A 105,666-nucleotide genomic window follows, 5' to 3' on the forward strand; every position below is an offset into this window, starting at 1 on the left:
AATGATTCACAAACCTGGAAAAGAAATGGGCCATGCTGATGGCTTAAGTAGGCTTCTCTTACCATCTATCGATCCAGATCCAGCCCCTGCTACACAAATACTGTCCATTCAAGAGTTACCTGAATTCCCCCTCCATGCAGGGACACTGCTTCAGAAAAGATTCTGAGCAGAGTACTATCTTGGGTATTCACAGGATGGCAAGACAAAAGTCCAGGTCCTGAGCTTATTTTTTAAGAAGGCATGAGTTATCAGCTAACAAAGGGTGTTTATTATGGGTAATAGGGTCATCATACCCTTCATCTTGAGAGATAGGGTACTACAGTCTCTACATGAGGGACACCCTGGCATAGTGCGCATGAAAGCGCTAGCCAGGAGCTACCTGTGGTGGCCTGGGTTAGACAAGGCTGTGGAAGAGCAGGTATATGGTTGTTATATTTGTCAAAGGTCTTAGACCCAAAATGCCTCAGGCACCTGTTCACAGATGGGAGCCAACTGACACGCCCTGGTCCAGGGTCCATGTCGATCATGCTGGTCCATTCCAAGGACAGCTCTTTCTAATTGTAGTAGATAGTAATTCAAAATGGCTGGAAGTTGTTCCAGTCTCTAGTATGACTTCAGCCAAGACAATCCAGGTGCTGAGGAAACTTTTTGCCAATCATGGGCTTCCTGATGTCAGTTTCTGATAATGGGGCTCAATTTACCGCTGCTGAGTTTCAGGCCTTCCTGAGAGCAAACATGATCAGACACGCCACATCTGCGCCCTTCCACCCATTGTCAAATGGACAAGCAGAACGGATGGTAAGAACAATCAAAGACGCACTCAAGCGCATCATCACAGGTGACTGGCATCACAGACTTGCAGACTTCTTACTTTGTCAGCACTCCACACCTTGTACTTCCACAGGGAAAAGCCCTGCGGAGCTGCGCTGGGGCAAATGCCTCATCACCAAACTGGACAGACTTCACCCTGACAGAGTGGCATCTGATGCTGCTCAACCCAACCCCCCTAGGGGGCTACAACCTGGTGACATGGTCTGGGCCAGGAACTATGGACCAGGACACTTGTGGGTGCCTGGGAAGGTGGTTGACAAATCAGGGCCCCTATCTTACACAGTAGGGGTGGAGGGAGGGCGTCTAGTGAGACGGCACATAGATCAATTAAGGAAAAGGTTTCCAGAATGGTCACTAAGTGCAAGTGAGGGTGATAATTCCTCCCATAGCTCTCAAGCTGACACACAGGTTAGCTCTTATTCACCCTACCAGCATTTTCAGCATTCAGTTGAGTTCCAGTCTGAGGAGGATCCAGAGGGCACAGAGTTGCAACAGGAAACCCTTGAACATTTGAATCTGGCAATCATCAGTGACCACAGTGCGAATCCTGTTTCAAGATCTGACTCTGGGGTGGGCCTACCGGACAGGGCCAGCCAGAGCAATTCTTCGGAGTCTCCAACTGAGATGGACACAGGTTCACAGGGCATGCCTAATAAGTTGGTAGGCTACAAAGTGAGGGAACCGCAGAGACGTTCCTCACGGCCTCATAGGCCACCTGCACATCTCGCTGATTATGTGGTAAATTAAGAGAAAGAAGTATGTAGTGAATCACAAAGTGGGGAGGCATGCCTCTTGTTTTTTGGATTTTGTTAATTTATCTGTGTATATCATTTCTGTAAGGGAACTTACAGGAGAAGTCTATTCATAGACTCATACTGGGTCATTGCGTACTACTTGTTAGTACAGGGATACTGGCAGAACAGCAGAAGGGTCTGTCTGTGATCTTAATGGCAGCAACCCATGTGCACGTCCGAGAAGGTCGCGTTGGACAACTACTACCTTGAGTTAGGTCAATCACTTAACTAAATATTGGAGGAAGCACATAATCCCTGAAAATGGGTGATAAAGATATTACCTTGAGTGGGGTCAATCACTCAGAATTAATGTTGGTGGTTGGGAGTGAGTTTATGGTCCTTGAATAAGGATTATAAGAATATATATAGCCTTGAATGGGGTCAATCATTCAATTATTGTATTAGACGTTGAAGTGGAAGATGTAAAGCTGGAATGTTATAAAGGTACACTGTGTGTTCCTTGAAAGGGGGAAGGGGTGTTGTGTATTAGGTTTTGGGAAAGCAACTATTCACATGTTTGAACTCTAACAGTTCTGACAGGAGTCTTAGTGGCGGGATTGTTAGGTTCAATCTGATTGGATATATTTAATTTAATTTAATTTAATAATATTTATATACCGCCCTTCTCCCTGAGGACTCAGGGCGGTTCACAGGGCAAAAATCAAATACAAAGTACAAACATTAAAAAAAGATTAAATAATTGCCCAAGTTAAAACAATTAATACAATAATAAAACCCCAAAAATAAAATTAAAAATACAAAAAATAAAAACCCCACCAATCCCCATCAGGCTAGGCCGGCTTGTACAAACAAAAACGTCTTGAGATCGCGACGAAAGGAGCGAAGATCGGGCGCCATCCGGAGCTCTACCGGCAACTGATTCCACAGCTCCGGAGCGCCCACAGAGAAGGATCTCCCCCTGGGCGCCACCAATCGACATTCTCTGATCGGTGGCACCCTGAGGAGGCCCTCTCTGTGGGAACGCACAGGGCGCAGGGAGCTTGATGCCGGCAGCAGATGTTCCCTAAGGTACTCCGGCCCCATGCCATGAAGGGCTTTGAACACCATTACCAGTACCTTGAATCTCACCCGGAAGGCAACATGCAACCAATGCAGCTCACGGAGCAAAGGTGTAACGTGGGAGTATCGGGAGACTCCCAGCACAACTCTCGCGGCTGCATTCTGTACCAGTTGGAGCTTCCGGGTGGTCCTCAAGGGCAGCCCCATGTAGAGAGCGTTGCAGTAGTCCAGACAAGAGGCCACGAGCGCATGAGTGACCGTGCATAAATCATCCCAGCTAAGATAGGGCCGCAACTGGCGCACCAGGCGAACCTGGGCGAAAGCCCCCCTAGTCACAGCTCCTATATGGTCTTCCAAGGTGAGCCGTGAATCTAGGAGGACTCCCAAGTTGCGAGCCCTATCTACGGGGGGTAATAGTTCACCCCCCATAGCAAGAGGTGGAATGTCCGAATAGACCCGGGATGAAGGTATGCAAAGCCACTCAGTCTTGTCGGGGTTGAGTTGAAGTCTGTTCCTCCCCATCCAGACCCGAACCGCCTCCAGGCAACGGGACATCACGTCGAGGGCATCACTGGGGTGGCTTGGGGTCGAAAAGAAAAGTTGGGTATCATCCGCGTACTGATGATACCCAACTCCAAAACCACGAATGATCTCACCCAGCGGTTTCATGTAGATGTTGAACAGGAGAGGCGAGAGGACCGACCCCTGAGGAACTCCACAAACGAGAGACCTCACGGTCGACCTCTGCCCTCCTGCCAACACCGACTGCGAACGTCCCTGGAGATAGGAGGAGAACCACTGTAAAACTGTGCCTCCCACTCCCAGTCCCCTGAGACGCCGCAGCAAGATACCATGGTCGATGGTATCGAAAGCCGCCGAGAGGTCTAATAGGACTAGAACAGAGGAATATCCCCTGTCCCGAGCCCTCCAGAGATCATTCACCAGCGCGACCAATGCCGTCTCCGTGCTGTGCCCGGGCCTGAAACCCGATTGGTACGGGTCTAGATAATCCGCTTCATCCAGGACCAGAGGGAGCTGATGCGCCACCACACTCTCAACAACCTTCGCAAGAAAGCGAAGGTTGGAGACAGGACGAAAGTTGTTCAATACAGCTGGGTCCAAGGCAGGCTTCTTGAGGAGAGGCCTCACCACCGCCTCTTTCAAGACGGCGGGGAAGCTACCCTCACCCAAAGAAGCCGATATAACTGCCTGGAACCAGCTGCGTGTCCTCTCCCGGGCTGCATAGACCAGCCAGGAAGGGCACGGGTCCAGTAAACATGTGGTGGTGCTCAGCCTCCCCATGATCCTGTCCACTTCCTCCGGAGTCACAGAATCAAACTCATCCCAGGTAGTATCGACAAGACCGCCCGTGTCCTGATCGCCAGACTCTGCCCAGTCAGAGTCCAGACCGGTCCGAATCCGAGCGATTTTGTCCGACAGATGCTGGTTAAACTCATCGGCACGACCCTGCAAGGGATCCTCCCTCACCTCCTGATTTAGGAGGGAGCGAGTCACCCTGAACAGGGCGGCCGGGCGATTATCTGCGGACGCGATAAGGGTGGCGAAGTGGTTAGACCTCGCCTCCCTTATCGCAGCGAGATAAGACCTAATGTGGGCTCTTAGTCGCAATCGGTCGGATTCGGATCGGCTGGATCTCCAACCGCTCTCTAGGCCCCGTCTCCGAAAGTATATAAGCTTGCATGTACGCCCTAACTCCCCAGTACAGACATGATTGCCAATAAAGCAATAGTTCACTTGTACTCATCTGCCTGGCGTCTTCTCTACACTTCAGAACCCTATACACAATAGGTAGAATGCCCAATTTTTCATAGGCAGTCCTGATTCATAGAATAAAAAGGGAAATCTTCAGCCAGAAAGTGCTAATAGTGACCTTTAAGTTCTATTATGTTTTTTTTCCTTTCTATCCTTTAAAAACTTAAAACACAATGTACATGATGTCAATATTTTTCTTCAGGCACTAGTTATTACAATTTGTGGTCAGAGAAAAAAGAACCATAAAAATGAATATGATTCTTCTGTTCTTCTAACCCAGGGGTGTCAAACTGCCGGCCTGTAGGCCAGATCTGTCATGCTGAAACCGTGCCCATCCCACTGCCGGCAATGGAAAAAAAGTTGCAATACATCGCAACACGTCATGTGACGTTGTGAGTTTGACACCCGTCCACCTACTTGTGTGTGCTCTAAGTTGAAACTGAAAACATCTAGAAGGCCCCAGGTTGAAGAAACTGAACTGACCCAGTTGTTGAATATACCATAGAAAAAAAATACCTCTATCATATCATGTATCATGGATTTGGCTGTCTAAACCAATGGCTTGGGATTTCAAATACAACAAAGAAAAGCAAAATCTGAAAACAAAAATAAATGAAGCAAAAACTGTTAATAGAGCACTTTGAAATCCTAGTTATTGTGGTATGTGATCAGGTTCAAATTATCTGACTTTGGACACATTATGCATTCTCTGGCAGCAAGCTGGTACTTACTGTAACGAGTGCACCTTTGGGATTGCTGAAAGACTAGGTTAGGGACAGATCATCTTGAAAATTGATTTACAGTATGTGGTCACAGAGTCAGCAACCGTTTGAAGACACATAATCAAATTTTGGAAAAATGATAGCCCAGGTTGGTTGTCTATAACTTTAGTTGGGGTTCTTTACATTTAAGGAAATAAATACTAAAGTACAGACCATATTTCCTGCAGACATTTTGCTTCGCAGTTCAGCAACCCTTCATGCAACAGTTCAAGAAGTGGGGATCGCCTTGCAGTATTATATCCTGTGTCATATTTGAATTCTCTGGAGTTCATTGGTGATTGTAGGCTTCTTGGTGGTTGGAATGGTGCCAGCTGTTTTCACTGGCCCATCTTGTTAGTCAGTTGTGCATGATTTGAATCAAGTGTTTTACTGAGTGAAAAATAATATCTTTCTTTCAAATTAACAAACTCTAGTTCTGACTCTTGTTAGTTTGGGGCAAGTTCACTGAGTAGAAAACTCAAAAGAAATAAGGCAAATGTAAAATAGTCCTCAATTAATATTGTTATTCTGCAAATCAAGCAATTAAGCAGGAAGCACCCTAATGCTGAGAAATTTCAGCATGCTGCTAAGCCCCAACAGACTTGTAAATAAGAAACTATGATTTTATTTTATTATTTTAAAAATGATTTAAAGAATCATTAGTTGATAACGATAAGAATTATATTAATTCAATATGAGATAGTAGATATTAAGGGGTAAAGAGAGGAAATATCTGATGTTGTAAATTGAGATTTGTGTTAAAATTTATATAATAATAATAATAATAATAATAATAATAATAATAATAATAATAATAATAGAAGAAGAAGAAGAAGAAGAAGAAGAAGAAGAAGAAGAAGAAGAAGAAGAAGAAGTAGTAGTAGTAGTAGTAGTAGTAGTAGTAGTTGGAATATGTTATGGAATCATTGATTACCCAGTCACCACATTGCTTTTTAAGTGTTTAATTGTAAAATTAGAAAATCAATAATTATAAAAAAGAAATACAAATGATTGTTCTTTTAAAGATGAGTATAAATTTCTGGTTAAAGTTAGTCACTACAATACTATTCTACGATGAACGCGGATCCTGATTTTCTAGGCACCAATGATGTTCAGTTATTTAAATCCTGATCCTACATTCCTATCAATTTCTTTCAACATAACTGCTTATTGGGATTGATTTTTTTCTTCCTATTATTTTCCCACAAGAGCAAGGTCTTTTTTTTTTAGTTTAACTGATGTTGATCCGTTTGATTGAGGCAGGAATTGACAAACTTGTCACCAAAACCTGATGCCTTAGGCTGAGATTGACTGGTTCAAAGTCACCCACTTGGCTTTCAGTGCCTAGAACCAGAATTCACTCTCCTGGTTTCTAACCTGATCTAACCACTAGAGTAGACCAAACTAGTTCTCCTAACTGGAATTGAAAATGGAAGTAATAATTTTGTATGACTCCATGTTGCATGAATCATTTCAACCTCAGTAGAAATATACCTCCTACAATGATTAAGTTTCATTCATTACAGTGGAATTGTTCACGATAAGCATATTGCATTTCAAACCCATGCACCTTACTCAGATTTTTAAAATAAATAATACACTGACAACCCAATTTCATGCATGTTTATTTGCACCTAGGCCTATTGAAAAATATTTCTGAATGGAGAAACAATTAGACTACTCATAACAAATTAGTTAAGTGACCTTTGCTTTTACTACCAATCTCCATTAATGCACAATTCATTTCAAATTTATAAAGTATTACAAAAACTTTCTGAAACAAACTTTGCCATCTTCCAAAAGCCTGATTTCTATACAAGTAGTCCTCAACTTACAAACATTTGTTTAGTGTCCGTTCACAATTACAACAGCCCTGAAAAAAGTGACTTACGATTGTTTTTCACACTTATGACTTGCAGCATCCTCCGGTCACATGAACAAAATTCAAATACTTGGCAACTAGAATTTATTTGACAGTTGCAGCGCCCGGGGTCACATGATCACCTTTGGTGATCTTCTGACAAGTAGTCAATAGGGAAGTCAGATTCACTTAACAACTGTGTTACTAATTTAATAACTGTAGTGATTCACTGTGGAAAGAAAGGTATAAAATGGGCCAAAACTCACAACTGTCTTGCTTAGCAGCAGAAATTTTGGGCTCAATTGTGTCCTAAGTAGTGGACTATCTATAACTGAAATATTCCTCAGGAAGATTTTTTTTCAACTCTGCCTCAAAAATATTAGGGTAACATCTCACTTTGGTGAAACTTAAAACATTGATTGACTCTAAAGCATTTATGCAATGACAACAGCTATCAGCAAAATCTAATTAGCTTTGTTAAATAGGTGTCAGTCTATACATCCCCCCTTAAAATTCTTTATGTACAGATTTTGAAACACGAGGCATTTTTTGTATCACACTTTGTGAAAGCAGACTCCAAACCAAAAGGTCCTCTCGTTACGCTCTCATTGCGATCCAGAATTGTGACAGAAAACCGATCAGGATTGTTGGGAAAGAGAACGGGTAGCGAATGCACACCAGCCAGAAAGGTGTTTTTTTTCCTTTATTTAGTAGCAAATTTCTAATTGATTTTTAGAACTTAAAACGATGCGGTTAGAATCAGTTATTTTTCAGGTCCTGAAAGAAAAGGTTGGAAAGAGGTTGGAGAGAAACACGCAGCGCTGTACTTAATAGGATACGACCCTAAGCACACTTTTTGCTAAATAGGTCTAGTAATGCGTTTAATGCCCTCCCCCCCCATCCTATTTCACTTGGTAACTGCATCAGATAAAGCTTCTCTGCGATAGAATTAGCCTGCGGGCGTAACATGTAAAACAGAATCCTTAATTTCCCTATTCCGGATCAGTTCCATGGAGATCAATAACTCTTATCCGGAATAAACAGCAGATCGAACGTTCCCTCGCAGCACTTCTTCCCTCCGTGAAGCGGAGACAATCGACGTGCCTGCCTCGGAAATTGTAATATTCCAGTAGGTGGCGCAACAGAAAGCCACAATTTTACGTAAAGCTCAGGCCAAATCAGCGGACGAGAGAAGAGAGCGAGGAAGGGAGATGGGATAAAGTAGAGATAGATAGATGAATAAATAAATAAATACTACGCATGCGTATCCGCTGGTCAAGTCTAGGCCAAAAGTAGAGTCCGCTTATACGCATGCGCAGTGATAAAGGGTTCAACTCCAGGTGGAGAAAAGCGCGCGTGCGCGTGGGGAGGCCTTGCTTGTTGGGAGGGGTCAGAGAGGGAAGGGTACGCCGCGCAGGCGCAGTATGGCGGCCGAATATGTGTGTATGTGAGAGCCTGACGGGTTCAAAATGGCGGCGGCTGCTGCTTCTATGTGAGGGGAAAGAATCTGGGGGCGGCGGGAAGGGAAGGAGGGCGAATGATGGTGGGGTTGAGTGATTGAGCTATGCGCTACTAGGAGGCCCGAGAACCGACGCGACGGTGCTTAGTGTCCCTCTGCGGCGGGAGGCTGTAACTCTGGCCCCGGAGGGGGGTGGGTGATAGAAGTGGAAGCGACAAGGTTGAGAGGTTTGGGTGCGAGTTCGGGGCCACCCTAAAAAGCCCAGGATGGGGCCGGTAGTCTCGTGGGAAGGGGGCTGGACTAATCTCCCGGGAGGCATTTGAGATGAGCCAAGGCTACTGAGGTGAGAATCGGAGGGATGGGCAAGAGGCTCGAGAGGCAAGTTGAGAGACTGGGTAGGCTGAAGGTGTGTGTGGGCGACACTGGTCTTGAATGGGGGATTTCCAGGGATTGTGGGGCCAAATCGATAGGGGAAAGCTCAGTTATCTTCTTATCAGTCGGACCTGGGAGAGAGTTTATGTCGCGGCAGGGACTTTGTGGGAGTTTTTCTTTTTTCCTGTGTCGAATTACTGCTTCCGAGAGTTGATCGTCTGGGAGGGAAGCTAAGGTGAAGAGAGGTTATAGTTCTCAGGACACCCTCCCCCTCCAAGTCCGGCCTTGTGGAGAGGAGCCGGGGTATAGTACCGGTATTCCCCTGGCAACCCCCGCTCCTCAGAAGGAAATTGGTTACTCTTTGTATTTGAAGGCTTCCTGCTCCTTTCTGGATGCGAAAGTTGTCCAGCGTTTGAAGACGATTGGGAATTTATCGATTTTTTTTTTCCCTTTTTTTCTTGCCCTAGAAAGGGGCAAAGGAAAATCAGAGCCCTGGTAAGAGCTAACTTTCTTTATATTCTGGAGTTTTCCAAACAATGCTATATGTAATACTTCCTCTTCTCCGTGGTGAAAACTAAGGTCTCTCACTGCATTTGTGTCAGTGCAAATTATGTAATATGCTAGTGCTCAAAATCCAGATGATTATTCTCCCCGATTTCTGACTCCTTTTAACAGTATTGTTCTGAAGTATTTTATTGGCTCTGGGACCTTAGGACAACAAGTGAGATTGGTGTTGGGGGCAAGTAGATTTCTCTGAATTTCCCTTACTCCACCCAATTCCTTCTTGCTATTTATATTTCAAAACACCAAGGCAAGAACTTAACTCTCTTAGTTTTCAAACTGAGACTAAAACGAGTTAGGCAGTTTGTCTTAACATGTATTTTTATTTAAGAAATTTTTATAAAAGTTGATATAGAGTTCCAAAGATGGATTGCTGTGTTACTTATACAATAATGAATCCTCTCTTCATTCATCAGTTTGTACATTATCTTAAATAGGCTTTTAGTGTCAGGCAGTTGTAATATCAGATTTATCTTTCTGTATAAACTTTTAATTACAGGAATCCTGTAATTAAAATTATGACTACAGTACATACACTTTACAATAGTTGCTGTAAAGAAACATCAAATTGGCAACACACATAATGGTTAGAATCATAAATTGTGACCAGTATAATATCTTAAAATACTAAAAAGAATGTTGTTGCTCCTGTTGTTTTGGCTGTAATTGTCTTCTAAATATATTACATCAATATGGATTTAAATCATGGTTAGATAACAAGTGGCTCTCCGAAATATAACTCCTAAGATTTCTCACCTTAGCTATGATCTAAAGGGTAGAAGGGCAACAGAGGACTCACTTTCAGTTTATAGTACAATATAAGTTAATGGATCGCAAGCTTTGCATGATAGCAACCCCTATCAGAATATTGGTAGGTGAATTTGTACAACTTTGTCGTCATAGGTAAAAATAATTACAGTGATGTTAGGATTGGGCATGAAATAAATGTATCCCTTTTACTCATTACTTTAATCTGTTATTGTAGGGGTTCTCATACTTTGCAGTTACTGCAGCTTTCCACTATGAACTTGTATATACAGAATTAGGAGCAAAGCCCAGAACAAGTTTTTACAGTGTCCTCCTTTGCCTGAGCAAGCCTGATGAAGTCTTTTAAAGACCAAGACACCCCTCTAAGTTGCTTGGGATTGTCTCGATGATCCTGACTTCAGTTTGAGGATACTTGATATAATATTAGAAACTGCTTCATTAAATATTCCTCAAGCTGAAAAGGGTTACTCTTCTATGTATTAAATCATTATAATACATAATAAGTCAAATTGGAATTGTTTTACAGGTAGCATGATAATTATGAATACTATCTTTATAATCTTAGTATTACTGTTTTGAAATGTTTTCTATAAATGAAAACTTTTTTGAATTGGGCATATTTTTTAAAATTGATTTTTCAACCCATTTAAAAAACAGAATGTATTGTGTGCCATAGATCAATATACACCTGTGCATTAGGACTGGACAAATTTTGGAAGACACCCCCCCCCCACACACACACACACAGAAGCAACTGGTTTAGAATGCAGTAGGACAGGCAGAATGTAACATGTCTGATTCATAAGTTGCACTGGTTTTCGGTAAGCTTCTGGATGCAACTCAAAGTATTGATGACACTTATAAAGTCTTCATGGTATAGGACTTGGTAATCTGAGAACCATCTGTCTTCTGTCATTTCTCCCCTTCCTGTACAATTGGACATAGTTGACATGCTCTGAGTTCCCATTGATCAGTGTCACCTGATGAAAAGGAGGCCTCCTCTATCACAGCACTTGCTATATGAATTCATATGACCCTTAGCCTACCTTTTTTCAAATGATTGTTATTTATTAAATTTATATGCCACCAGTCCCTCCCCTAGACCTCTGGTGGTTTAAACATGACTATTCTCTCAAGCCTTAGACCGTGGTTGGTGGTAGATCTGTATGGTAGATTGTTATGTTGTTATGTTTATATCATTTTAGTGTCTTATGCTATCCAGAGTTATGATGGAGTTGCATAGCCTTATAAATTTAATAAATACATTGGTATGCTTCTCTTATGCAACTGCCAGATTATATTTAGATTGCAAACACTCTAGTTACCTGAATGATAACTATTTTCTGATCAGTATGGGTGGCAGAAACTGAAATTCAAAACATCTGAAGGTGTGACATGTTTTGGAAGGCCTAAAGAAAGTATTAAAGGAGAATTTCTTATATAGTGTTTCCTTTCTCTGATGTCAAGGAGGAACAGGAAGAAGATAGTAGTTCTGATATATCCTTCTCACTCTCATCAGAAGAGTCTGAGATGGAACCTGAAGAAGAACGGATCCGTTACAGCAAACGACTGGTTAGTGTGTGCTCTTTTTATGTTTCACTTCAACCATGTATACTTTACACATGTATACTCTAATGTTCAATACGTTCACTTTCAAATGTGGCTTTATAGTTGTTAGAGATTGGTCAGATCACTTTAACATAACTTGCACTCTAACCAAAATAAATGGTTTAGGTATACCTTTTGAAGAAATACTAGGAAAGTTGATGTCACTGTGTTTGGTAGAGTATGAGGAAAAAATAAAAATATAGATACAATGCTTTTCTCAATTTTAAAATATTCTCTTACTTTTTTCAGAACTCTGAAAAAGTTGTAATAAAAGGAATGTTTAGCTAATACTGAAAAAAAGCATGATTGTGTTGGTTCATATTTCAAAGAGAAACCACCAGGAAAGCTCAAGTTTTTAAACTGGGAAGTCAAAAAAGCCTTCCTGAGAAGTTGATTGTATTTGTGTTCAGAATGATTTGACTTCATCTGATGAGTCCTGATGCTATCTTTGAGTGTGCAGTGATCTGGAATCAAAGGAGAAAAGGTGATTGAAATCATGCATTGTATTCACATAACACTTGTTTGTAACTTCTTTAAGAAATTGTGTCTTTCCTTTACAGTCCCAAATAAAGACACAGTTGATTTAAGGACCTGTCAAAAGGTGCTATATCTCTGTCCCTACTCTTCGCTTTTGAATTTGACCACTGTCCAGCTATGCTAGACTACTTTCCAACTGATTTGATATGCAGCATTTTATTGAGTGGAATGTGTTGCAAAAAGCATGCTATGCTTAAATCTGTTGGCTCCATTATCTTCTAGGAATAATGTAATGTGATGCTTTAAATTCTAAAATCTGAAAAATCATGCATTTTTCCTCTCATTCTATTTTTATAGTAATTCAAAAGACTTCTTTGGATTATACTTTTATAGACCTCAGGCATGCTTGGTGGATACTCCAGTATCAGTGAAATGTCTTTTTATTGAAGATTAATCAAAGATCATGTCCAGCTTACATTCTTTAAAAACAGACTGTGAGTGCTAGAGTTAAAAAGGATAGAATAACCCACATTCCAATAAAGCATTTCCAATATATAATTAACTAAGGATAATTAGATGTTAATTCATCTGAATTTTTGGGATAAGGGTGCTAGTGTAACACCTTAATAAGAGAACTTATGTATTGAACTATCAAAAGAGCATGAGTTCAGGAAACGAAATACCATATGGAATTGTGATTATTGCTTGTCATATTAAGATTGTGATATGTTAGGAGCAAAGTGAAGGTATGCACTTGTGTACTCAAAACTGAATATGACTGTATTTTCAGATACTTTAATGGATAAAATGGTCGTAATAGCAATTATTTATCAAGCATAATTACAATGGAGTGCATACTATTTCTTATCTGTGAGGCAATCTTTATATGCCTTGAACCTTTGTGTTGATTCCAGAAGAGTGGAAATTCAGATCTAAAAGTTTAGTCATAAATAATTTATTTTAGAATGGTCATGTATAGAACCGTAGACTGTAAGCTGTAAGGTTCCATGCAGATTATCTAGACCAGGCATGTCAAAATGCTGGCCCATGGGCCGGATGCGTCATACTGAAACTGCGTGCACCCCATTGCCGGCAATGGGGGAAAAGTTGCAATACATCATGCAACATCACATGACGTCGCAAGTTTGACATGTCAGGTCTAGACCAATCCTCTCCCTGGAAATGTTACAACAGCATTGTAAGGCAAAGTTGGAGTGCATATTTTAAGATATGGTATGTTCAACTTGAGGTTTCAACAAAGTAGATATATGTACTTAAAATTAAGCTGAGGGCTGCCAAACTTCAGAAAAGTGTAGTTTTGTTACATGCTAGTAATTTTGAATAACTTACATACTGAACAATAAATATTTGCCATTCTCTTCCTTAAGAAATGTGAATCAGTTAGTGTTAAGTATGCTGACCCTGCTTGGCTGCTATTAGTTGTCAGCATCATCACATTCTAAAATTGGTAGGAACCTTTTCTTCTAGCTACTAAAGATAGAAGTTTAATATTTAAAACAGCACTGTTGTGACTGTATTTTCAAATAACCTTTTACTATGAGTGTCCTCACTAATTTTAATATATGCGCATTCATTGCATGTATACAGATACAAGTTAAGATTTTTAGAATTGTTTTTAAACTAATAACATTGGACTGGTTCACACATATATTATTATAATGAGTAGGCTGAGCCCAAAACAAATATATCTTTAAAGAGAGCCTTTGGACTTTGTGTGCTGGGAGCTATCTAACAGTAATTAGTTTGAATTGAAAACTTGATTTAAACATAATTAGAATTCACATCTGCATATTACACATCTTTAATAAGTTCCTTGTCATTTTTAAAAACACGGTTTGATGACAACTTTTGGACTGGCATTTAAAGGATCTACTCAAGACTTTGAAATATCACCACCTGTGTATCACGACCTGGTTCTATGTTATGTCATTTATACATAGTGGAATATTAAATATATCTGGAATATTAAATAATAATGTATAATTGAACACATCTGGATTATTGAAGTGCCGAGATCATAACAGTTTAGGAAATCAGCCCGCCAGTTCTGTGTGAATTTTGTAATACTCGAGAACTAATTCTATTCCCACAGAAAAAGAATTGTTTATATTTTAATTATTTTATCAAACTTCACGCATTCTATTATATGCTATCAAAATTCATCCTCAAGCTTTGTAGAATGAATATAAAAAAATATAAAGGGGAAGGAAGAATATTTGCTACTAAAATAATTTGTAGAGGAAGCAATATTAGTTACTACTGAAGTATAAAGAACTAGAATTCCAAGAAAAAGGTTGAAAAGCACTCCTTGGCTGCAGTTCCCTGAGACCATATCTCAGAAATGTCCTATTTTAGATCCCCCCATGTGAGGGCAGCAAGAGAGTGATGTCTGTTCTTGGAGATTATCCAACTTAGTTTCCCTTTCCAATTCCCATGCGTGCCCATAGCCCTGTAGCTAGTATACCTAATTGTCTTCTCACTGATTACAGTTGGAGAAGAATATTGGAGAAGGAATCCTAAAATCTCAGTTCTGCCTTTCTCTGTCATATATAAGAGTTGTTTGAGCAGGGTCCACAGGATTGTCTGGGACACTTCATATCCTCTTCACAACCTGTTTTCCTTGCTACCTTCTGGGTGGAGGCTCCGTGATATCCGAAGCAGAACAACCAGATTCAGTGACAGTTTTGTTCCATACAGTATTAACCTTGTGAACTCTCAAGCTTCCTCTTTCCGCTATGTATTCAAGATGGTCAGTGATTTATACGTATTTATACGTAAGGGTGTAGGTCTATGCATATTTATTTATTTATTTATTTATTTATTTATTTATTTATTTATTTATTTATTTATTTTAATTCCATTTATATCCCGCCCTTCTCCGAAGACTCAGGGCGGCTTACAAGCTTAGCAGTAGCCTTCATTCTATGTATATGCCTGCTTATTAGGGCTTTCACACACACCCCAAGCGGCATTATTACAAAGTCAGTTTAATTGCCCCCAACAATCTGGGTCCTCATTTTACCTACCTCGGAAGGATGGAAGGCTGATGTTGTATATAGCATGTTTGTATGTGTGTGATGTATGTGTACACTTTTGAGAGTAGGCAACAGAATTTCATTTTTAATGTGCGCCAGTCTGCCCACAGTAAAAAATGACAATAAAGGTTATCTTAGAAGTCTGCCAAAGCTTAGGATAAAGCACCAATTTCATCTTTGGCAGTTTTTCCTCCTGTTGATAAACTTGTTCTACCCTAAGGCCTTATGACATACTTTTTGTTTTAGATTTTTTTATCCTGCTTGTATTATTATTTTTTTCATAGATAACTTAAAGCGGTAAACATACCGTGCTGTCAGAGGTAATGGGTGCTCCATCGATGGAGGTTTTTAAGAAGAGATTGGGCAGCCACTTGTTTGAAATGGTATTGAGCCTGGGCTTGGATTAGAAGACCTGTAAGGTCTTCCAACATTGTATTAAGTCGCCTGTATCTAATGGGAACAACAATAGTGCTCAACCTTAATTTAATATTCACTAGGTTTCAGAAGGTTGGAGTAAGTTAGTTTAAGATAGGAGGCGTATATTGTATGGAGTGAGTTTGGGGAGCAGATTTTATTTTATTGTGGAAGGAGAGTTGAGAACAATAAATGTCTGTAGATAGAGCTCTTTGTTGAAAAGGGTAAATGTGGACCATTGGTACTGAAACTAATTACAGAAAACCCTTTCTTCATAATGATTTGTTTGCTGTACAGTTGGCTGTAGTTTTTCTATTTGGTGTGTTTAAAAATGAATTTCACTGCATTATTAGTGTTAACTCTAAAACAAAATATTACTACAGACGTAATATCTAATATGGCAGTGGACTGGGATGGGGAGAATCTTATAGAAAATACATAATCACAAGGCAAGCAACTCAACAAATAAAATGTATATATTTATGTATATATCTAATATAGAGCCCATTCAAACAGGATTAGAGAATGCAGTAAAATTTCTATTTAATGTTAGATCTGAGTGTACTTAAAATGAATTAAATCACATATAAATTTATGTAAATTACTTAGCCAAATAATGGAATTCTCCCTGGGGAGAAAGCTGAAGTGAAATTTTGTCTGTTGCATCTGATTTCTACTGAATGAAATTCTGTAAAATTATGGTTTTATTATGCATATACATTTTTACTACTGCAAATGAGCAGACTCATTTTTCAATATAATAATTTCATTACCTGCACACTTACACTCAAAACACATAATTGTGAATGGGTACAAACTCTGCTCTAAGCCATAAAGTAGTTTTTCTGTTTCTGGCTTATTGCTTATTCAGCAAACGTATGAACAAATCATAGGTTAGTTCCTTATATGAACACAACCATTATTTAAGTGGTAAATATGAAGAACATGGAGAGGAAGAGATCACACACACACACACACACACACACACATATATGTGTGTGTGTGTGTGTGTGTGTGTGTGTGTGTGTGTGTGTGTGTGTGTGATATGTTAACTCTTAGATTACCTTGCTAGGCCCCAAACATGGGGCAAATCTTTATTTCCTGTTTTCAGCCTTATCTCAAAGGCCATCGAACAGGCTGTAGTCACACCGGACAGTTCATATATTTGTGTAAATTACTAACAAAGAATTTAGGGAGGCTGATATGCATTTCGGACTCATTAGTCCTCATCAGTCAGTCATACCCTTCTGAGATTCGAACCTGGGCTGCTTGCACGTTAGGCAGTGTTTTTACTTCTTGAGCCACAGGTTCTCTCTCGCTTTGTTAGCCTTTTTGCAAGGGGAGAAATATGTGTCATATGTTAACTCTTAGATTACCTTGCTAGGCCCCAAACATGGGGCAAATCTTTATTTCCTGTTTTCAGCCTTATCTCAAAGGCCATCGAACAGGCTGTAGTCACACTGGACAGTTCATATATTTGTGTAAATTCTTAATTCTTTGTTAGTAATTTACACACACACACACACACACACACACACACACACACACACACACACACACACACACATATATATATATATATATATATATATATATATATATATATATATATATATATATATATATATATATATATATATATATATATATATATATATATATATATATATATATATAAGGGGCTCCAATGTTTGAAATACTTGTATAATTCACATGGCATGGTTTCATCAGCTGTAGCCACTCACAGAAACTGTACACTATTATGAATTTGACATCACTTTTTTGGCTTACAGTATAGTAACATAATGTTTGCAAGTAATGAGAGTTGTATCCCAAAGATCTGCATTTATTGACAACTATAGACAGAAGATTGGAAGCATGCAAACCTTTTTATGGGCAGGGAAGGCTTGCTTTTAGTAATTTTATTGAATAATCCTTTACAACAATATTTTGGGAAAATATTTTGTACTAAAAGACTGCATTATATCTCTTTGGGAGGAATAAATTGATAATTATGTCATAGACAGTGGAACTGTAAATCTTAGATCTGTTTTCCAGGGGGCAGGGGCGGATTTGAGTGCTACATTCATTTGTTAAGACTTTTCTTAATTTGCATGTTTTAATAGAAAACAAAAATGAAAAAGCACATTGTTGAACATTGATGGTACAATTGGGGATTAAAGAATGGTTACCAAGATGTTATGAAGCCTGCAGGTCTCACAATACCCACTCGTTGGAATCACTATAAAATTTTAGAGAATGCTGTCTGAAAGACAACCTATTTGGCTGATTCAACAGAAATACACAAGTTTACAAAAACAGTGGTGGCATAAAACTTCTTTTAAGGCAAAAAGTTTGAGTAGCTAGATTATAAGAAGTATTCAATAGAAAATACTTACCTCTTGTCTCTTATTCAGTTACAATTAAAGTATTGATTTAGTATATGGGCGCCTGTGTGTAAAAATATGTTTTTTTAAAAATATGTTTTCATATGCTTCACCTGGAAAAAGGAAAAGGAAGTAGTTAACTTTAAACCTGCCCAGTTTAACTGGGATTTTTTCGTTAACTGTTTTGCTAAATCTTTGCTAAACTTGTCATGCTAAGCTATTAATCAGTGTATATGGCTAGAGCAGATTGGTGCCCTAGAGCTGAAGACGCTCACCTCCTACTTGAAGGTTGAGAGTTCAATCCTAGGCAGCCCAACAGAGAAAATATCTGCTGTGAACTCCACTTACCGGTAAGTGTAAGGAAGAGCATCTGGCCAGTAAAGGCTCAGCTCCATTCAGTCGCTCTGACTCTACCCTCATAAAAAAGGATTACAGGGTTGTAAAATAAAAAAAAATCAGTGTATATTGCTGTCCATCTCCCAACAGCAATTCTGAGGGGTAACAGTAAATAATTATAATGCTTAAACTATGAATTGAAAAACACATATATTGAGTTTGATTGAGTTTGTACAAGTCATAGTTTAAGGACCATAACATATCTAAGCCATAACAAATATATCATTTTGAGTTAGCAAGTTTTTGAACCCAGTCTATGAAACAGGACATTGTCTTTTGTGAAAATCTTGTTACTCAGTGTCACAGATAGGGGGATGATTACATGCATGCATTGGATGGATGGATGGATGCCGCCTTTCAATTATTTGGCCTCATTAAGATGGAGATTAAGGGTCAACTATTAAGTATCAGAGTCCACATATTTGGAAACTAGTATCCCCAGCTAATGTGTCTCAAGCTTCAGTTTTATGCAAATATGGATTTGAGACAATTTTCAATAAGGCAGTATCATGGTAAAAGAGCCTTGGTGGAGCAGTGGGCTAATGCCTCCTTAAGTAACACCAGCTGCCTGCAATTAGTGCAGGTTCGAGTCCCACCAGGCTCAAGGTTGACTCAGCCTTCCATCCTTCCGAGGTAGGTAAAATGAGGACCCAGATTGTTGGGGGCAATAAGCTGACTTTGTAATAATGCCGCTTGGGGGGGACCCTAATAAGCAGGCATATACATAGAATGAAGGCTATTGCTAAGCACATTGATTTGTGCTTTAGATTGTAAACCGCCCTGACTCTTCGGAGAAGGGCGGGATATAAATGGGATTTTTTTTAAAAAAGGCGTAAAATAGGCTTTTGTGCAGAATAGAGGAAACAGATGGAATATATTCCTTTGTAAATTTCCTTGACAGCTACATTGAAAATTGTTTATACAACTAATACACTTACTTACCATACATGTAATTCACAAAATTTTCTTTGTTATGATTATCAGTTCAGCATGCTTTTAACTTAGGTCATAGGTAATTGCTTAGGGGGGAAAATGCATACCTCTTTCATAACTGCTTTTGTTGGTGTAAATACAGCTAATTTAGTTTTTTATTCATTTATTGGTGTCCTTGATTTTTTTCAGGCATTTTAAGTGTTATTACTGACTGACCTGCATTGTTCTATTTTGAAAATATCAATGTAAGCTATTATGGTCTGTTAGTTTGGTTGTTTCATAATAGCTTGATAGTGTTGTCTCTCAAGATGCAGTATGAGGAAAACAGTATTCTTGTAGCTCTGAAGAATTTCTTCACGGAAACATATTATATATGTTATTATTTTAATTTCACATTTTTGCTGCTGTTTTGAAGGTTAACCTCTTCAATATTAAAAATAACCATGTATTTATCTTGCAGAAAGCCAAAAATCAGACATTATACTTCATTTTGGTGCATGTTAAAGGGCTTGGTGGAAAAGTCAGGGAGATATAGAGTGAGGGGGAAAATTATTTGATCCCCTGCTGATTTTGTACGTTTGCCTACTGACAAAGAAATGATCAGTCTATAATTTTAATGGTAGGTTTATTTTAACAGTGAGAGACAGAATAACAACAAAAAAATCCAGAAAAACACATTTCAAAAAGTTATGAATTGATTTGCATTTTAATGAGTGAAATAAGTATTTGACCCCTTCGCAAAACATGACTACTGCCAAGCACCTTGGTGAGAAAGTGACAAAAGTTGGTGTGATTATTCGCAAATGGAAGAAACACAAAATAACTGTCAATCTCCCTCGGTCTGGGGCTCCATGATAGATCTCACCTTGTGGAGTTTCAATGATCATGAGAATGGTGAGAAATCAGCCCAGAACTACACAGGAGGATCTTGTCAAATGATCTCAAGGCAGCTGGGACCATAGTCACCAAGAAAACAATTGGTAACAGACTACGCCGTGAAGGATGGAAATCCTGCAACTCCCGCAATTGTGGTCAGATGAGACCAAAATTGAGTTCATTGGCATCAACTCAGTCGCCATATTAGGAGGAGGAGGAGGCTGCCTGTGATCCTTACCATCAAACATGGAGGTAGAAACATTATGCTTTTGGGGGGGGGTTTCTGCTAAGGGGACAGGACAACTTCAACACATCAAAGGGACAATGGACGGGGCCATGTATCATCAAATCTTGGGTGAGAACCTTCTTCCCTCAGCCAAGGCACTGAAAATGGGTCGTGGATGGCTATTCCAGCCTTAAAATGACCCAAAACACATGGCCAAGGAAACAAAGGAGTGGCTCAAGAAGAAGCACATAAAGGTCCTGGAGTGGCCTAGCTAGTCTCCAGACCTTAATCCCACAGAAAATCTGTGGAGGGAGCTGAAGGTTCGAGCTGCCAAACAGCCAAAATCCCTCCTGAGATGTGTGCAAACCTGGTGGCCAACTACAAGAAACGTCTGACCTCTGTGATTGCCAACAAGGGCTTTGCCATCAAGTACTAGGTCATGTCTTGGGAAAGGGTCAAATACTTATTTCACTCATTAAAATCCAAATCTATAACTTTTGAAATGCATTTTTGTATTATTGTTATTCTGTCTCTCACTGTTAAAATCTACTATTAAAATTATAGACTGATCATTTCTTTGTCACTGGGCAAACGTACAAAATCAGCAGGGGAACAAATACTTTTCCCCCTCACTGTATATATTATACCATGCAACAGAAATACTTCTATATTATTATCTATTATCCTAAATTTTTAACACCAAGCTACAGTCCAGGAGACTTGAATTCTAATCCCACCTTAGGCATGAAAGCTGACTGGGTGACTGGGCCAGTCACTCTCTCTCAGACCAACTCACTTCATAGGGTTATTATGGTGGAAAAAATAGGAGGATGGATCAATATGTTTGCTGCCTTGGGTTATTTATAAAATAATAAAGGTGGGATATAAAATAAATAATACCTTTTGCCTAGGAAATAATGACAAATAATATTAATGGTGCTGCTAAGTAAGAGATCTGTAACAAAACAATCAAAATGATAGTCCCAAAGGTGCTTTTTCAGGAGACAACTGGACTTTTTTGTTTTTGTTTTTCTTTGAAGACATTTCGCTTCTCATCCAAGAAGCTTCTTCAGTTCTGACTGGATGGTGGAGAATGGAAGGATTTATATTCCTTTCAGACAGCTGGTTGTTTGCATTCTTTTAGAGCAGGGGTGTCAAACTCAATTTCATTGAGGGCCGCATCAGCATTGCGGTTGCCCTCAGGGGGCCGGGTGGATATGGCCAGGGTGGGTGTGGCCTACTGGGTGGGCGTGGCCAGCTCTACATCGTTCGCATCAAGGGTGCCTATGGGGGCCTGGGCAGGAGTGGGACATATCTGAGGGTCTCTGGCAGAAGGAGAGTCTCTGGGCCAGGGCCAAGGTAGTGGGGGCTGTTCCCTCACTGTTTCCAGGATGGCTTTGCGGGCCACATGAAACCACTTCACGGGCCACATCCGGCCCCCGGGCCTTGTGTTTGACATGTCTGTTTTAGAGTGTCGTTGAGGCCATTTGGAGGTTTACCTATGTCCTCAGGGTCACCTGAGCAGTGCAGATATGTGTGGAGCCTTCTTGGCTGCAGGATGTTTTCTGCCCTGTGTCCCTTCATTGTTGAAGGTCTCAACAACTCTCCAAAAGAGAAACGTCTTCAAAGAAAAAAACAAGAAAGTCCAGTTGCCTCCTGAAAAAGCACCTTTGGGACAACCATGACCTGGATGACTGAGAATCTCCATAGACAATCAGAATGAGATTGGCTGTTAGAATGTTTTAAGGTTTCCTACTAAAGTGATTCTCTTAAGACTAAAAGTTCTTAAGGAGAAGAAGAATGAGGAATTCAATACTGTATAAAATTTTAGGAATAAAAGAAAAATCAGTTTATTTCTTTGTCTACTGTAAATTAAAAATGGGGACTGTAAGTGAGAAGTATCTTGGAAGTGTGAAAATGTATGTTTTGAAGTTCAGGAAAGATTCTTAAGCAGGACTGTTAACAATTTGTGTTACAAATCACAGTGGACTACATGCATAGTTTCTAGTTGTCAATAATGTATATATGTACAATTTTCCATCTGTCACACAAACATTTGCATTTTGGAGAACACAACAATTGACTATAAAACAAGCCTTTTATTTTTATATATAAGTAAAATGTGGATTCTTAAACTCATTAAAATACATTACATTTTTGTTTTTATAGTACTATGAGAATTGTTACACTTTGCAGCTGTCTAAAGATTTATATTTTCTTAACAGAAATTTTGCCTGATTTTTTTGGGTTTTACAAAATGCAAAATTGGTACAGAATAGTGTTTGTTTGCTCGAAGAATTAAACTTACACTGAAAATAAGCTTGGCTCTAATCTTTTTTGCAATGCTATTTTAGTTAAGTCCAACTTTGCCTGTTTTGAGGACTATTTAATATTACTATACTGTATATAAGGTTTTCTTAGATAGTTTTCTCCAAGAGGCAAACACCTCTCTGGCTATATCCTTGTATCAGAGAGGGCTATATAGTTCATATTTTTTTCTGTCTTTGAATTTTCTGTTCTAAAAATTGTTGAAATTAGCTGTATCTCTATTAATATTTCAGGGCATAATGAGGGTGTTAGAATAGAATATCTATTTTAAGTTTTAATGTGTATTCATATCTATGTCCTGTTTTCTGAAGCCATGTTCTACTAGTATAGAAAATATCGTAGAAAAAAATGCATGTATTAAAAACTACAGTACTTTGTGAGATTTCCATATACGGCTATCATTTAAAAATCTGGTAACTTCTTCACATGTTCTCAATTTTCCAAATGTATCCATTGGACTCCAGAGGTGGAAAACCTACACGGAGTATCTTAAAGCAGGAAATCATTATTTTAAAAGCTTGATGAAACAAAATATTTTTAGATCATCTGTAAAAGAGAGGAATCACTTCCCTGTCTCAAGATGGGCCATTCTGTAGTTTGAAATAACTGCTGAGAAAGCTTTGGATTTTGGATTTTTCATGGTCATTAGTTGATTTCTAAGATTCCAAATTTTCCCAGTTATTGAAGGAACTCTTTTGAAGTATTTAGAGCTTTAAAAACATACAAAAGTTGAGAGTGATTTTTAAAAATATTTAGAATGTTTATTTCACATTTATTGGAGTCAGTTAAAATATTTAATATAGGATTCTTCTATTGTCTTAAGAGTATTCCAGAGATTGTTAACTCACTAGTAGTTTTTTATTTACTGCACAAATAAGCTGTTTCAATTATAGATTGTGCTCAACTTAGGACCACAATTGAGCCCAAAATTTATGTTGCTAAGTGAAAAACTTTTTGAGTTTTGCCCCATTTTTTACTTTTCTTGCCACATTTGTTAAGTGAATCACTTCAGTTCTTAAATTAGTAACACAGTTGTTAAGTTTGTTTCCCCCTTGACTTTGCTTGTCAGAAGGTTGCAAAAGGTGATCACATGACCCTGGGACACTGCAATCGTCATAAATGTGAATCAGTTGTCTAGCATTCGAATGTAAATCATGTGACCATGGGGATGTTTCAATGACCACAAGTGTCAAAAATGATCATAAGTCACTTTTTTCAGTGCTGTTGTAACTTTGAACGCTTATTAAACAAACTGTTGTAAGTTGAGGACTGTACAGAGGCAAAAAGAGCCATTCAATTTGTTTTTTAGAAATTTGTATTAGCCAATCACATATTTAATGGTAGGATTGAAATTGAAGTTGTGAGTTGCAAAGGCTGGAAAGAGACAAAATCAAAACTCTTGGGACTACCTGTAATTTGTAAACTAGCATAAGAAATGGGCAGCAGGTAATACATAGATGTAGATTCTAGCCTGTACAAGTTGATCTTTGTGATATATAAGCTTGCTTATTCATTGTAAGCAATCTTATATTTTGTATAAAGAAGCACTTCATCTACTGATGTGAAATTTTTGATTTCTCATAAGAGCACCAAATTCCTTAAGAAAGTTTTTTTAAAAAATCCCATTTATATCCCACCGTTCTCTGAAGACTCAGGGCGGCTTACAATCTAAAGCACAAATCAATGTGCTTAGCAATAGCCTTCATTCTATGTATATGCCTGCTTGTTAGGGCTTTCACACACACCCCAAGCAGCATTATTACAAAGTCAGCTTAATTGCCCCCAACAATCTGGGTCCTCATTTTACCTACCTCAGAAGGATGGAAGGCTGAGTCAACCTTGAGCCTGGTGGGACTCGAACCTGCACTAATTGCAGGCAGCTGGTGTTACTTAAGGAGGCATTAGCCCACTGCTCCATTGAAGCAAGTTTCTCTTGCTTCAAGGGAGAAAAAAAATGACTTCAGACTTCCTACACTATGTGATCCTTTGGTAGATTGGCTGACAGTGGATCAAGTTGCTATTATTCTGCTCAAGTATCAGAATCAAGTAGTATAGCTATCAGAAATACGTACTAAGCCATGGTGGCGCAGTGATTAGAATGCAATACTAATTCTGCTGACTGCTGGCTGCCCGCAATTCAGCAGTTTGATTCTCACCAGCTCAAGGTTGATTCAGCCTTCCATCCTTCCGAGGTCGGTAAAATGAGGATCCGGATTGTTGGGGGCAATATGCTGACTCTGTAAACCGCTTAGAGAGGGCTGTAAAACACTGTTAGGCGGTATATAAGTCTAAGTTGAGGTGGACCACTAGGTACTTAATTTATTAATCAGAGCAGATGGGTCAGAACATGTCCCAGCTAGCCAATCCTGCACCTCCCCCAGCTTAGGATCAGTGGCCAAAGAAACTGCAGCAGCAACAGTTCTTAAGCACCAGAATCCTATTTCTTTTCCTGACAGAGTGATAACAAATTTATGGTCCTTCTCACTCCATGTATCTGATCCAAGTGTCCGAAGCCTGGAGAAATTAGCAAAGACTAATCCCCCATGAGATTTATAATTGGTCTTTTGACTGAGGAGGGAACAAAATTAACTCTCCCCTCCCTTCTGCTACAGAACAGCCTGTAAGGTCATGATACTGGGAAAGCTACTTTTCAACTCTACCTTCAGCATGATTGTGAGGACTAATGGAGTGCTGTCTTCATTCTTACTTCAACTGCTTTTAAGACTTAGCCTAACCTCTCTTTCAAAATGAAATTCAGTGGTGAAAAAAGTAAGGTTCTACATTTAGGCAAGAAAAACCAAATGTACAGGTATAGTATAGGTGGTACCTTGCTCAATAGTAGTAACTGTGAGAGGGATCTCAGAGTCCTAGTGGACAATCACTTCAATATGAGCCAGCAGTGTGCTGCAGCTGCCAAAAAAGCCAACACAGTGCTAGGCTGCATTAACAGAGGGATAGAATCAAGATCACGTGAAGTACTAATACCACTTTACAAGGCCTTGGTAAGGCCACACTTGGAATACTGCATCCAGTTTTGGTCACCATGATGTAAAAAACATGTTGAGACTCTAGAAAGAGTACAGAGAAGGGCAACAAAGATGATCAGGGGACTGGAGGCTAAAACATATAAGGAACTGTTGCTGGAATTGGGTATGTCTAGTTCAGGGCTCAGCAACCTGAAACAGTGAAAGAGCCACTCGGAACCGGTTCCCTCACAAAAGGGAAAACTGGGAGCCGCAAAAAATGTGTGCACATGCGCGTACATGCGCGCATGCGCAGAACACAGTTTGACTGAAGAGTGGAGCCAAGGCGAGCTATGCACCTACCCTGTATGTTTGAATTGATTGGTTGAACTTTTTTAGTCCCACTTTTTTTTTTGGACTGCACATGGCAGAGGACTGGGAGCCGCAGGAGATGGCCGAAAGAGCCGCATGCGGCTCCGGAGCCGCAGGTTGCAGACCTGTGGTCTAGTTTAATGAAGAGAAGGACAAGGGGGGACATGATAGCAGTGTTCCAATATCTCAAAGAAGAGGGAATCAAGCTATTCTCCAAAGTGTCTGAAGGCAGGACAAGAAGCAACGGATGGAAACTAATCAAGGAAAGAAGCAAGCTAGAACTGAGGAGAAACTTCCTGACAGCTAGAATAATTAACCAGTGGAACAACCTGCCTCCAGAAGCGGTGAATGCTCCAACATTGGAAGTTTTTAAGAAGAGACTGGACAGCCATTTGTCTGAAATGATATAGGGTTTCCTGCCTGAGCAGGGGGTTGGACTAGATGACCTCCAAGGTCCCTCCCAGCATTGTTGTTGTTATTCCCCTCTTTTGTGTAATAACTGATAGTTGCCAAAATATTTAAAGTAACAGAACAGCTATTGTTTCCAAATGCAAACTTGGTACTATTGATCAAAAATGCTACTATTGCTAGACTCGTTTCATCTTTTTCCCCCTGACATCTATACTGCCTGTATGACCAAGAGAAAAGGTTTTTTTGAGAATTCCCAGTCCCAGCTCTTTTGCTATTTATTCCCCTTAATCAGTCGGCAAAACTGTAATCTGAAATTAAATATTGGCTGAATAGATGCATTTATTTTACAAAGCTTGTTAGCAGTAGAAAAAATAAAACATGCTATTGCTATCAAAATATTTAAGATCAAAAATATTTGTTGATTTCCTCAACATAAAACCATAAAACAGACTCAAACATAGGCTAAACTATATATTAGGACCATCTTGGACTATGTATGGAGTCCAGGAGATGTTTGATATAGGGAACTATCTAAGCATAAGCTGAACAAATCCAAATAGTCTTCTGTCTTTTGAGCTGGATGCTGAGGCTTTTTCAGATGTGATTTTGAAAGTAGAGCTTAAGATAAGAGATAATGTACCTTGTTTACAACCAGTTATGTTTCTACAGCAACATAATGCAAATAAAACAGTCTGTCTAGGGATGCTCTAAATCTCTAAGGAATCTGGAAGATCCCAACAAACAAGGCTACCTCAATATTGTGTATTAAATGACTTAGGGTCCTATTTATGTAGGCTATTTAATAATGTGTTCTTTGCATTAAAGGATACATGAGCCATAATTGCATGGCTCAGTGTAGCTCTCTGCAGACATTCAGGCTGTGCATTCTAAAGTTGGAAGTGATGGACAAGAGGACACCAGTTCTGCCTATTGCATCCTTGAGTCTGTTGGTTTCAATAAAACCTTGGGTGCATTAAGCGCTGAGATTTGGAAAGAGGGCTATAACATGTTCTTTTACACTTTAATAATGCATAAAAATGTACATTATCAGGTATATACAATATATATTTTATTGCTGCACTAGTTTTGCTGTTTATTTTTATAAACTGCTTAGTGTATACATTTTGCAGAAGAACTGGGCATTAGTGGGTAGAATGAACCTTGTCATATAGGCAAAGCTGCCTATAGGAAATAAATCATCATCTTATGCAATTAACCCATGTTAGTTTTTATAAATAAAATTATTAAAATTTTATTACATTTACTAAAAATATTAAGCAGATAAGGAAAAATAGAAAATGCTGTGGAAATAGGAAAATATTCACTGCAAAATTGGCTATCTCTTGAGCTGTGTTCTGAACTGTTCTGTGTTATTTGCTTTATTCATATGTAAAAGCAGAATTAGAATGTATGGAATAACTGTTGATTAGTCTTTGGGTATGTACTGTACTGCTTCTCTTACTGCTTAAACTAAGCCATAGTAACATGATCAGAGGTTCAGGGATGTTAGCCGCAGTCCCGTGCCGTAGACAGGTTATGACTTTTTGATCCTGGAGTTCTAGGACACCTAAAGGTCTTCATTGGCCTATCCCAGGTTACTGATGAACCTAGTAGGGTTTCAGAGAAAATCTGGAGTTATTCCTGAAGCTCTGTTTCATGGTTCAGCTGAGGCCTTAATCATGACTTGAAATGAGCATATTCCAGTAATTCTGCCTCTGTGGACTTAGCAGTTGTGTGTTCTGCACAGTATCCTGGTCTACACAGGAGTTCTGGGAGATGAACAGAACTAAGAGAGACTTATAGCCCACTAGAGAAAGATGAACGGTGATGCCAACCAGATATAAGTAAGAGCCTTCATTAGGACTTAACATGTGATAATAAAAGCAGCAAAGTGAGTTAATAACAGAGTAACAAAATTGGAAGGGACCTTGGAGGTCTTCTAGTGTAACACCCTGCTCAGGCAGGAAACCCTACCATTTCAGAGAAATGGTTGTTCAATCTCTTGTTAAAAACCTCCAGTGACGGAGCACCCACAACTTCCGTAAGCAAGCCTTTCCACTGGCTCATTGTTCTCACTGTTAGGAAATTTCTCCTTAGTTCTAGTTTCTCTCCTTCTAGGTTGTTTCTCTCCTTGATTAGTTTCTATCCATTTTTTCTTGTCTTGCTTTCTGGTGCTTTGGAAAGTAGGTTAACCCCCTCTTCTTTGTGGTAGCCCCTCAAATATTGGGACACTGCTATTATGTCACCCCTAGTCCTTTTTTTTCACTAGACTAAATTAGTTCACTCCGCTGCTCTTATTGTATCTGCAGACAGCTACCCAATGGACCCTGTTTTGGGTTACCAGGGCACTCTTGGATAAGAAGGGGCAAAGAGAGCCCTTGCAGAGTTGCTGTGAAGCCTATTCAAGCGGAGTTGAACTCCACCTGGGCAGGTCTTATGAAACTGACCAAGGCACATCCTAGTTTGATTATCTGGGAAGAGTTTAAGCAATGTTATCTCATTGCTCTGGACTTAAGAAAATATTTCAACCCCTTTTGCCTAAGTCATTGTTTCTTATGTGGTCTGAGGAACTTTAGGTATCTGCAGAATCAAAATTATTAGCCAGATATTGAAGACACTTGTTGTTAGTTGCGAAGTTGTGTCCAACCCATCACCACCCCATGGACAACATTCCTCCAGGCCTTCCTGACCTCTACCATCTTCTGGAATCCATTTAAGCTCACACCTAGTGCTTCAGTGACTTCATCCAGCCACCTCATTCTCTGTCGTCCCATTCTTCTATTGACCTCAATCTTTCCCAGCATTAGGCTCTCCTCCAGTGAGTCCTTCCTTCTCATTAGGTGGCCAGAGTATTTGAGTTTTAGCTTCAGGATCTGGCCTTCTAAAGAGCAGTCAGGGTTGATCTCCTCTAGGACTGACCAGTTTAAATGCCTTGCAGTCCAAGGGACTCGCAGGAGTCTTCTCCAGCACCATAGTTCAAAGGCCTCAATTCTTTGGCGCTCAGCCTTTCTTATGGTCCAACTTTCACAGCCATACAATGCAACACTTTTGTTGGCAGGGTGATGTCTCTGCTTTTTAGTATGTTGTCTAGATTTGCCATAGCTTTCCTCCCCAGGAGCAAGCTTCTTTTAATTTCTTGGCTGTAGTTCCCATCTGCAGTGATCTTATCTATTTGCCAGGAAGTGAGAGGGCCAGATGCCATGATCTTGGTTTTCTTAATGTTAAGTTTCAACTCAACCTTTGCACTCTCCTTCACCCGCAACAAGAGGCTCTTTAGTTCCTCTTCACTTTCTGCCATTAGAGTGGTATCTGTATATTTTAGGTTGTTGATATTTCTCCCGGCAATCTTAATTCCAACTTTTGATTCATCTAGCCCTGCCTTTCTCATGATGTGCTCTGCATATAAGTTAAATAGGCAGGGCGACAGTATACAGCCTTGCCGGACTCCTTTCCCAATTTTGAACCAATCAGTGGTTCTGTGTCCAGTTTTCACTGTTGCTTCTTGACTCGCGTATAGGTTTCTCAAGAGACAAATAAGATGGTCTGGTACTCCCATCTCTTTAAGAACTTGCCACAGTTTGTTGTCATCCACACAATCAAAGGCTTTAGCATAGTCAATGAAGCAGAAGTAGATGTTTTTCTGGAACTCCCTAGCTTTCTCCATGATCCAGCATATGTTGGCAATTTGCTCTTTCATTCCTCTGCCTCTTCAAAATCCTGCCTGTACTTCTGGTAGTTCTCAATACACATACTGCTGGAGTCTAGCTTTTAGGACTTTAAACATAACTTTACTAGCATATGAAATGAGTGCAATGGTGCGATAGTTTGAACATTCTTTGGCACTGCCTTTCTTTGGAATTGGAATGTAAACTGATCTTTTCCAATCCTGTGGCCACTGTTGAGTTTTCCAAATTTGCTGGCAAATTGAGTGTAGCACTTTTACTGCATCATCTTTTAAGATTTTGAATAGCTCAGCTGGAATACTGTCATCTCTGCTAGCTTTGTTGTTGTTCAGATTTCCTAAGGTCCATTTCACTTCACATTCTAGGATGTCTGGCTCGAGGTCAGTGACCACCTCATTGTGATTATCAGGGACGTTAAGCTCATTCTTGTATAGTTCTTCTGTGTAATTTTGCCACCTCTTCTTAATCTCTTCTGCCTCTGTTAGGTCCCTGCCATTTTGGTCCTTTATCATGCCCATTTTTGCATTAAACGTTCCCTTCATCTCTCCAATTTTCTTGAAAAGATCTCTGGTCCTCCCTATTCTATTGTTTTCTTCTATTTCTTTGCACTGTTCATTTAAGAAGGCATTCTTATCTCTTCTAGCTATTCTCTGAATTCTGCATTCAATTGGGTGTATCTTTCTTTTTCTCCCTTGCCTTTCGCTTCCCTCCTTTCCTCAGCTATTTGCAAAGCTTCCCCAGACAGCCATTTTGCTTTCTTGCATTTCTTTTTCTTTGGGATGGTTTTGGTTGCTACCTGTTCTACAATGTTGCGAACCTCGGTCCATAGTTCTTCAGGCACTCTGTCTATCAGATCTAATTCCTTAAATCTATTTGTCACCTCTACTGTATATCAACAGGGATATGATTTAATTCATACCTGAGTGGCTTAGTGCTTTCCCCTACTTTCTTCAGTTTAAGCCTAAACTTTGCAACAAGAAGCTCATGGTCTGAGCCACAGTCAGCTCCTGGTCTTGTTTTTACTGACTGTATAGAGCTTCTCCATCTTTGGCTGCAAAGCATATAGTCAATCTGATTTCTGTGTTGACCGTCTGGTGATGTCCATGTGTAGAGCCGTCTCTTGGGTTGTTGGAAAAGAGTGTTTGCTATGACCATCGTATTCTCTTGACAAAATTCTGTCAGCCTGTGCCCTGCTTCATTTTGTACTCCAAGGCCAAACTTGCCTGTTATTCTGGTTATCTTTTGCCTTCCTACTTTAGCATTCCAATCCCCCATGATGATAAGGACATCATTTTTTGGGTGTTAATTCTATAAGGTGGTTTAGAGCTTCATAGAACCGGTCAGTTTCATCCTCTTCAGCACCAGTGGTTGGGGCATAGACCTGGACTAATGTGATATTGAATGGTTTGCCTTGGATTCACACTGAGATCATTTTGTCATTTTTGCGATTGTATCCCAGTATTGCTTTTCCTACCCTATTATTGACTATGAAGGCTACTCCATTTCTTCTGAAGGATTCTTGCCTGCAGTAGTATACCTGATGGTCATCTGAATTAAATTCACCCATCCCTGTCCATTTTAGTTCGCTGATTCTTAAGATGTTGATGTTCGGTCTTGTCATCTCTTGTTTGACCACGTCCAGCTTGCCTTGATTCATGAATCTTACATTTCAGGTTTCTATGGAGAATAAATCTTTACAGCATTGGATTTTCCTTTCACCACCAGATGCATCCACAGCTGAGCGTCTCTTCGGCTTTGGCCCAGTCGCTTCATTCTTTCTTGTGCTACTAGTACTAACCCTCTGCTCTTCCCCAGTAGCATATTGGATGCCTTCCGACCTGAGGGGCTCATCTTCCAGCATCATATCTTTTTGCCTTTTGTACTGTCCATGGGTTTTCATGGCAAAGATACTGGAGTGGGTTACCATTTCCTTCTCCAGTGGATCACATTGTGTTAGATCTCTCTGCTATGACCTGTCTTGGGTGGCCCTGCATGGCATAGCTCATAGCTTCATTGAGTTACACAAGCCCCTTCCCCACGACAAGGCAGTAATCCATAGAGGGGTGAAGACACTTGCAAAAATTTAAAACAGTGTAACTCTTCTCATTATTTTTTTATTCACTAAAATATCATTTTTTCATAAATACTTTATGTTAATATCCAATGGGTTTAATTTTATTATTTTTACAATAAAATATTCCTTGAATAGATTAATTTTAATTTTTAATGCAGTAAATATAATCCATACAAACAAAAGCTGCTTCTTCAGATCCTGAGAGCAAAAGGTTTAGGAAACATTGGCCTAAAAGTAATGAATCCTACATACAGGTACTCTTCAGGGTATGACCCCCCCTAATGGACCTTGCCCATTAGGGTCATAAGTCAAAGCTGTCATAAAATAAATTGGATTCATTTGTGACACTTTTTACCATGCTTGTTAAGTGAAACAACCAGGTCATTAAGTGAAAGAAGGTGTTCAGTTAGGATATGAATGGAGTCCAAAGAATATATGGTGCAAGTGTGTGGTGGAAGTGCTGCTTAATGAGGCACCATGAAGTCTATAGTAGTGTTGTTTTATTTTCTATGTCAATTTTGCTGTGAGCTAAACAAGGTTATTGTATATCTGGACATCCATCTTATGTAGTGTATATCGCAGGTGGTGCTAAGCAATGCAGTTGTTAAGAGAGCTTTGCCTCATTTTACTTCCTTTTTGCCACAGGTATTAAGAGAATCATTGCAGTTGTTAAGTGAATCATGCTCATATTAAGCGAATCAGGCTACCCTCATTGGCTTTGCTTCTCAGAAGCTGGCTGGGAAGGTTACACATGACCCTGGGACAGTGTAACTGTCATAAATTCATGCAGGTTGCCAAGTACCTGAATGTTGATTACATGACCATGTAATCAACAGTTTTAAGTAAGAAAAACAGTCCTAAGTCACTTTTTTCAGTGTCATTGTAAAAGTTTAAATAGTCACTAAACAAATGGTTATATGTCAAGGACTTTCCTGCACTGTAAGATTGGAAAAGTATTGTCTTAAATATTAAGGACTGGAATAAAAAAATATGTGATTTTTTTATATGACTGGGAGGGGGTTATTAATCAAGAACAGATACAATATGTTTGAACTATTTTTCATATTATTTTACAAGAAAATACTATTTTAATGCTTAATTGATAAATTATAGCTAAACGAACATATACTATAGTTGTTTATGTAAATTTAGTTTATTAATTGTATTTTATGTTTGTGTTTTGATATTGCAATTGCATAAATAATTTGTTCAACATTAGTTTTTTCCCCCCTTTGTTTTCTATATTGTTTTATCTTTGTCTCTTTTAAAACTAATAATTAAAATGTGTATAGCTTATCCTGGGAACTCTTTGGCTACTAGATTCTTCACTATGGTTCATCCTATTCTTATAGTTTCTCATTGCTTCTACAGCGTGGTGCTATGAGGCGACGCTATGAAGATGATGGCATCTCAGATGATGAAATTGAAGGCAAGCGAACATTTGACCTTGAAGAAAAACTTACTACCAACAAATTTAATGCTAACTTTGTAGTGTTCATGGAAGGCAAAGGTGAGTATCCTTTCTACCATACTGTCTTTCCAAGGTGAGATTACATATGAGTATTTCACCTAACTGCTGTGACAAAGCAATTTTTTTTGTTTATTGTGCCCAATAGCATTGATAGTTGATGCTATTGGGCATAATAAATATTGAGATTCTTAAAAAATTCAGCCCTTTTGTTAGAAACTTGGTTGGTGTTTTTTTATAATAATAGAGCATTTGAAAATACAAATGAAAATTATGGCAAAAATGATTTATCACAAATGAAAGACAAACAGATTTTCATCTATAAGAGTGTATATAATTTTGGTAGTTTAGAATTTAATAAAGATAAAATACTGACATAACATGATGGGATAAGCAATTTTTGCCCAGTCTCTTCTTAAAAACTTCCAGTGTTGGACCATTCACAACTTCTGGAGGCAGGTTGTTCCACCGATTAATTGTTCTGACTGTCAGGAAATTTCTCCTTGGTTCTAGTTTGCTTCTCTCCTTGATTAGTTTCCATCCGTTGCTTCTTGTCCTGCCTTCAGGTGCTTTGGAGAATAGCTTGACTCCCTCTTCCTTGTGGCAACTGCTGAGATATTGGAACACTGCTATCATGTCACCCCTAGTTCTTCTCATCATTAAACTACACATACCCAATTCCATCAGCCGTTCCTTATATGTTTTAGCCTCCAATCCCCTAATCGTCTTTGTTGCTCTTCTCTGCACTCTTTCTATAGTCTCAACATCTTTCTATCCCTCTGTTAATGCTGCCTAGCATGGTGTTGGCTTTTTTGGCAGCTGCAGCACACTGCTGGCTCATATTTAAGTGATCATCCACTATGACTGTGAGATCCCTCTCACAGTTACTACTATTGAGCAAGGTACCACCTGTACCTGTACATTTGGCTTTTCTTGCCTAAGTGTACAACCTTACTTTTTTCATTATTGAATTTCATTTTGTTAGATAGTGCCCAACGTTCAAGTCTGTCAAAACCCTTCTGTATCTTAAGCCTATCTTCTGGAGTGTTGGCTATTCCTACCAGCTTGGTGTCATCTGCATATTTGATGAGTTCTCCATCTATCCCCTCATCCAAATCATTGATGAAGATGTTGAAGACCACTGGGCCCAGAACAGAGCCCTGGGGCACCCTACTACACACTTCCGTCCATGCAGATGCAATTCCATTGAGAATCACATGCCGAGTACAGTCAGTCAGCCAGCTACGAATCCATATGGTGTGATGCTGTCTAACCCACATTTTTATATCTTTATCAAGTAGTAGGTTGTGGTCTACTTTATCAGATGCCTTACTGAAATCCAAGTAAATTATATCCACAGCATTCCTCTGGCCCACTAATTTTGTCACCTGATCAAAGAATGCAATAAGATTTGTCTGGCATGATCTATTTATGACAAACCCATGTTGGCTTTTGGTGATGGCTTTGTTTGCCTCTAGGTGTTCTCTGATTTGTTGTTTGATTATCTTTTCCAGAATCTTCCCAGGTATTGAGGTCAGGCTGATAGGTCTGTAGTTTCCTGGATCTATTTTTTTCCCTTTTTTGAAGATGGGAACTACCGTATATACTTGAGTATAAGCCGACTCGAGTATAAGCCGAGACCCCCAATTTCACCCCCCAAAACTGGAAAAAGTTATTGACTCGAGTATAAGCCGATCCGCCGTTCTGCAAGCCTGAATACACAGGAATACCCTGTGTGGCCGCGGCTCGTCGGCAGGTCTCCGTTCCTCCTGCCGACCTTTGGGGAGGTTTGGGCGCCTCCCCAAACCTCCCCAAACCTCGGCAGGTCTCCGTTCCTCCTGCCGACCTTTGGGGAGGTTTGGGCGCCTCCCCAAACCTCCCCAAACCTCGGCAGGTCTCCGTTCCTCCTGCCGACCTTTGGGGAGGTTTGGGCGCCTCCCCAAACCTCGGCAAGTCTCCGTTCCTCCTGCCGACCTTTGGGGAGGTTTGGGCGCCTCCCCAAACCTCGGCAGGTCTCCGTTCCTCCGCGCAGACCTGCCGACCTTTGGGGAGGTTTGGGCGCCTCCCCAAACGTCCCCAAACCTCGGCAGGTCTCCGTTCCTGTTTGGGGAGGTTTGGGCGCCTCCCCAAACCTCCCCAAACCTCGGCAGGTCTCCGTTCCTCCGCGCAGACCTGCCGACGTTTGGGGAGGTTTGGGCGCCTCCCCAAACCTCCCCAAACCTCGGCAGGTCTCCGTTCCTGTTTGGGGAGGTTTGGGCGCCTCCCCAAACCTCCCCAAACCTCGGCAGGTCTCCGTTCCTCCGCGCAGACCTGCCGACGTTTGGGGAGGTTTGGGGAGGCGCCCAAACCTCCCCAAAGGTCGGCAGGAAGAACGGAGACCTGCCGAGGTTTGGGGAGGTTTGGGGAGGCGCCCAAACCTCCCCAAAGGTCGGCAGGTCTGCGCGGAGGAACGGAGACCTGCCGAGGTTTGGGGACGTTTGGGGAGGCGCCCAAACCTCCCCAAACAGGAACGGAGACCTGCCGAGGTTTGGGGACGTTTGGGGAGGCGCCCAAACCTCCCCAAAGGTCGGCAGGTCTGCGCGGAGGAACGGAGACCTGCCGAGGTTTGGGGAGGTTTGGGGAGGCGCCCAAACCTCCCCAAACAGGAACGGAGACCTGCCGAGGTTTGGGGACGTTTGGGGAGGCGCCCAAACCTCCCCAAAGGTCGGCAGGTCTGCGCGGAGGAACGGAGACCTGCCGAGGTTTGGGGAGGTTTGGGGAGGCGCCCAAACCTCCCCAAACAGGAACGGAGACCTGCCGAGGTTTGGGGAGGTTTGGGGAGGCGCCCAAACCTCCCCAAAGGTCGGCAGGTCTGTGCGGAGGAACGGAGACCTGCCGAGGTTTGGGGACGTTTGGGGAGGCGCCCAAACCTCCCCAAACAGGAACGGAGACCTGCCGAGGTTTGGGGACGTTTGGGGAGGCGCCCAAACCTCCCCAAAGGTCGGCAGGTCTGCGCGGAGGAACGGAGACCTGCCGAGGTTTGGGGAGGTTTGGGGAGGCGCCCAAACCTCCCCAAACAGGAACGGAGACCTGCCGAGGTTTGGGGACGTTTGGGGAGGCGCCCAAACCTCCCCAAAGGTCGGCAGGTCTGCGCGGAGGAACGGAGACCTGCCGAGGTTTGGGGAGGTTTGGGGAGGCGCCCAAACCTCCCCAAACAGGAACGGAGACCTGCCGAGGTTTGGGGACGTTTGGGGAGGCGCCCAAACCTCCCCAAAGGTCGGCAGGTCTGCGCGGAGGAACGGAGACCTGCCGAGGTTTGGGGAGGCGCCCAAACCTCCCCAAACAGGAACGGAGACCTGCCGAGGTTTGGGGAGGCGCCCAAACCTCCCCAAAGGTCGGCAGGTCTGCGCGGAGGAACGGAGACCTGCCGAGGTTTGGGGAGGTTTGGGGAGGCGCCCAAACCTCCCCAAACAGGAACGGAGACCTGCCGAGGTTTGGGGACGTTTGGGGAGGCGCCCAAACCTCCCCAAAGGTCGGCAGGTCTGCGCGGAGGAACGGAGACCTGCCGAGGTTTGGGGAGGTTTGGGGAGGCGCCCAAACCTCCCCAAACAGGAACGGAGACCTGCCGAGGTTTGGGGAGGCGCCCAAACCTCCCCAAAGGTCGGCAGGAGGAACGGAGACCTGCCGAGGTTTGGGGAGGCGCCCAAACCTCCCCAAAGGTCGGCAGGAGGAACGGAGACCTGGGGAGGTTTGGGGAGGCGCCCAAACCTCCCCAAAGGTCGGCAGGAGGAACGGAGACCTGCCGAGGTTTGGGGAGGCGCCCAAACCTCCCCAAAGGTCGGCAGGAGGAACGGAGACCTGCCGAGGTTTGGGGAGGCGCCCAAACCTCCCCAAAGGTCGGCAGGAGGAACGGAGACCTGCCGACGTTTGGGGAGGTTTGGGGAGGCGCCCAAACCTCCCCAAACAGGAACGGAGACCTGCCGAGGTTTGGGGACGTTTGGGGAGGCGCCCAAACCTCCCCAAAGGTCGGCAGGTCTGCGCGGAGGAACGGAGACCTGCCGAGGTTTGGGGAGGTTTGGGGAGGCGCCCAAACCTCCCCAAACAGGAACGGAGACCTGCCGAGGTTTGGGGAGGCGCCCAAACCTCCCCAAAGGTCGGCAGGAGGAACGGAGACCTGCCGAGGTTTGGGGAGGCGCCCAAACCTCCCCAAAGGTCGGCAGGAGGAACGGAGACCTGGGGAGGTTTGGGGAGGCGCCCAAACCTCCCCAAAGGTCGGCAGGAGGAACGGAGACCTGCCGAGGTTTGGGGAGGCGCCCAAACCTCCCCAAAGGTCGGCAGGAGGAACGGAGACCTGCCGAGGTTTGGGGAGGCGCCCAAACCTCCCCAAAGGTCGGCAGGAGGAACGGAGACCTGCCGACGTTTGGGGAGGTTTGGGGAGGCGCCCAAACCTCCCCAAAGGTCGGCAGGTCTGCGCGGAGGAACGGAGACCTGCCGAGGTTTGGGGAGGCGCCCAAACCTCCCCAAACGTCGGCAAGTCTCCGTTCCTCCGCGCCCTGCCTGCCTGCTTCTTTCCGCTGCGGAAAGAAGCAGGCAGGCAAGGCGCGGAGTTTGGGGAGGTGCGCGCGCACCTCCCCAAACCTCCCCAAACTTCGGCAGGTCTCGGACGGCGGTGGCTTGGGAGAGGTGCGGGCGATCCCGGAAGCACCAAAGCCTCGGCCGCGCACAAGTCCTCGGTAAGTTTTTTTTGTTGACTGGAGTATAAGCCGAAGTGGAATTTTTCAGCCCAAAAAGTGGGCTGAAAAATTCGGCTTATACTCAAGTATATACGGTACATCAGCTCTTTTCCAGTCTTCTGGTAATTCCCCAGTGTTCCAGGATCTTTGAAAGATATAATTCAGTGGTTCTGAGATCACATCTGCCATTTCCTTCAGAATAAAACACTATCTCCCCCCGCCCCTAGTGGTTTACGTTTCTGCGATGTCAGCCATATTCCAAATATTATACACGAACCTTTAGCATGAAATCTGAAAAGCAATAATAATTTAGCATAAAGGAGTACTATTCCTGCGATCCTTACAACTTAGCATGTAGTTCCTCCTTTCCTCATCACAGCATTGGGATGGAAGATAAAACTGCAGTTTGCTTTTCTTAGTCCGTTTGAGGGACCAGTTTTCTTGTGTGCTCTTACTTCCAGTCCCATTGATTAAACAAACCATGTAGGAGGAACCCCAAGGCAAGCCTTCTCTGTTACTACATTTTCTCATTGGAATATTATCTTCCAGGGATTTATAGGACCACCATCCTACCCACCTTCAACCATTCTTTAAAAATTTGGCTTTTTCTCCAGGCCTTGAGTTACAATAGGGATCACTTTAAGCTGGATGGTATATGGAAGGATGGCTCTATTCTTTCAAACAGTTGTTGTTTGATATATAATTGTAGTTGTATGTAATGTTGTTCTTCTAACTTGGTAGAGTCTCCCAGAATAATTTTGGAGTTGGATGATGTGAAAATGTAACATAGTTGGGTTTCCATATTCACCATACTTTCTGTTTTTGCTGTGGCAATGATGACATTTATCATATTAAAATTCTGGCTGCCACTCGCAGGATTCATCCTGAGTGATGGTGAGGCACATGCATCTTCAATACATAGTAAATAGGTTGGCTTGTGATCTTTGTGTTATATGTGTCTGTGTTAGATACTCTTAACCTGACCTTAGGTGTATGTGTAAGTGTTTAAGCATGTGTAGAAAATATGTAGGGCTGTATGATGCAGAGGACAGATTTTCACAGAATTTCAGAATTTTTGCAGGAAATGTTGATATATAACCCCTGCAAATACAGAGATCAAACTATTAATGAATAAATTTTGACTTCAATATATTCTAAAAAAGTAAGTTCCTTTCAGCGTATGTGTGCATCATTTCCATATAGATTGCAAGTACTTTTGAAATCTCCTTTAATAAATCTATTAAATTAGGATGTAATAAGGGGAAAGTAGTATTTTCTTGGTATATATTGTATACATCTTTGCAATTAGGAAGTTTATACTGACAAACATTATATATCAGGTTGTACTACCATGTTTTCCCCAAAATAAGATCTATCCCAAAAATAAGACCTAGCTTTATTTTTACATGTACGCCTAATATAAGCTCTACCCCAAAATAAGCCCTAGTTAAGACTTCGCCCATTCCATCCCACCGTCTAGTTCAGGGGTGTCAAACTCAATTTCATTGAGGGCCACATCAGCATTATGGTTGCCCTCAGGGGGCCAGGTGGGCGTGGCCGGGTGGGTGTGGCCAGCTCAATGTTGCTCACTCAGCGCAGCTTACTCAAAATGAAAGAAAGTTGGCAGCAGTGCCCCTGAGGGGCAGGCAGGGTGGCAAAAACAGTTTTTAGCGCTCAGCTCTACTATACCAGCAAATCAAGCAATCACACCAGGGTTACCCTTGTAGGTAGGTGCACTTGAAGCAGGCAGAGTGCCACTCAACCTGGTTCCCAGAGGGCCAACTTCCCCCTTCGGCCTCGAGGCCCCTGAAAAAGCCTAGTGGGGTGGGGCCGGATATTGGCTCATTGCAGGCACCCCGATGAGCATTGCATAGCCGTAAGATAGGTAGTCCTCGTTTAGCAACAGTACAGTTACAACAGTGATGACAGAGTAACTTTGCAGCCAATCCTTGCATTTAGAACTTTTTCAGGTTTGTGTGGCAAATGGCAGCTGAAGTAAGATCCTAAGTCAGTTGCAGTTTCACTGAGTGACTGCATTGCTTAACAACCGAGTGGCTGGTCCCAATTGTGGTCGGTAAATGAGAACTACCTGTATTTCTATGTCCTTTTTAGTGGGGTAGAGGGCTTCAAATTCAGGAAACCTTCCTAAAAAAGGACCAGAGACTTACTTTCCCCAGGCTAGGAGTGCCCCTGAAGTACACACACTTGAACAGCAATTCAACACATAATCTCACTTCTGTACCCATGCCAGCTTTTCAAAACCACACCGGCAGCAGGGGATCCCACTTCAGTTTCCATTTTACAGCTTTACCCTGTGCAGCAGAAACCCAGCAGCTGCAAAATTACCCATAACACAGCCTGGAATTAAAGGATTCTGCCCTCGGTAGTGATAGGTAGGCAGTTGAAGCAATCAGTGAAGGTCTTCCACAATTTTATGTTATACCGCTGTTTACCACAAAACTTGAGTGGGGCTTCTAGTTCCAACAAAATGGGCTGGCTCAGGAAGATCTCTCGTGACTTCAGGCATATGCCCAGAATCTCATTTTCTGTGAGCTGAACATTCTTGCCTGGATGTGATCCTTGCACTTCAAGCACCCGGCACAGGAGCCTATGCGTGAAAGAAGCCCGGCAGAGGAGCTGGAGCGGCTCCAAAGCTGGGGGCGCGTCTTGGCCGGGCCTTGCAGGATCCGGGCCGGGCGCCTCTGCTCACCCTCAGCAGCGCCCAGCAAAGTAGCTCACATGCGAAACAAGCCCGGCAGAGGAGCCAGAGCAGCTCCGCTGCTGGGGGCACGTCTCGAATGGGCCTTGCAGGATCCGGGCCGGGCGCCTCTGCTCGCCCTCAGCAGCGCCCGGCAAAGTAGCTCGCACGTGAAACAAACCCAGCAGAGGAGCCGGTGTGTGAAAGAAGCCCGGCAGAGGAGCTGGAGCGGCTCCGCTGCTGGGGGCGTGTCTCGGCCAGGGCCTTCCAGGATCCAGGCCGGGCGCCTCTGCTCACTGCTCTGGCTCCTCTGCCGGGCTTGTTTCGCGTGCAAGCTACTTTGCCGGGAGCTGCTGAGGGCGAGCAGAGGTGCCTGGCCTGGATCCTGCAAGGCCCAGCCAAGACGCGCCCCCAGCAGTGGAGCCGCTCCGGCTCCTCTGCCGGGCTTCTTTCACACACGGGCTCCTCTGCTGGGCTTGTTTCTCGTGCGAGCTACTTTGCTTGGTGCTGCTGGGGGGCGTGTTTCGGCCGGGCCTTGCAGGATCCGGGCCGGGCGCCTCTGCTCGCCCTCAGCAGCGCCTGGCAAAGTAGCTCACACGCGAAAGAAGCCCGGCAGAGGAGCCCGTGTGTGAAAGAAGCCCGGCAGAGAAACCGGAGCGGCTCCGCTGCTGGGGGCACATCTCAGCCGGGCCTTGCAGGATCCAGGTCGGGCGCCTCTGCTCACTCTCAGCAGCGCCCGGCAAAGGAGCCCGTGTGCGAAAGAAGCCCGGCAGAGGAGCCATCTGTGGCTCTTTCTCTGGCTACCTCAAGTCTGCCTTCCTGCCTGGGCATCTCTCCCCCTCACCGGCTGGGTGTTGCTCGTCCTCCCCCCCCCCCCCGGCGTCACACCTCACTCCCTCCTACCTCCTCCTCCTCCACTTTTTTTTTGGAGCCGCAGGAGACTAATGAGATGCAAATGGTGCTGGGTTCCACCAGCCCACGTGCACTTGCCGGCGCCAAGGTGGTGAGGGCCGGACCTTTGTAATTTCTGGGAGAGTTGTGCGGGCCGGATTCAATCATGTGGCGGGCCGTTTGTGGCCTGCAGGCCTTGTGTTTGACATGTCTGGTCTAGTTGTACGAGGTGGGGCAAGGCACACATGTAAAAATCAAGCTAGGGTGGGGGCTAGAGCTGCCCCATGTGCCCTGCACCCGTTTGCCTCAGGGCCTCCACAGCCAGGCCTCCCAGGCCCCAATACCTGCTTTGCCTTGCAGCAGCAGCAGCAGCCCCATCCAGTAGAGCCTATGTGGCCGCTGGCCTACTTCTGGTTGCTGGTAGCAGCTCATGGAAGGTGGCCACATGGCACGTCGTGCCGGTGCTGTCGCTCGTGCCAGGAGGCCATGTGGCATGTTGCACTGGTGGTGCCGCTTGTGGCAGGACATCACATGGCACGTGCCAGTGCAGCAACAGCACCGGTGCAGCGTGCCATGCGAGCAGCGGTACCAGCACAGCATGCCATGAGGAAGAAGGCAGGTGATGGCGCAACAAGTGTCAAGGTGTGGCACGCCTGGCTATGGCGGTCCTGGGCTAAGACATCCCCCGAAAATATGACCTAGTACCTTTTTTGGAGGCAAAAAAATTATAAGACCCGGTCTTATTTTCAGGGAAACATGGTAGTTCCTTCAAGCAACATCAATCTATGATGGATCAAATCAGTGCTTTTTTTCTAAAAAAAAAATGCCAGAATTCACACACCTCATACAATCCGCCTTGCCTACCCTACAAGGTTCCATCCAAAAAAGGTGCCGGAACTCCGTTCTGAGCTTTCTATGACAAAAAAGGCCCTGGATCTAATAATGTCACTCTTTCAGAGGCTAAAACTGGATGGTAATCTCATACTTATAAACCATCCAGTAAATGCTGACCTTTGGAAAGGCTATTAAGAGATGGTCCTTTCCTTTGCTTTTGGTATGCTGGACTCTGCTGTTTTATTGTTTAGCGCAGTGGTTAGAATGCAGTATTGCAGGCTAACTGCCCATAACCAGGAGTTTGATGCTCACCAGCTTAAGGTTGACTTAGGCAGGCTTCTGAGGTCAGTAAAATGAGGACCCAAATTCTTGGGTGCAATTTGCTGACTCTGTAAACTACTATGAGTGCTGTAAAGCACAGTGGGGCAGTGTATAAGTCTTAAGTACTACTGCTATTTTGGATTCCTTTTGTTAGATTTTGTTGGATTTTTTATGCACTGCCCAGAGTAACTTGGGCAGCCATATAAATGGTTTAAATAAGTAAATAATATGTCACTTACTGACAAATGAGGCAGTTGTATTAGTGCTCCAGACAGCTGATTAAAAGTTAAGTGATAGTGAAACTCTTTGCAAAGTCCGGATTTTGACAGCCATATACTATTTAGTCATCGTTAAACTCCCTGACTGATTCTTCCCTAGCTCCCTACTTGTACCTTATTTAACAATTTTAGTATTTTTGTTGTTGTTCTGTTTATTTTGTAAGGCTTTGCATGCCTTTAAAATTATTCAGAGGCACAGGAAACTGAAAAAGAACTGCTTTAATGGATAGCCAAGAGGTACTATGCATGCATGAATTCCAAAGCAGTAGTTTTGAATAATTCTTGAAGTATGCACAGTCCTGCTATTTTTAGCTTAAGTGTAACAATTTATTTTTTAAAACAATTGTGGTATAGAAAGCAGAAGAATATATGCTTCCTAACCAGGCAGTGGTGGTGTTCCCCTCCCCCTATTATGGTGATGCTTTTTATTATCAGTATTCAAACATTCCTGTTCTCCTTATTAGCTTCATTTGTGCAAGCATGGCATAAGTAACTACAGCAGCCTTTCCAACAGAATAAATAGTTTTAGCACTCCTGGGGCAAAAAATATTAGGACATAATTAATTAAGTAGTGGAGAATGGAATACTAATGGTATTTCATGTGTTAGCTTGACATTAGTAATGTTAATATGTGATCTGTGGAATGCTATTATTTGGGCTAGTAGAAGATGATGAGTTGTTAAACTAAATATCCAAAAGTGGAAATGATACTTTAAAATTATAAAAATTTCGGACCAATTGCAGACCTCATTTATGATAATCTAAAATAAACTAGTAATAAAATATCGTACCTCTCTTCTTAATCTTGCTTGAATTAAGATTTCCAGATCTATTTTTATTGATTTTACTCAATTTACATGGCCATCCATCTGCTTTTCTCTGTATATGAAGATTTAAGTATATCTTTTCACTACTTCCAGCAAGTATGTGCAATTGCTGGGGGAACAAGGAAAGAGGCATTTTATAAGAAACAGTTTTTGTTTGGGTTGTTTTTGTTTTGTTCTTGTTTAACCATTGAAAAGAATCCTTTTTCAGTTTATGTTGAAGAAATGGGAGGTAAGAAGTTAAACATGGGAGTTTTGTTTTACTCTTTGAATCTCCTATTTATTCATTCATTCATTCATTCATCCATTCATCCATTCAATTTCTATAGCCACCCATCTAAGTCAATGATTCTGGGTAGCTTACAATTCAAAAAAATGTATTCCAGTTTAAAATACTAAAAACATTTTGAAACAATAAAAATACTAAAAACATCCAGATTAAGTATACAGTGAGGGGGGAAATTATTTGATCCCTTGCTGATTTTTTATGTTTGCCCACTAACAAAGAAATGATCAGTCTATAATTTTAATGGTAGGTTTATTTTAACAGCGGGAGACAGAATAACAACAAAAAAATCCAGAAAAACACATTTCAAAAAAGTTATAAATTGATTTGCATTTTATGAGTAAAATAAGTATTTCATCTATCAATCAGCAAGATTTCTGGCTCCCAGGTGTCTTTTGTACAGGTAACGAGCTGAGATTAGGAGCACTCTCTTAAACTAATCTCAGCTTGTTACCTGTGTAAGATACCTGTCCACAGAAGCAATCAATTAGATTCCAAACTCTCCACCATGGCCAAGACCAAAGAGCCCGTCCAAGGATGTCAGGGACAAGATTGTAGACCTACACAAGGCTGGAATGGGCTTTAAGACTGTCAGCAAGCAGCTCGGTGAGAAGGTGACAAAGGTTGGTGTGATTATTCGTAAATGGAAGAAACACAAAATAACTGTCAATCTTCCTCAGTCTGAAGCTCCATGCAAGATCTCACTTCGTGAACTTTTAATGATCATGAGAACAGTGAGGAATCAGCCCAGAACTACACAGGAGGATCTTGTCAATGATCTCAAGGCAGCTGGGACCATAATCACCAAGAAAACAAAACAATTGGTAACACACTATGCTGTGAAGGACTGAAATTCTGCAGCGCCTGCAAGGTCCCCCTGCTCAAGAAAGCACACGTACAGGCCCGTCTGAAGTTTGCCAGTGAACATCTGAATGATTCAGAGGAGAACTGGGTGAAAGTGTTGTGGTCAGATGAGACCAAAATCAAGCTCTTTGGCATCAACTCAACTTGTCGTGTTTGGAGGAGGAGGAATGCTGCCTGTGACCCCACGAACACCATCCCCACCATCAAACATGGAGGTGGAAACATTATGCTTTGGGGGTGTTATGCTAAGGGGATAGGACAACTTCACCACATCAAAGGGACAATGGCCAGGGCCATGTACCGTCAAATCTTGGGTGAGAAACTCCTTCCCTCAGCCAGGACGTTGAAAATGGGTCATGGGTATTCCAGCATGGCAATGACCCAAAACACATGGCAAGGCAATAGAGGAGTGGCTTAAGAAGAAGCACATTAAGGTCCTGGAGTGACCTGGCCAGTCTCCAGACTTTAATGCCATAGAAAATCTGGAGGGAGCTGAAGGTTCGAGCTGCCAAATGTCAGCCTCGGAACCTTAATGACTTGGAGAGGATATGCAAAGAGGAGTGAGACAGAATCCCTCCTGAGATGTGTGCAAACCTGGTTGCCAACTACAAGAAACGTCTGATCTCTGTGTTTGCCACCAATTACTAAGTCATGTTTTGTGAAGGGGTCAAATATTTATTTCACTCACTAAAATGCAAATCAATTTATAACTTTTTTGAAATGTGTTTTTCTGGATTATTTTTTTTGTTGTTATTTGTCTCTCGCTGTTAAAATAAACCTACCATTAAAATTATAGACTGATCCATTTCTTTGTCAGTGGGCAAACATACAAAATCAGCAGGAGATCGAATAATTTTTTCCTTCACTGTACATAGGAGCAAGATACTTGGCCAGTTAGCAATACAGTCAGAAAACAGGACCCATAACACATTCAGCACCCCAAGCATGGTAACATAGGTTTTTAGGGGCTTAGGAAAGCCTAGTAAAGTTGGAGTCATTCAAATCTCCGAAATGAGGCTGTTCCATAGAGCAGGGGCCACTGTGGAAAAAGCTCATCTTCTGATCTCTGCTACTTGACACGCTATGACTAATGGGATCTGCAGCATGCCCATTCTGTTAATTCTAATTGGACAAGTAGAGACTCTTGGAAAAAAGAGATTTTTCCGGTACACCAATCTCAAGCCATCTAGATCTTTAAAGGTAACCACCAGCACCTTGAATTGCACCCGGAAGCACACTGGCAACCAATGCACAGAAGTGGTGTTACATGTGCCTTTTATCTGGCACATTTACCGCACACATAGGCGTATTCTGCACTAGTTGGAAGTTTTCATGGTCTTCAGGGCAGTCCCATGTAGAGCATGTGACAGTTGTCTAACCTAGAGGTTACAAGGGGGTGAGTTGCTGTGCGCAGGACCTCCTAGCACACCAAAGATATGCAAAGGTCCTCCTAGCCATATCTGCCAACTGCTCTTTGAGCAGGAGCCATGAGTCCAGGCCATATTGTAATTAAAAGCCCTATTTGAAACTAATGAATAGTTCATTTGTATTATGTTTGGATATTTTTTCCTTCTGTTGTAATAAAAAATTATAATTTTGACAGAATTTTAGGTCACACAAGTCTTTGGGACCCTTATATAGCCCTGGTGCCCCAGGTTATATATATCTGTTATAGTGGATAATGTGGCTAAGAATTTTCATATGTCTCTTTGTCCAGCTCAATTATACACTTAAAATATTTATATCTTACCTATTTTTCCACAACAGTTCTGGATAGTACATAGCAGATATGTTTAATGAATAAGCCAGCTCTTCATTAGTATATCTGTAAAGTTATATTTCATTATCTGTGCCAATAGAATCCTAAGTTTGCTAATAACAATTTTTTTTCCAAAAATAGGGAAGTAATTAAGTAGGCAAAATCATTTTATTTTTCCCTCTTATCTTTTCATTCCAGCTCTCTTTTGGGGTTTCTCTAACCAGCCTTTTTTTTTTTTTGAACAGACTTCACTGTGGAGTACATTCAACGTGGTGGCTTAAGAGATCCTTTGATCTTCAAGAATTGCGATGGTCTTGGAATAAAGTGAGTGGAGGAACAATAACAGTTTGATATTAAACAAAGTCGCTATTTTCCCTGATGAGATAATGTGTTACTGGGCCAGAATGCTTTGTTTGTGCTTTCCCAAGCTTCTGAGAATGGCAGATGGGACTAGCATAGGGAAAGACTCAACAGACTATTCTAAAGCTTATTTTAATGCACATAATATTGAAGTTAAAGATAATTACATGTATTCAAATTAGATGCCATATTTAGTGTAAGATCTATTGAGATTTTAAGGTTACTGATCATAATTTGTGAGTCCACTTTTAGTTACTGTAGAAATAAAATGTTTTGGAGGATCAGGCCAGATTTTTGCTGCCTGCTTCATTATGACTGGCCAGTTCTATCAGAAATAGTAAATCTACATAGAAACTATTGCCTCATTTCAGTGAGGAATAATATATACCAGTTTGAAAGGGTACAATCCTGTCCTTAAAATGCCTCCCCTGGATCTGTACAGTAGAGGTTGGACAAATGTCCAGTCATGAATTTTGGAACAAAGTGATAGATAACACAAATAATGCAACTATATTTGTTAACTTGGAGGAAGCCAATTATCTCTAGACTAGTGTTATGCAAACTGGGATCTGGACTTAGCACTGGATCCCAGCATTCTTAAGTTGATAGTCTTAAAGCCTCATTGTTTTCTTGACTGTATTTGCCATTCAGCCAGCTGATGAGAAACAAATTGTAAAAAATATATATATATTTTAATCCCATTTATATCCCGCCCTTCTCCGAAGACTCAGGGCGGCTTACCATCTAAAGCACAAATCAATGTGCTTAGCAATAGCCTTCATTCTATGTATATGCCTGCTTATTAGGGCTTTCGCCCCCCCCCCCCCAAGCGGCATTATTACAAAGTCAGCTTAATTGCCCCCAACAATCTGGGTCCTCATTTTACCTACCTCAGAAGGATGGAAGGCTGAGTCAACCTTGAGCCTGGTGGGACGCGAACCTGCAGTAATTGCAGGCAGCTGGTGTTATTTAAGGAGGCATTAGCCCACTGCTCCACCAAGCCTAAAGAAATTTCAGAAGTTTGGCATTTCTATAAGAGATTTGCAGGAAAAAACTTTACCAGGAACGATGAGAACTTTGTGTATTTAGCAAAAAGAAGAGAAGGCTGTAAGAGGACACAATTGCTGTCTTTAAGTGTCTAAAGAGTTGTCAGGACAGGATTGGTCCAGAGGATAGGATATCCTAATGATAAGAATTGTTCAACAGCGAAGAAGATTGCCAGTGAAAAAGTTGATTCCAGTAAAGGGTTTGAACTAGATTGACAAGGACCCTTCTAGGTCTTACATCCTGTGATTTCATTTTTTAAATAAAAGACTATCTTTCTTGCTAAAATTAACAATCCTCCCATAAAAGCATGTACTTTCAATAATAATTCAATTTTTTGACCCCATCAAAGCCCATTTTATTAATCACTGAGGCAGTTATTTTTTTTCCTTTCTTAATTGGGCAGGCATGTTTGAGAATCCATGCTGTTGATCCAGTTGCATTGGTTCAAGTAGAACCCTCTACTTCAGGGGTGTCAAACTGCCAGCCTGTGGGCCGGACACGTCATCCAGAAGCCGCGCCCACCCCATTGCCGCCAATGGCAAAACTGTCCCAATATGTCTAGCGACATCATGTGACGTCACGAGTTTGACATGTCTGCTCTAATTGGTATTAGTTAATTTAGTGCTATATTGTGTATCTGTTGCTTTTTCTACACATTTTTCAAGGATAATTTCCCCATTGAGTTCATTGCAGTAGTTAAGAGAGAATGTAAGCAATACATGAATAACTACTGCCATATGTGATTCTGGCTAAGAAAGAGTTGTTGCTAATGCATTAACTGTACTTGTCAAATGGCTCTTAGCTGTAGTTCACATCTGTTATTATTGAGGATCAAACAGCAGACTATGGATCTGTTTTTAAAGGGAGTGCAGCTTCTTCCAAACCAAAATGGAACTTCAGTTCCTCAAATGCAGTTTTGTATCCGTCAACAGGACTCCCATTTTGCCTGGATTGAATATCTCCTTTATTCAGCCCATTCAGCTTAGATAACATTTGAGGATACATATTGCTTTCTTGAAATTGAACTATTAGAAGCAATTGTTCTGAGCATCTTCACATAAATAATAAAGGCAGGATAGAAATAAAGTAAATTACAGTAGACATTAACTTGATCTTGCTAGAAGAAACTATTAGGAACCAGCAGATGGCAGAGTTGGACCATTTCATCCAGTTGTTCGCTCTGCTAAGGTTTTATTCAGGGCACTGATGTAAAACTGACGAGAGTGATGTCCCTGGCAACCAAGATAAATTGACTTTGCTCACTTTCAGATCATTAGCTCCACCCAAGCAGAATACGAAATCCAGCATATATCATTCAACATGGTGGGGCCAGATATCTGTTTGGAAAGGACAAGAATTTTAAGAAATGAAACGAAAGCTCATTCATCTTGACTACCTTAATAGGACGTTTTTAAGATAGTGGGGTGTAAAGTATACTGATAGCATCCCTATATTATCCTGGCCACCCATATGTACTAAAAATTGGCTGTCAAAGGGAATATCTAGATAATTAGCAAGCGTTCCTACAGGTGAAACTCGAAAAATTAGAATATCGTGCAAAAGTTCATTTATTTCAGTAATGCAACTTAAAAGGGGAAACTAATATATGAGATAGACTCATTACATACAAAGCAAGATAGTTCAAGCCATGATTTGTCATAATTGTGATGATTATGGCGTACAGCTCATGAAAACCCGAAATCCACAATCTCAGAAAATTAGAATATTGTGAAAAGGTGCAATATTCTAGGCTCAAAGTGTCCCACTCTAATCAGCTAATTAAGCCATAATACCTGCAAAGGGTTCCTGAGCCTTTAAATGGTCTCTCAGTCTGGTTCAGTAGAAATCACAATCATGGGGAAGACTGCTGACCTGACAGTTGTGCAGAAAACCATCATTGACACCCTCCATAAGGAGGGAAAGCCTCAAAAGGTAATTGCAAAAGAAGTTTGTTTATTTATTTATTTTTATTTTTAAGTTGGATGTTCCCAAAGTGCTGTATCAAAGCACATTAATAGAAAGTTAAGTAGAAGGGAAAAGTGTGGAAGAAAAAGGTGCACAAGCAGCAGGGATGACCACAGCCTGGAGAGGATTGTCAGGAAAAGGCCATTCAAAAGTGTTGGGGACTTTCACAAGGAGTGGACTGAGGCTGGAGTCAGTGAATCAAGAGCCACCACACACAGACGGATCCTGGACATGGGCTTCAAATGTCGTATTCCTCTTGTCAAGCCGCTCCTGAACAGCAAACAACGTCAGAAGCGTCTTACCTGGGCTAAAGAAAAACAGACCTGGTCTGTTGCTCAGTGGTCCAAAGTCCTCTTTTCTGATGAGAGCAACTTTTGCATCTCATTTGGAAACCAAGGACCCAGAGTCTGGAGGAAGAATGGAGAGGCACACACTGCAAGATGCTTGAAGTCCAGTGTGAAGTTTCCACAGTCTCTGTTGATTTGGGGAGCCATGTCATCTGCTGGTGTTGGTCCACTGTGCTTCATTAAGTCCAGGGTCAACGCAGCCATCTACCAGGAGATTTTGGAGCACTTCATGCTTCCTTCTGCAGATGAGCTTTATGGGGATGCTGACTTCATTTTCCAGCAGGACTTGGCACCTGCCCACACTGCCAAAAGCACCAAAACCTGGTTCAATGACCGTGGGATTACTGTGCTTGATTGGCCAGCAAACCCGCCTGACCTGAACCCCATAGAGAATCTATAGGCCATTGCCAAGAGAAAGATGAGAGACATGAGACCAAACAATGCAGAAGAGCTGAAGGCCGCTAGTCTTCCATAACACCTCAGCAGTGCCACAGGCTGATAGCTTCCATGCCACGCCACATTGAGGCAGTAATTGCTGCAAAAGGGGCCCAAACCAAGTACTGAGTACATATGCATGCTTATACTTTTCAGAGGTCTGATATTGTTCTATGGACGCTCCTTGTTTTATTGATTGCATGTTATATTCTAATTTTCTGAGATTGTGGATTTGGGGTTTTCATGAGCTGTACGCCATAATCATCACAATTATGACAAGTCACGGCTTGAACTATCTTGCTTTGCATGTAATGAGTCTATCTCATATATTAGTTTCCCCTTTTAAGTTGCATTACTGAAATAAATGAACTTTTGCACGATATTCTAATTTTTCGAGTTTCACCTGTATAAATTGCAACCATCCCACATCTAATCCTAGCCTAGTATATTATTGAACAGCCTAGAACAGAGGTCCCCCAACCTTTTAGGCACCAGGGACCGGGTTCCATGGAGAGAGGTTTTTCAAATGCTCTCTCAATCCTTTTTTTTTTCTCTTTCAGTTACTCGGTTACATAATCAATTTACAATTTTTTCCACATTCATGCACTTTCCTTACAATGAGATTTTCTTCCCTAGTAGATAAGGAAGAAAAGTCTTCACTTTCTTATAATTCCATTAGGAAAGCAAAGCTAAGCAGTAGAGGTAAAATTCAGTGTCAACAGGTAGATTAGATACGTGCTGAATCTTATCTGTGATGTGTATATTGGGTAAAGACTGCATATGCATTTTAACAGGATGTGTGTCAGGTCCCGAATAGTTGAATTCCACTTCCTGACCAAAAAAAAAAAAGCCAAATATGAATCTTGTCTGAATGTTAAAGAATTTTCAGTACTTCACTTAATAGGAAGAGCATCTCATTTCACATTCCTACGTGTCATAAAGCAGAAGTTTCATGTTGTCAGTGCTCAATCAATAAATAAGACAATGTGCAATTTTACAAGGCTTGATACTATAAATATTACAGAATTGTTCAAAATTCATCCACTACCTCTTTGCAGCAAGAGCTGCTTCAGCCAAAAATGGAACCGCTTATCCACAGTTCAAGTACTTCTTTACTGAAAAAGTTTATTCAGAGAAATAAAATGGTAAATTGTGTTGGAGGCTTCAAAGAAAAGTAAGAAATTGAGCTTGGTTATATCTCTGGTTTTTCATGATGGATAGTTTTGAAGCAGACTTGTAAGAGAGAGAGAGATAAAAGACTCACAGCATTAAACTGTGAATACTGACAGTGTGACTGCTACACATTTTTTTCTGTTTCAGGATGCCCGATCCAGACTTTAGTGTGGGTGATGTACGACTCTATGTAGGTAATTATGCATTTTTCTTCTAAATTAAACTGGCAGGTCAGGATAAAAGCTGGTATGTAATTTATGTGTAGAGTTTAATTTTGGCAGAACTTTTAAATTGTGAAGTAATCCCTGGTCTTGAAAGAAAAAAAAATTGAAAAATGCTTGTTTTAAATTAAGCACCTCTCAATCAGAAGGCCTTGGATAATTATTCTGTATCTTGTCCTTTATACGCCCTTTATCTCCTCCCACCCTTTTTAAAAACCATGTTTTAGGTGTCTTCCTGCCTCTCTTGGGCTAGACAGTATTACTGGAAATTAATTAATTATCTATGTATCTTATCAACCGGTAGGGAGTCGTAGGATGGTGGATGTCATGGACGTAAACACACAAAGGGATATTGAGATGACCATGGCTCAGTGGGCACGCTACTATGAAACACCAGAGGAAGAGCGAGAGAAGCTATACAATGTTATCAGCTTAGAATTCAGCCATACCCGGCTTGAGAACCTGGTGCAAAGGCCAACTACGGTTAGTTTGGTGTTTTTCTTTCATTGACAGTACTTTTTTTTTATTTTGAAGGTCATTTAAACAAATGAGGGAGTCCACAGTATTAATTTGGGTCATGGTTTAAGCCATATTGGTTCAGGTAATATTTGAGTAACTTATTGAGCTGCTAAATGCATTTTTAATTGTGTACTTAAAATGTAAGGGGGGGGGTCTTCTACAGCAATAGAAAGAGGGAAATGCTGATGGGAACTATCAAGGTTGCCATTGGAAGGGAAGGGGATAATGGGCTTTTCTCTCTCTGTGATCATAATGTCCCACCCTTGATCCTGAATATCAGATTGCTGGAAATCTTGGACTCAAGAATGGAGGGTTACCCTTAGGTGAGGGATCTTTATTTTCTAAGGACTGGACACACCACAGCATAGCAGATCTGTACACAGTGCTTTATTGCAGCACACACCTTTCCCAACAATAGGCAATTGCTCCCCACCCTTAAAGATTTGGTATGGTTATATTTCCATCTAGCATATTTCCATGTAAGTATGTATTTAATACAATGCTTAATAAAAATTCCAAAGTCTTTTAAAGTGCCATACAACCTTTGCCTTCTTCCAAAAGTTCTTACGTTAATTGGGATGAAGTGCTGCCTCAGTATGGTTGCTGTCAAGCTCCCAGGAAAGCTCCAGGATCCAGGCAGGAATCCTACCACGATAGGTGGCTCACCTTAGCTTGTGGTCCTGGCAATTGACTGATAATCCTCTTGTCTGCCTGGAATAGCTGCCAATCTCCAGGTGCCCTGTCTGCTTCCGCTTCCCTATCAGTTTGCCGTTATCCCAGTTTCCTTTTTTTTTTTGGTCATTTCCATTTTTTATTAGTTTATAATATAAAATACAAACATACAAAAGCAAATGATATGGGAAAAAAGGGGAGCAAAAAGGGAAAGGAAGAGTGTAGAAAAGGAGGGGGGAAGTCATTGACTTCTGACTCCTTTTGGTGCAGTAGAATGAGATAACAACATCAAACCTCAACTTTTTACTTTTATTTATTTATTTATTTATTTATTTATTTATTTATTTATTTATTTATTTATTTATTTATTTATTTATTTAATCCCATTTATATCCCACCCTTCTCCGAAGACTCAGGGCGGCTTACAATTCTAAAGCACAAATCAATGTGCTTAGCAATAGCCTTCATTCTATGAATACATAATACTGTAAACTAGAAGGTCATGAATTAAGATTTGGATGGCACGGTTATTTATGTTATGACAAGGTTAAAGTAAATGTTGATTTCAACAGCCATTTTCTTAGAAGCGCCATTCTAAGAGTTTGGAATAAATATAACATAGGGTTTTTTTGGGTGTCCGTCCCCAGGAAGACTTTTTTAGAAAAGAAATGGTGATGAAGCCAGACTAGTGGACTTATGGTAAAATAATATCTTTTAATTTTGATAATCCTACCCTCAGGTCTAAGGAAGAGCTAGAATCAGAAGGACATGTCTGTCGTTAGTTTACATATTTACAACTGAAAGAAAGATTTAAATTAGACAAAAAGTTATGGGTTTAACTTTGTTAAAAATGAATTGGAAATTTTACAGTGTGGTAGTGATGAACATATTATTACTAAGGTCTATAAAACATTGAATTTGAATTTGGAAAGTGAATATGTAAAGCATTAAGATTGAGTGGGCAAGGAACTTTGGATATAATGTAATGCTTAAACAATGGGAGAATATGTGGATGAAAGGTTTAAAATTTACACTAAATTATAATTTAAAAGAAAGTTTCTATAAGATGATGTACCATTGGTATTTAATACCAGAGAAGTTATCAAGAATGTATAAAGGTATTTCAAATGAATGTTGGAAATGTAAATGTAAAGAAGGGACTTTTTATCATTTGTGGTGGACATGTGTATAGGAAAGAAATATTGGAGTAAGATTCATATTCTAATACAGAAAATTCTTAAAGTGGATATTAAGATAAAACCAGAAACTTTTAATGGAAAAAGACTTGGAAAAAAATTTGGAACTTTGATGTTAGATATGTTGACGGCAGCAAGTCTACTTTATGCACAAAAATGGAAGGACACTTCGATCCCCACAATGGACGAATGGCTGCAAAAGTTGATGGAGTTAGCAGAGATGGCTAAATTGACTGCTTTGATAAAAGAAAAAAAACATAAGTACTTTTGTTTTTACTTGAAAACCGCTTCTGGAGTTGAGATGGTGGGGGGGGGGAATGAAACTTTGATTTTGGGTTTTACCAATTAGATAGATTTGTTCTTATCTTTTATTTTCCTTCAGCCTTTTCTTTTGTAAGCCAAGAGCCTGGGTGGGGTTCGGATGCCGCTGGATGTTAAGACATCCTTGAAAACAACAGGGTGGGGCTCAGTTATTACAGGCAGTTGGAATACTGCTGGCATCGATGTTTGGGAGTAAAGTTGTGAGTGGATAAGTGCAAGATGGAAGTGGAATGGGAAACATTTCTGCCTGGCTGCATTTGCTTTGGGTACAGTCTCAATTTAAGCGTGAGTTTGGGGAACAAGAGTGAGAAGATGAGCCTTTCACATGGTTGCACAATCCTATTGGCTTCTCTTTTTCCCTGAGGTTAGCATGACCTCCTCCTTTCTGTCATTTAAGAAATTAGTTAAGGCCTTCTGTTCCATTTGGCTTTTGACAAATACAGTGGTAAAAATGGTGGTTCCTCTGTATCATCTCTTACCAATTCATATTGGTATGTTTTATTTTGACTGTATTTTGTCAGGATTTTGAATGTGCTTTATGTCTTAATATTTGTTAATTTTATAGGGTAGATGATAGTATGATATATGGAATCTTTGATGCTCGCTGAGCTTGGTTGTTTGCTTGCCGATGTTTTATTATCTGACTAGGTAACATCATCAGTGCTAGCGAATGTTGCATTTGCTCCGTGTTTATACATAGTAGATTTTATTTATTTAAAAGATTTATATGGCCATTCATCTTAAGCAACTTACAACGACCATACAACTAGTAAATAACCATAAACAGAAAACAACAAAATAATACCCCATGCCATAGTCATGCCCACTGGGATGCCTCACAGCAAGTTCAACTACCATCCTTCCATGCCTACTACCAATGCAATCCCAGCACTTCAGTCAAAAGCCAAGTCTTAACAGCCTTTCAAATGGCTTGAAGGGTGGAGACCTGGCAAATTGCCAGCAGGACAATGCCCCACAAAGTAGGGCAGCTGATATTTGGTCCCCGGGGATGCCCCAGAGACAGCGAGGGACTGGCCCCTGCCACCCTGGCTCCAGCCCCAGCCAGCCCGGCGGACCCCAAGTCACACGCACAGGAGGGAGTGAGCGCATGGGGGGCTGACGGCATCCGGCAGCAGGGGCCGCGTAGCCCACTGTGAATACTGGGCTGGCCCTCCAGCGGCAGCGCTGTGGCGGCACTGGCAGCACACGGAGTCAGGGGCATGTGATGCAAGCTGCCAGACATGCCTACTCTGTCCCATCTCTTTTTGGTTGGAGAGCAGGTTGCCACTGGTCATCTCCTCAGCCCCCTCAAGTGTCTTGCCCTTGGCCTGCGGGTGGAGCGCATTCCCCTCGTGCACGTCGGTACCTGCTGCGGCCGCCAGCCGCTCACGCCAGTCCCTTAGGCCGTTGCCCAGAGCTGCAGGCCAGGCCAGCACAAAGGAGGCAAAGCAGTCGGCTAGGAAGCCCCAAGTAGAGGTAGTAAAGTACGCCCAGGGCCAGCAGGCAAAAGGCCACCCCAAGCGGAGAAAACCGGATCCCCATCAGAGTCATGGCCGACCAGGCCCAGAAGATATGGGGAGGCACACAATCCTAGCTGGGACTAGGGGGCCATGGTGCCAATGGGGATCCGGTTTTCTCCACTCAGGGTGCCCTTTTGCTTGCTGGGCGTGGGCATACTCTACCACCTCTACTCGAGCTTGCTAGCTGGCTGTGCTGGGTGGGCCAGATGCTCTGGGTGGCGGCAGTGGCCTAATGGACCTGCGCAAGCTGCTGGCAGTGCCGGCCCGAGGTGAGGCCAAGTGCGTCAGGTGTGCAAAGGGAACAGGCTCCACACGCGGGCCAAGGGCAAAATCTGCAAGGGGGCTGAGGAGATGACCAGGAGCGACCTGCTCTCCCAAGTGCAAGCAAAAACAGATGGGACGGAGTAGGCGCGTCCGGCGGTCTGCATCACGCGCCTCCTCTTCTCCACCTGCTGCTGGAGGGCTGGCCCAGTACTCGCAGCAGGCTGTGGAGCCCCAGAGGGCACCGGTCAAGGGACCAGCAGGCTGTGGCTGCTGACGGACACTGTTAGCCCCCATGCACTCGCTGGCCTCTGTGTGGGGGGGCTGATGGTGTCAGGTAGCAGCCAGCCCAGCCCCTGCCTTGCGTTGCCCCACAGCAATGGCATCCCCACCCTGTCCTGCCTCACCTCGCCCTGCAGGACGAGCCTCTTGCCCACCGCCCCACCTGCCAGAGGCCCCCTGGATCTCCCCCAACCCTGCCCAGCCCCCAGAGTCATCCCCCTGAGCAACATCGAGGTGGCCACGTCCACCCCGGCCATGCCCACCCAGTCTGCCCTGTCCACCGCAGCCACGCCCACCCAATGGGCCATGCCGCCCGCCCGCCCACGCACCCCCCCCGAGGGCATCACAATGCTGGTGCGGCCCTCAATGAAATTGAGTTTGACACCCTGATTTAGGGTGTTAAATGTGATAACCAGCACCATGAATTGCATCCATAAGAAAACTGGGAGCTAACTAAAAATGTACTTCTAGGCATTATTGTAAATAAAAATCTTAACAAAAAACCCTCACTATATAAAGAACTAAATATATTGTCCCTGGAGGAAATTTTTCATGTTAAAATAAAAATAAGTTATGACTGATAGCTTGCAGTATGTGTGGCATTAATTACATTATTAGAAATTAATTACAGTATGAGAAATCAACCTGTATTTAAATATAAGCATTAACTCTCATTCTTTTAGCAAGCCACTTTGATCTAATTGTTAAGGTTCCAGGTTAGAAACCAGGAGTCCTGCCTTAGGCATCCAAATCTACCTGGATGACCAGTGATTCCCTCTCAGCCCACAACATCAGGCAACAAGCCAATCAGTCAATTACTGTTGCAGCCGATGGGTCAACATTTGGTTAGTCCGAAAAAGTGGACCCCGTACCTGCAGGAAAAATGCTCGGAAGAATAAAAAACTTGATCCTTTCACTAGCAGTACTAAAGTATATTTAAGTCCATTTGACTTCCAGTGAGATGGTGATATAGTAGACTGCACATACGTGAGCTCCAACTGATAATTTTAAATTTTATTCCATAAGTATTGGGTAGGAGGTTTGTTTTAATTGAAGCACACCGCATTAGTATCAGCTGTGGTTTGACCATGACAAGCTAAGTTTACTGCAGCATGCCAGTAACAAAAGATTGTAAACTAATGATGGAACTCCAAAATTCATTTCACTTCTCCCAACTGCAATACAGGCAGCCAGTTAGTAGAGTACTTATTGCAGGAGGATGGAAGGATGATTATGAAGATGAGTAGAAGGGCTGTTATTGTTATTTAAATACTTAAAATGGCCCTCACAAAAGGTGGTGGTTGTTGACTAAGAGACTGGAGTAATAGAAGATTATAAAGAGGGAGACAGTCAAGCCAAGATTACAATTTTCCCCCCTCCAATAAGACTCTCACCTGACTCTTCTTTAGACAATGAAGGCCCTATAGTGAAGTCATCTCATGACTGGTCGTTAGGGCCTTACTATCTGTTTACCACAGAGCCATTTGAATTCGCCTCATGAATCAACAGTCTTTTATATTGACTCCCATAAAGAGGAACTGGACTATGCTGGGAGGTGAAGAGACTGCACGCTGCCATCCCCCCCCCCCCCCACACACACACACCCTATGCTTCATCCTGCATCCCTGCCGCCCCAAGCTGACTTTTGCAAGTGGAGTGGCAGGGACAGGGAAGTGCAAGGCAGCAGGGGTGGCAGAGTGCAGGGTGGGTAAAAGGGCAAAAATGGGGGTGGGTGGGATAGGTAGGTGGAGGGAGTTAAGCAGAGCCGACTGCCACAGTGAAGGAAAAGCGCAAGATCCTCTTCCAATGACAGTGCAGTTCTGGACCACAATGGGACTGCCGAAACTACCAACACTAAGCAGGGCAGTCATGTGATGTTTCATGTAATGACTGCATCACTTAGCAACAGAAATTCCAATTCCAGTTAGGGTCTTTATGAGAGGATCTATCTCTTTTTTTTTTGGTAATATTTCATCAGCGTAGGTGGGAGATATTTACTCCTGACTAACCTGTTCTGTTTTGTGAGGGGTGTGATTGTTACATGCATTTAAATTTCTAAGATATTATTGTATATCTTATTTCATAGCTAATTCTTCATGAATACAGAATATATCTGTGTAATAATAAAGAGTGAATGAGTAGAGCCTCACTAATTGATACTTAGTGAAATATCCTATATCTTGAACCTCGAGGCATAATCTTTGATACCTGTTTAATATTTTGGCAGAAGGATATCGAACATGTGTTTGTGACAAACATAAATCTTGATTTAATACATATTTCCAGGTGGATTTAATTGATTGGGTTGACAATATGTGGCCAAGGCATCTGAAGGAAAGCCAGACAGAATCAACAAATGCTATTTTGGATATGCAGTATCCAAAAGTGCAAAAGTAAGTAAAATTTTATATATAGATCTTTCTTTTCATTGATGTTTCTATATTGCTACCTATCCTTCTATATTTTATTGATTGTCACAAGGTCAGCAGTCTGTGCCAGACGTGCTAACATCTTTCCTAAGTCCTCCAACAATGCTAACTGGATGGGTAACATCTATTAACATTGTATTGTTGAATGGCAAAATAGATTTGTTTGAAACAGCAGGAATTATAGCAGGAAGAACTTCCTGCTTAGGGATATAGATTCCTATTACTGGCTTTCTGATACAATAAAAACTACACATCAAGTACTAATCTTATTGTCCATTTTTGTTTCAACAGTACAGAGTATTCTTAACACTATAGATTCTGGTAATTAATACTGTCATTCAACATATCAGTGGCATACTAAATACTAACAATAAGCATTTATTCCATCTACACAGTATTGCAACTTAATTCAATAAAGTTTGTTTTCATAATTTCTGGTTTTACTGTATTTCAGATATTGCCTGATGAGCGTTAAAGGATGCTACACAGATTTCCATGTAGATTTTGGTGGCACATCAGTATGGTATCACATCCTCAGAGGGGGGAAGGTACTGTGGCATTTCAGCAATGTACTTTTTTGTGAGAAGGTTTGAGTAAAAAGGCTGTAAACTGCAAATGGTCACAGTACACGGCAGTTGCTAAATATACTTCATTTCACTTGAGGAGCCACTTGCATCTCATTTAGACACTCTAGAATCAGACTTATTGGACTGGTTTAACAGGATTCCTTAGTGCAGGGCTTTTCAACCAGTGGTACAGGTACCACCTGTGGTACATTGGCACCTGGCAGGTGATACGTGACCATCCTAGAAAAGTGGTAGCGGGGGAGGGGAATGAGCTGAACCGGTGGCAGCACAGCACAAGCCTGAGCAAGAGATAGCTGAAGCTGCAGGGCTATCAGGGCTCAGCGGAAGCGCCAGGATCAGCACTTCTTCGGGGCTGTCAGGGCTCAGTGGAAGCGCCAGGATCAGCGCCAGGCTCCAGCTGGAGCTCGACACTGATCCTGGCACTTCTGAGCCCAGAAAAAGCGCTGATCAGCTGGAATGTTGCAGCATCTCCAGGGTCTTGTGATTTACATTCAGATGCTTGGCAACTGATTCATATTTATGATGATCACAGTGTCCCAGGGTCATGTAAAGTGACTAAAACCTGCTGCAACTATGCAGCAGACGGGAGAAATAAATACCAAACACCCCCACCCCACCCCCACTGCCAGTCCTCAACAGAAATGCTCACAACAATGAAAACCTTGGGCAGGAGGAAGACCGTCGCCGGGCGGGCAGGCAGGTGTCTTGCTTGGCTGTGGCTTGGAGGGCACCTTTTCAGTGCCATTGTAACTTCAAACAGTCACTAAGCGAACTGTTGTAAGTCGAGGACTACCTGTACTTCATCACTTTTTTCCTCCCCCCCCCCAGTCATCCAAGTTTTTGACACCTTGCTAGGCGACTGGTGGTACTCAGATGTTGCCATATCCTAAGTGGTACAGTGGGTGAAAATGTTGAAAAGCCCTGCCTTAGTGTAACTATTATTATATATTACACGGTATGTAATTAATAGAACATGAGAGCAAATTTTAAAAATGAGGAATAGTTAATGAAACAACTGTGTGTTTTATTAATTACATGCCTAATAGTTTATATTGGAAAATAGAATACATGCAGAAAATAGTTTTTTAAGTAGATTGAAAAGATCAATCTATGGGATCAGTGTAACTACTTAATTCTTTTTAAATAGGTACCATTTTTGCAAAGAATTTGCTTTCAGGTATAAATCTTCAAGATCAGAAAAATAATACTTTACATATCTGCTCATGCTATTCAACTGCAGCATTCTTTTGTTACCCATTTGGCACAGAGGACATTACTAGATATTTTTACTTGGTCTTATTAAAACATGGAAATTTCCAGAGATTTTTAGGCTTATTTGAAGACTTTTATATCCCTAGTTCTTGAATCATTTAATATTCTATTTTTAAGAAAGTTTAAAAATTGAGATATCTCTGTTTTGTCCTACTGCAAAACTTTTGTTTTCATTGTTTCAAATCATTTGTTTTGCTAATTGTACAGCCATTACTCATTTAGTGACTACCTCAGTTAGTGATCATTCACAACTACAACAATAATAAATGGCGATTAAAAATTCATTTTCCAACCAATCCATGCATTTGGGCCTGACAATAGAAGCCTTCAGAGTGAAACTGATTAAAGTCATGTTAGTTTCAGGCAGTTAGTTCTAATTAACTAATTAAAGTCACAGAACTGAGCTTGTTACCTTGTTTGCAGTTTTTAGGGAATCACTGCTATGTGAAGAAAAGCAGCCCAGAAAGAGAGCTTAAGCAATCTCTCCAACCTGTAAGGGGGGCAAAATGGGAGAACTGGATCAGACACAGGACACTGTAGGAAAGAAGGAACCAATGATCTTCATAACACTCTCTCTCTCTCTCTCACTCTCTCTCTCTCTCTCTCTCTCTCTCTCTCTCTCTGTTTCAGTCATGTATTCATTTAGCAATTATTTTACTTAACAACCAAGTCATTAGAATGGAACACAGTTGCTAAATGAGGAGAAAATTTACTAAATGATCTCTCCCATTTAAAATGGTTGCATTAACTGTAGAAATTAAGGAACGCATAAGGATTCTTCAACACTTCACTGAACTCCTACAGTATATATAAACGAGTAAAATCCAAGTGGCTAGTTTTCTATGCCAATCTGAAACTGAAGTAAATAGTACAATACAGACAGCACTGTTAAAAATGGAGGACACAAAGATTAATCTACTTTAGTATCTTTAATTTTTTTCCAAACAGCAGTTAGTTTGGAAATATCTTTAGAATATCTTTTTGCCACATTGAATCTTTGAGGGCTACTGGCTCTGCATTACATATGCAATGCAATGTGATGTTTTGTTTTAGTTATTATACATAATATACAAATAGTCCTTGACTATGACTCATTTAATGACCATTTGAAGTTGCAACGGCGTTGAAAAAAGTGACTTACAAGTGGTCCTCACACTTGTGACTGTTGCAGAATTCCCACAGTCACATGATCAGAATTCAGGCACTTGCCAACTGGCATGTATTTACGATGGTTGCAGCATCCCAGGGTCATTTGATCACCACTTACGACCTTTATTTCTGACAAAGAAAGTCAGTAGAGGAAGCCTGCATGAGTGATTTAACAACTGCAATGATTCTATTAACAACCGTAATAAAGCAGATTGTAAAAGCAGACACACAACACACACACACACACACACACACACACACACACACACACACACACACACAGACAAAACATTTTGGGCACCAGGGACCATTCTGTAGAGAGAGTTTTTTCTGCAGACTGGAGGGGGTGTGGTTTTGTGTGTTGCGTGCATCCTGTGGATGGTTCGTTTGCAGGGCCCGGTTGCTGGCATGCTGCAGCCCGGTTGCCAGTACATGGAATTGGGGACCCCGACATTGGGGACCCCTGCTAAATAAGTGCCTTAGCAATGAAAGTTGTAGTGCCAATTGTGGTCGTAAGTTGAGGACTCTTTGTAATATAATAATCATACAAATTGCAATCTCCATATAATTCAAACTGCTGGCAGTGATTATTGGCATCTAGTAACATATTATAAAAGAGAAGGTTGTGAACTGAAAGATTTGTGTGCCACCCTGGGGTAGCTAGGACAGGACCAGGCTGCAGATGAAATGCTGATAAAATACTTCAGAACAATCCTGTGGGAAGAAAAGCTCTACCCTGAGGATCCAGTATGCAGAGAGAGAGGAGTACTTGAAGAACAGAGACAGATTGGTTGAATGTGATAAGCAACATGTAAGAAAGATCAGACATTGGAACATTGCTAAATGGTTTCCGTTACCTTTTTTTTAACTGTATTTATTCCTAATGCTTGAGCATTATTTCAGTTTAAATGGGTGATCTGCCCTTCTAAAAGTTGACTATCCACTAAACATCCACAATTAGCACAAATTAGCAAACTCTCAAACATGCAGTAGAGCCATGGTGGCGAACCTACGGCACACGTACCACAGGTGGCACGCAGAGTCCTCTCTGAGGGCACGCGCGTCCTCACCCCAGTCCTAGGCCTTCAGCTGGGTTTTATAAAACCTTTTCGCTTTAGGCCTCCGCTGCCATGTGCAAAAAAAAAAAAGGTTCAATCAATCAATTCCAACTTCTCACGGGAAGAAAAAAGATCTTGCAAAGTTGGAATTGATTAAACTTTTTAGTCCCACCCAATGGGCCACGCCCACCTGGCACCCGACAATACATAAATGGATTTTGGGTTGCAGTTTGAGCACTTGGTCTCTAAAAGGTTCACCATCACTGCAGTAGAGTCTTAGGTTTCTTCTTCTCCGCACTTGGTCCATTTACTTTTGCCTGTATGAAAATTATCAGAAGCGATACAGACAATGTGAAATAATTTTTAGCTAGGAAGCTTATTGATGGAATATGTAGGTCACCAATTTTCAGCAAGATATTGCATAATTTAGAATACTAATCTGGATTTAATAGCTGATTTTTCTGAAGGACCCCTTTAACTTTCCTTTTTCTATTTGCAGATCTTCTGGCTAATCCCACCCACTCCGCAGAACTTAGAATTATATGAAAACTGGCTACTATCAGGGAAGCAAGGTGACATCTTCCTTGGTGACAGGGTATCAGACTGTCAGCGTATTGAACTAAAGCAAGGCTATACCTTTGTCATTCCCTCAGGTATATATAAACAATGTTGCATAGGTAAAAACACAGTTACTAAAAACAGTTCTAAACAGCAGATTCTTAGTATCTTTTTTATTGCTAAAAGACTATATGACTGTTGAATTAGAATACAGTACTTCTTATGGTTTGATTAAGCCTGGGATATGCTTAAACTTGAATGGACAATTCTTGGATTAACTACAGCCTATCCATCTAAATTTTTAGCAGCATAACCTTTGACTTTTATCTTTTCTGATTTTCTGAAAGGTTGGAAGTAAAATTAAGTTTAAAATAGCCATGTAAGTCTCTATGGAGATTCTCAAGTCATCCAGGTCACGGTTGTCCCAAAGGTGCTTTTTCAGAAGGCAACTGGGCTTTCTTGTTTTTCGTTGAAGACATTTTTCAGCTCTGAATGGATGGTGGGGAATGGAAGGATTTATATTCCTTGCAGACGGCTGATCATTTGTGTTCTCTCAGAGAGTTGTTGAAGCCATTTGGAGGTTTATCTTGTGTCCTCAGGGTCACCTGAGTAGTGCAAATGTGTGTGGAGCCTTCTTGGCTGCAGGATGTTTTCTGCCCTGTGTTCTTTCACTGTTGAAGACAGGCACAGGCTGTTGGGGATGAGTCTGTGTTGTCTGCATCTCAGGCTAAAGCACAAATGGTTCCTGTAGTCTGTAGTGTTTTCTGGAAATTTGCTCACACTCCTGCACCATTCAAAGAGTGTTCATCCCAAAATACATAGCTAAGTCTCTGGTGATATCTCTCTAGTAATGTAAGCACTTTATCCCCTTTGCTTCAGAGGCCTAAAAATGCTTCTGACTTAAACAGTATTTATCCATTTAGGTCAACCGGCCAATCTGCAGTGTTGGCAAATTTCGTAGAAAATATTGAGGGAAGGGCGATAGGCAGTTATTCTAAGAAACTAGAAAACATCAAACCTCCCCTTCCTCCATTTTCAGGTGAAAAATGTCATTGCATCTTTGTAATGGAATTAAGAGTACTTTTTTTTCTGAGAAGATTTTGTTCAATAAATACAACTCTTGGAAGTGTAAACTTATGTAAATTACAACTTTAGAAATACAAGATTTTCAGCTATGGAACCTCGGATTATCTGAATGATGGGCTTTGGTCCTTAGGTTGGATCCATGCTGTGTATACTCCTACGGATACCCTAGTTTTTGGAGGAAATTTTCTACACAGCTTCAACATCCCTATGCAGCTACGAATCTATAGCATTGAAGACCGTACACGGGTAAGAGATTTTCAGAAATGTTTTTCAAATTTGTATAACTTACACATTATGGAATATTACTATCCCTATTAAAGTTCAGTTTTGCAATCACAAAAGCACTAGGTAAACTAATAAACCCTAAGATTTCAAGGGATATGACTTAATAAGAGAAACAGTGTATAGATGTCTACATTAGGTAGCCACATTCTTTTCTAATATTCAAAAGTATATTTTTGAATTGTAATTGTTATTTACGATGCCCATAATGACTGGGCACAGATGATCCACTTAACTGGATTAAATCAAGAGGTCATGTAATCCCAGAGTCAGTTTCTATCATATCAGCTAGTCCTGAAAGGCCAGAAATGAAGCATTATAATAATAGGCTTGTTGATTATTATCCAGTGTCTAGTACTGATCTGAAATACAGAGCAGAAATTACTTTCAGTCTATGTTTAACTGAATTCTGATACTCTCCATATGATTTTTTTTATCTTTCCCTTATTTTTCACTGCTGAATTATGCCACGAGTTGATGTTTCTGCTAAGGCTTTATTGTGCTAAGTAATCTTGGCTCACTTCAAGTTAGTTATTTCAGTGATTACCTTTGATTCCAAATGATTTATAATAATCACTGACATCAAGACAAATCCTCTGAGATAAATTACTTTGTATTGTGTAGTATAGTTGATTCTGCTATCCATTAAGTGTTACCAGTCTATAAGCTGGCAGCATAAGATCTTCTTTCACACAGAAAAGGAGACAGGTTTTACAATCTCTTTCCATCTCATTGGTTCATGAAGTTTGAGAAGCCTTTCAGAAGAGTGTGAAATTATAACATGAGCAAAATATAGCTCATCTTCTATCAACACTGTTGGATCGAAGGGCTTCTGTGAACATGAAAGAGCGATGTTATTTGTAAAAAGGGTGTCTCCATGTAGAAAGACTCAGCAATTGCTGAAATTCTAAAAAGCTAATGAAGCAAGGCCTTTCCTTTATAAAAGCCATGCTGATTTTTTTTCCTTTAGTTGCTCTTCAGATCAAAAGTCTTCATCACTCTTTAATGTTTAACTTTTATGCACATTGAGCTATCCTTAATAATGTTCTCTAGTTTATATGGGACAGAAGTTAAGATGACCTAGATCTTTTTAAAAGATTATATAGGCTCCTTTGAAGTCCTCAATAGGAAAGCTAATTTTAATAAGTTTATATTTTAATTAAGAGTCTGGAAAAAATGCCACTGGCCCCACACTGAATTGTAAAGTATGAATTAATTAATATTCGTTGAGAGAATGATAAGACAGTAATTTTCTACATACTGGGGCATTTCTGTATAAGGCTGAGTGAGAAAAATGTGGGGGGTATTAAGAAAATTGCATAACTAATAGTCTAAGAAATGCTGTTTTTTTGTATCCTTCCCCTTTACAGGTCCCAATTAAATTTCGTTATCCCTTTTATTATGAAATGTGCTGGTATGTACTAGAACGCTATGTCTACTGTATCACTAACCATTCCCACTTGACCAAGGACTTTCAGAAGGAATCACTTAATATGGGTAAGAGCTGCTATTTTATCTTTCATTTTTCTGATTTTTACATTATACACACACATATACACTTTTTGATTGTAACAGATAACCTTTGAAGGTACTGCCACACCAAGAAAAGGGTCTCACACAGAGAGATCTAAGAGATTATACTATGACTTAAACCTAGCTATACGTTCACCTTTACTTAATGCTGCCCCCCCCAAATCAAACATATTTAGTCTGATATTACTCCTTCCTCTGTATACAGATATGGAACTGTGTAACTCAGAGTCAGGAAATGTGGATGAAGACGATGCTGTGGGTGGAAAGGAATCACGTCGCCCAGTCACCAGACGGTCAATCCTTACCAGCCCGGTAGCCAATGGTGCTAATCTAGACTATGATGAACTAAGTAGAGGGTGTCGAAGTTTGCCAAGTCTTAAGAGAACACTCTCCATGGATTCTGAATCCAGTCGAGGTTCCCAGAATGGCCAAACATGGGATTCTCACAGCAATTGTTCACATAAAGACAAGAAGGTGCACCTAACACAGTTTGAGCTTGAAGGTCTACGTTGTCTTGTAGACAAGCTGGAATCTTTGCCTCTACACAAGAAGTGTGTACCCACAGGCATAGAAGATGAGGATGCTCTTATTGCAGATGTTAAGGTAAGATGGAAATACTGTCTTTTTCTACAGCACCTTCAAGTTAAGGAACAAACAAAACAGTAATAAATTGAAAGATTTAATCAGGACTGACTTCTGGACGACAACAGCTAAGCGTGCTGCACTACTGCAAGCTGGTTTAACCCTGGAATCAAAATAGTTATTTTATTTTGTACTTATCAAAATTCCTAACACTATTCAATTTATCTTTGAAAATGTTTCTGCCTTCTCTGCAGTACTAACTAGAAATATGCAGATTTGTCAGTCTGAGAATAATATATCCCATACTATTTCATTTGCATCCCAAGAGGAGGTTAAAATTTTTTTCCACATCCCTAATATTGGCACAGTTGTTATCAACTTAAATTTTGGTAATATTTTATAACATGAATTGATACTGTTTTATATATGATACTTACTGTTACAAAGTTGTTTCGTGGAAATGAAACAAGGAAATTCCTGAATTTTATCATATGAAAGGCAACTATATATCTTCCATGTATTTGTCAGAGTTCCTTAATAATTTGAGACTCCTTTATGGAAATCCTCTGGAAGGATTTGTTGGAACAGAATCCTTGGTAAATTACTTTTAATTATGCTTTAAGTTGCCATTGTTAGGTTCAAAAATACTAAATATATGCTCACAACCAGCCAGCACATAAGCACAAATGTACAGGTGAAAATCAAAAAATTAGAATATCGTGCAAAAGTTCATTTATTTCAGTAATGCAACTTAAAAGGGGAAACTAATATATGAGATAGACTCATTACATGCAAAACAAGATAGTTCAAGCCGTGATTTGTCATAATTGTGATGATTATGGCGTACAGCTCATGAAAACCCCAAATCCACAATCTCAGAAAATTAGAATATTGTGCTCAATTTATTAAGAGTGGGCTCAAAGTGTCCCACTCTAATCAGCTAATTAAGCCATAACACCTGCAAAGGGTTGCTGAGCCTTTAAATGGTCTGTCAGTCTGGTTCAGTAGGAATCACAATCATGGGGAAGACTGCTGACCTGACAGTTGTGCAGAAAACCATCATTGACACCCTCCATAAGGAGGGAAAGCCTCAAAAGGTAATTGCAAAAGAAGTTGGATGTTCCCAAAGTGCTGTTTCAAAGCACATTAATAGAAAGTTATGTGGAAGGGAAAAGTGTGGAAGAAAAAGGTGCACAAGCAGCAGGGATGACCGCAGCCTGGAGAGGATTGTCAGGAAAAGGCCATTCAAAAGTGTTGGGGACTTTCACAAGGAGTGGACTGAGGCTGGAGTCAGTGCATCAAGAGCCACCACACACAGACGGATCCTGGACATGGGCTTCAAATGTCGTATTCTTTTTATCAAGCTGCTCCTGAACAACAAACAATGTTGTTTACTTGGGCTAAAGAAAAACAGACCTGGTCTGTTGCTCAGTGGTCCAAAGTCCTCTTTTCTGATGAGAGCAACGTTTGCATCTCATTTGGAAACCAAGGACCCAGAATCTGGAGGAAGAATGGAGAGGCACACACTGCAAGATGCTTGAAGTCCAGTGTGAAGTTTCCACAGTCTGTGTTGATTTGGGGAGCCATGTCATCTGCTGGTGTTGGTCCACTGTGCTTCATTAAGTCCAGGGTTAACGCAGCCATCTACCAGGAGATTTTGGAGCACTTCATGCTTCCTTCCACAGACGAGCTTTATGGGGATGCTGACTTCATTTTCCAGCAGGACTTGGCACCTGCCCACAGTGCCAAAAGCACCAAAACCTGGTTCAATGACCGTGGGATTACTGTGCTTGATTGGCCAGCAAACCCGCCTGACCTGAACCCCATAGAGAATCTATGGGGCATTGCCAAGAGAAATATGAGAGGCATGAGACTGAACAATGCAGAAGAGCTGAAGGCCGCTATTGAAGCATCCTGGTCTTCCATAACACCTCAGCAGTGCCACAGTCTGATAGCTTCCATGCCACGCCGCATTGAGGCAGTAATTGCTGCAAAAGGGGCCCAAACCAAGTACTGAGTACATATGCATGCTTATACTTTTCAGAGGTCCGATATTGTTCTATGTACACTCCTTGTTTTATTGATTGCATGTAATATTCTAATTTTCTGAGATTGTGGATTTGGGGTTTTCATGAGCTGTAAGCCATAATCATCACAATTATGACAAATCATGGCTTGAACTATCTTGCTTTGCATGTAATGAGTCTATCTTATATATTAGTTTCCCCTTTTAAGTTGCATTACTGAAATAAATGAACTTTTGCATGATATTCTAATTTTTCGAGTTTCACCTGTAATATGAACATAAAACTGTGTGAAGTATTACTACAAATTAATAATTTGTCATTTGCCTGGAAGCCAATTAAGTTTTCAAGAAAGCAGAACATAGAATATCTACTGCTTCATTAACTTCTGATAACCTCTTAAGACTGGATTCACCATCTGTTAGAATGTAGCTTTCTTATGAAAAGTTTGCTGAATTGTCTGGATTTGCCTCATATAAGGTAAAGGTAAAGGTTCCCCCGCACATGCGTGCTAGTCGTTTCCAACTCTAGGGGCCGGTGCTCATCTCCGTTTCAAAGCCGAAGAGCCAGCGCTTGTCTGAGGACGTCTCTGTGGTCATGTGGCCGGCATGACTAGACGCCAAAGGCGCACGGAACGCTGTTATCTTCCCACCGTAGTGGTCCCTATTTTTCTATTTGCATTTTTACGTGCTTTCGAACTGCTAGGTGGGCAGAAGCTGAGACGAGTAACAGGCGCTCACTCTGTTATGCGGCACTCGGGATTCGACCCGCCACACTGCCGATCTTCTGATCGACAAGCTCAGCATCCTAACCCACCATAAATCATAATGCATAAACCAGTATTTGGATTCAGATAATACAAGTCAAACCCAGTCAAATCATATTATGGTATAGTGCAGTATAGGAATCAAAGCACAATAACTATATTTGTGTATTTTTGCTCCTTATCTCTCTGGATATTTTTTTTCTCGTGGTTAATTGAAGGAGGAAAAAGGTTTGTTTAATCCAAATGATCAGCACAGTCACATCATCTAGCTTGAAAGGCAAGACTGAAAAAAGTTATTGGAGGGTTATTGGAGGTGTGCATGTGTATGTGTGTTTAGAACCACAAGCCATTATGTCTCCTAAAGATAACAGCTGCCATTTGTTCAGTTGGTGTTTTATGGGTACTGCATGTCATTTGATTTGTCTACTGAAAAATAGTGACAAATTCAGAAATTTCCATAGAAATGGTAGTGTCCAGTTACATTGTGTAGTCTGATAAAAATAGTGTGAGCGCTCAGTTAGAAATACTGCTTCGTTTTATAATTCCAGGTAATGTTATTGGTGAAACCCACAAACAATTCATAGTAAAAATAAAACCATGAAAACGTTAAAACATTATTCCGCTAATGTTAATTAGAAAGCTGTGGCATGTTCCAATATAGCTGTAAACAATTGTGTAAATTTGAAAAGGGATCTTTTACAGTACAGTCTGCAGGCATTTTCTTTTTTCATATCATCTGTAGGTTGCTCTCTTGTATTCAGCAAGTGGGTAATATATCCACAATTCTGCTTAAGGCTGTTTAAAAATTTAGTAAGTTTGAATGCATTGTCATCTGTTAATAGTTCATATACATGCAAAGTAAAACATTTAACTGTACGTAAAATATACCAACTATCTGTTGTACAACAATAGCCAGTTACATATTTTGAGCATTAGCCCCTGTAACATAGGCATTTAAGATCTATTGTTGCATTGCTTGGGATAGAAGCATTATATGTCCATATCTTTTTGTTGTTGTTGTTAACTGCGAAGTCGTGTCCGACCCATCGCGACCCCTACGGACAACATTCCTCCAGGCCTTCCTGTCCTCTACCATCTTCTGGAGTCCATTTAAGCTCACACCTACTGCTTCAGTGACTCCATCCAGCCACCTCATTCTCTGTCGTCCCCTTCTTCTCTTGCCCTCAATCTTTCCCAGCATTAGGCTCTTCTCCAGTGAGTCCTTCCTTCTCATTAGGTGGCCAAAGTACCTGAGTTTTAGCTTCAGGATCTGGCCTTCTAAAGAGCAGTCAGGGTTGATCTCCTCTAGGACTGCCGGAGTCTTCTCCAGCACCAGAGTTCAAAGGCTTCAATTCTTTGGCGCTCAGCCTTTCTTATGGTCCAGCTTTCACTGCCATACATTGCAACTGGGAAGACCATAGCCTCGACTACACACTTTTGTTGTCAGGGTGATGTCTCTGCTTTTTAGTCTGCTGTCTAGATGTTTGTTAAATCACGCTTATCCATTTCAGCCTTTCAAAGATACCAGCAAACATTTTAAACACCCAGTTCAGGGAACCAGTAACACAAGGTACCATCCAGCAATACCTGTTTGGCTAGTATACAACACCAACTTGTCTTTTAATAGTCTGTATCGCAAGTTTGTGCCGAATTCTGAAAACGTCGATTGACGAGCAAGATTACACAACCCTGAAAAATTGTCAGGCGCCGGTTTCACTCTTATAACGAGCTTTCTGTGCGGTCTTTAAGCTCACATTTTAAATAGAAAGCAGCTGAACAGCTGCGGTAGAAGAATAGCTGTACCTCTCTGCCGTTTCACGGATCGAGACTTTTTTTCACGTTCTAATCTAGGCGGTTAAAAACAAAAAAAAAGCCATTGTTACTGTTGAAAGGCAGCCTTATTGAGAGGAATTTGCTTGTGACCAAAATAGCGATGCAAGGGCGGGCGGGCGGGCAAAAGAGAGAAAGAGAGAGAGAGAGAGAGAGAGAGAGATGGAGCTGCAGCAATCCAGAGAACGGGTTAAAAAAAAAGCTGCTCTGTTCTTTTTCTCTCAAGTCTGCCTCAGTCAGCCCTTGGGGCGGCTGGCCCCGGATTCTCCAATTGCAGCCGTGGGGGAGGGGAAAGGGAGTCGTTTCGACCAATTAGCAAGCAGCCAGCCGCTTAGTCCAGCCCCCCCTCCCCCTCCCGACTCTGCAGCAGAACGGCTTTCCGTTCTGTTCTTCGGCTGGCTCGCTCGGCCTCCCTTTTTTTTTTTTTTCCTCTCCTGCCATCTTCCGTTGCAAAGCATTGCTGGGAACTGCATGCGGGTGACGCAGCAGCATTGTTTGCAAAGGCAAGAGGAAGCTTCCGCCGAAAGGCTTCTTCTGGAAGGAGCATGCTCCGGCGAGGCAGCTGGCTCGGGCTGACAAAAGAGTTGTAAAAGTGGCCGCTTTTGACCGAAATCCTCTCGCCGGGAAGAAACTGGAGGATTGTATGGGAACCCATTGTACCTCGGGGGAGGGCGGGCGTGGGGGGGGGAGGGGGAAAAAAGATCGAAAGCGAAGCGGTAACCGGGCGGACTAGAAAACAAAGGGACTAAAGGAAAACTTCCTGCGAGACTCCGGGCAGCTTCAGCGGAACGGAGCGCGCAAAAAGGTCAGGCAGATCCCGGAACTGCGGGGGGGGGGGGCTGGGTTCAGGGATCCGGGAGTGGGCTTCTGCCGAACCAGCGGGTTTCTTTGCGTTCTCGCGGAGAGCGTTTGATCGAGGTTTTTTTTTTTACCTGCGGGGTTTTTTTCTTTTTCTTTCAGGGTACTCGTCTGCGTTTTTTGCGGGGGGGAGGGGGGGTGTTGTTCTTTGATTAGAACGGGAAATACGAGGCCTTTTAAGCTTGGCTTTAGAGGGCAGCGAGACCCCCGTACTTTTTACTTCTCTTTAAGTTTGCCTGTGATGCGTTGGATATTTGAAATTTATTTATTTATTTATTTATTTATTAAATTTGTATACCGCCCTTCTCCCGAAGGACTCAGGGCGGTGAAATGTTCTTACCGTAGTTCCACCGCAGGTTTTTCTCTCTCTCTCTCTCTCTCTCTCTCTCTAACCCTTTTCTCTCTTCTCCCTCCTGCCCTCGACTGGGGTCTTTCTAAAGGCCCGTGGGAATTGGCGGAACTGGGTGTTTTTCGTCTTGCAGAGCTTACACGCCTCTGACTGAAGGAGTTTTGCGTTTCCCCCCCCCGCCGCCTTTTGCCCTGAGCAGCATGTGTGTTCATGCCCTCGAATGCCGACCTTTCCTCTTAAATATGTGCCGTAAGGGAGAGGGCGGGGCTTGGAGACTGCACGTTCTGCTGGACTAGCCGCGACAGTCACTTCCTGCCACCCACGGGTTTTTTCTTGAAGGGTGGGGAAACAGCTGCAAAGCAGGGCGGATAAAAAATCCGTTAAAAATTAAACCCAATTAAGTTTTTGTTAAAACACGCAGATGTTTTTTTCGAATAGACGTTTGCTCTTAGCTTGGAAGCTTACGTTGGCTTTTAAAATTGAGTTCTACGGGATCATCAACTGCTTTGTAACTTCCTAAAATAAAGCAAAAGGAAAATGTAGGTCTCGTAAAAAAATTCATGAAAGGCTTCGGTTCCGTTCTTTAAATTATAAATGTTTCGGTGGAGAATGGTCCTTGACCTTTAATTTCTGTCCACGGTGTGCACTAGTGAAAATGGTGTCATCGGTATAGCAATCCAAAGGACACAACTTTATTGTGACATGCACATATGATTTTAATCCGTGCAAGTTGCGAGTATGCTTTTATTATATCTTTGAACCAGATAGCCACCATCGCTTCTTTATCTGATTGGCAGATTTTGTTACCGATTGTGTATTATTGCTAAATGCCATTTTATTTTAATTTTGAAGCTCTTCACATATGTCTGTTCAATTTTATACGTGAGGTGGTTCCAAAATTTTAAACGGGGGTTTCTTCCCCTTGACTTAGTCAGCCAAAGGTGAAAGGGAACATTTCTTTTTCCTGCCTTCTATTTTATTAGGGGGAAAGTACGATCTGCTTAAGGATTACTGGTTTGGGCTAAACAGTATATATAGTTTCTGTGTCATAAGGAAATAGCCCTGCCTGATTAGTTTCTAGTTTTTATTTTGCAAGTTTCATGTTCACATTTAAACATCACTTAAATTGTTGCTTATTTCTATATCTGTAAATAAAATGTGTTATCAAAATCCTTTCTTTGAATAGATTCGTATTTGTCATTGTATAAAGGTGATAGTCTGCATGATTACAAATTCAGGAGTAGGAGAATTCCATTTCTTCTTTTGTTGCATACATGTTCATTACTTAGAGCAATCTATTAATCAGATGGATTAGAAGTTGTGTTTTTATTTGGTTTAAATCCTCAGTGTTGGTTTCCCCTAAATCTTGGGGCAATTTTAAAGTCTGTCATACTAATAGATGTTTCACAGCAGAGGCTTCGTATGGGAATATGAATTCCTTGCATTGGTAAGTGCCAGCAAGAGCAAGCCCAGCCCATGCAGTGTTCTTTCCCTCTTGGCTGCAAGAAACACTGCACTCCCTGCACAAGGCAATGCCAGTAATGTAACCATAGTAACCCCAAGTAAATAAAGCACATCTGAAACGGCAATCAAGTGTGGGTGGATGTGGGGTGGACAGCAGAAGCATCAGAAACGAGGAAAAGCCATTTAGGAAGAGATGCAAAGTCACCTATGATTTTAGCCACGTGCTGCTAACACTGAGCAACAGACTGGTGACTCAGGTTATTTAGTGCTATATGAGAAAGACAGATGAACATTAGAGCAACATTATTAGAAAAATTAGCCTTAATTGCTGTTGAATTTTAGGACCAAATTGTCTGTCTTAGGGTTAAAAGTAAGTCTAATCACAATAGTTCAGCATTGGTGCATTAGACATTCCTTTCTGTAACAGTATGGAAACAATAAAAATGGGATTGTAAAGAAAGTCCATATATCTGCACAAGTTTTTGGGTTTTTTTTAACTGAAGATGGTATATGCTTTCAATAGTTGATGTAGATTAAGAGTAGCATTATGCAAAATCTTCATTAATATATGGGACTATTTATCTTTACAATAAGTTACTGTAAGGATGAATATTAAAAGTGTATTGAATAATTTTAAAATTCTATATAAAGTTTAAATGTATATTTTTATTTTCTATGTTCTGCTATAGCTATTGCTTGAAGAGTATTCAAACAGTGATCCCAAACTGGCACTTACTGGAATCCCTATTGTCCAGTGGCCGAAGAGGGATAAGGTAAAAATAATGGTTCACTATACTTGTTCTAATAACTAGAAAATTTGTGTTGAAAATATAAATCCTTCCACTGTGTTGTTTTGTTAAATCCAGCCTCTTATTTCAATTTAAAAACCAAGAAACAGACTCTTGCTGCTCCCTTTATTCCTACAAATGCCCATGACTGTAGGAATGCATTGCAGAAAATAAAATGAAGGATAATGTACGTAGCAGTATTTTTAAAGTGTTGATTTCTAGGAGTTATCATTGCTAAAAGTTAGAATTAGTTAATGTTAAAATAATCCTGTTATTTAGACATCTTATCTTTGGGAGAAAACTCCTAACCCCTTTCCCTTTCCATGCATTGTTTTTTTTCTGTTCCCATGTTTGGAGCTATTCTGCAACTGAATGCCTGTGCATATTGCATTGTGGTCTTCTCAGAAAATGGATCTTTGGTATTCTGTGAACCTCTAGATTTAATACTGTTTTTTCCCACTGACAGCTCAAGCTTCAGACTCGGCCAAAGTTAAGATTACCTGCCATCCCTATCACCAAGCCCCATACCATGAAACCAGCTCCACGACCTGCGACTGTGAGACCCACAGTCTCTCCTATAGTATCTGGTGCACGAAGAAGGCGGGTGCGATGTCGTAAATGCAAGGCCTGCCTGCAGGGTGAATGTGGCATGTGTCATTACTGCAGAGATATGAAGAAATTTGGAGGGCCTGGTCGCATGAAACAGTCTTGTATCTTAAGGCAATGTTTGGCGGTAAGTAATGCTACAGGAGGAGAAAAACTGGTTGCCTTGGTGAAAGAAGTAAACTTTGATTTGTGCAAATGAAGGGGATGAAGCCTGGGATTCTTTTTGAAAATATCCCAGAATCCAAATCCAAAACAAGTCCAGATAGAACGTTCTGGTATGATTTCTTGTTTTATTTTGTAGCCCAGACTACCTCATTCTGTCACATGCGCACTTTGTGGAGAGGTAGATAAGAATGAAGATTCCCAGGAGTTTCACAAGAAACTAATGGAGTGCTGCATCTGCAATGAAATTGTTCATCCTGGCTGTTTACAGGTGAGGAGCTCTAAATTCCATACAGGCAACTTGATTTACTTTGCCATAAGAATGACACCAACATGAGTCATGTTGCAAATTATTGCCAAGTTTCTTTCCTCTTTAGATGGATGGGGAAGGGCTACTGAACGAGGAATTGCCAAATTGCTGGGAATGCCCAAAGTGTTATAAGGGAGATGAGGCAGAGAAAGGCCAGGTAAGTGGTATTTTTTAATTGGTTGTGCATTGTATGCTGCTCTTGAGTAACAAGACAAATGTGGAGGGGCTCAGTACAGGTAGCCCTTGACTTACCACCAAAATTGAGCCCAGAATTTACGTTGCTAAGTGACAAGTTTGTTAAGTGAGTTTTGTCCCATTTTACAACCTTTCTTGCTACATTTCTTAAATTAGTAACACGGTTGTTAAGTGAATTTTGATTCCCCATTGAGTTTGCTTGTCAGAAGGTAGCAAAAGATGATCCCATGACCCCTGCAACTGTCATAAATATGAACTAGTTGTTGAGTATCCAAATGTAAATCGCGTGATGATGGGGATGCTACAATGATGATAAGTGTGGTAAACCGTCATGTCACTTTTTTCAGTGCCTTGTAATCTTGAATACTCACTAAATGAACTGTTGTAAGTTGAGGACTACATGTATTTCATGTAGCCTTTATGACTGGGGAGGTGAGATTTGTGCAGCATCTTGATTTATGTGCATTGAGAACAGTTTCCAGGAAGTGCATAGTACTCACAAGTGAGCTTTTGGTTGCTATTGCGGAAAATATCAGCATCTATTAATGAGCACGAGATACTGTGCATTGTTCATAATAAGCAGATTGCTTCACAGCTTTGTCATAAGACCTTCCTGGCATCTACAGAGAGTTGGGTATATAGTAAATTATGACATTTTGCCCAGGGGAGATCAGCATCCAGCTATTAAATAGCGAATACATGACAGTGCAGAAGCTGCAAAGTTGGGCTGTTGCGCCTGCTACCCCTAACAAAGATCCTTCTAGTGAAAACTATCCAAGGTGGTGATCCTTTTTTGAGCATTACAAGAGCTATTTCCAAATAGGAGAATATTTGCCCTCTGGGTGGTCCTCCAATACTTCATTCCAGTCCTAAGTAACTCAGATTATAGTAGTAAGGAGTCCTTGTAGGAGCCATTGATTATGACATACTGTATGTGAAGTATTGTTCAGCAAGGGAAGAACTTGGCTCATACCCTGAATATTTGCTGGAGAATTAAATGTTGACAAAAAAAGTAGCATCTTCCTAATCTGTATGTTAAACTAGCGACTCAAAGAAGCTGTGTTTTATATCAGTCTGGAAGAATAATTGGCTTGCTTTTCACATATGCTATACACTATTGAAACTTCCTAGTTATATTTTGTACCTCGGCATAGATAGTCTTGAGCATATATCGCTTTAAATTTTGGTTAAATATGGTAAAATACACATTTGTATGATCAGTACAGATAATTTGAGGCCAATTGGAAGAAGAAAAAATATTGTATTCAAGTGAATTAAAGGGTTTTTGGAAGAAAGGTGGTTCTGGTCACTGTCAGTTAAATTTATAGGACACTCAACTCCCTGAAACTTTGGATGGTTAACAAATTGTTAAAAACATTTCAAATGTAACAAAACAAGAAATGCAAAAGAAAGAAAGAAAGATGGCAGAGAAAAATTTGGATGGCAACAAGGAAGAGGAAGCAATGGAGCATCAATCGTCTCACCAAAGATCTGGGCAAAGGGCCGTATGTTGAGGGCCCTTTGAAATATCAATAAAGTGGGGGCTGTTTGAATCTCGGAGGTGGAATCATATCCCAGCAAACAGGTACCACTACAGAAAAGGTACACTTCTGGGGTCTACCAGTCCTGCCAGATTGAATCAGGCCAGGCAGATAGTATGGAAGATAGGTAGTTTTTCAAGTAAATTCTTCAAAAATTAGGGGGAAGTTAGGACTTCATGTAGCGGGGGGTCCCCCAACCTTGGCCGCTTTATGACTTGTGGATCTCAGCTCCCAGAATTCCTCAGCCAGCAGTCCACAAGTCATAAAGTGGACAAGACCTCTGCCATATAGAACAGGTAGTGGAATGTGCTTTCCTTAAAAACCTGAAGAATTTATCATGAACAAATCAGTTGCATCCTTTCCTGAACCAGGAGGCTTTGCTCACATCATTCATGCCTTAATCACTTCCCATCTAGATTACCACAATGCTTCAACTGGTCCAGAATATGGCATTGCGGATAGTAATGGGTATTCATAGGTGTGCCCACATAGCACTTCTATTGTGCAAGCTGCACTAGCTTCCAGTTCATTTCCAGGTGGAAATAAATGTACCAGTCATCATCTTTAAAGCACCATACATATGGCATGAAGCCAAGTTATCTGCAGGGACCGCCTTTCCCTAAGAATATGTACCGTGTTTCTCCCAAAGTAAGCCTTAGCTTGATTTTGGGGCGTGGGCCTAATATAAGCCCTACTCACAAAATAAGTTTGAGGGCAAGGTGCACGCCTAAAAATCAAGCTGGGGTGGAGCCGCACCCGCTTACCGTTGCAGCCAGGCCTCCCATGAATCGACATCTGCCTCACCTCGCCGGTCCTTTCCAGAAGGCTCTGATGGTGAAATGCAGGGCCGGGAGCGCCGCATGCATCAATCCAGAGCTCCGTTCTCAGCTGCAGAAGCATTTCCTGAAGGCCTCTTGACAGCGAATGGAGGCTGGGGGGGTGACGCATGCGGGCAGCCGCAGAAGAAGTGGGCCGGCTGAGCGGGGCTGTCGGTGCCGCTGCTGTGAGGTAAAACCGTGGAAAAGACACACACACACACACACACCCCCGAAAATAAGGCCTGGTGCCTCTTTTGGAGGCCAAAACAAAATAAGACCAGGTCATATTTTTGGAGAAACACGGTGCTAGTCCAACTAGGTCAGATAGGTCAGGACGCTCCTAGTCCCTTCCCACAAATTTAATGGGAGCTAGAAAGCATGTCTTTTCCATGGCAGCCCTTACCCTGTGGAACATCTTGCCCCCTGAATTTTGACAGGCTTCCACCCTTTTAGCTTTCTGTAAGGCTCTAAAGACCTGGCTTTCCCCCCCAAGTGTAGGGAGAGAATTCGATAATGGCACATTAACAGGGATTGGCACCAGATTTTTATTGTCGTAATATTTTATGTATTGACAGGTTGTTGTTTTTTATTATTTTTAAAATGATTTTATATGACTTTTAATTTTTGATCAAGAGCCACCCAGAGTTGGCTGACAGATGGGCAGATATAGAAGTGTTCTAAATAAATGATGACTGCAATAATATAGGTCTCAATGTATTTCTCTGAGTTTCTCCCTAAATAAGGTGTAATTCTACCGTAGAACTAAATGTTAAGAAATTAATATGAAACAGAAATAACATAATTTGCATTACATCTATAGATCCTTACGCTTAATCAATGGTCAAGGGTGGAAGTCCAAGTTGTTTCCCTTTTATTTCACAAAGGGAAAAATATATAAGCTAGAAAGGCAATCTTTGTGAAGAACAGCAATTTTAATAGTGCATTAAACACATATGTCAAAGGGTTAAAGCGGTAAAGGAACAACTTGAATCACTTTCGTGAATATTACCAGTTACAAAAGGAGAAGGAAGGAAGGAATTTTGTGCTTTGCACTCTCTAATTTCTTGTCTGGGAATAGCAGGAAGGGGAAGGGAAAGAACAGAAAGGCAGGGGAGGGGGAGGGATGAGGGAGGGAAATAAAAATGTACCGCAGTAGAAACCTGTGGAGATAAGGAGAAACAATGGAAAAAGGCAAGGAAACAAAATGAAAGAAAAGGCAAACTCTGCGAAGGGAAAAACGGGATAAAAATAATGCTCTCAACAAATAATACAGAGCCTTTCTTCTGTACTTATAATCAAGCATTCTCAAAACTCTGAAAATTCTATAGCAGCTGTGTTTGCAGAGCTGGTAATTTAGCAGGTTATTCCTGCTAAGGAATTGGCAAGTCTTTTCACTGAGGCAGCACAAGCCTCTTAAGTGCAGTAGTATGCCCTCTTTGTGCTTCCTTTTCTTCATGTTCCAGCCACATAACTTGTATCTCTGCTTCCTTTCTGTGCACACAGGAAGTGAAGAGTGATGACGCAGCCTGTCTTTTCTCCTTTCGCTCTCAATATCACACATTATACTGCTATCCTTGCACTTTTCCTAAGGGAAAAGACACATTTAGTATTTTTTTTAATTGAAAGCATCAAGGTGCAAAGAGGGAGTTCTCAATCTCTGCTGATGCTTTAGTATACTTAGTGTTGCGCTAGGAACCCCAACCATCAACCTTTTAATGTAGTGCATATTTCCCATTCCCATTTATTTTTCTAGTTTTAAAAAATGTAGGCTTCTGGTTGGCAACCATGGAAAAAGATTTGATTATCATACTTATCCCTACTGATCTGTAGCATTAATTGCAAGGCCCAGACTCCTGCTATTTGCTATTTAAATGATAACAATATCATTCGCTTTTTAGAAACGCAAAATGGATGATGGTGATGATGACACAGTTCAAGCCAAAGTCTTGCGTCCCTTGCGTAGCTGTGAGGAACCTCTGACTCCACCACCCCACTCTCCTACCCCAATGCTGCAGCTGATCCATGATCCTGTGTCACCTCGAAGCATAGTGACGCGGTCCTCTCCAGGGGCGGGTCCTAGTGACCATCATGGTGCCAGTCGGGATGAACGCTTTAAGAGACGTCAGCTGCTTCGACTACAGGGCACAGAACGTACAGTTGTGCGGGAAAAGGAAAACAACCCTAGTGGCAAGAAAGAGCTTTCAGAGGTTGAAAAAGCCAAGCTTCATGGTTCATATCTCACGGTCACATTGCAAAGACCTACCAAAGACGTGCATGGCACTTCAATTGTACCCAAGTTGCAGGCTATCACTGCCTCCACTAATCTGAGACACTCCCCCCGTGTGGTCATGCGCCAAAGTTCAGCCAGGACACCCCAGCGGGGTGGAGATGAAGAAGCAGCAGAGGAGGAAGAGGAAGATGAAAGTGCAGATGAAGAAGAAGAGAATGCTGAGGAAAATGGGGCAGCCAGGCTAAATGGACAGGGGGGCAGGGCATCAGATGGTGAGGAAATCTGGATGCAAAAGGAAGTATGGATGTCTGTCTTCCGATACCTTACTCGCAAGGAGCTTTGTGAATGTATGCGTGTATGCAAAACCTGGTACAAATGGTAAGTGTACAGAAATTACCGCCAGAGCAGCTTTTACCGCTTGTTTCTGTAATGCCTTTATTTTTCATAGTGTCTTACGCAATCCTTGCATACCCCCCCCCCCCCAAAAAAAAAAAAACCTTAGATCAGGTTGTATTTGCTGGGCCTCAACTGACAGATTTATGTATAAGCAGAAATGGGGATACAAAAAAGGAACAAAGATATTAATGCAACAGTGTTTGCCTATACACAATGAGTGATGTGTACATACTGCCTCCATGCTCAGGTGACAATTTGGAAAAAATGTACAGGTAATAAGCAACTGCTTTTGCTAGTAATAGCTAAATATGGAATCATGTTCATTGGAAGCATATATTCTGGGCTGATCTCATGTATTATTTTACATGTCACAGTCTAGGCATGACTTAAATATCTTATAATATTCTAAGGTGAACTGCCATCTGGTGCATTTTAAACTCCCTGAATTCTGAGTTTTGTGTTTAAGTGTTTATAAATCAAAGTAAAGATGTTTCTGTTCTATCAGCAAATTATATTTAAAGAACTTTGCTTTGATTCTTTGTTCATAGTCTTGTTTCAGTGAAAAAAGCTAGCTATGAGCTTTTAAGTACAGTACTTAATACTGGAATATGTAGCTATACACTGAGAATTTGTATGAGCTCACATTACAGATCTCTTCAACTGAAATATTCGATCTGGGTGTATTGCTACACAATTCTTTGGTCTCTGCATAAGTTCCAGACCTGCTTCTTCAGTCTCTTTGTTGGGGGAAAAACATCCTATCTCAACCTGCCACAGGAACTAGTTTATATTTCCCCTTGAGGATTCTTATCCATTGAATCCTTCCCAAGCTCTAAGTTTGTTGAAATTAGCTCTCTTAAAGTCCAAGCCTCTAGTTTGACTGTGTTCTATCACTTGTGCTTGCATAATGTTGAATTCCAATATTGCACGGTCACTCCCCCCCCCCCCCAAGGTTTCTGTGGTTTCAATACCTTTTATCATTTCATCTGTTAGTGAGAATTAAGTCCAATATGGCTGATCCTCTAGTTCCCTTCTTTACTTTTTGGGAGAGAAAGTTGTCTGCTAGGTTTATATTTCACTTCAAACAGCAAGCATGAACCATCATTTTGACTTTCTCCAGTTCTCTGTCTTCATGCTTTGAATAAGATATTTTCATATGTAGTGAACATCCATCTATCATCTATAGGGATTGGGAGGGAGTAAATGTGTCAACGATTATCCAGACAAAATTGTTCTAATCACTACAAAGCTTCATAGATCCAAATGCACTGTTTGAAGGATTATTGTACAGCAGTGATCTAACTACTGTAAAAGACCATATCCAAACTTACCTTAGTAAATAGAAAAACTTAACTTTCACATATCAAAAATAAAAGCATAAATAAATATATATGGCGAAGAAATGGAAGGTAACTAGGGCCAAGACAGAAAAAAATAAGCTACATATCCATATCATAGTTCAAGCTATCTCTTTCCTATCTAGACTTTGTTTCAAAGAAAATATTGATCCACTACGCTATGATAACCTTAGTCTTGCCCCAAAAGATAACTGTTGCAGATTTGTCAGGAACTGTTTAAGTATATATAAGCGATGTAGGGAAGTATGTTCTATATCTAAGTCAATATATTTGATAGGTGCGGTGATAGGAGATTATGGACGAAGATTGACTTAAGCAGATACAAATCCATCACACCCATGGCTCTTGGTGGTATAATCAGGAGGCAACCAGTCAGCCTTGACCTCAGCTGGACCAATATTTCTAGAAAACAGCTTACCTGGCTCATCAACAGATTACCAGGTAAGTGCCTTTATTAGGTTGGATGCATCTTTCTGTCATAGCCTCACGTTAAAGGTTCCCCATTGAACAGATTGCTCTCATGTGATAGTCGATGACTAAGATTGGTTGCGAATACATTTTAGGATTCTGAATATCATAATATAGCGTTCCTTTGCTTTCCCAAAGAGATTTGTTACTTGGCCTAACTCTTAATAAGATGGGAGGAAAATGTTAATGGATTATCAAAGAAGCATTGTTCTTATAATACAGATATCATTCTTATTCTGTGGACCCCAGCAATGGTCAACTATTGCCTCAGACTATTTATAACCTGGAATGAAGGTTCAAAGTAGAAGCCTAGTAATTAGAGTCCTGGAAATAAATATGGAAAATGATTTCCAAACAGCTACGGAAAGTTATACAAAATATTTTCACATGCATCTGTCTGTCTTGTCTGTCTGTCATTTTTCAACAGGCCTCAAAGACCTCATCTTGGCAGGCTGCTCCTGGTCAGCAGTATCTGCTCTCAGTACCTCTACCTGCCCCCTTCTCAGGACCCTCGATCTTCGGTGGGCAGTAGGAATCAAGGATCCTCAGATTCGGGACTTGCTGACACCTCCATCAGATAAACCCAGTATGTTTGTTTGCCATTTTCATACAGCAGGAATTTCTGTATAGTTTAGGGGTGGCAGACAGATTGCTAATGAGTAAGAGAATTAAAAGGGGAAGTTTGGGGCTGAAATATATAATGTTTGTTTTTTGTGCCCTTTCAATGTTGTTATGTATTATATAATAGGTCAAGACAATCGCAGCAAACTCCGTAACATGATAGACTTCCGATTGGCCGGGCTGGATATTACTGATGCCACACTCCGGCTCATCATTCGCCACATGCCTGCGCTCTCACGACTTGATCTTAGTCACTGCAATCACCTTACAGACCAGTCAGCCAACCTGTTAACAGCTGTTGGATCTTCCACACGAAACTCACTCACTGAAATTAATATGGCAGGTATGTGCACTTGCACTTTTTCAAAATACATCTCTGCCCTGGCAAGAACCACTACCCTGAATGGCCTCTAGGTTTTTTTTTTCCTTCCCTATGGTTGCAGAAGAGGGCAATTTCAAGCAGATAGTGACCTCTTTTACTCCAAGTCACAAAGCTATGATATCTTTCTCCTGAACACAAAGTCCATGAAAGTCTGAGATGCTTATCTTCCATATTTCACGGGCTTTTCCTCCAGTCTTTATTAAATGTGGATGTAGCAAAACAGTCACCAGAGATAAAACTTAATCTGCATGTATTTGAACTTGGATAGTATTCAATTATAAATATTTTTAAGAAATTCATTTGAAGTAGCATGTTAAAATTAAATTCCATATATAGTACAAGCATTTTACTGATTGTTGCACATCCACATTCAATCAAAAGTTGACATATACCCCAAAAGGAAAATAATCCTTAACAAAATGGTCATTCCATAACAGCTTGTCTAATTGCTAATTATTATGTCAGCTTGAAGAACTGTTCTGTTAGATGCTTAACTGATCTGGAGATCAGACTGTGTGAAAGATTAGGAACAGCTAGTGGAGAATCACCCTTTAAATGTGTGCTTAAGCACTGTTTGTGCATTTATATCTCTCCTGCTCTGTAATATTTAACACATTGAAGAAGTGAGCATGGGAGCCAGTTTGGTGTGGTGGTGAGGGTGCTGGCCTAAAAATTAGGAAATGAGTTCTAGTCCCAAAATAGTCATGAAAGCCAGCTGGGTGACTTTGGGCCAGTCACTCTTAACTCACGTCACAGGGTTGTGGGGAAAATAGGTGGTATAAAAGGAGTATTATGTTTGTTTGCCACCTTAAGTTACTTACAAAGTAATAAAGGCAGGATAAAAATTGGATAAAGAAATGAATATTATATGTGTCATACTGCCTTACTTTCCATAGGTTGCAATAAGCTCACAGACCAGTCCCTGCTGTACCTGCGACGCATCTCTAATGTCACTCTGATAGATCTGCGTGGCTGCAAACAGATCACCCGTAAGGCCTGCGAGCACTTCATTTCAGACCTGTCAATCAACAGCCTCTATTGCCTGTCAGATGAAAAGCTGATCCAAAAAATCAGCTAGAAATTTGCCACAGAAAGACTGAAGAGAAGGAAAAATCCCAGACAGACCCCTCTTGGAGAGCAGATCCTCCCTCAGTTTACCCCATCTCTACAGTCAGGAGAGATGCCAGCCTGATTGTGATTGCAATGACCCTCCTCTACTTGGGACTTCTGTAAACCAGAAAATCCCACCAGGCAGTTGAGTAAGTGGCAGCAAGAAGAGATGGACAATCGCTCTTGTTGGGGTACTTGCTCGTCAGCTACATGCTCTAATTTTTGTAGCCACTTTTTCAGGGGGAACATGACCTTTTCTCTCCACCTTTTTCCCTTCTCATAAATCCTGTGAAAACAGATTATACTTCCTCATCAGATTATGGGAAACTTGACCTGGGTAGTGTAAAACAGGTGCATTTCTGTTCCCTGTTTCTGTACTGTCTTGGTATACAATTTGTTACTAAGTCTTCAGAGTTACTAAGACTTGAGAGTAACTGCTCTTGCCCACCACATTCTGCTAAGCTTCCTTTTTTTCACTCACCAGCAGCTGAACGGGCAGCTACTGCTTTGTGCTGATTACTCAGAGCTGCAGTGTCAGCAGTAGGGATGCCTGTTTTGCGGTGAGGGTCTCTCCGTGTGCCCTCAGTTTAGCTTGCAGGCGTCTCCCAGCTTAAAGCTAGTGAGGGGATGGCGGAACTTTCAGAATAAGGGAGCCGTGTTCTTATCCTAGATTATCCCAGAAAAGGGAGAAGGTGTCAAGACAAGCATGTTCTACCTTTCCTGCTATGAAAAGACGGCAGCATTTGTGTAGAGAAAAAGCTGCAGTATAGCTTGAAGGCTTCAGGGGCATCCATTGGGATTTCTAACACCAGCAGAAATGGTCTCTATTGTTCCGTATGTCTGCTGAAATTAGCATTCTTAGAGATGCTGGCTAGAACAAATGCCTACATCCTGGGGGGTGCATAACTGTTGGCTCTTGAGCTGGAAGACGGGTTAATGCTCCATTAGCTGCCTCTCTTCCTTTGCAATGAATGGCCGGTCCAAAGAACTTCTCTCTTGGGCAGCAGAGAGCTTTTTGCACTTTAGAAAGAAAGGTAATATTTTGGATCCCTATTTTATTTTCCCCTGCTTGAGTGACTGGACACTCCTTCCAGCTGTCTGAGTTTGTCAGGGTTTGAATGCACACTTTGCACTCTGCTCTCTTCCCCATAGTGATAGCACAAATTGGACTGCCCTCCCCCTTGCCTCCCCCTCTGATCTTCAAATGGCAAAAAAGCAGCTCTCCAGTGTCTGTGCAGCAAGGGAAAAGGAGGAGAGTGGTTCCAGAATTGGAGGAAGACCCAGTGCACCCTTGCTGCTGCTTCTGAAGCAATAAGGGAGGGGGAGGAATCCACCCATAACTCTCCAAATCGCCCAGCCTAATTTGCATTGAATGCTGTGGCAACTGAGCCTCGGGGAAGACTGATTTCCCCTGCACTATTGGGGATGGGGTGAGGGAGATACATTTAGATCTACTGAAATCCAATGGTTCCCCCCTCACTTCCATATGAGGAGCAGGCTTCTTTGCCAAGAGGACAATGCTAGTGTGATGAGTTCCAGAGTGCCTCAATATACAGGAGCTTTGCTGCAAATTGAATTTTTTTTCTGCAAAAATGCCCACTGATCTCCTAGAAGTGGAAACTTTCTGCCTTGTTGTGTTGGCTCCTGTGGGAAAAAAAATTGTAGAACCAATCTTTTTGTGCTTTTTTTTGTTTGTTTGTTTCCAAGAGAAAGGTGAGAATAGCCATAAATAGGAGATTCAAGTGCATCTGCCCAGATAACTCCCACATTGAGTTTTCTACACTCTGGGTATTTTGTGTTTTTGTTTTCTCAAAAGTGGGAGCACCTTCATAACTCCATGTGCATTGATCAGCCTGAGAAGTGCTGAACTGCAGCAAGTTGGCATGACAGGAGCATTAGTCTGGGAGGAATCTCGTCCTGCGGCAAGAGGGATGAAAAAGCATCAGCAGACTGATCGGGGAGGGTATTGTTGTGAGTTTAGGCTTTATTATCCTACAGCCTTCTCAGAAATGGCCCTCAAATGACTGTGGCTTAAGAGACTTAAAAGTAATTGTGAAACTTCATTGCCTAAACTGATCACCACTTCAGAGGGCAAGCGGTGACACAAAGGAAAGAAAAATTATATATAAAATCACTTGGTGATTTAAAAAAGAAACAAAAGAAGACAAACATGCTCCCTAAATAAAACTCCCTAAGAAAGTCACTATTGTCTAAAAGGGTTTGGTTGTTATTTTGTGTTTTTCTTTTCTTTGGTTTGTTGGTTTGTTTGAAGAAATTGTAAATATATATTTTTTTGTTGCTAACTTAGAGTCAATCTCCAATGTTGTGCTTCAAAATTAAATGTAAGCATTAAGGGTAAAAGAAACCAAGTCTTGCGCTCTCGCGGTTGACATGTTTAGGGTTGGGGAATATTTGGGGCTAAAGGGGAGGGAAGCTAGTTGGGATTTTTCATTTTCTAATCATTTGCCAATAATGATTTTAGGGAATCTTTCCTCAAACATATTACCACAGATCTGAGACACAAGTGAAAGGGGGAAGAAAAGATACCAGCCTCTGAAGGGAGACTTTGTTTCAATGGGGTGGATTTTGGAATAAACATTTCAAGAAAAAAAATATGTGGGGTCTGCATATTGATTACCCTTGATTTGAGCTGCATTGTAAGAGAATGAATGAGAAAAGTCAAGTTGTCTAATCCACTATCCATTTTTCCTTCCCACATTTGCTATCTTATGAACTCTGCACTATTAAAATGAGATATGCTAGCAATACTTTAGCCAGAAAAATTTTAATATGTATCAGTAGTAGACATTTGCTCTATCTACATAACTTTGCAAATCTTAGTAATCTTATAGTGCATTCAAAATTAGCAGTTCTAGCAAAGGGCAGTAAGCTGCATACATAAAGGACTGAAACCATCTTTTCAACCATTTATTTTGTCTGGCGAATTATAGCTTCCAAAATTGAAGCAAATGCTATCTTCATACTTTAAAGTACATTTGAGGTTATCAAAATTAGGAACTCTAGGCTCAATATGCTAGGCCAATACCTGTGATTTTGTTTACAGTACATTGATGGCAGTTGAACATATATGGAGCACATTTCTTGGAATAAATATGCTGCACGAGCTAGAGAAGTTTATTCTGAAATGTTATAAAAACAGTGGAATATGGCCATATTCTAAACATCTATCCATTTCCTTCTTGGTTTTTAATCTTTGAATTCTTGAGATTCTATATGAACTACAGTCTGTTTATTTTATACAAAAGAGTAAACATAATATATTGTACAAGTAATACTGAGATCTTGATGTCTTCTGGATACAAGGTGCTAATTAATAGGAATTGAAATTATAAATATTTAACATGTATTCTGGTGGGATGTAACGCCTGCATGTAGTCATTACGTATAGATTATTCATGCTGATTTGTTTTAATTCATGGTGCTTGTTCCTACCAATTTATATCTACCTAATCTTTTGTGCATCAAAAGCTACAACCCGCCAGTACAAAAATAGTATGTTCTCTTAAAACCTACTACAAAACCAGGATTAATTCAAGCAAACAGCTATGATTTGGTATTTAAATTTATTTTAAAGCTATCCTTGGGAATACAATCATTGCAGTAAGCAAAAGTAAGGGGAAATAATACAGGAAAGGTGTCAATCAAATCTGGGGAAGAATGTTGCTGCCAGCAAATACAAACCTTAACAGATTAATGGAATGAAACCTCATGGTTAAAAATGGCATCCTTATTGAGCATTAAATATAAATGGATTTATGTGGCACTAAAATGACAGAAAAGAGATGCAAAGAAAACTCTTGGAATGTTTATAGATGTTCTGATTTGGCACAAAACTTGGGAATAGTTTCAGGAAATACCACATAAGCCACCGTTGCAAGAGCAATGAGGACCAGTTTGGTGCAGTGGTTAAGGCACCAGGCTAGAAATTAGGAGACTGAATTATAATCCAATGTTAGACACAAAGCCAGCTAGGTGACCTTGAGCCAGTCATTTTCAGCCTTAGCAAGAAGGCAATGGCAAAATCATTTTTGAAAAACCTTGCCAAGAAAACTGCGCAGACTTGTTAGGCAGTTGCCAGGAGTCAACAATGACTCAAAGGCATCAAATAAATAAAAATAAGAACAATAGGTGGCTGGATGGAGTCACTGAAGCAGTAGGCGTGAGCTTAAATGGACTCCAGAAGATGGTAGAAGACAGGAAGGACTGGAGGAACATTGTCCATAGGGTCGCGATGGGTCGGACACGACTTCGCAGCTAACAACAACAACAAGAACAATAGGATATGGTCTTAAGATCCATAAAAGCATTTTATTTAGTAAGTAATTTGCAAAACCAACGAGTTTTTTTAGAACAATACAAAGGGCAAAGTAAATGTCTTCCACAAATATGTAACATTATTTTGAAATAAAGGGAGGCCTGGGTATAAAATCAAAACTTGAAGGTTTCTTCAGCTGAGAAATGGACTAACTAGTAACCTTAGTCCATCGAAGGCTATGTGTACACGCTGCATTTTTTGCAGCTCTAAAAGCACTATTATCAATTCCTGTCATTTTCTCCTGTATGTAATCTTTTCTAGGTGGCTGGCTAATTGAGTTCTGCATTTCTGTTCTTTAAAAAGCTTTTGGTATATTTTCTGTATATATGAAAGCACTGAGTGTCTTCCCGTTAAGCCACTGCCATCTTTTTACCCTAATATTTCTGTTGCTCTGCTCCCTCCATTCTTTCCTCTTTACCCTCCAAAAACGTATCCATTCTACCATAACTTAAGCTTCCTCTCTAAGCAACAGTTACAATTCCTATCTTTGGCATCCCTTAAATATCACTCCAGAATCCAGTTGTCTAAATTCAGAACTTCATCCTCATTCAGGGATGAGTTATTTGAAGCCAGTGCCATTGTTATATATTAATATCAAGCATGAATGACTGGCCTAGGTTGTACAATGTACTAGGACCTAGGCCATATTATGCTTTGTTTGGTTTGGTCTATGCATGTTACATGATTTGCAAGCCATGGTTTATGGGTTAGTACATTCCAGCCATCAACTAGCATACTGCTAATCTCACCAGGCTTTATAACCAATTCTCTTTGGGGGGGGAGGGTTTGGTTCTTTCACTTCAGTAAAGACAGCAATGCTAAAAATGGCTGGGGACAAGTAGTTAAGTGTAAAATCTATTGTCTACATATCTGCAAGTAAGCTCCACTGAATTAAAAGAGAATCTGAAAGGATGCACACCAAATTGCAAGGGAGGTCAGAAGAACTTGCTGAACAACATGAGAAACTGCAGTTTATGACATCCAACAAGAAGCCTGGAAAAACTAACAATTGGATTTTAATGCTCGCGTGTGCTTTTTGGTGTGCTCTACACTCCTAATTTTAGGAAATTATCAGTGTCTGTGAAAAAGTTATTCTCTGGGACGAATACTTTAAAAGCATGCTATTTGTAGTTTACAAGAGTTCTCAAGTCAGTCGTATGCAAACATCAGATGTGACAGATAAGGAATTAGTCATTTAAATTTGACGGACTTTGCACTTTTACCTCAGATGATAGTAAAATGGAATCCCTGTGTGTGTGTGTTTTTATATATCTATATAGAGAAATAGATACAGATATCTAGAGTTTCATTCATTCCTCTATCCTTGGGAAAAATGCCTGTTTATTTATAGTGGGACCCAAGTAATTTGATAGAATGAATGATGGGAAGATAGGAAAGGTTGAGAACTACTGCTTTAGGAGATTATAGGCCTAACTTATTTCTCAAGCTCACAGGCTGAAGATTCTATTTTTATCATACTCTTTCTAGCGAGGGTGGATTTTTCCAGTATCTGATTTTGCTGTATGGAAATCCAATCTGGTTCATTGGTTATGCATGCTTAACCATGTTAAATAAATGTATACTTCTATCCATTTTTTTAAAAAAATAGCCATGTTGATAAAAACCTAATGCCTTAAAATTCTAAACTTTTGTAAATGAACATTTTTTTTTAAGTTCAAATTTACCATACTAAAGGTTTAATCTGTATAGCATTGCTATTTTAAAAAGTCCACATCCTTTTAACATTCAAAGGAGAAGCAATTTTTTAAAAAATTATTGTGGGGGGGTGTATTTGACGTTTATTACTTTTTTTATAAATTACTGAAGAAAAACAAGCAGAAGCATCCTCTGCCAACATTTGTTCTTCGCCAAATTAAAGCAAGAAGAGATGTATGGGGAGTCAATTTCCACATTAGCGGTTGATATTGAAAGCACAAATCTTTGAACTAAACCTATGGTTCCTTATATAGAACAGAATTTCTAGACTTTCCTGCATTATGAGAATCTCTCTCAGGTTAGAGCGTCTCAGAAATTATGTAAGATGAATGGTGGATAGCCAAGGATAGCAGATCAAGAAAATGGCAATAAATCACCCTTCCCATGTAACTGGGAAATTATTTAGCACTTGAACCACTAGGCATACATACATACACAAACATTTAATCTTAAGGATATGCATTTGAGAACAAGTTTTGTAGTAGGTTTAAATAACCAAATGGATTAAAAATGTTTAGGTAACCAGGTCCTAAGGGTTTTAAGGGTTGTGGACCTGAACATTAGGCTTGGCAATGGATTGGTAGCCAGGACACTGATATGACTGAGTACATCATCTTACTACTCCTTCAAGTCAACTTCATAATAGTAAAGTTGGAAGGGACCTTGGAGGTCATCTAGTCCAACCCCCTGATCAGGCAGGAAACCCTATACCATTTCAGACAAATGGCTGTTCAGTCTTCTTAAAAACTTCCAGTGTTGGAGCATTCACAGCTTCTGGAAGCAGGTTGTTCCACTGGTTAATTATTCTGTCAGGAAGTTTCTCCTTAGTTCTAGGTTGCTTCTCTCTGATTAGTTTCTTGTCCTGCCTTCGGGCGCTTTGGAGAATAGCTTGCCTCCCTCTACTTTGTGGCAGCCCCTGAGATATTGGAACACTGCTATCATGTCACCCCTCACCCTTCTCTTCGTTAAACTAGACATACCCAATTCCAGCATCCGTTCCTTATATGTTTTAGCCTCCAGACCTCTAATCATCTTTGTTGCTCTTCTCTGTACTCTTTCCAGAGTCTCAACATCTTTTTTATATCGTGGTGATCAAAACTGGATGCAGTATTCCAAGTGTGGCCTTACCAAGGCATTGTAAAGTGGTATTAATACTTCACGTGATCTTGATTCTTTCCCTCTGTTAATGCAGCCTAGCACTGTGTTGGCTTTTTTGGCAGCTGCAGCACCCTGCTGGCTCGTATTTAAGTGATTGTCAACTAGAACTCGAGATCCCTCTCACAGTTACTACTATCGAGCAAGGTACCACCTATACTATACCTGTGCATTTGGTTTTTCTTGCCTAAATGTAGAACCTTACTTTTTTCACCATTGAATTTCATTTTGTTAGATAGCGCCCAGTGTTTAAGTCAGTCCAGGTCCTCCTGTATCTTAAGCCTGTCTTCTGGAGTGTTGGCTATTCCTGCCAGCTTGGTGTCTGCAAATTTGATGAGTTCCTCATCTATCCCCTCGTCCAAATCGTTGATGAAGATGTGCACTGGGCCCAGAATAGAGCCCTGGGGCACCCCACTACACTACACCCCACTACACCCCACTACACTCTCCATGTAGATGCGGTTCCATTGAGGACCACACACTGAGTACGGCCGGTCAGTCAGCTATGAATCCATCTGGTGGTGTTGCTGTCTAACCCACATTTTTCTATCTTATCAAGTAGTTTGTGATCTACTTTATCCTCTGATCCACTAATTTTGTTACTTCATCAAAGAATGCAATAAGATTTGTCTGGCATGATCTGCTTTTGACAAACCCATGTTGGCTTTTAGTAATGACTTTGTTTGCCTCTGGAAGGGATCTTGGAGGTCTTCTAGTCCAGCCCCCTGCTCAAGCAGAAGAACCTATACCATTTCAGACAAGTGACTGTCTAGTCCAGGGGTCTGCAATTGGCTTAGGAATTCTGGGAGCTGAAGTCCACAAGTCTTAAAGTTGTCAAGATTGCAGACTGGTGTAGTGTCTTCTTAAAAACCTCCAGTGATGGAGCGCCGACGATTTCTGGAGGCAAGCTGTTCCACTGGTTAATTGTCCTCACTGTTAGGAAGTTTCTCCTTAATTCCAGGTTGCTTCTCTCTTTGGTCAGTTTCCAACCATTGTTTCTTAAGGCAATCTCATGTGTTCAGCATTGAGTATTTGCATTTCAGAGGCATTTTACAGTAGGACTAGCTTGGAGGTATCTGGAGCATGGATAATTGTTACCACATCCAAGTACTCTAAATAACCATCACTGTCATTATTATGAGTGGTGGGTTTTTTTCCCCTTTTACTTTTTAATTGTGTGTGATTGCTGTGCTCTGCCATGCCCTTTTGTGACCCTTGGTTGATTTTTCAAGTCATACTGATGCCTTGTTTAAAACTGAAATGGTTATTAAAATGCTACAAAATGATAGTTACAAGCCAGAGCTTGCAAATATTGCTTACAGCTCCTGCTGCTACCTGATCAGGATGTGGACACAAACTCTGCTGATCCTTCGAGAGGAATGCAATTCATCTATAACTAACTGCATATTATTGTCCAAAGGGGCTAGTTTTGCAGAATCTCCATTTTTCCAGACTTAAGTATATGTTCTTGTCAATAAAAAAAGCCACTGACTAAGTGCTTATTTAGTTAATGATTCTGTTCTCAAAGCTGTTAGTACCTTGGGAATCCACAAGCAAGTCTTGAAGGCAATGAGCTTTCTCTCTTAGCAACCAATACTGAGTGACATTCCACCTCCAATACTGACAGTTATAGATAATTACTGCTATTAGTCATTGATAGTTATATCTTCCATCAATGTGTCTGCTCTACTCTTTAAGCCTATGCTGATAACATAGCATATTGTGAAGGCAAATTTTACTGCGCAGTGAAGTGTAAAGCTATTCTTCATGGTCTTGAATCATTCCGATACATTAAGTGGCCCATACTTCTAATGATTATTATGGTTGGTCACACAGTCATCAAGATGTTTACAGTCATGGCCGAAATTGTTGGCACCCCAGAAATTTTTCCAGAAAAAGTATTTCTCACAGAAAAGTATTGCAGGAACACATGTTTTGCTATACACAGGTTTATTCCCTTTGTGTGTATTGGAACACAACAAAAAAAGGGAGGAAAAAAGCAAATTGGACATAATGTCAAACAAAACTCCAAAAATGGGCCGGACAAAATTATTGGCACCCTTAACTTAATATTTGGTTGCACACCCTTTGGAAAAAATAACTGAAATCAGTCGCTTCCTATAACCATCAATAAGCTTCTTACACCTCTCACCCGGAATTTTGGACCACTCTTCCTTTGCAAACTGCTCCAGGTCTCTCTTATTGGAAGGGCACCTTTTCCCAACAACAATTTTAAGATCTCTCCAAAGGTGTTCAATGGGATTCAGATCTGGACTCATTGCTGGCCACTTCAGAACTCTTCAGCGCTTTCTTGCCATCCATTTCTGGGTGCTTTTTGATGTATGCTTGGGGTCATTGTCCTGCTGGAAGACCCAAGATCTCGGATGCAAACCCAGCTTTCTGACACTGGGCTCTACAGTGTGACCGAAAATCCTTTGGTAATCCTCAGATTTCATGATGCCTTGCACACATTCAAGGCACCCAGTGCCAGAGGCAGCAAAACAACCCCAAAACATCATTGAACCTCCACCATATTTCACTGTAGGTACTGTGTTCTTTTCTTTGTAGGCCTCATTTCGTTTTCGGTAAACAGTAGAATGATGTGCTTTACCAAAAAGCTCTATCTTGGTCTCATCTGTCCACAAGACGTTTTCCCAGAAGGATTTTGGCTTACTCAAGTAATTTTGGCAAACTGTAATCTTGCTTTTTTATGTCTCTGTGTCAGCAGTGGGGTCCTCCTGGGTCTCCTGCCATAGCGTTTCATTTCATTTAAATGTTGACGGATAGTTTGCGCTGACACTGATGCTCCCTGAGCCTGCAGGACAGCTTGCATTCCTTTGGAACTTGTTTGGGGCTGCTTATCCACCATCCGGACTATCCTGTGTTGCAACCTTTCATCAATTTTTCTCTTCTGTCCACGACCAGGGAGATTCACTACAGTGCCATGGGTTGCAAATTTCTTGATAATGTTGCGCACTGTGGACAAAGGCAAATCTAGATCTCTGGAGATGGACTTGTAACCTTGAGATTGTTGATATTTGTCCACAATTTTGATTCTCAAGTCCTCAGACAGTTCTCTTCTCCTCTTTCTGTTGTCCATGCTTAGTGTGGCACACGCAGACACACAATGCAAAGACTAAGTGAACGTCTCTCCTTTTTATCTGCTTTCAGGTGTGATTTTTATATTGCCCACACCTGTTACTTGCCCCAGGTGAGTTTAAAGGAGCATCACATGCTTGAAACAATCTTGTTTACCCACAATTTTGAAAGGGTGCCAATAATTTTGTCCCGCCCATTTTTGGAGTTTTGTTTGACATTATGTCCAATTTGCTTTTTTTCCTCCCTTTTTTTGTTGTGTTCCAATACACACAAAGGGAATAAACCTGTGTATAGCAAAACATGTGTTCCTGCAATACTTTTCTGTGAGAAATACTTGATTTTCTGGAAAAATTTCTGGGGTGCCAACAATTTTGGCCATGACTGTAGATTATTTTTGACATTTTTATTCACCTATCAGGTCGTTCCCAAGGACCTGGGAGAAAGAATGAGTGTAAACTCAAGGGAACAAACAATTAATACTCCTGCTTTCTGTTTTCCCCACAACAACCCTATGAGGTGGGTTGGGCTGAGAGAGTGACTGGTCACTCAAACCAGTTTTCATGCCTAAAATGAGACCAGAACAGTCTCCTGTTCTAAGCCAGCACCTTTGCCACCGCATCAAACTAGCCCAGGGGTAGGCAACCTTGGCTCTTTTATGACTCGTGGACCAACTCCCAGAATTCCTGAGCCAGCATGGCTCAGTCCACGAGTCATAAAAGAGCCAAGGTTGCCTACCCCTGATACTAGCCACCAAACTAAGCTTATTTATCCTTTGAGGGAGAGAGTTTTGATCAGTATTTTGAGTATTTTACACAGAATCGTGTAAAAGCAAACAGGAGAATGATAACATACATTTATTTTGGAGCCAATGACAATTATATCAATATAGATTTGGCTTTTTTAAAAAAGATACAAACACAAAGCCAAAACATTCATAAACCTACCCACAGCAGTCCTGTGATTCTGTTCTTAGTGAATCACCAGCTATTTGGGCCCCATCAGGGAAAATCATGATGTTTAGGGTTTTCTAAAAATGCTTATTCCCCAAAGCGCAGGGATTATTTTCAAGTTCTTTCTTCTTTTTTAACCATCCTAAATAATTTGAAGTCGGTTGCACAGCATAACTGCTCAGAACCTAAACAATTTGGAAGCTCATTAATATTTGGATGGTAAATCTCTCTAGGGGATACTAGGGGTGTAGATTAGACTGGGAAGTTTAAATGGCCAGTGGAAGCACTGGCTGTACTGCTAGCAAGAAAGCTGCATGTAGTCCTCAAATTACACCATTTGGTTAGCAGCCAAAGTGACAATGGCACTGGGAAAAAAAATGACTTACAACCAGTCTTCACACTTAACGACCATCTCAGCATTGCCACAGTCATGTGCTCAAAATTCAGGTGCTTGGAAACTGGCATATATTTATGATGGTTGCGGCATCCCAGGGTCATGTGATGGCCATCTATGACCTTTCTCGCTGACTTCTAACAACCAAAGTCAATGGAGGAAGGTGAATTCACTTGACTGTGATTAAAAACGGCTGTGATTCACTTAAGAACTAGGGTAAAAAACAGTCACAACATCCAGCACATCTCACTTAACTGCCTCATTTGACAACAGAAAACCTGGAGTCCTCGGAGACAATCACTTCAATATGAGCCAGCAGGGTGCTGCAGTTGCCAAAAAAGCCAACACAGTGCTAGGCTGCATTAACAGAGGGATAGAATCAAGATCAAGTGAAGTACTAATACCACTTTACAATGCTTTGGTAAGGCCACACCTGGAATACTGCATCCAGTTTTGGTCACCACGATGTAAAAAAGATGTCGAGACTCTAGAAAGGGTACAGAGAAGAGCAACAAAGATGATTAGGGGGCTGGAGGCTAAAACATATGGGGAACGGTTGCTGGAATTGGGTATGTGTAGTTTAACGAAGAGAAGAGTGAGGGGTGACATGATAGCAGTGTTCTCAGGGGCTGCCACAAAGAAGAGGGAGTCAAGCTATTCTCCAAAGCACCTGAAAGCAGGACAAGAAGCAACGGATGGAAACTAGTCAAGGAGAGAAGCAACCTAGAACTAAGGAGAAACTTCCTGACAGTTAGAACAATTAACCAGTGGAGCAACCTGCCTCCAGAGGTGGTGAATGCTCCAACACTGGAGGTTTTTAAGAAGAGACTGGACAGCCATTTGCCTGAAATGGTATAAGGTTTCCTGCCTGAGCAGGGGGTTGGACTAGATGACCTCCAAGGTTCCTTCCAAATTATTATTATTATTATTATTATTATTATTATTATTATTGTTGTTGTTGTTGTTGTTGTTGTTGTTGTTGTTGTTGTTGTAAGTCGAGGACTAATCATACATGAATGTTTCCATGAATAATAACATCCTTCAGCCCAGCTTTATGTAATCCTGCCTAAACTCAGAATTACAGAACTTAATCAGCCTTGTGCCAAACTCGAGGGGAACTGGCGCAACCATGTAAGTGGATGCTTTTGGGGGGGAGGTTTGGGGGGGAGGGAATGAAGCTCAAAATTTAGGTAGGAAAATGTGTTTATTACAAAAAAGGGCACATAGTCAATAATTGATTATTACTATCTTCTTGAATAAGATGAATGTTGTTGACCAGAACTTTCTGCTTGAGTTTCTAACATAATTTTTACATAATAACTAAAAAGAAACATCTAGGGTGATATTCTTGCTCTGTCCAATCAAGAAAATTACTTCATTTCTGACCTCATGGGGCTAGCCAGTAAATTAAAAAATTATGTAACAGTTGAATACACCTTCCTAATGACCTTGTAATTCAGTGTTTCCTAACCATGGTCATTTATAGATGTGTCGAGTTCTGCTTCCAGAATTTTAAGCAATGACCATCCGAAAATTCTGGGAAACACTGCTGCAAATCCATGAGAAAAGCACCAATTAATTTTCAGTGGTTGTGTCATTACATTAAAAACATTGTATGGAGTAGGTTATAGAATTTCATTTATTCAGGCCTTACAGCATGGGATCCATTTACCAGATGTTTCAGGTGGATTGTTATGTCTTGCCAAAAATGGATTGCTTTCTGAACTTAATGCTCTTCATACATATTGAAATTGCAAAGCTTACAATTTCAAACTAGCATAGCTGGTAATTCTGGGCCCAGTCAAAAGACAGCTGGGAGCATCAGGTTGGGGGTGTATTTACAGTTTGTGCTGTAAAGATTTAAACATCTGAGAATTACTTATGTCCCAACATCATTTTATCAAAAATGTTGGTCCTATTTACAATAACAGTAAAATAAAAAAAATCTCTTAAGCACATTTTAAAGTTTATAAATGTTCTCTTATTTTTAATGAGTGTATGTATTGCCAATTAAGCATCATCAGTCTCTAGATCTCTCTAGATCTCCCTGACAAGCTTATTCTATTCCATCAAATTTAATTGAATTAACAGCACACTCTTTGTCTCCAGAGTCACAGCTAAACCTGAGAGGATAGAGCTTCAACAGTTGCTCAGTTAATTAATTGTCAAGAGGGTGACTCTGAAAGCAAGATTAAATACAAATATACATGTTAAAAATAGCACAATATCACATAGCCTACCTTGCTTTAAACTTGAGGTTGCACCAGTGGCTTGTTAAACACTTCACAGTTACAGATTCTGTGCCCTCATAATTAATATTGGCATTACAGCATCCATAGAAATTACATATCATAGGAAGGTAGTTAATACAGGGTGTGTTGTATTGTATGAGTGTTGCATGAGAGTTGTTTAAAATACTCCAAAATGCCTCTTTGTTTGAAAGAGACCTATTTTTTCTGACAGACTATAATGATATTTAAACATACAAATAGTCCTCGGGTTACAATGGCTACAGCACGGAGACGGCATTGGTCGCTCTGATGAATGATCTCTGGAGAGCCCGGGACAGGGGCCATTCCTCTGTCCTAGTCTTATTAGACCTCTCAGCGGCTTTCGATACCATCGACCATGGTATCTTGCTGCGACGCCTCAGGGGACTGGGAGTGGGAGGCACGGTTCTGCGTTGGTTCTCCTCCTTTCTCCAGGGTCGCTCGCAGTCGGTGCTGACAGGGGGACAGAGGTCGACCCCGAGGCCTCTCGCTTGCGGAGTCCCTCAGGGGTCGGTCCTCTCGCCTCTCCTGTTCAACATCTACATGAAACCGCTGGGTGAGATCATTCGCAGTTTTGGAGTAGGGTACCATCAGTATGCTGATGACACCCAGCTTTTTATCTCAACTCCTAACAATATCAGTGATGCCCTAGACGTGATGTCCCGCTGCCTGAAAGCGGTCCGGGAATGGATGGGGAGAAACAGGCTTCAACTGAACCCGGACAAGACTGAATGGCTGTACGTACCGGCAAGCCAGGAGATTCAGAACGTCCCACTGCTTAACATTGGGGACAAGTTACTTCCCCCTGTAGATAGGGCCCGCAACCTGGGTGTCCTCCTAGACTCGCAGCTCTCCCTGGAAGACCACATTGGAGCTGTGACCAAGGGGGCCTTCTCCCGGGTTCGGCTAGTTCGCCAACTACGGCCTTATCTGGACCTGGATTCCTTACGTACAGTCACCCATGCCCTTGTGACATCTCGCCTAGACTATTGTAACGCTCTCTACATGGGGCTGCCCTTGAGATCCACTCGGAAGCTTCAACTGGTGCAAAGTGCGGCGGCACGGACACTCTTGGGAGCCTCCCGATACTCCCATATCACACCTCTCCTCCGTGCGCTGCACTGGCTTCCGGTTGCCTTCCGTGTGAAGTTCAAGGTGCTAACAATGACATTCAAAGCCCTACATGGCATGGGTCCGGACTACCTACGGGAGCACCTTCTGCCGATGTCAGCACCCCACCGTCCTGTGCGCTCCCACAGAGAGGGCCTCCTCAGGGTGCCACCGCTCAAGGAATGCCGGCTAATGGCCCCCAGGGGGAGAGCATTCTCAGTGGGTGCGCCAGCCCTCTGGAACACCTTACCAACCGAAATCCGGATGGCCCCTGACCTCCGTACCTTCCGTCGCGACTTAAAAACTTTCCTATTCCAGCAGGCTGGCCTGGCATGATAACGTTAATTGGGGTCCCAGTTTGTGTTATTAGTGTTTCTTATTATTTTATTGTTCGGTCTGTATACCTTCCTTCCTCTGTACACCGCCCCGAGTCCCTCGGGAGAAGGGCGGTTTATAAAAACTAATAAATAAATAAATAAATAAATAAATAAATTGGGACCAGAATTTTCATCGCTAAATGATGCAGTTATAAAGTGTGACATTATGTAATCACATCACTTAGCAACAGCAATTATGGGAGTTTCAGTTGCAATCAAGAAGCAAATCATTAAGAGAGAAACTCAAGTGATAGCAACTTCCAACTTCCTGCTGGCTTCCCAATGACTTTGCTTGTGGAAAGGTGGCAGGGAACATTGGAAATTAAGATCACGTGACTGTGACATTCTAATGATGTCCATTGGAATTTAATTATTAAATTTGTTTGAAATATCAAATTACATTTATTAACTTTACTTCTGCTTAACATTAACTTAAATGTAATTTATGTTTAGCAAAACATTCCCTACTTCCAACCATTTGGATAATTAGGTGTTTAGATCAATTATATTCAAATAGGATTTTTAGAAATATTCTCTGTGGCAAGGTCAGAAAAAGAAGAAAAGCAAGTGAAATAGAAACTAAAATTTAACATTTGCAATGATGAAAAATTAGGAGGAACACCATCAACTATTTTTTTAAAAAGCCATTTTAAGAAACAATTAGGTAGCAATGCTGGAGAAGTTCTCACCTAAAAGGCATTAACAGGATGGGCTTTGCTGGCTGGTAACTAGTTAGAAGGTATGACTTCTTTTAATTCTAAAAAGAGAGGTGCCTTTACCTCCTGATTTTCTATTCTTTACCACCTGCTGGCTTTCCATTACAAGTAGAATTCCTTATCAGGGAAGCTGACCTTGAAACTCAAAGTAGGAAAGTCGAAGAACAATACCCTGGAGCCTATTAAAGCATTAATTATAATTTTATAATTAAAATTTTAAATTTCCTGGCCAATCTATGACACCCATTCCCACCTGCTAACGTCATAGGATGATATCAGTTGTAAGGAAGTATTGGCTTAATTTGGGCTGACCATAGTAAGTGACACTTGCTCCTCTTTCCAACATGGGCAAGCTGCATTCTGGATGAGGGCCTTTCTATGCTTATATCTAATCAAGGGATGCCCCACAACATATTTGTTTCTGCCTTGCCCCACAATGTTGCTTTCACCTTGTCCTTAGCCCTGAAAGCCAATCTTAGGTTGTCCTTAGCTATATCACTGCTAATATTCTCCCCTGTGAATAAAAAATACTACTTTTTGTCCATTATCATCTTCAATGAATGTGGGGGATTTGCAGTAGCTGAGAACAGAGGCAATGTACAAAGAAATTGTTATTGTTCAGTCCCTTCCAACTCTTTGTGACCTAATGGACATACTTGAATCTTGAATAAAGCAAATATAGATTTCTTTCTGAAACTTTTTCCCCCCATTATCCGCTGGATGTTAGCAATGCGATCTCAGGAACCTGATTCTTCTGAATCCAGTTTGTACACCTGGCATTTCTCATTCCATGTGCTGTTGGGATCTAGACTGCAAAATCTTGAGCATTGTCTTACTAAAATGTGAACTAAACACATTTCACGCAGGTACAGTTTTCTGCTGATTCAAGGATGTGTTGAGAGCACTTACAGTGGAGAAAACCATTAGATGAGTAAAGGAAACTGTTTAATGTGGAACCTACTGTGGGGTTAGAGGGTCCCTAACACATTGATTTGCCTTCTCACATTCACATAGAATGATTTCATATTAGTTGCAAACGTAAGATTATTTTTAGATTTCACTGCTGCAGTAACACCTACTTACTATATTATGTTGACAGATGATGAGAAACAGAACTGCAGGAGCAAGGAGGGGAGCTGTGTATAATTCCGAGATTGGAATGTAGATGCATCACTAAATTCTCCCAGGGAAAAGATGACATGGATGATTTTACTGGGATTCTCCCAAATGTATTAGCAGAGAAGGTTGCTGGTGCTCTGATTGTGAGGAATGATTTTAAAATATCAATCCTTACGTTTTAAATGCTCTCGTCATCGAGTGCAGATACAAATAAAGCAAGAAAAGGCAAGCATCCTTTTGCGCTGTTGCAGCAAAGAATCCTACAGCAACTTGGAAGAGAGCTTCTTGCTGCAGGAGCTTTTGGAAGCCAAGCAAACCCCAACGTATCTGATGAAATATTCAAGGGCTGGTTTCCCAGAATTCGTGCTGCTCTGACAATCTGCACAATTTCTGCTTGATTACTTTGAAATGAACCCCAGTGGGATTTACTCTGATGGCCCAGGATTCTCTTTCCTTTGAAGTGCTTTAAGAATTGTCAAGTAAATCTTTAGACTTATCAAGGTTTTAAGGAAACCAGCAGTTTTCTGAAGTTTTTATTGCCATTTTCTCCCTTGCTGTATTTTACTTTTGTTTGGGGTTTTTTTTGGTTTGTTTTTTTAAAAAGCTTGTCTTATATAACTTTTCCTGCATATACATTTAACTTTTCCAAAGTATTGTGGACATTATATCCACATATTTATCTCTTCCTATAAGGTTTAAATAGCTTCCTTATTGTTAACTATATCCTTATTGCTTTTAATTACAAGGAAGTAGCACATTTATCTGCCTGCCTATGAAACTTATTTCAGCCAAATGTTTGAATAATACAGATGCATATTCTGTTGAGTATAATAACCCAAATAAGAACAAAAATTGTATTACTGTTAGATTAATAATCTATTTCTCGTAAATCAATGGAAGGCATTCATTAAATGCCTCTGGAACCAGCTGCCCGTGGAGCTTAGGACCGCCCCTGACCTTCGTTCATTCCGCCGGGACCTGAAGACCTGGCTCTTTGAGCTTTCCGGCCCAGGCTGAGAATTTTTAACTGAGGTTTTTAGTTAAGGGATAATTTAATCTTTTTTAATTCTTTTTTAACTTTTGTATTTTGTACTGTTTGATTTTAAATACCCTGTAAACCGCCCTGAGTCCTTCGGGAAAGGGCGGTATATAAATTTAATTAAATTAAATTAAATTAAAATTAAATTAAATACAACCATAGTCATTGTGGGCTAAAAGCATGGCTTTTCTGTTTAATTTTTAGTGCTCTTTATGAATGACAGTAAGAGATAGGGGTAAAGACATATTGTATAATTCATTTCTGAACTCATGTTTAAGAAAATATTTCACGAACAAGTCTTTATAAAATCTTGCATAAAAGACAGGATTTACTCATTATTGGTAACATAATTTTTAAAAATATAAATCATAGGATAAAATTAATAGATTGTTCTTGCAATAAAAAAATAGCACTACCCACCCTGAATTAATATTGTAACCTAAAATGGAATAATGGCTGAGAAACAACATAGTCAGATTTATAAATTACAGCCAAGCAATGTTCAAAAATTCGAAACATTTCTCAAAAATTAGAGCTAAAGCCAAAGTATGACAAATGAAATTCAATAAATGTCAGATACACTGGAGAGAAAAATGATAATTTCACATTGACAATGATAAGTCTTTATGGATGATAAACAAGAGGTGAACGTGAATTCATGGTAGAAAACCTAATGAAAACCTGAGTTTAATTGAATCTACAAAAATAAAATTCATTTATACCGTATATAATTTCTGTTAAAACTTTTAAACAAGAAGATTAAAAACTAACACCAAGTAATTGTAGTAAAACTACCTACTAAATCTAAGGAAGGAAAAAGAACAGCAAAACAAAAACAGAAATCAAAAAGTGCAAAAGAAGAAAAAAGTTGAAGACAAATTCAAAAAAGAAAAAAGATATAAAGAAGAGGTTTCC

The 105,666-nt window shown here is 41.1% G+C and overlaps 1 protein-coding gene across 3 annotated transcripts; it reads left to right on the top strand.

Annotated features, from left to right (window-relative positions):
* The first annotated feature begins 8,468 nt into the window (after nucleotides 1-8,468).
* KDM2A (lysine demethylase 2A) lies at nucleotides 8,469-88,773 on the top strand. 3 transcript variants are annotated; one of them, XM_081316749.1, is made up of 22 exons: nucleotides 8,469-8,532; nucleotides 9,339-9,366; nucleotides 11,668-11,772; nucleotides 33,776-33,914; nucleotides 47,585-47,663; nucleotides 52,814-52,860; nucleotides 53,192-53,370; nucleotides 59,945-60,051; nucleotides 60,542-60,635; nucleotides 64,653-64,806; nucleotides 65,928-66,043; nucleotides 67,450-67,576; nucleotides 67,818-68,215; nucleotides 76,175-76,258; nucleotides 76,740-77,006; nucleotides 77,181-77,312; nucleotides 77,419-77,508; nucleotides 81,804-82,513; nucleotides 84,167-84,330; nucleotides 84,785-84,943; nucleotides 85,106-85,321; nucleotides 86,257-88,773. In XM_081316749.1, exons 1-22 carry the CDS (start codon nucleotides 8,510-8,512, stop codon nucleotides 86,436-86,438), a joined length of 3,600 nt encoding a protein of 1,199 aa, XP_081172875.1. In that variant the 5' UTR covers nucleotides 8,469-8,509; the 3' UTR covers nucleotides 86,439-88,773. The 3 variants fall into 3 exon arrangements, with proteins under 3 accessions (XP_081172875.1, XP_081172876.1, XP_081172877.1); XM_081316750.1 differs by lacking the exons at nucleotides 8,469-8,532; nucleotides 9,339-9,366 and adding an exon at nucleotides 12,219-12,292 and having other exon boundaries at nucleotides 11,692-11,772; XM_081316751.1 differs by lacking the exons at nucleotides 8,469-8,532; nucleotides 9,339-9,366; nucleotides 11,668-11,772; ... (4 more) ...; nucleotides 59,945-60,051; nucleotides 60,542-60,635 and adding an exon at nucleotides 63,730-63,906.
* The last annotated feature ends 16,893 nt before the right edge of the window (nucleotides 88,774-105,666 follow it).

This window comes from Vipera berus (genome assembly GCF_964194415.1).
Source record: "Vipera berus genome assembly, chromosome: 1".
Taxonomy (NCBI): Eukaryota; Metazoa; Chordata; class Lepidosauria; order Squamata; family Viperidae; genus Vipera; species Vipera berus.

What these genes read in the sequence shown, in the direction of transcription:
- KDM2A (XM_081316749.1), top strand. Translation starts at nt 8,510, where the DNA reads ATGGCGGCGGCTGCTGCTTCTAT. An exon ending in TGCGATGGTCTTGGAATAAA is followed by an intron (nt 47,664 to 52,813) that starts GTGAGTGGAGGA and finishes TTTCTGTTTCAG; the next exon opens with GATGCCCGATCCAGACTTTA. An exon ending in CAGTATCCAAAAGTGCAAAA is followed by an intron (nt 60,052 to 60,541) that starts GTAAGTAAAATT and finishes ACTGTATTTCAG; the next exon opens with ATATTGCCTGATGAGCGTTA.